Source organism: Artibeus jamaicensis, unplaced genomic scaffold (genome assembly GCF_021234435.1).
Source record: "Artibeus jamaicensis isolate MK-2021 breed Jamaican fruit bat unplaced genomic scaffold, CSHL_Jam_final contig_477, whole genome shotgun sequence".
NCBI lineage: Eukaryota > Metazoa > Chordata > Mammalia > Chiroptera > Phyllostomidae > Artibeus > Artibeus jamaicensis.
In genome coordinates this window covers 4,476,051-4,617,739 of record NW_026521854.1, presented here as the reverse complement: position 1 = coordinate 4,617,739, position 141,689 = coordinate 4,476,051, and the positions used below count along the sequence as shown (strand labels likewise).

At 56.1% G+C, this 141,689-nt stretch overlaps 1 protein-coding gene across 4 annotated transcripts; it reads right to left on the bottom strand.

Moving 5' to 3' along the window:
• Positions 1–37,767: 37,767 nt before the first annotated feature.
• Positions 37,768–118,408, bottom strand: GFRA2 (GDNF family receptor alpha 2). 4 transcript variants are annotated; one of them, XM_037152715.2, is made up of 10 exons: positions 117,998–118,408; positions 115,703–116,101; positions 110,490–110,804; positions 104,563–104,646; positions 87,495–87,849; positions 52,111–52,220; positions 51,256–51,396; positions 49,324–49,496; positions 39,855–39,908; positions 37,768–39,115 (listed from the first exon to the last, which is right to left on the bottom strand). In XM_037152715.2, exons 1-10 carry the CDS (start codon positions 118,044–118,046, stop codon positions 38,993–38,995), a joined length of 1,803 nt encoding a protein of 600 aa, XP_037008610.2. In that variant the 5' UTR covers positions 118,047–118,408; the 3' UTR covers positions 37,768–38,992. The 4 variants fall into 4 exon arrangements, with proteins under 4 accessions (XP_037008610.2, XP_037008608.2, XP_037008607.2 ...); XM_037152713.2 differs by lacking the exon at positions 117,998–118,408 and adding an exon at positions 116,707–116,803; XM_037152712.2 differs by lacking the exon at positions 117,998–118,408 and adding an exon at positions 116,327–116,431.
• Between the last annotated feature and the right edge of the window lie 23,281 nt (positions 118,409–141,689).

The following is a 141,689-nucleotide window of genomic DNA, read 5'->3' as shown; positions in this document are numbered from 1 at the left end:
GGGGAGCAGCACGGGGAAGTGGTGAGAGCGACCCTCGGACCCTAGAATTCTGCCTCTCTGAGGTTTCACACGAGCCCGGAAGTTCTTGCTCCACTTGAGAGAAACCCAGACTAGACGTCTTAGTGCCCCCCAGGGGTGGCTGACGCCAGGCGGAGGAAGGGGAGTTAGCAGGCCCGTGTCCAAAGGACGGGCCGTGACCCTCCCGCAAAGGATTGCCAAGGAAGTGCACCTTTATGTACTTCAAGTTAAAATACAATGTTGAAGATGTATATGTTTCCTTTGATTTCTTTCTTTCTTTTTTTCACAATACCTGGCCTCAGCGGTCTCCCGGGACTCACCAACCCCCCGCACGTGTCCTGTCAAATAGGAGAGCGAGCACGGTCCTCGGAAGGGCGAGCTCCGCAGGTTACACGGGCCCAGAGGAGTCTGTCCCGTCTTCTCCCATCTGTGATCCTTCTGCAGCATCAGCACCGCCAGGGAGCCTGGTGACCACACGCAAGGCCTGGCCTGTGAAAACAACCAGAGATGCACCCTGGGCCTGCTTGACAGGTGACCTTCCTGTTTCCAAAATACAGTCTCTCCATCAAACAATTAATACACTAATCAAAGACTTCATCCCCTACCTAAGACCATTTAACGCCCTTGGTGTCTCACTTAGGGCAGGCCACAGTGCCTTCCTTCACACAACCTATGACCCCAGGCCAGGGCCGGCGACCAGGAGCACCCGAGCCCTCGCCCTTCCTTCACCCATCTGTCCCACGGCATTCACTGAAAGCTACTGCATTCGGGGATTCCCTCTGAAGTGACAAAGATGGTCTGTGCCCACAGAAAAGCTTACAGATGCAGTGTGAGCAGAGCTGGAACAGACCCTGAGCGAACGGAGAGGAGAGAACAACTCAGGTATTGGCTGGTTAGTGCCAGGTTCCCAGCTGCGCAGGATCATGGGCACACACACCATTCCTCCAGCCTTGCAGCAGCTCCCAAAAGCCCACAGTGTGCTCAGGGGCAGAGAGCTCTAAACCTCCAAAAGAAAATGAACTTGAAAGTTTAGCTGCAGCTCCTCTCCACAGCGCTGCATTCCTGAGATGCCCGCAGAGCACATGGACCCAGGAAGCAACCCCTCCAGAGTGGCTGGCGACACACACACACACACACACACACACACACACACACATGTGGGGGGGGTAGCAAGTCTCAGGAATCCCTCCAGGACCCCCGCTGCACAGCCAGATCCCAGAGAACAGCAATCAGCCATGTCCCTCCTCACTTGAAACATTTCTGTCACATCTGCAGGGCTAATTAAGTAAGTCTGTGTCCCTTAATGCGGCGCGGACAGCTCTCCATGGCTTGTTGTCCACTTTACCTCTAATCCAATCCACATGTCTTGTTTTACTCACCCATGATTTTGTTTACACTTTTCCCTCTGCCAGGATTGGCTGGCAGTTTTTTGTTCCTTTGTTTAGTTTTCTTTGGTCCTGGCTAACTCTTACTCAGTCTTCAAGAGCCAGCTCCAGCACCATCTCCCCTTGGAGGCCTTCCTGAAGCCCCAGCCATGCCCCCCAAGTGCTCCCATAAAACACAGCACCCATCCCCACCTGCAACCCACCATGTGTAGTAATATGGACACGACCTGAGAGTCAGTCTCCCCGGCCCCCACCAGTGCAGGGCCCAGAGCCCAGCTCATGAGCAGTGCTCAATAAATGCTGATCATCTCAGACAGGCAACCTAGGGAGAGACCACGTCCTTCATGTCGTGAAATCTACTACCCAAGGAAGGGCTGCTTGTAGCGTATCCCATGGGGTTGTGACCCCACTGGTTGAAAGAGCAAGAGCGTGAGTGTGAGCATCTCCGGGGAGGAGGGCGTCCAGACCTACCGACCTGAATGCACTGGCTATGTGGTAGGCGGAGCTTGGAGAGATGGTCGGGTCAGGTGCCCGCAGCTCGATAATGAACCCTCACAACCGCTCCACCACGCTGGTCTCCTTCGGTGTTGACTAACCTTCAGGCCTAAATCGCTTCTCAAAGGGTGAGAAGAGCAGGCCACTTGGCTCAGGCTTCTTGGCAACTGTATCACACTATATATTAACAAACCAGCGTTCTGACTTATCAGTAAGACTTCCATGCAGTGCAAATTTTTGCCAAGGCCTGATGTCCCCATGGAGAAATGAAGACACAGAGCATTTCTGACATCAAAACAGAGGAGCCAGCCTGCCAGAGGTCACCCCTGAGGCAGGCGCCCAGCACCAAGCTGCTCCTACCCCGCACCACCCCATTTTACTCACCGACTCTGGGACCACCAGGGACCTGACTCAGAGCAGACCACTGCACCAAAGGGGGATCCTTCACCGCGGAGTGTTAGAAGCGAAGGGGCGTCTCACTGCAGAGAACTAACGGTAAGGGATGTCTGCAATGAATTCTAACTTGTCTGGGTAGTGAGAAGACTGTTTGCTCGAGGAGTTTGCAAGCAAGTTCGAGGGCTGTGTGGTATCACACAGAGAAAATAAACTTTAGCGCAAAAAGACAGGGGTTCAAGTCCCACTTCTGCCACCTACTTACTCGCTGTATGGCCCTGAGCAAGTTCCAGAACACCTTCTAAGCATTTTTTATTTCCTCACCTGTAAAATGGGGTTAGTAATATCTGTTTTAAAGAGCCATGGACAACTGAAATATGTATCTCATATGCCTCATTTATAGTAAGTGCTCAATAAGAGCTGCTTTATATAAACCAAAGCATAACTATACAGATATAATTAAGGGCTAAGCTGTGAGAACCACTCCACATGCCATTTCAGTTTTAAAAAGGTCATATTGGCGAGCTTAAGGATCGGTTCAACCTAGAATACTCCAGAGTTATTTTACACCAATCAAAGAATTAAAGCCCCCACTGGGTACTACAGGCACGCCAGCCACTCCAACCAATATGACTTGTGTCGTCTAGAAAGCCAGAACTTTGGACCCCCTCACACAGAAAGGATGCCATGTGACAGAGGGGGTGACGCTGCTGTGAGCCGAGAAGCCACCTGCAGCAGGTCACTCCTGGTGCTTCCGGAGGGAGCTGGGTCCTGCCAACACCTGACCCCAGAGGTCCAGCCTCCAGAATAGGAGACAATAAATCTCTATTGTTTAAGCCACTCAGTTTGTGGTGCTTTGTTATGGCAGCCACAGGCAACTGACCCACCCCCACCCCCATGCCTTCATTGCCACCCAGCCTTGGGGGACACTGGGCCAATGCAGGACCCAAGAGAACCTACACTTCCTTTCTCAGCTTAGGGACCATGCGCTAAACAAGCTTGCAGGCCCCTCCAAGGTCTGTGGTCTTCTCTCCCCACCTGCCGGAAGGAAGAAAGTCTGCATTCCAGGTCCGCCCGCTGCCTGCAGAGGAGAGGAGCCGTGGCACTAAAGCCCAACGGGCAGCACGTGCGCAGTCTCCAGGCCTGCCTGGTTCTACAGCCCACGACAGCCTCCTGTCCGTGGCTGTCCAGCCTCTGCTTAAGCACAGATAGTTGTATTACCTCTTTAAGTTGAGCATTCCATTTAAAAGAAAAAAACTTTGATCGAAGCCAAATTCTTCCTATAAATGAGTCAAGTGCAATTCTTTCTTCCTATAACTCCTGCTCCTTAGTCTAATATTTCTGTCCTCAGGGGCCATGTGGAAGAGAAAAGGGAAAATCTAATCCACATCTTCTTAGCAGTTCTTCCAGGACTTGAAGACTAACCAGGTCCCTCCTAGTCCTCTCTTCTCAGCAAAACGTCCCTCTCTGTGTATCTCCTCCCTAAAAGGGAGGCGGCATGTGTTAGCGCAGTGGAAGAATTGCACTCAGTCCATGTGTCTTGATCACTGTTATTTCTGGGTTGGGCTTCAAGTTGGGTTTGTCAGGGCACAGGGCCATTCCTGTCCCCTTTTCTCATCTGTGACACATCTGATGAGTCCACGGCTAGACCAGGGGCAAGGAGAACAGGGAGAATTAAGACACAGTGTCATCAGACGAACAAGCTCTGCCCAGGCAGGGTGACCCCAGCTACTGGCACAACACTTGACTCAAACAAGCAGTGAGTGAGGGCTGGAGCGTGGAAAACGAGGTGCCTTCGATGGCCCCCAGCCTCCCTCGGAGCTCAGTTAAGCGGAAGATAGTCATCTCCAAAAGGGGGAGGAAAAAAGCAGAACTGACCTGAAAACAACCCCTGACCTCATCAAAAGACTCCTTTTTTAATTTAATCCAGTACCTGGGAGCCCTTTTGGGGGTGTAAATTCCCTGAAAAGCCAAATATCTTTTCAAGACATGAAGCTGTTGGCCGCCCTTTTGAGGGCTGCGAGCAAAGAGCTCCAAAATGTATGTGCCACATTAAGCAAGAAGCCTCACTGTCCAACTAGGTTAAATTGCTTTCTATATTTAAATTGCCTCCTAGCTGGCTCGACGTGGGAGCCACAGCTGTGAAATGGATCATTCCAGCCAGTAAATAGAAAGGCATCAATCCGAATGGATTAACCTGTTATAATTAGACCATCCTGTGTGCCTTTGACATGGAGCCCAAGTCTCCAGAGAAACAGGAAAGAGGTGAGGGACGCCCCTCAGGTGTGGGGACACATGGCAGGAAAAGAGGGAGGGGATGGCAGGTGAGTCTGAGAACCAGAGGGAGGTGGCCAAGGCTCAAGCCTGCAGTGCCAGGGAAGAGCTGAGGTGGGTGGACTGAGCGTTGTGAGTAAAGAAGTTTGCACCAAAACCAGAAGTTTAAATTATAGATAAGAAAGAAAATAAATAGCCGTGAACTCCTCCTTCCCTGTCCTTCCCTCTCTTTCCCTAGAGAAGTTCTTTCCTTCTCCTGCTCAAATGGGCAAACACTCTCGAGAAGCTGTGTCTTTGGAGGATCAAGAGCTCTGGAGAAGCTGCCTGCAGCCCTGTGTTCTGCCCTCGCCCCTCCTCCACTCTTCCCTCTTGCCAGGACCAGGTAACCCGGGTGGACTGAACACCCAGCACTGAGAGTCATCCCAACCGCCATCCCAGAGTGGCCTTGGGTGGGGGCGACGGTTGAGGTCAGCTCGAGGCAGGCCGCAGGACGGAGCTGGCAGGGGAACAAGGGCCCTTCCTCCTGCTGGTCTGGGGAAAGTCCTGGGAAATCCCTCTGAACCCTCAATCAGGATGATGGGGGTGTCTCGAGCAGAGGAGTTTGGCTGTTTGGGTCTCATCTAAGTTAAGGCCTTGTCGGCATGGAAACCCAGGACGGTTTTGAGTGCCTGGATGCTTCCCAGGACCGGCCTGAGTCTCAAGACTGCCTCCAGGACCAGAACGGCCTCCGCCCAGCCTGTGTCCCACCTGCTGCAGCTCCATTTCAAGGCAAGCTCTCGGCTCCATGAGACTGAGCAATGTCCTCAAAGAGAAAGGAGCTAACAAGGGGCTGGAGGGTGCTGCCGATCAAGAATGGGGACCAGGGCCTACCCAGGCTCCAGTGTTGGGCTGCCTAGACAGGGTTTTCCTATGCTGCGCACACAGCCCCACACTCCAAGAAGTACGACTCTGGCTTGATCTGGAGACTGAAAGACAGACGAAGAAGATAGTTCAGACGTTTAGATGACAAGCAGTGTCCAGGGAAGAAGCTGGACTCCCAACTCAATAGGGGAACCGGGGCCAGGACGGTACAGTCCTGGCTCTCCTGGGCCATCAGACCCCGTGTTTCGCCTGCTTGGACACAGCCTGCATCAGGTCAAGCCTCACACCCACGATAATGTGCTTCCACACTGAAAAGAGCAAGAATCTGCTAATCACCCGTCTGCCCAGGGCTCTGCAAAACTGTAGATCCAGAGCCAGGCAATCAGAAACGAAGAGAGTGGAAACAAGACAACCAAAGGTTTAGGCATAGCGACCAGCCTGCTGTGTAGGTTTCCAGATCAGGTGCGAGTGGCCCTGACCTCTAGGCAAGCCCCAGTGCCCCCCCAAAGGGACCCCCTGGGTCTCCTGGAGAGGACGTGGGTTTGAACCTGGGAGTGGACGGTGACAATCTGCATCCAGCATCTCTGCCGCTCTGTCTCCTGCCCCCGTCGTCCTGGTGATGAGCCAGGAGGGCCACCCTAATTCTGTATGAACAAATCAATGTCCTAGAGAAAGAAAACTTGAACAGGGATCATACATCCATGGGTGGGAAAGCCGAATATCATAAAGAATACTTGGTTCTTCACATGTTAATGTATAAACTCAGTGCAACTCTGATCGAAATCCCAGGAGATCTTTTTCCTTAAAGCTTAACTAAGTGATTTCAGCGGTCATCTGTAAAAATAAACATGCAACAATTCTCAAAAACATTACAAAATGTAAGAGTGATAAGGGGAACTCCCTGGGGCAGGTGCCAACGGACCGTAACCACAGGGAGAAATGGCTCTGGAACAGATGGAAGGATCAACAACACAAAGTTCGCCAAAAAGTCAAGTGTGAAAATAAATTCGCACACATATGTGAATCTATTCTAAAGGTAGATGTGATCACCAGTCTGTCAAAAAAGGGTTACTTGAGACCTATGATTAATTATTTGGTTGATAATTTTTTTAAAGTTTTTTCATCAAAATTAATTCCAGCTAGGTGAATTTTATAACACATAGACCATAATGAAATTATAAAATGAGTAAGAAAGGTATAGGTGAAATTTAATTCATCTTGGGGTGGGAAACACCATCTAATCGTAAAGAGAGAGACTGATAAATGCTCTAAGAGAAAAATTAAAGTTTCCACCCGTCAAAACCCCTGTTCTAAACACACAGGCAAGTAACGCACTGAAATGAAATAAAATAAGGATGTAATTAAACAATCCTTCGCATGTTATTGATAGAGCTCACATTTAAAAAGAAAAAGAAAGCCACACCAGTTAAAAATAGGCAAAGGATATAGATTACTGCATAAAAACACAAATGGCCATTAAACGTTTTTAACAATCACATCTAGTGCCATAAAATGATCATCCTCAATCATTGCTGATAGGAGCGTGAATTGATTCTTAAAAACACAAAACACGCAAATGTTCTGGAAAGTAACCTGACAGTGTGCAACAAGAATCTCACTTCTGGGAATGTGGCCCTGGTGATCAGAGAAGGAGGCAAAGACTTGTGAACAGTGTTTTCTGGTGCAACGTTATTTACAAGAAGAAAAAGACTGGAAACCTGCCGGATGTCCACTAATCGAGGCAGGTTGAAAATACCGCAGTGTGTCCCGAGGCAGATGCTTACAGCCTCCTAAGGCCAACGGCACAGGAAAGGGCTCAAAATAGTATCTTACCTTTTAAAAATCCCAGCACAGACTGGGAGAGTACTAAGTAAGGGATTCTGGGTGGGTGGCAGGGATGCATTTGTGCATGGAAAAAAAAGACTGGAAGAAATTGTTTAAAAATGTTAATAGTGGTTATCTCTGGGTGGTAGAATTACAGTTATTTTGATGTTTGTCTTGATGCCTTTCTTTATATTTCACTTTTATAATTAGAAATTATAAACACCTAATTTTTATGTGTTTATGTAAAAGTGAAACATATTTCACTTTTATAATTAGAAACTTAAAGCAATCGGGCTTATTTATAAAACATTAGTCCTCCAGTATTCCAGAAAGGGAAAAAGGGGAGAGGTCCCTCTCTCTGAAATCATTCTGGAATCCCCCACCTCTTCCCCCTTGGGCACTAAACAGTGACCCAGGCTCTAGCTGGGGCTGAAGGCAGGATGATTTATACAGCCGGCCCTGCCGCCACTCACTCACCCACCGAAGGGAGTTCCTGCCCAATCCCCACTTGCCCTAAAGAAATCAGACCCCCAAGCCAACCCTCACTGGCTGCACTCATCCATGCAAATTAGCTTGATCTGAAGTTCGTAATTGTTCTCCTCACCTGTCACTCACAAACACGCCCACACCTGCCGCCTCCTCAGATGAGGCCCGCACCCACTGGGCTGTCACCACCCCTGACTTTCCCAACTCCAACCCTCAGCCGGCCCCTCTCGGACCCCACAGCACACCTCACCCCCATCACTGTGCTGCCGGGAGACTGCTCTGCCTGCGATGCCATTCCCCCTCCTGTCTGCCAATCCAGATCCTACTCTGCAGCTCCCAGCCAGCACTGCGCAGCATTGTGTGCGGGGAACAGAAATGAACAAGGCATCACTGCCCATGAGGAGCGCAGCGTCTAGTGTGGCAGTCACGGAGATAAAGATATCATTTAAACCCTGTAAGGGAGGTGCTGTAAAGGAAATAGGTGCTGGATGCTAAACGATCATGGTGGACTCCTGGAGGAGGTGGTATCTGAGTCTAAAAGGCCATATAAGAATCAGTCAGGCAGAGGTAGTGGGACAGAGTCTAGGAGAGGAAACAGACTAAATGAATGCTCAGATGTGTGAAGGAACTGAAGCAAGGACCCCTTAAATTAAAAGTTCAACACTCAAAGAACAAGGAGAGCAACAAAGGAGGGAATGAGGCAGAACAGCCAAAGCCCAAGTCCTCAGAGGCACTGTGTGGTGTGCCCAGGACCTGCGCAAAGCTATCTTCCTCTTTCCCCCTCGCACTGATCTCCCACCAGCACTGCTGTCCTGCAGGCAGCTAGCAACACAGCTCTGGGGGCCAGCGGCCTCACCCGGCTCTCTCCTGGGCCTGCCGCTCTGACTTGCAGGTGCCACCTTTGCTTCTAGATTACTGAATGACCTGTTCCCAAATGTCCCACCCACCCATCAGGGCAGCCCATGGTGGTCTTCTGCTTGATCAAGATCGCTCCTCTCCCAAGGCCCTTCAGTCAGGCTTTGATCCCCACCCTCCTCTGGTGTGGGCTCATCATTGGTGCCAAGGACCTCTGTGTGGCTAAATCCAAGATTCACTTTGCAAGCTTCATCTCCTGTGACCTGTCAGCAGCATGTCCCACAGCACTGATGCCCATCTGCTTCCCCCCAGCCAGCCCTCCAGGACAGCGCCCACCCAAGTTCTCCTGGAACCTTTCTGGCTTACCCCTCCCCCAGAAGTCTCCACGTGGTCATGCGGTGGGGCTCCGCACCTGCTCTCTTTTCTAAGGCTTTAACACCATCTTCCTGACCACCGGCCCCTGAACTCCTACTCACACGTCCAAATGCACGAGGGCCTCCATGAAATCCCACGTGGATGTCCAGCCTGCAGCTCAGACTTGACGTATCCAAAGCTGCACCCCGCTGCCTCACACTTCGGTCCTCCCCGTCTCAGGGGGAAGCAACTCCATGCTTCCTGTTGCTCGGGTCAAAAACAGTTACGAAGCTTCTAGAAGAAAATGTAGCAGAATATTTTCAAGATTACGGGATTTCCTAAACAGGATACAACACGTGCTAATCATAAAGGAAATGCTGGTCACAACACAAGTAAGGACTTCTTTCTTAAGAAAAGTTCATTACGGAAGTGAAGGACGATCCGAAAGGGAAATGATATTTTCACTGGTTGTAATCAGTAAAGGACTTATGTCCAGAATACTTCAAGAACCCCCAAAAGTCAAGTAGAGAAAGACAGACTGCCCGTTTCATTTAATGGGCAAAAGACATGAACAGGCATCTTACCAAAAAAAAATACAAATACAAATGGCCAAATAAGCACAGGAAAGGCTGCTCCACCGTCCCATTCCCCAGGGAAATGCAGACTAAAGCCACAGGGAGACAGTGCCGCACTCCAGGGAATGGCTGAGGAAGGCAGACAGTTCCGAACCTGACCAACGACGTGGAGTGAGACGGAACAGCCGTGCGTGGTTGGCGGGGAGCACGTCGGCACACACACTGCGCAAAACTGCTTAGCGGGGCCTATTAAAACTAAACATATTTGGGTACCCCACGACCTAGACATCCCATACTTTCATGCACATCTGACAAAAATGCCTACATGCACAACAAAAGTCACAAATGAGAATACTCACAGCGTTATTTTTGTTACAGCCGAAACCTGGAAAGAATTCAAAATGCCCATCGACATTAGACTGGAGGGGACACTGTGGTTTGTTCACACCACGCCGCACAACGTGAATCGGTGTGAATTCTCTCCACACACGGTGAATAAACACCATAATTTCAAGAGAGGGAATCAGACGAGAGAAAGGACTTTCCACAGGATGGCTTGTATACAAAGTTTTAAATCGGACGAACACATCCATGGTGCTCTGATTGGGTTCAAGGCAGCCTTTGGGAAGGGGTCTGGCCTGGTCGGCTTCTGGATGGGGGCGGAGGTTACATGAATGAGCCGGCCTTATCAGAGCTGGCCTTCTCGGTTCGGGCCCCTCAGAAGCAAAGCCAGAGATGGGGTTCCTGGGTGCTGGCCATGGAGGGGCGTGCCAAGGGCAGCTGTCTGGGACAGCAGACAGCTGTGGCCTGCAGCGGCAGCCCTCACAGCAGCGGCAGCCAGGGCGCCGGGCCAGGGAGGGGCTCTGGAGGCACCAACAGCACCCGCCGCAGCTGTCAATGCCACACTGGAGCCTCGTGTACCTTACCTCGCGTAGAATACGTTTCAGCCCCGAGTGTTCTCGGGGTGGGTGAGGGCGAGCTCGGGAGCCGTTTGCCCCCTCCACACATTACGATTCAGAGGTAGACCCAGACTCTGACCACTTCTCCGGGCCTGCACGGCTGCATGCAGGGTTCCCTGCCCTGTCTGACCTCCCAGCAGAGCTCCTGGCCTGCATCCACAGTTAGTCTCCATGCAGCAGGCAGAAGGATACCTGGAGAACGTCATCCATGTTATTCTCCTTCTCTGGCCAGCACTGCACCACGGTTCTGCATTTTACTCAGAGAGGGCAGCAAGTCCTCCCAGTGGCCTGCAGGACTAAACTGTGGCCCCAGCCCATCGGGCCCCAGTCCCATCCCTTCTCTCCACCCAGCCCTTCCATGGGCTCCAGTCACAGGGCTCTCTGCTGCTTTGGGGCCGGGCTGAGCCCTCACCTGCCTTGGGGTCAGGAGCCTGGCTGTCCCTTAGCCAGCAAAGACTTCTTTCCAGAGACTCACAGAACCAAGTCTCCCACTTCCTGAAAATCTTATTCACCTGTCACTGTCCCAGTGAGCCCAGATGCCCTGGCAGATGTGGCTCAGTTGATTGCATCCTTGCTCTGTAAACCACAAGGTCGCACATTCCATTCCTTGTCAGGGCTCATGCCTGGGTTGTGGATTTGTTCCCTGGTTGGGGCACAAGTGACAGGCAACCAGTCGACGTTTCTCTCTCACATCGATGTTTCTCTCCCTCTCTCCCCCCATCCCTGTCTTCCTCTCTCTAAAATCATTGAAAAAATGTCCTTGGATGAGAATTTAAATAAATAAATAAATAGATAGATAAATGCCCTAGCCCCTCCTGTCCACACCTCCATCCCTCTTACCTCACTGTGTTTTTTCCCCACAGCACTTGTGTCCTAATAGACTATGTCATTTACTTACTAAGCGTTCATTGATTACAGTCGCCTATCATGCCCCGCCACACATGCACACACACGCACCCACACACACACACAACTTGCATGTGGCTTTGGTCCGCTCAGGGTCTCCGGCCCCCACAGATGCATTCCCTGGGCCCTGGGCAGACCTAACGCACTGTGTGCGGAATGAGAGAGCCCACTGCCCCTCTGGCCAGCACGCCCCCATCCTGAGCACCCCACCCCGCAGGCCGTTTGTTTACTCGGCATCACCTGTGTCGGCCCTGCAGCCGGACAGTTTCCCTGCTCCCCCAGCTGCTGTCACTGTGTTGCTTTGCGGGCTGTCCCTGGCGTTCAGACCCTAAGTGTGGGTGAAGAAAATCTTAGACATTTCCCCTCCTCCCACATGCCCCAACCAGCTTGGTATGGAGTGGGAGCCTGAGGAACCAACGCCACTTAAACCGAATTTTGAAGGAAGCCTCTGTAATAAGTTTAAAAGAGCTAATGAAGCTATATCATCTTCACCCCACAAAGAGAACCCAGGGGAATTCAACAAAATTTCCCCTTTGACGAACAAGCAGGTGACACATGGAAAGTGATGGTAATAAACTGCCTTCGGCTCGTTCTGGTTTTAAACATCCCTCTGTTGCCCACACAATGCTGGCCAGAGGGGCGGATGGCCCTGGAGCAGGGGCCAGAGGCGGCCCAGCATCGGTGCAGACCGAGACGGTGGCCCTCGCCCTGATGGGTGGCAGCAACCTTCCGCTTCTAATTGCTCCCCCAAAATTCACCTAGGATTTGAGCCCAAAATCACACACATGGGGAGAGGAAGGACAAAAGCCAAGCCAAGAGATTCAGTCAGCAAAACCGGAGCCACTTGAAAAATGGAGCGGGAAGACTCCCCTGCCTTGGCCCGCCCTATAGTAAGTGATAAATTTTCTTCCTCTGGTTGCCTTTTTTTTTTACTGTCTCCCTTATAAGTTATTAATAACTAATTTCACAATCGCTGCATCATGTGACAGTCATAAAATATTGCCTGCACTTGTCCCAGCAAATTTTAGTATTGAGCCAATAATTGAATCCAAATGATCTATTAAGTTAATTCTTTAGTAGACAATATTTCACACTTGAAGTCATCTTTCGCAAGTTCACCAGAATTAAGTAATTGTGGAATTAACAACGACTCTTTTCCCCTTCTGAACACATAAAAATAAAATCGCTGGGTTCAGCCTGGAAGTGTCAAGCTGTTACGAATTCTCTTCTTTTCTGTCTCCTCTTCCTTGTTACAGCCAGCTCCGCGTCCTCAGAAATCACCTGGCAGACCACCGAACGTTGCTTCTGTCCCGTTGCCACCATCCTAGAGTCACTTCCCATGTGTGGGCCCTTGTCACCTTTTTAGCCTGACTCTGACTTTTAAAATTTTGTTCTTTTTGTTTTGAGCCTGGTAGAGAGTGAATTTGTGTCTGAGACCCCAGCTCCCACCTGTCCAATGAGCCCCTGGAGCCATGTTTGTGCCGGGGACCTGTTCCACCCCCTCTCACTGACCCTCACTGGCCACACAGGTTGGGGCCAGGGAGACACCTGACCCTAGCAGGGGCAATCAGTGTCCTTCTCGCAAACACTTGAACTTGAGTCAAAAGTCACTAGTTAGTCTCTCTTGGTCCCTGGAATTAAGGAAGTGAAATTTTCACGCACTTCACACAGGATTGTTGCCTCACAACTCCCAGGCTTTCAAGGATCTGGACTGAGGGGAGGGAGAGAAGGGCAAGAGTGAAGAGTGGGCACAGCACCAGGGGTCAGGGAGCGCACAGAGGAGAGGACCAGTGGGGGAGGGGCAGGAAGCGGAGCCAACAGCTGGGGCTCCGGAACCAGGTTCCAGCTTCTGCCCTGGGTTCTCTGAGAACCTTTATCCTTGTGTGGCCCAAATACAGTTTGGCTTTTTTATTCCTGTTTTATTATAAGTATACGATGGAAGGCAAAGTCACACATTTAACACCAAAAGACCCAAAGGTAAACAAAAGTCTGTAACTGAAGGTCTTTGGGGGGATTGCAAGGGTGTCCAAACTTGGCGTCTCTGGGCCGCACTGGAAGAAGAAGCGTTTGTCTCGGGCCCCACATTAAATACACTGTGACATGTAATCACAAAAAAAACCTCATAATATTTTAAGTAAATTTATAATTTTGTGTTGGGCAGCATTCACAGCCATCCTGGGATGCATGTGGCCCACGGGCCACAAGTTGGACAGCCCTGATTTAAGGGAAATGGGGGCTACATGTAACAGGACCAGCAAAAATTTCTTTAAAGATTTCTCCTCTCAGAGCCCTGCACAGCAGAATGCCGTCCCAGAGGGCACCTGCGGAGGATCACGCCCCTGTCCCGTGGAATCTGCCGCAAGACGCAGTGGATCCTTCACCCTCCCCCCCCAGCACTGAGCGAGTGCCGCTGGGAGCCGGTGGCAGCACAGACGGGCGTCTGCTCACGGGCAAGGCCCGTGATGGTCTAAGGCTTATAATGTGCCACTTTGGTCCCTGTCATACCTGTGATCAAGTTCCCGCCTTTTTCAAACTGAGTTTCTGTTCTAATCATCTAAAAGGACCACGAGAATGTCCAGCGCTTCTCCCTGCTTCAGCCTTAGCCCCGCACATGGGAAACAGCATGCGGTGTGGGGCCAGACGGCCTGCTGCGCGGGCTGAAAACTGTTCACGGGCCCCTTCGGTGGGAGGCTGCTGGAAGTGTGGGGCAGCAGCCTGTCCAGAGCCAGGGAGGATTTGTCTATTCCTAGTTTCCTAAAAACTGTGTCCTGTGGATGACTGTTGTTATTAAAGGATATTGAACTTCATCTTTTTGTTATTATTACCCTTATAAGTACATACTGAACATCATCAAATACTGTTTGGCTGCTCTTGGGCTACTCACATGACTTCTTTTCTCCCCTGGCCCGCCATTGGGGGGGGCGGGTCGCCCTGCACTTTTCACATGAACCCCACATGGTTCTGGAGATTTTTTTTTTTTAGTGCACTCAATTCAGTTAGCTAATGTTTTGTTTAGTATTGTCTTCTTCTATTCTGGTGAGTGAAATATGCCTATATTTTTCCCTTGACCTTGTCTAGTTTAAAAGTAACAATTAAACTTCAACTACCTCCGTTCAGTGATGAGACAGGGTTGGGTTTTGTTGTTGTTGTTGTTGTTGTTGTTTTTATTGTTGTTGTTCTGTTTTCTGGAACAGCTTCCGTGAGATGGAAGCTGTTTTCCCGTGAGTGCTGGGTGGAGCCCAGCCGTGAGGCAGTGCGGGCCGGGGCTCTAAAGGGAGGTGTTGGCTGTGATTTTCAGGTCTTTACTCATCGCTGGTCTGTTTCGAGTTTGCTTTTTATTCTTTGCCAATTCTGGCATTTCTCACTTTCTCAGAAAGCTCTCCAACTCACCTAATTTTTCAAATTTATCGGTGTTTTATAAAATGGGTTCACAATACTATTTTATTATTTTTCTGGCAATCTGTTGTGCCTGTCATTTTCCTTTTTCGTTCAGCTTTATTTTATTATATCTCTTTTTTTTTTCAAGCAGCCTTGCCAGAGCTTTTCCTGTTTTATTAATCTTTCCAAAAGACTTCCATTCAGCTTGGCTAAGCTTCTGTGATGTTTAATTGTAATTTGCTATTAATTTATTTGTGCCTTTATAGCTATTATTTTTTCCTTTTTCTTTAGGCTCACTCTGCCGCTGCTTTTTTACCCTCTTGAGATAAGAGCTTTGCTCATTTGTTTTCCGTTTTCTAATGAATGGATTTCAGGCTACACTTTTCTCCAAAGTGCTGCCTCTTCTGGGTCCCCAAAAGCCTGCACGTGGCTCACTCAGTCATTTAATTCTGTATATGCTGCAACTGCCATGTTTATTTCTTCTTTAATCCAAAGACTGTTCAACAGTGCCATTTGGGTGGGCTGGTTTTGTTTTTGTTTTCTACTGAGTTCGGCTTTCATCATCTCCGGTGAGAGAGCATCTGCAGAACGTCAGTCCGTTGGGATTTACTGCGGTTGCCTTTTTGCCCTGATTTATGGCCATTTTTGTGAGTGTTCTTCTTATCAAAAGAATGTGTATTTTCTGTTTGTTAGGTATAAAATCATGTATATGTGTGTGACTATACACATACATTTAAGCTTATTAAGCAAGTTTTTCAAATCTTTATACTTAAATTTTGTCTGCTTGCTTTATCAACTTATAAGAGAAATATGTTAAAATATTCAGCTAACGCAGTTGATTTATCTATTTCTCCCTATGTAGCTATAGCTATTTTTATATGTGTGCTTGGGTATAAAACAAACATATATTTGATGGCATATTGTTAGGTGTGCATATATTTTTATGATTATTATAGTATTATGACCTCATCCCTCTTAATAGAGTGTTCTTTTTTCCTATAAAATCTCTCTCTGGGCACATCTCCTACCACCCCTTTGTTTTCACCCCCTCGTTGTGTTGCTCGTAAAAAGTCTATTCCTAAATCTTGGGCTTTTAATTCAATTCAAAATTCTCTTTATTTTGAATTATGAGTTTCATCCACTCATATCATTGTAAATTGACGTTATGTTAAGGCTTACGTTTGCCATTTTATTTCGCATTTGTCATTTTCCGTACTCTTTCTTCTTTCTTCTTCCCCACTGGACGGACAGAATCTTCCTCTGCTGGTTTGAAAACTCCACGTTCCATTTTTATGACTCTGGTGCTGATTTCTTCTAGCTATCCAGGCTGCAGATGTTGACGTCACCCTTGAGTCTTGTCTTTCTGTTACCAGTCCATCAGGACATCCCGTTGCTTCCACCTCCCAGCACATCTGGCCCCTGGCCCTTCACCTCTGGCCACCTCTGCTGACCCAGGCTGCTCCAAGGCGCCACATCCCTCATCTGAATTAACACCATTGCTTCCCAACTCAGCCCCAGCCTCCCTTCTTAGCCGCCTAGAATCTATTCTCAACACAGACCCAGACTGGTCTTTTTAAAATGTCACTCCCCTCCACGAGCCCTCCAGAGTCTTCTCATGTCACCCAGAGTAACAACTAAATCTTTTCAATGGCCTGCAGGCCCCCCAGCTCAGAGATCCACCCCCTCTGCTCACTCCACTCCAGACAGAGCGCTTCCTTGCCATTCTTCATATACACCAGCAGGCTCTGACCTCGGGGCCTTTGCACTGGCTATTCCCCCAGAAGAACCCTCCATCTAGGTTGACCTGACGTTTTCCTCCTGTTTAAGTGGGACTCTCAGTTTAGGGCAGGGAGACCACGAGGAGGTGAATGCCCTTCTCATCATGTTGTGTCAAGGGCATATGAGATCAATGTCATTTATCACTGTTGAGATTGACCTTCGTTACCCAGCCGAGGCAGGGTTTGCCAGGTTTGTCCATTGTACAGTGATGTTTTCCTCCTCACTTTCCATATTCTGACTGTTGGAAACAAGACACCAAGAGGAGCCCACGCTCAGGAAAATGGGGAGGGGGAATCCGACCCCTCTCCTGGAGGGTTCAGTGTCAACACCAGTGATTTGGAGTTCTTTGTGGGAGATTCGTCTCTCTACACTCATTCATTCATTCCCGAATTCAGTCATTCATTCATCATTTTTTATGGCAGTTGGGGATCATGGCATTTATTTTGTGCTTTGGGTTATATTTCAATGCCATGTTATTTATTTGCTGCTCAAACTATTTCACCTTTGGAAGCCCCCTCAGGTTGGCCTGCGAGGTGTCACAATGTTGGGCCCTCAAGCACCGGGTTTGCCTAAACGACTAGGGGCTGGGGGACACCCTTCCTCCTCTCTAAACAATGTTCCTTCAGCTGAGGGGAGCGGAGAGGGACAGCTCTGACAGGGCCAATGGCAGGAGCTCATAGATGGGAGCCTGGGGACAGCCAGGGACAGTAGCAGCTCAGAGGATACCTACCTGAGCGGCTGTGTCAGGACCAGACAGGCTGCCCCTCCCCCACCCCACAGTTCCACGTAACGTTTCAAGAGCCTGGGACACGGAACATGAGGGGACTCCTAAAGTCCCACGGGGTGGAGGGGCCAGAAGGGAGAGGGTGGCTGACCCACCTACATCCTTCTTGCCTCGGGAGGAACTGGTTCAGCATCTGGAGCTGTGGGCGAGATGCAGGCCACTGGGCCAGCCTGCAAAGGGCTGAGGAGGGGAACACGCCAGGAAATGCCTCCCAGAGTAAGCCTCGCCAGGTAGCCCGCCCCCTGGAGGGCTGCCCTTGACCTTACTGTGTAGCTCCGACTACCTAACAACCACATGTAATTACACCTCCTCCAAGTGCCTGCCCAGCAGCTCCCAAGGAATTATGCACCACTTAGGGGAAAGTGTTGCTAATAGAAAACATAAATGAACAAGGGCTGTTACAGGCACCTTGCTTCCTTCCCTTAATTTACAACCAATCTCTATTTATTGAGCCAGTAACATATTTGAACACTGACTCATAAGAGACCCTTCTCCCGGACACCGTATATCCGGCAAGTAACTCCCCTTCCTCTGAGGTGTGTGCAGAATTCCGCCCAAGCAATTTACAGGACCGAGCAGAGGAGCCTGCGGGGCCTGCGCAGCAGCGGGGTGCCCTGTGCTGTGGAGGCCCAGCCCCCTCGGCAGGCCCCTGCCCGCTGCTGGAAGGTGGAGGTGCAGATGGAGCCCTGGCCATCCTGCAGGCCAGCTCCCTGCTGAGGCTTCTGTGCCAGCCTTCTCATGCTTTCTCCGCCAGCTCCACGAGGAAAGCCAGGCAGGTGCGGTCATGTCCATTGTGCAGAAGGGCCAACAGGCCCAGGAGGCAGAGAGTGACTCAAGGTCACAGAGCATTTTGCTCATCATTCCTTCTGGGCCCCAAGAGGACATACACTGCCTTTGTTTTGACAGGGTAGAGAAAATAGAAGGTAACCCCTGTCTCTCTTCCACGCCCTGCTGCTGGCAGGAGATGCAGCGGTATGTGCTGGCCAGTTGAGAGTAAGAACCTGCCGCTAACAGGGAAGACAGAGAGATGAAGGCATCCAGTTGGTGTTAGAGTGGGTTATGATGGATACATTTGGAAACCAGCTTCTCCGTCCGGCTCATCGCCTTCAAAGCCCTTGAAAGGCAGCTGGTAATAAACCCCACCCCTAAGGTAGAAAGACACCCTCTTCCCCAGCCCAACCTCTGTGCTACACACATACTCGTCACACAACTCACACACACACTCGCACATACACGCACATGGACACACATGGACACATTGCTCTCCAGGGAAGAAACAAAAGGCTCCCAGGCTTGTCCCAAGTTCAGGGATATGACAATGAGCTGCTGCAGTCAGGCCCATGGAGATGCCTTGCTCCCAGGCATCCCCCAAAGCCAGCCCAGGCACCCCAAAACCACGGCCCACCAAGAAGGTAACAGAATGAGACAAAGAGTGGGGGCCGAGTTCACATGTCACCTGAGTGGGTTATTTAACCTCCCTGAGCTCCGGTTCCCTCAACTATAAAACACAAGGTAGAGCAGTAACACAGACTGTTGTTGGAGGGTGAGGTGAAATATTCGACATTGAGTACAGTGCCCGGCATTCTAGAGGTGCTTAATAATTGCTCAGTAGCTTAGCTTCTCCTTCCTCTTTACTCTTCCTTCCTTGGTAAAATGTAAATCATAGGATCCAGAAAGTTTCCCCGCCCCTGCCTGAGGCCACGCTCCCAGGCCAGGCCCCCGCAACACTGAGCCTGGACGCACACCACACGAGGGAGTGACTGACTCAGGAAGTGCCCCAGGAGGAACGTGTAAGGAAGAGGGGCCGACCCCAGTGGCGTGGCTGAGACCACGTCCCGGGAAGGTGACCTCAGCGCATACCTCGGACAGTTCCATTCGTGAGATGCCCTGACAGCACCACCAGGGAGCTGGGCCTAACACTCCTGTTGTGGACGAAGGGCAGAAAGGAAAGGGGGACAGGTGGCTCCCTGGCTCCCTAGAACTTTGAGAAGCTCCCAGGTCCACAGGGCTGCCCTCCTCAGGTGTGGATACTGGGGCTAAAGTTCACCTGGGCCAGGAAGGGCCAATCAGAAGCATTCGCAGAAGGGGCGTCCGAGGGAACGGCAGCTCCTCATTGGCTCCAACTCACTGAGTGGCAGGAGGCCCGTGGCACCGAGCACACAGGAAAACTCAGTGTGATCCCTCATGTCCAGAGGGGACGTTGTCAAACGCTGGTGCCATTCTGAAGCAGGTACCATCGCACCCTCTCCCAGTGGCTTTCACCTGAAGCAGACAGGCCAGATAGCGTCACCGTCCTTTATGAAGCAAGGGAGGTCTGGTGAGGTGGGCTGAATCGCTGCAGGTCACAAAGCTAATTAACAGCCATCTGAATCCGAGTTTCTGGACTCCCGGTGTCAGCCTCCTTCCAAAAATAGTGTTCAAACGGCACACCATATGTTGATCGTCTAGATGAGAGCCTGGCCGCGCCTCAGAAGTGGGCTGCGGGCTGATGGCGTGGGGGGGCACGTCGGTCAGGTCCCTGCCCCCGGGACGGGCAGCCCCCGGGTTGGGGAAACAAGCTCCCCCATGAGCTGGACGTCACCCCGGGAGCAGTAAGGGGGACTTCACCCCTCACCATGAGTGCTTCCATTAGTTCGCTCTCCTGCAAAAGGGGTGATGCCATGGGAAGGGGAGCACGTTGGAACAGAAACGTGGGGGCCTTCGCCAAACCCCAGGGACTGCCCACCCCTTGGTCGCCACCACCCGGCACCCTCGGCCCCCCAGAGTCCGGGCTGGCTGCTCGCTCGCCGCTGTCCCCCATGTGACCCAGCACTCCATCCAGGTCCACAGAAGGAGCAAATGAGCACACTACACTGGGCCTAGGTCTCTGCAGCAGGGACCTCAGGAAACCACTTGTGTCATCAAGTGGGAGAGGTAAAGATGGGGTCGAAGGGAGGGGAGGCCCTAAGAGCTTAAGAGAGGGTCACAAAAGAAGGTGGGCATGTTCCAAAGGCATCCTTGGCCACCCCAAAATCGTCCCTGAGGGCAGCAGCCCCCTCCAAACACCTTTCCTACCTGCGGGTCCACTGATTTATCTCAGCCTTCTGTGCTGCAGTGAGTATAAGGACTTTCCTCCCTCAATGCCCTCCCCCACCCTCCGCGCTGAAAGGGTGGACAGGGCAGACGCCCCCCACTGCGGGATCCCGGTGACCCTTGTCAGCCTGGATTTTACCCCCCTCCCAGGGCATGGCTCCAGGACCTTAGCGCACAGGCTGGTCCTTATCCAGCTAAGAGAGTGAGGGGGTGGTAGGAACCTCGTCTGAACTCCTGCAAACCTTAAAGACAATAGTGAGAAGGCAAACATCTGTTGCCAGATGGGGCTGAAGGTCTGACACATTGTTTATTCTCCCTCGGGCCAAGGGAGCAAAGCCACTCTGAGAACAGACCAGTGAGCGGTGTGGGGGCACGGCTGGGCCTCCTGCAGGCATCCCGCTGTCAGCCCCGGGCAGCTGGCCCGTCCGCCCCCTCCCTCTCGCTCTAGAGGAGCCTCCTGTTTGGGCCCCTGTCATCCGGGCTTTGCTCTGACAATGCAGACTGAACTGTCTGGCATGGTAGGCAGTCCAACAAGAACTGCTCTGTCCTCCAGGACACAGGGGCCAGAGGTGCCGGGAGGGCTTTCACCCCAAGTGTCTGCAGCAGGGAGGTCCCACAGGCTGAGTGGCGGCCCAGTGGCCGTGTTCTGTTAGGAATTCAGCTTGGCACAGACTGGGGAATCACAGCCATCCTGTTCCAGGAACTCCCTCTTCCCTGCCCCTCCTCTCCACTTTTCTCTGGCTGTCTGGTTTTCTCCAGTGTCACCTGGCACAGCCGTTTTGTTCAGCGTTTGTCAGCCCTGGAGGAATGAGACCTTTCTTCCTCCGAGTTTCCTGCTTCAGGTCCCACTCTGCCTCCCCTCTGTGGCTGGACCTAACTGAGCAGCATCCTGGGTACCTGTAAACCCAAAGTCCCTAAACCAGCTGCCCTCCCATTCCACCCTCACTCACCCACGGTCTGGTCCACCCCGCACGGGTCCTGCCCCTCCACAGGAAGTGGGATTGGGGCAGGAAGCTAGAAGGTGCACATCAGCGCCTTAGACAACCTCGTCCCACTCATGCGGTTGCCCAAGTATCACAGCTCCCCCAAAGTATTAGCCTCTTCAGATTTCCTTGCACATTTTCTTGCATCTCTCCATCAACCTGGAGCAAAAGTCCTCTCATTTGAATTAACTAGGAAATCAAGGGAGACTCACCTAAATGAGTGAAAAAAAAATCTGAACTGTAGAAGCTGGGTGAACAAACATAGTGTAACCTCTTTAAGGTACATGGACACTTTGTAAGGCCTCCAGGGTCTGGCCCGGCTCCCCTTCCCGCCTCCTCTCCACTGGCGCTCCCATGTCCACCCTGCTCTAGCCACACTGGTCTCCTTGACGGTGCTCTTTTTTCAACACCCCCACATGGCTCCCACCTCGGGGTCTGTGCAGTGGCTGTTCCATCTGTCCAGGACACTCTACTTCTAGCCATTCTAGCTGTCCCCTTCCTCCAGGTCTTGCTCAAATATCAGCTAATTAAAGGGACCTCTGTCCAGGAAGCCTGCCCCTACTTCAGGACTCCCATTCCCTGTTACTTTTCCAAAGCACTATCACATTGACACAGACTATGTGTATACATATATGTTTGTGGTACAGGAGGGAGGCTGTGTGTTGGGTATTGGGTTATGATCTACCTCCTTTCATCAGAATGTGAGCTCCAAAAGGGTAAGATCTTCATCTCTTGTTGTTTTCATTGCTGCCTCCTCAGCACCTAGAACAGTGCCTGGCAGAGAGGGGTGATTGTTTGTTGATTGACTGAAAGAAAGTAGGTATGGAGTTTCACTGGGTCTCAGAAGGAGGGTGCAGGTGGTACCCTGAGGGAACGCGGAGTAGGGGGAGGAACAGAGGGAATCTTGAACTAGCACAGCAAAGCAGAAGCCCTGGGAGTCTGGCCTGGGATAGCTTTCCCTTGTCGCCGAGGAAGTCCAGAGGCCGCCGCTCACCCCAGCCACAAGCCCGTCCTCCACACCAGGGCTGACACCAGCACCCTACTCCAGTCCTCCTTCTTTCCATCTTCTAAGATGACTTCTTCTCTTAGGTGGTTACATACAGACCCTGCAGTCACATTTAAAAGAATTCATTTGCGGCCCTTGCAGGACAGTTCAGTGCATCAGAGCATCATCCTGAGGCACCAACACTACAGGTTCGATCCCTGGTCAGGGCACATACAAGACTTAGCCAATGGTGCATCAGTAAGCAGAACAACAAATCACTGCTCCTCTCACTGCCTCTCAAATTTAAAGAAAAATAGTTCGCTTAGCAAACTCTCTTCTGGTGGACCACACAGAGGGAACTCTCGGTGGATTTAGACCGGGTCGGATCTGACGCAGGTGTTTGAAGAGAGCCCTGTGGGGAGGAAGAGCCCTGGGTGCACGGAGACTGGGACGTCCGTAAAGCTCCTCTGCTGGAAGCTCGTCTCACGGCCCAGCCGACAGTTGTCTGGACCTCTCCATCCTCTTCCTCCAGATGACTGCTGTCCCCATTTACCCGGGCTCCCCTCACTAGGTTAAAAAAAAAAAAGACATCCCAGCACAAAGAGCCAGGCATCCACAAGTCTTTCCGAATCTGCACCAAGAGGTGTGCTTGCTCTGCACCGCAGCTGGTTGTCTGGTAAATAAACCAGGAAGTTAGTAAGGAAAAACCTACCCAGTGCACAGACCTGAGCTTGGAGGGGTGACAGAGGGGCCTGGACAGAGGGGAAGAAGAGGGGAGGGGAGTTATTTACAAAGCGGGTCCACGGATAATCGGGGACAATCAAGTCTTGCTTGTTCAGCTATGTGATTGAGAAAGGCTGTTCGGCAGAGGGGCGAGGAGCCTGTGGAAATCACCAGGCCATTAGAACCAAGATCAACAGCTGCCGCTCAAAATGGAGAGGAAATAGATATCTCTCAGGAGGATGATAAAATTGAAAGCTTCCACTGTGCCCTGGTGCACAGACACAACTTCACGGGAGGTCTGTTTGGGTGAGCAGTCTTTCCACGATAATGGTCCCCCACCACACATGATGAACAGTGGGGGGCATTAGTTGGGCCAGGATTGCGGGACAGACGCTAAGGCTCCTCCCGCTCTAGTCGAGGGCCCCAAAGCCGCTGACCATCAGAAACAGGGGAGAAGGGAGGGACCAGGAACGGCAAGTCCCCGGTCTTACCTGTCCTAAGTCGCTGACAATCTTCTGCTTTAAAAACATGCTTAGTGGGCTCCCCGGCCAGGTAGCTCAGTTGGTTGGAGCATCGACCCATGCACCAAAAAGTTGCAGGTTCAATCCCTGGTCGGGGCGTGTACGGGAGGCAACTAATCAATGTTTCTTTCTCTCTCTCTCTCTCAAATCAATAAACATGCCCTCAGATGAAGTTTCTTAAGTGCTTAGTGTGCACAGGACACTGCTCCCCTCTCTGGGGCGGCTGAGTCTAAGAGGCCTGCAGGCAGCGCTGCCTGCTGGAGCGCTATGGCTCCAACCAGCTGGCGTGGGGACTGAGGGCCACCCGAGTTCCCTCTCCCTGCGCCCCTGCTCCCCTGCTCCCCAGGGAGGGGCGGTGGACACACGTAGAAGTTTCTGTTCACTGAACACAGACAGGATAGGACTGTTTCCTCTTCCACAGTTCTCTGAACCAAACCCTGAGTCCCTGTGAGGGAAGCCCGCCGACTAACAAATGGAGGGGAAGTAGACTGAGAAATGACCTTAGAAATAGCCTCCTTGGCCCTGCCCTGCACACGCCCCCCCAGCTCTTGCCGTCTCAGGTGACCAAGGGACCACAGCTGGGCCTGGCATGGGCTTGGAGGAAGCTCACTCTGCAGGTGGGTCCTGCCACCCGTCCACCTGCCTTCCTGTCTCAGACTCCGTCTGAGCCTATCGGTCCAGGGCTACTTCTTTCCATGGCCCCATTATGGCACGCTTCCTGTGATCATTTGCAACTGGTGACCACTTTAACTAAGCCCCTCATTTGGCTTGTAAAAATGACATTAACTATTTGCACACAAGCTCTTAAGAAATCAAAGGCAGAGAGAGTGGACGGAGAGAGAAGCATCCACAGAGGGATCTGGAGGAAGGATTTCTCTGCTCACTTTCTTGGGCGTCCCCCTGCTCGGTGGAGCCGGCCTTAAGATAAAAGGGCAGTGGATCGGGACCCCCATCCCTGCGAATGAGGTCTGGGATGTGAGCCCCTTTGGGGAATTCTGTGTATGGCCGTCAGGGCAGGACTGTGGTGGTGGTACCCTTGAGGAGGTCTAACAACCTCCCCACCACTGAGAAGGGGGTGGGGGCGAGGAGGATGCACAAGGCCTCCTGCTGGGCCTGGAGGGAAAGGTGTGGGGGTGAAGGTGCCTATCTGCCGGGAGTCAGGAAGGCAAGGCTATGGTCCCTGTCCCCGTCTAGGTCACTGGCCTCGTGCCTGCCTCAGTCTCCAGCTCATCAAATGAGCGGTTTGGACCAGGCAATCGGGCAGCCTAGAATGAGTGGGATGGGGGAGAGCTGTGGGTGGCCAAGTGGAGCAGATGGGCTGCCTCAGTGTGGGCCAGCTCAATTTCTAGATCTTTCAACAATGAGCTCCTGCTATGAGACCTTGGGAAGCCACTTAACTCTGTTTGTCTCAATTTGTCACCTGCAAAGAAGGTTAAGTGACACTTTGAAAAGTTGGGAGTACAGAATGAGCTAATGCGCAGGAAGTGCCTAGTGCAGAGCCGGGGGCATGGTAGGCTCGTAATGAAGTAGGTTTCCTCCTCATTCCCTGATTTCCCCACTGCCCACCCCCACATTCTTCTTGCTCAATTTCTGCACCAGGTTTGAGAATTGGAAAGCCACACAGGGGCTGCATTTCTGTGACCCCCAGTGTAAGTTTACATCAGGAGACATCCTAGCGACTATTCCCAGCTCTCTCAGGAGATTGCTAGAAGTCACAGACACTGATGAAGGTTCGCACGCTCCATCTGCCCACCCCTTCTGGCAGACACTGTCTGTTACAGACAGTGTCCCTGAGATGTGGGTGTATGATCCGAGATCTCGGGACAGGAGAAATGAAGCCTTCTGGGTGTTAGGCCACCGAGGGAGGGATCATAGTTCTCTGTGTGCCTTGCTTGCCAGGAGCTAGAATGCCTGAAATACGGTATTTCCCGACCCTCCCTCCCATCCTGCAGGGAGACCTCTGACTCCCCTCGTCTGGGAAAGGGGCCCACTGCAACGCTCCTGGCCTGCACGCTTTCCTCCCACAGAACACCGTCTCTGTCCCTTCTTTCAACAAGCACACACATGCTCATGCACACACCACGTTACATTCCCGGAGGCCAGGGATCCACCCAGCAGACCCCGAACAGAATACCCAGCGTTTGAACTTCAGACACACTCAGTAACTGTCCGCTGAGTGGAGAGCTGAGTGAACGAACACACAGCTAAACACAGCACTTCAGCTCAGGGTGTAATCGTCTTCCCTTCTGCTCTGTGGGGTTTGATCTTTCACACTTTGATCCTTTACCATTATTGCACACCATTTACTATAAGACAACCTCAACACTTTTTGACATTACGTGGGCGGGAGGCGTAAAATTGATAAAGAACTACACCTCTCCTCCCCAAAGCGGACAGCAGCTCCACACAGGGGGCACCTTGTGCTCCGGAACGCAGACGTGGGGATACAGCCACACACACGTTTCCCTGGCTCTGGCACTTGCCAGCTGTGTGAGCCTGGGCGCATTGCTTTGTCTCTCTGACATTCTGTTGCCTTACTTATAAAAATGGAAGTAATGCCAAAGAACATGCATGGATGACCCCTGGACATGGACAACGGAGAGGGGATTGACTGTGGTAGAGAGGGGTGGGCTGGGTGGAGGGAGGCAAAGGGGGAGGAAAGGGAACAACTGTACTAGAATAAACAATAAAAAAAAACACATAAAAAAGCCCAGAGGTAATGAAATTCCCCTCAGAGGGCCGTGGAATATTAAACAAGACCTGGTAAGAGAGGTGAGTAAGCGAGCCCATGGCCCATAGGAAGTGCTCAGTGAACACTAATGGCCCAGAAAGTCCCGGCAGAGCGAGGTGTCCAGTGGTTTCTGCCGCTCGACTTCCCCGGCAGCTCCTCGAGGCCAGGCCCCTGCCTGAGGCTCTGTTTGCAGAGCTGGCCACCCGGCTCATTTCTGGGCACATGGGCTCCGCAGACCTCTGAATGAACACCTCAGCATCAGCAGTGGGAGTGCCCAGGCTCATGTCAGACAGCACTCACAGCACAGGGACCTGGGATGGGCCTCTGAGGTCAGGTGATCTGACACCCATCTCACAGTGGGAGAAATCGGGGTGGCCAGGCTGGCTGGGACTCAGGGCTCCTGACATCAGGCAAGCACGCCAACCCCTCGGTCATGTTGCTGACCCGGCTTTTGGCAGAGGTGCTCCCGCCCTCTGAGCACGCAGCCCAGGGCGCTGTCTCGAAGCTACAGTGATGAGCCATCGTGTGGTGTGGGGCGTTAGGTCTCCACAGCTGTTAGAAGCCGCGATCTCATCGGGCCCTCGCCCGGCCCCTATGAAGCAGGTGGCAGGTGTTTTCATCTGGGCGCTCTGTGAGGGCGAGAGGTTCAGGGCGGGGTGGAGATCCCCTGTCCCATCCTTGTCTTCTCAAGTTAGAAGCTTTGAGACCCCTGCCTGGAAGTGAGGAACTTCTGCCTTTGCCCCTGACTTTGGACCGACCAGTGCCCCCAACTCTCCATCTCGATGGCCCAGCAGGGATAGGAACAGGGTTTTTGGCCCTGTGCCTGGTAAGAATGCCACCAGGGCTGAGTCTAGCAGTTGGCTCCATCTCTCAAGTTTGCTCTGGAGAAGGTTGGAGCCTGAATCCCACTGGGTCCACCCATGGGAGCTGAGAGGGCCTGGCCTTTTGGTGAGCCCATCTCTGCCCGGAGCTTCCAGGGGCTGATGGAATCAGGGAGAGCCTGGGGACCAGCTCTGAAGGCCTTGACTTGTCTCCTGGCTGGGCTCAAAGTTAAAAGCTCAGACAGGCAGTGTTGCCAAGAACAGTACCACTGACCAGGTAGGGTAGGGGAGGGCCACGTGTGGAGAGTCAAGGTTGTGTCATCTGCCTCTGGACCTGTGTCATGCACACACATGCGCCTCCACACACGCCTCCATCGGGAGTGGCCACCAGACCCACACTACTGGCATTAGGCAACTTTGCAAACACGAATCACAATATAAAATTAATTTCACATTTAAGGGCTTTAAACGCATAGCCTATTTATTTAGCAGCTCTTTATGAAGCCCTCACTGATTTATCATCTATGTGGTAACTCGCTCCACACAGCTCAGAGCTGGGTGTTAACCCTTAGCTAGAAGACACACGTCTCTCCCCGGTCAGAGCCCGGCTTAGCTCCCTTGGCTGTAGGATGATGGAGGCCCAGGGGTTCTGCTGACTCGAGGAAGCAGGTGGGCACCTGGAAGGGGGAGGGGATCTGCCTGCCCCCTCCTCCACTGATGACCTACTTCTTCCAGTCCTCTGGAAAAACCTGCGGGCTCAGAGCCTCCGATGCAGGACAGATGCATCCATTCAACACCGTTTACGCAGAGCCCGCTATGTGCTGACTGCAGGGGAGCCCAGCCAGCAGCATGGGCTTCCCCTTGCCATGTGTGTATGACTGGTGCCCATAACCTCGGTCCCCCGCCCTCTCCCCTCACCTTCCTAGGAAGGCAAGAAAGACTTGGCAGCCCCCCGGGAAGATCCCCAGCCCTTCGCCTCCAGTGGGTCGGCAGGCTGATTGGAAGGTTTTCAGTGACGTCTGTTCTCAGGAGGAAAAGCCTGTCCCTGCACCTGGGCTGCCACACACAGTTCTCTCTGTCGTCTCCTCCCGGAGAATGACTCGGGCCTTATGGGATGTCTCCTCCACTGCTGTTGGGGAAGGTGTGTGCTAATTATTTGCTGTCTCGGTTACATAACCAGGCCTTTGCTGGCGCTTTCCTGATGGGACCTTATGTGAAGTTGGGGTTTGGTGTTCACTAAGCATTTCTGACGAATTCTCGGGAAAGCCCCTGGTGCTCTGACTGTGCTCCCGCCTGCCGGGCTCCCAGTACCACCGGGCACTAACCCTGGCAGCAGAGCCTCTGGACTGTGCTCGTAATGTCTGTCATGGAGGCGGCTGCTCAAAGGACACTGAACTGGGACACTCTGAGTCCCTGGGCAGGCCCAGCACACCAAGCGCTGGCTTCAGCCACAGCAGGACCGCCTAGTGCAATGGGCAGAGTGTGGTAGAAAGAGCACTCCTGTAAAAATGTGAGCCCCTCTGTCTTCTTGTTAAACGTATTGCTCAAGCTTCAAACCTCGTTAACTAAAAGCTCATTAGTGGCCAGGAGAGTAACTACATTAATTGAGTGCCTTGTAGGCATTCTACCGGTAGTGTCTTATTTAATCCTATTCACAGTCCGGTGTGGAGGGGTTAATTACTATCTGAGTTTTACTAGGATGGACCCTGAGGCTAACAGAGGTTTAATACTTTGTCCAAGGTCACTAGTTGGGGTAAGTGGTGGTAATGGAGGACTGGGATTTGAACCTGGGCTTCCTGCTTATTGCTTTGTTAACCTGTCCATTTTTACAGACGCATATCGGATACTTTCTATGCATCCAGAACTGAAACTCACATCGAGTCCTTACCCTGGAGAAGCTTGGAGTCTACGGGGGAGGCCTTCTTTGAAGCTCACCCTGTGGGCGTAGCCTAGGGAAGGAAGTATTCAGGGTGAGGACCCAAAGCACGCACACTGGAGCACCCCCAAGACAGTCCGGAAAGGCTCGGGTGCTTCATGGTGGTGGTGGGTGCTGGAGCTAAGTCTGGAAGAACAGGCAAGCGATGCCAGGCAGCCGTCTTTGAGAAGGGCACCCCAGCAGAGCCACTGCCGCCCCGATCACTGTGAGGTGTTCGGTGTAGCTGGACTACAAAGGGTCCAGCACCGATAGGGGGCCGATCTGGGTGGAGGGAGGGCCTGCGTGGAAATACAAGGAGAAATCGCACGGATCTTCAGGTCTTGCTGAGGCCCAGCTCTGCCACCTGCAAGGGACTCTCTCTCTAACCTTGAAAGCTGTGAGCTCGTTTTGCACATGCTCTTTGGGTCAGTGCCATAGGACCCCACCCTTGCATTAACCAGTGGCAAGCTGCTGAACCCAGCGACGTGCTCTGGAGTATCTGGAAATCTTTACCTCCCTGGAAAACCCCTCCCCAGCCTCAGCACAGAGCAAGCACCCACTGAATGTGTGACTTGTCTCCCTTCGTTTTTCCCCTCACAGTGTCACTGAACAATCCCAGCCCTAAATGGATGTTCAGGAGACTATGAAACACGGTCACATGTTTAGTGCATCCTGCTAAATAAACTTCCTTGGTGCCCCTTGTGTCCTTTCATAAAATCTGAAATAATAAGAGTGAACTAGAACAACTGAGGAATGGCCTGAGGAAAATGGTGGCGTCAGACTCAGTACTGAGACTTGCCACGCTGTTGCCCCATTAAGCATCCACCTCAGGAACCTGCAGCTGGAGCTCCTCCTCCCTCCCCAGCCCCGGTCCCACCTGTGGGCTCGGATGGGAAGATTCAACATCATGAAAAGGTCAACTGTGCTTAGGTTACTTTGTACATTGAATACAATCCCAGTCATACACCAATGGGTTTTGGTTTTCCCCTGGAAACACACCCAGTACTTGAAAGTTTATATGAAAAAAATAAGCAAGCAAATAAAACCTGAGGAATAGTTTTTTAAAGAAGAAGAGCAGGGAAGGGAGACCAGTCCCGACAGACCATGGGAAGGAGGACACGGCCTCAGCAATGAGAATGGTGTGTCCCTGGAACAGACTGGTGCACCAGTGGGACAGGCCAGTCCCCGGACAGGCCCAGAACGTACATAAGAAAGTAGCAAATGTGACAGGTGGCATCTCGAATCAATGTGGTAAACATGACTTTTAAAGAAAAGATTTGGGGAAGACAGAATAGTCCTTTTGGGAAGAGATAAGTGTGGCTTTATATTTCCTGCTGTGAACCCTGAAGAAAAAAAAAGACACCTACTAAGAAGGGCTCCTAGTGGGTAATTGGGCTCAAATTTAGGAAAAAAAAACTAAACACAGAGTCCAGCAGCCATTTCTGAACAGGAGAGTCTCATGAAAACTATACTTTCAAAGTGTGGTTTGGACAGGATCTGAGGGGCGAAGCCCCTGTAAAGCTAAGCTGCTGGCCTGCACTGTGTCTGCCTGCTGAGCCCTTGAAAAGGAGTTCCTGGAGTTTTATTCCAACCAATAGGACGAAGGCTTTCCCCATCCAATCACAGCTATGCAGTTCTCCAATTAAAGCTGCTCTATTCTGACCAATCAGGAGAGTGTCTTTGCACCAATCAAACTGTGAATATTTGGCATCCTCATTTGCATGAGGATGAGCCAATCAAGGACCCCAGTGGGGATTTCTGTCTAAGTCAGCTCCCTTCTGGCTTGGGGATCACACTTTCTACCAAAGACCAGAGCAGAGTGGAGCGGACCAGCAGAACAGGGTCCCAACTGACGAGGGACCTGCCTGGCTCCGGGGCCGCCTCATGGCTGTGCTGTGCTGTCCTCACAGCCTTGCTGTAGCACCATCGAGTTGTTCCATGCTTAGAGGCTGTTGGCACTAAGTTTCCCTTGCAGCACCCTGAAGTGGGGGCTTCTGTTGGTGTTCGAGTTGGCACTAACAACCCCCAGTTGACAAAAGCAACCCCAGGGGCAAACGTTCCTGCAAAGGGTGGACAGGATCAGAGAGGTGCTCCTGGGAGTACCAGTCTTCCCTGGAAATCAACCACATGACCAGTCACAACTCTTCAGGAGGCGGTACCTGGGGTCCTCACCCTCTCCTGCCACCATCACATTTCATGCCAAAGCTGCAGCCTCTCCAATCCACACGGAGATGCCCAGGTTGAACTGTACCCACCCACTCTGCATGGGCAAGGCAGGCCCAGCAGTTGGCCCAGGCAGACTGAGGACAGTGGTTGGGTGGTGCGAGCAAGTCCTGCCAAAGAGTCATGTGGTCCTCAGTTCCCCTCCCGAGCAAGGTCCCAGCAGTGTGACTGCTTGTACAAATACTCCTCAGACTGCCCCGGACCTGCCCCTTACACAGCTGCCCTGGACCAGAGAGTGAGGCACATGGGTTTGGGCAAGTCTGTGGGTCTGGCAAGAGGCCACTCATATCACCCAGAATTATAGCATTTCTGGGCCGTTTCCAATCATCAATACAGTTAAGTCTTCTCCATTCAGAAAAAAACATTTATGTCTACAGCCCCCTGGTAGAAACACTATAAACACCCCTCCTGGAACATTAGTGTGAGCCCTTTGGTTCAGCGTGGCCTCACACTCACCCAGGTTGAAAACCCAGAAGAGTGATTTCAGGCTGCCAGAGCCCTGAAAAACAGGCCTTTCATCTTCCACTAAGGATGAAAGTGAAGGATGGCCTGGGCCAGAAGTGTTGTCCCAGGAGGATTTGTTTGACCAGCGAGGCTGGACTCTAGTTTTAAATGGAGCAGGGTGGCAGCTGTGGCCTTTAGTTGAAGTTGCCGACCTGCTGGATGGGGGCGGGGGTGGGGTAGGAGAGGAGCAGCACACTGTGTAGGCCCAGGAAAAGTCCAGAGGAGGTTTCCCCGGAGGCCTGGGTCTTGATGGCCATGGCCATGACCATTGAGAAAACTCCTGCTGAGCAACTAGAGAAAAATCAGTCACTTCCAGTCTGGGCAGTCCAAGTTCAAGAGGCTCATGAGCAGCAACCAGGTCAAGAATGTAAGTAGAGTGGCCTCCCCAGAGAGGGCGGTCAGGACCGGGCCAGTCACTACTCCACATGGCCCTGCAGGTGCTCACTCTCCAGGAAACGCTGTCTTGCCAGGAGTGTGCAGGGACAGCGTGTGAGGGGCACCACCGCGAGCCATACACAGGACGAGCCCACAGCGGCAGTCCACAGGTCTGCGCGAGACACTCACTGAAAAATTAGAGCAGCCTCAGGGGCTCTCGGAGGCTCTGCTGCCACACTTCAGCCTTTTTGTCCGCAGTGGTCCTTCTCCTCCCCACCCCCACCCTGCCCCATGCCCTCAGCCACAGGTCCTGCCCCAACATACACAGACGCCTTCACACAGACCAGGGAACAATGGCTCCTCCACAGGGCGGAGGCCCAGGGTGGGTGCAGCTGAATTTCAGCCCCACTTGCCCGCCTGGTCTGAAGCATGCACAGCTTCACAAGCTACACGCAGCCCCCACGTTCCAGGCCATACTTGTGTGCATGCATGGCCCACAGGCCGCCTGGTTTCTCCCCCAGTGTAGGGCCTTTCCTCCCACCTCTCTCCCATCAACCCAGCTGCGACTTCACCTCACCCATCAGAGTGGCGACCTGCTCTCACTCTCCTCTCTGACCTACTGGCGACTGCGGCCCCACCGTCCATCAGCACCACCAAAGCACTATGGCCGGACTGCCTGAGATTGAGGGCCTGGTGCCAGAGATCATCTGGAGCAGGGGTGGCAAAGTAATCTAAAGCAGCCTTTCTGAGGCTCAGAGGACTTCGCTGACTTAGCTGCTGTCACTAGCTGTTGGATGGCCAAGCCAGAGTTTGAACCCAGGTGCCCTGACACTCTTTCCCAGACTTCATGGACCCATCATCCGATGCTCAGCTCATTGGCAGCCTTTTTCTGTAGGGAAGTCACAGGGAAGAGATGGTGGTTCTGCCCAGAAAGCATCGAGGTGACTCTGAACTCATCCTCGAAAGCTGGTTTGGGGGCCCTGAGACTCCCTCCCTGGAGAAAGTTCTTGAGACCCTATGGGTGCTAAGCCACTCTGGTCCGGTCTGGCCTCGGCCCCACCGGGACCCACACCAGCCTGCCTCCCGACGGCACTAACATCCCTCCTGCTTCCAGGGCCGATCGGTGCTTTCTGTTCAGGGCTTTGAACCAGTGCCCTCACTGTTTTCATGAGTGGAGAGAGGGTGGCCAATCAAAGGGACTGGGGGAACATGACATCTGGATGCTCTGTAGCGACTGTTCCCAGTGACAGGCAGATCAAATCAACTGCAGTTCACAAATACAAGGAGGTCCCCTTTTGCTTCCTCCTCACCTCTCCTGCCCTCTCAGCTCCATTTGGCACTGCTTCCAAGAGCAGAGCCCAGGGCCTGGTGACAGTCACGTGCTTGTGTCTGCCACGGGGAATCCATGAAAGCTTCTAGGGCACAAGATGAAGAGGGAGAGAGAAGCTCCAAGGACGGAACCCGCACAGCTCCTCCCCCTGCCAGGAAGAGGGCCTCTGGCCAGCCAGGCAGGCGCTGAGGACCCACACAGGCGCGGGGCAGCACGCCCAGATGGTGAAGGGAAAGGTGCGGCAGGCTGGACACTTCAGGTATCCCTTCAGCTATCCCGTTTAATCTCAACAGTGGTCCCACAAGAGAGTGACCACCATCCTCATTTACAGATGGGAACCCCAAAGTCCAGGCTAGATGTGATCACCCAGTCGGTCAATGAAAGATTTGGACTTCAAACCCAGGTCTGTCTGGCCCCCAGTGTATCTGATTTCCTCTTCACCATGCTGCCCCAAGGCAGGAGCAATCCCGAGTCAAGTGAGCAGGTTCCCAGCTGGCCAGCTCCTTCCTGGAGATGCCATCTTCCAGGCAAAGCCATTCCCAGTGTGGTCATGGTCCACCCCAGAATTGGGATGGCAGAAACCAAGGTGGAACGCTCACTCCCATCCCCCACTGCCCCACCAGAAAGGCCTGGGGCTGGGGCAGCACCTTCTTGGCACTTCTCCCCCTTCCTGAGTCCACACCACACTTGATTTAATGAACTAGTTTACAGAACTCCCTCACCATTTGCCCTATAGGCTGGGGAAGGAGAGGAAATGGAAGCATTGAAGCCTAGATTAACTGGAGCCTGCGGGGCAGAGGGGGCAGCCACCGGGCAGGGTGCCATGTGGCAGCAGCGGCGAGCTGGCAGCCTGGTGCAACAGTTAAAGTGCAGGCCCATGAGGCAGCCGGCCTGGGCTTGAACCTGAGTACTGCCGCTCAGTACCATCTTGGTGCCTCAGTCTGCCATCTGTGAAACGGGCACTCGGAGCCAGCCTGACCGCACCCCAGGGGGATGAAAGCAGTTAATATCCATGCAATCCGGAACAGTGCCTCACACAGGGTGAGCACAATGGAAGTGTTAGTTAAATCTCCAATCTCCCTATTTTAAACCATCTACACCTGGTTTTGTTTTTCAGTAATGCTACGAAAACCCTTCTAAAATGTTCACTTCTCTTTTTCAGTTCTGAAAAGCACAGCACAAAGAATAAATGATTCACTCTGGAGGTGGAGTGTGGCAGGCAATGTCCGGAGTTTGTGAACAGCGTTGTGGCAAGTTTCAATGCCCAGTCTGTTCAGCTGTTTGAACGTAGGAGGTGTGCAATGAAGTGATGAGGCTGGGTTTTTCGAAAACACAACAGAACTTAAAGATTTCAAGTGGTCAGCTGGGCAGACTGGGGCCACTATTCAGATAGGAGGGGGCGCCGGGCAGGAAACCACTAGCCATCGGCTGTGCTGTGTCTCCTCCCTTCTCGCCTTCTCTGGAGCGCATTCAGAGTTTAGAAGGACCTTCATTATCAGCTAACACAATTTTGTAGGCAAGCCGACCAAGGTTGAACAGGTGATTAGAAACCACCAGCCTCTCCACCACTTAAACCAGCCACAAAGAATGTTCCCAAACCTATTTTCCATGTTTGGCACCAAATGACTAGTTTTTCCTAAAAAATAAAAATTAAAAATTTAACCCCCTTTTAAAAGACAAATATATCTGCCCCTACTGAGACTTAAAAGAGTAGGCAACAGGCTAGGAACGCGTTCCCTTTATTATCCCAGGGTGCATGTCCAATTAATGTATCCCCTTGCATCCTAGCCCACTTGGAGGACAGGCCCAATTTAAATCCACATCACAGATTAGAAGGGGCTGGCAAAGAATTTCTCTAGCCAGCAGGCCATACAGGAGCTCGGCCCTTACGTGAGTAAGGGAAAGTGTGTCTTACACGGGCATGGGGCGGTCAGCGGGAGAGGGCTGACCGAGGGACAGGCACCATGCATGCACACACAGCCTGCTGGTACACGGTTAAGCGGGTGGACCATCAGACCCTGGGCCTGAGGACCAGCAACTAGGCAGCACTGGGGCTCCGGGATAGGCATCTGAGTGAGCAGGTGGGCCATGCGCAGGAGCTAGGCAACTGGCAGGAGTCAGCCACCGGGCAGGCCCAGAGCTGCCTGGTAACAAGGCAGCCTGGTGGAGAAAGCAGGGCCCAGCTGGGGCCCGAGGAGCAAATCAGGGTGAGGCTTGGCTGTCTCAAGAAACCCGTACTGCCACGCAAGTTATAAAGGCAAAGGGGTACAGGAAACCGAGAACATAACCCTGTATGGTCTTTGAACAAGGCCAGCTGTAACCCCCCACACACACGGTCAGCACAGGACCAGGGCGCTGCTGGCTGGATGCCAAACCACGAGCTCCTGGACCTGCCTCCTTGGATCCGCAGCCACAGGGGGCTCGGCTGCATTGCACGGAGGGCAGCAGGCCGATGTTCTCAGCTGAGCAAATCACCCCAGGCTGGAAGCTTTCCCGGCAAGGGGAGCGACATTCCCATGTGGTTCCAACTTGACAAGGTACTGGAGCCTAGAAAACCTGGGGTGGCAAGGCTTGCAGACGGGGCGTGTCCCCGATCTTAGGTCCCCAGGGGGCTGGCATCGGCGTTCCCTGCACAGACTGCTGACTCTGGGGTAAGGGCACGTGGTGACTCTCCCAAAAGATAGATAATTCAAGACCTACATCTGGCAGCCACTACCGGTCTCCCGACTTCTCTACTGTCCCTGTCCCCTTATCCGCCCCCCCTCCAAGCCCAATCTGAATGTCTTAGCCCAAATGTCTTCGTGTTACTAAGACTCATTCAAACTATTTCAGCTAATTAACACTAAAATAGTAACATTTTATTCTTCCCAGTTTTATTGACACATCTTGAGAGGATCACAGAGAACAGGACTCATCTCCACCAAAGGAATGAATACTTAATGGTGAAATTTGAGCCACATGGTGCCTGGGAGATGTTCTAAGGTGGAGTAAAGCTGTTCAGAATCCACTCTTCCCTTCCTCATGGCACTTCCATTTCTTCTTGGGAAATTTCCTCTTCCCCATTATGCAATCCAAGGGCTTATTTCCCATCAGGGGTGCCAGAAGTGATGTATCATCGCTCCCCCAAATGGCGGGAGGCAGGTACAGGGTCCCAGTGAAGCCAGCCGGGTGACAGTCAGCAGGCATTCATCACAGGAGGCAGTGTTCAGGCCCTGCCGATCCGCCATCCAGCCCTTCAGATGTCCTTTGGCCCCTGTCCCAGCCTCCCTGGTCTCCTACCTCCCACTGATGCTGTGAGCCACCTCCCCCACCCCAGGCCTTTAAGTTAACCCGACTTTGCTGTTGGCAAAAAACATGGATCCCAAGTGGCCCCCACGACTGCCTCCACACCCAGTCAGGCCAGAGGTGGTGGGGAAGAGGGCTGGCTGGCTCACCGTCCCTCTGCTCAGCAGGCCAGAACACAGCACACCACAGGGGCCACCGCCATGGACACAGTGCATGTGACCAGAAACAAGAGCCACCAGGAGGGACCCAGGCTGGGGAGAGTGGAACATGGCATCCCATCTCCGGCGGTGAGTTGTACCATCCCTTCACCTGGCTATCTTCCCCCTCCCTCCTGCCATGTGTGCTTGCACACACACGAGAACACATGCCTGCACATACGTGCACACCCTCAGCTAGTAGCATCCTCCTGGTCCTCTCCTGGGAGACTCCAGGAGCACATGGCTGGTGCATGTCTGGTGGGGGTGGGTGCTAAGAGGAGAAAACAAGAAGAAGGGGTGAACCACAGTTGTCACCCTTCCCTGGTGGGACCCAAAGGCCAGGTCCCTGCCTTCACAGTCACACACCTTAAATAAACTCGGAGTCCCAGTGGGGAGACACCAGCCCCCTTGACATTAGACTTGCAGGGCCACCTACAGGTCCACCCAGGCAGCCCTGACACACAAACATTCTCGAAGTACAACATCAAGTGGTGCCCCCACCTCCATCCTCACAGCCACCCTCGTTCCCTTCCAGACTGGGGCCCACCCCTGCAGGGCACTGGCCAGAAGAGGAGGTGGGACAGCCAGGTGTGTGGCCCAGCAGGCTCGGCACCCTCAGACCCACCGAGTGTGTCCCCATCTCCTAACGGAGCCTCGGCACCCACACTGAGCCCAGGACGGACCGCCCACCGGGAGCCCCAGGGAGGCAGCCGGGTGCAGCACGGGGCCAGGAACCAAGCAGAGCAAGGCACACTGGAGCGAGGCAAGAGACAGGCTGCTTCCTAGGACGTTTATTGGGGCCTGGGCCGGCGTGAGCACGATCAGGAGCCCCTCCCCGGCCCAGCAGCTGGCGGCAGGAACACGGGGAGTCCACCTCCTTTGATCCCATCATAGACAATGTTATAAAAAAAATAAACTTTACAATAATACATTTCGCTCATCTGTTGGGGTATTATTTTGATAGGTTTGTTTCTTAAAAAAAGGAAAAAAGGGAAAACCACACAGTATATGTATATGATGTGTATATACATATATGTTGAGAAGGGAAAAACGTCATGTACATACAGTTGGCGTACGTCTCAGAAATGAGGAAAGACAAGGAGGGAGGGAGGAGAGAGCTGCAGGGCCCAGAGTGCAGGGCAGGGGGTGCCCCCGTGTCTTCTCTGCCCCTCTCAGCAGCCCCTCTCCCCAGAGAGAAAGACCCACCAAAAGAATCGTTTCTCTTTGATTTCAAACTTCCTGCCACCAAGAAGGAGGCGGCAGCCTTGAGATGGTGCCCAGGTCTTGCTCCCCCCTCCCCAGGGGTTCTCCCAGGTGGGCTGAGTGGCCCAGCCCCCGATGCTACAGTTGGGGGAGGGGGGCCTCCTTGTCACAGCCCTCCACGAGTCAGAAGCAGACCCACCCAGCCCACAGGGGGCTGGGGGACAAAATAAACGCCACCCTTGAAGTCAAGTGGAGCTGCTACAAAAGCCCGGCTGGACCCCAGGGACCAGCCTCAATGCTCTGCCACCTGACGCCCCCCCGCCAGCCCCGGCAAGTCCCCAGAGTGGGCAACTTGAGAAGAGCAGCGGCCACAGCCCTGCCCCGGCCACATCAGGCATGGATGGCCACAAGTCCCTCGGGCTGCCGGGTCCCATCTTGGCTTCTTCCAGCAACAGGGTCCAGAGAAGAGAAGGCCAGGAGAAAGTACAGGGCACGACTATACCCTCGTGCCCTCCCCGGTGCTGGGCTGCCCCTGCCAGGGCACCTCCGGGCGGCTCTCAGGCTGCCCGCCTGCTGTCTGTCTGGTTTAGAAAAACTTCTCCAGAGAGGAAACCTAGGAGTAGACAGATTTAGAGACAAGGTGGGAAAAATTTTTTGCAAGGTGTGCATGTGTGTGTGCGCGTGTGTATGTGTGTGTGTGTGTGTGTGTGTGTGTGTGCATGTGTCTGTTTCCAGTTCATCAGGCGGGTGCTCTTGTCCGCAAAGCTTTCGGAAATCTCCAGACGCAGAGCCCAGAGCCTACAAGGCCAGCTTCAACAGCAGGAAGGAGGCAGCGGTCAAGGCGGCCGATGGTCTGGCTCTGCAGGGGCCTGAGTTGGGTCTGATCACCTTGTTACTCCCTGGGATGATGTTGGTGGTGAGCTGAGGCCACGGCAGAAGGGGAGACAGAAGCAAAGAGACCATGAAAGACAAACCAACCAAGCGAGTCAGCAGGGCTGGGAGCCCACAAAGGAAAGGCCTCCCCGTGCCCTGGCCCTCCCAGCCCTCCCAGGGGACCTGGAGTTGGAGCCAGGCTTCAGGGAGCTGGGCTGAGCCCCCAAGCTGGGGAAGGCAGGGCCACCATCCCCAGAAGAACCTGGGTGACACTGCCCAGTGAGGAAGAAGGCCCGCAGATGCAGGCCAGGGGAGAGGGCGTGGTATAAAGATCTCTGGGAGAAGCAGCTCCCAGGGCCCACGAGGACCTTCCTGCTGTTCTTCCTGCTCCTGAGTGGGGTCAAATCGCTCCTCCTCCGTGAAGCGTCCCCTGCCTGGTTTTGAATGCGCTCTCCCCCTCCTGCTGAGTCTTACACAGCCTTTTTCCTCATCTAAGTTACAGACAGACTGTAGATGTCTGTTGTAAGGAGTCGGGAAGGCTCGGGAGAGCCCCTGCTCAGAGCAGCCACTCGTGCCTCTCCCAAAGAGAGAGCCAAGGACCCTGGCCACAGCCTCTGCACCAGCCCCCACCCCCGGCAGCTGAGCGCATGCCCACTGAGGTGCAGGTGAACCAGGAGCTCAGCTGGCCCGGCCCGCAATGGGGTCTGAGGGCTCTGAGTCTGAGGCTCACGGGAAAGAGCCTCCTGTGGCCAGTCCCCTGCAAACACTGCACTCTGCCCCCACTCACCTCTGTGAAGCACATGCTCAGCTCTTTGGAGCCATTGGCCTTCAGCCCCTGCTCCTGTGGGGAAGAAGGCACTAGTAAGGGCGGGCTGGGTCTCCGGTCGAGCTCTGCCCCATCACTCAGATGGGGCCCCACAGTCCAGGGCCCTGACAGCCTCTGTGGGCTCATGAGGCCCAGGGCACATGTACAAAGCACTGGCCCCTCCCACAGGCCTTGCCCTGGCATCCTTGGCCACTAGGTCCTGCCTCCTCCGCTCTCCTGAAGGAGAGAACTCTAACTGCTCTCCATCCTACAGGTGATTACAGTGATCAGCCGCTCGCAGGTCTGTCTCCCACACCCAGAGCTCCTCTCAGTGAGGCAGAGACCGGGCCTTGCTCTCCTCACACTGACCAGTGTCTGGCCCGTAACAGCAGCTGAGTAAACATCGTACTAAATACATGGAAGAATGAATGAATGAGTGAATGAATGCATGCCTGCCTGCCATGGGTCAGAATTGGCATCTGAGCGCCAGCTCCAGAAAGACCAAGAGTCCATCTGGGTTCATGGGGAGGAGAGTTGATTGACTGGTGATGTCTGCCACCAGAGCACATTAGGCCTTTCCACCTAAACAGGTGTGGCACCTGGAGGTCTGTGGTCAGGGTGAAGAATGAGAAGGGGAAACTGGCATGGCGATGATTCGGGGTTCCACATCCCAGGCATGAGCGCCTGGATGCAGGACCAGAGGGTGCGTGTAAAGGACAGGCCTCTGTTACCATCATCACAGCAGGAATCCACGGGAACCAGCTGGGGTTTCTATCCTGGCTTCAAACGGCTTGGTTCTTAAGGCAACTGTGGGGACTCTCCAGCCACCAGAAGCAACCAGGAAGCCCATGAAATTACATTTCCATCACTGCTCTTGGCCATACGTATCAGTAATCCCTGGGACATCACAGGCGATCTACCACCCAGGGCATCTGGTCAGCTAAACAAAGCCCCAGCTGTCACTTGGAGGTCCAGCCAAGGGCAGGGTCATTGCAGATGGCAATGTGACCTCAGTGATGAGGAGTCCCCACTGCAACTAGGAACCAGACCCAGAGGATCCTGCCCAAGACCATATCACCAGTGACCCCAGGTGCCAAGACCCAGCCCAGCCAAGCACCAACCTGTACCCTGGAAAAGGGCACGTGCTCCCAGGCCTCTGGCCCCATGGGCTGGACTCTACTGCCCAGGACCAAGGGCAGCCCCAGCCAGGACTGTGGGAGGCAGCTGCCAGAAGGACGTGTGCACCCACCCCAGAGACTGTGCTGCCACCATCGTCGGTCCGACTGCCTCCAACCTTCACCTTTACTGGGTCACTTCCCTGGGCAGCTCCCAGCCCTGCCAGCCCCCACCTGTGCCGTCCCTCAGCCTGTCCGGCTCTGGGCCACCCAGTCCAGCATCTATTTTTCCTGGCCTCCTTTCCTGCCCTCCTGGTCCCAGGGTAGCAGGTGAGTCTCCCTCCTGCAGGCCCTCCCCACCGCACTCCCTAAATCCTGAGACTGTGTGTGGTTAGCCAGCCAGACCAAGGTCCTCGACCCCAGCTCACTGATGAAGCTCCACTTTGTTTAATATATGTAAGTCATGCACAGAATTGTTTTAATAAATAGTCTACCATATAAAATAAATAGGTCTGAGAAAACAGCTCCATCAGATGGCCCGGCCACACCTTCCATGACGCATCGCCAGCCATTAGGGGCTCAGGGTCCCCGACGCTGCAGACTCTGAAGGGCAGCACCCAGGTCAGCCCCCCAGAGCAGCCCACAAGAGCCTGGGGCTGAGGGCTGAGGGCTGGGCCAGGCTGGGACAGGACACCTGGTGTGGACACTGGCACAGCCTGGCCTGTGGCTGGGTCATGAAAGTCAGAGCCAGTAGAACTTGACAGGCTCCTCGTGGGAGGGAGAAAAGGGAAAAGCAGCTTCCATAGAGACCGGAGCACAGGGGAGGGAAGAGGAAGCGAGGGGGATGGAGGAGGGACAAAGGCTGATGGGAAGAGGCAGAGGAGGGAGTAGAGAGGGAAGAAGAGGGGAGGGAGCAGGGAACACAGGAGCAGGAGGAGGACTGGAGGAGGACCCCCTCGCCCTCTCCTCTGACCCACATTACAACGAGAAAGCACACACACCACCCTGGGCCAGCCCCAAGGGAGCCCAGGGCCACTGGGGTCTCCAACCAGGGCCACAGGGACTTGGGGAGGGGAAAGCGCTGGCCTCCATGAAGATCGGGCACAGGAGCCCCCCACGCATCCTGTCAGTGCCCCATCATAGATGCACTTTCCAAAGCACTCGCAGGAAGTCTCACGCACCAGCGACACCTCGACACCGCGTCCTGCAGGCCCAGAGCTGAGGGCCACACACTGCCGAGCTGAAAGCAGTGCCACGGAAGCGTCTGGGCTGTCCTAAAGTTCTTCCCTCGAGCACGGTGAGGTCCGGTGCACAGATGTTGTCCTCAGACCCCTCCAGCCTGTTCTCGTAGATGGAAGGGTCTAACTCTTGGTGACCACTAACCCCACCCCCCCACAGGATCGCCCCTTGACCCCAGGAAGGAAGGAAGGCCTGAGAGGCCAGAGCCCTGGGCCCCCGTCTATTTCAGCCAACAGCCCAAGACAAGCCCCTCCAGGTACTGGATCCTCAGTTTCCTCATCTATAAAATAGGGACAGACAAATGTACTTCACTGACCCACACATCCTTCTCGTGACGATGCACGAGAGTTCACGGGGCACAGCACAACTCTGCACAAATGTAAGGCCTCCTTAATTCTACAGGGAGTGACGCCGAGCGGGCTTAGCTTGGCCCCCTAAGGCGGGGCCTGTGAGGAGAGCAGGGAGGGCCAAGGAAGAGGGCAAGAAGGTGAGCCCCGGGCCTCCTGCCCTCTTCTCCACCCCAACAGCTCAGGGAGCAAAGACGGGAAGAGTCTGCCCCAGGTGAGCACCACCTGGCTTCCAGAAAACAGGCAGCAGACAGTCCAGGCTGCCGTAACCTCTCCCGAGGCAAACCCAAGACCCCTCACCCACTCCTGGGCACACAGAATGGTGTGGTGGCCATCGATGCCCTTTCCTGGAAGTGACACATGGGAGGGGTGGGGCGCAAAGAGAAAGAAGGCCACAGGAGGTTCCAATTCCTGGCCTTCCTCCTGACCATGAACTCTCCCCCAGTGCTCCCTCCCACCAGGGGTTCCAAAGATGAATGGCCACAGCCCTGCTCACACCCCAGTGAGAGAAATGAGCACCCACACCCCAGTTCAATGAACAGGAGGGACAAAATAGGCTGCATCCTTCCCTTGAGCCACCCCCTGCCCCGCCCCACCCAGGCTGCAGGCTGTCCTCTGCAGGGTCCCACCCGACCCCGGGCTGCCCCTGACACCCATCTCTCGGCTTGGACTCCAGTGGAACAAGGCTAGAGCATCAGAGGCCGGCTGTCCCAGCCCTGCCCCAACCCTACTCTGAGCCTCTCCTCCCCCAGAGGCAAGCTCAAGGTCTATGCCTCTGCAGTGACCACAGGACACACGCCTGGGCTGCTGGGCCAGAAGAGGCAGGCCCGGCCCTGGAGGTAACCCACAATGTGGGACGCTGAGGAAGCACGAAAGAGCTGGCCGTGCAGGTGGCGCTGGAGGACCTGAACAGGGGAAGGGACACAGACTCAGAGGGAGCATGGTGGCAAAGGCAAGGTTTAAGTTGGAAGGAAATCATCGTCTTCCTCCGCTTCCTTGCCCACCTCAGTCTGCACTCCCCGGCCCGGTCTGGCAATCCCAGAGCCTCGCTGGTCTGGCCCAGGTGCAGGGACCAAGTACAAGGTCGGTGTGTCCATGGGAAAAGTGCTGCTGGAGCCCAGGCACTGTGGCTCTGTTCTGTGTCCCTGCTGCTGGAGCCCAGGCCCCATCTCCAAATCTCAGTGCCCTTGGTCACCTCCTTGCTGTACGCACCCACCCCCAATAGCTCGCAGCTCCTCCCTCCCGCTCCCCTAGTTCAACTCCTTTTCTCACCTGACAATCGCCTAGATCTCAAACAGCCCCCCAGTCTCTCTCCCCTGCCAACCAGTCTCCACCAGCTGTCAGGTGTCTTCCTAAATCACAGTTCTCCATCTAGTCGAGATACTCCCTGTTCAGAAGTCTCCCGTGGCCCCTCAACACTCCTCACCTCAACCTGCTCAGCAGGCTTCGCCCCACCCCTCCCTCCAGGTCAGCACCCCGTGCTCTGGCCCAGACCCACCAGCTGTGTCCCCAGACCCAGAGCAGCGAACATCGCTCCCCAGAGGGAGGCACTCGACGCCCATCTGCCATATATGCATGGACAGTGTGTGGACAACAGTGTGGTGTTGTTCTAATAAAACGTAGTTTATCTGAAAGGGCAGCCGACCGGAGTTGGCCGGCACACCCCCGACTCCGTCCGCGCCTCCCTGACTCCCCGCCTCCGCTCCACGTGCCCCTCTGCCTGGGGTGCCCTCCCCCTCCAGTCTGCTCCCACATCCCCAGGCCTAGCAGTGGGGGCACCTTTGCTTCCACTGCCAGCCCAGACCAGCCCTCCCTGTGCTGGATCCCACAGCACGGGGCCGTCTTTTTTGTGTGCCAATCACTTCCTCCCCACGGTTATCTGAGCGTGTCCATCCCACCGGTACAGGACGAAGGTACTGGCCTAGTCGGCTTGTCAGCCTCAGTGCCTGGGATCCAGTGGCTCGCAGAAGGAAGTTGTGCTGAATAAATGAATGAATGAACAGGTGGAGGAATAAATGAGTGGCTATGAGGGGGAGCTGGAAGGAGGGAAGAAAGCGAGGAGTGCACACGAGTCTCTCAAAGCTTTGGAACAAGCCATATACGCAAATCAGAAATGTGTGCCTAACAGACACACGAACACAGGACGGAGACCCCACACTGACATCCGCGGGCCCGAGCACTAGGTAAGAGTCCCGTCGGGAAATAGCTGGAGTGAGGAGAAAATGGGGGTGGGCGGCTGCTGGCTGCGCAGCCCATGCAGGTGTGTGGTGGCAGGGGCGGTGGCAACCCCTCCAAACACGTTTTTCATTCCCTCCCACGCGTGGGCAGTGTAGAGGGGAAGAACAGAAACTGGCTGCTGGAGGGAGACACGAAAAGCAAAGGAGATGGGGTCTCTGGGGCCCCTTAGCACAGGGCAGGTGAGACTGGCCCAGAGCAACACACGAAGAATGCCAAGGCTACTTGGGAACAGACCGGAGCCGGGGAGGCGCTAACCCACGCCAGTCTTCTCCCACCCACAGCGCACCGCCCTGGGCCAGGGCCATCAGATGACTCAGGGGCTTTCTGCCTGATCTTCCTGCGTTCTCATCAGAAGATTTCATCCCGTACACTCACGACACACAGGGGGCGTCATGAGAGGGAGGAAAGTGGAATCGGGAGCTGCCCGTGAGCCATACACAGACCGTTTTCTAGACTGGACAGTGGGGAGTTCCAGCAGAGCAGAGGGACTGGGGACTCTGGGTTCCTTCCCTCCCTGTGTGGAACGCTGCTCCCTGCTGAGCACTGCACACTCGGTCACCCAGGGCCACATAGCAGGTGAGATGCAGCCAGTCCTCCAGGGACGCTCGCCTGGGAGCATTAAGCAAAACGCACAGTGACGGCCCCAATGAGGCAAAGTGGGAGCAGGAGTAAGCAGAAGGCAGCTGTCCCTGGGCAGATCGGGGAAACCACCCCATGAGGTGACACCCAGGTAAACACGGGCAGAAGAGAAGGAGAGCGCTCTGCTCAGAGGGACTGACCAGTGCATAGAGGGACTTGGCCGGACTGTGGGCCTGCACCACGGGATGGCCCAGCTGGGCTTTGGAAACCAAGGGCCTCGGATGAGGGTACAAGACTGGCCGTCCCCTACAGAGTCCCTGCCGTCAGGGAAATTCGCACTGTGTGTGTGTGTACGGAGGGGAGAAAGGCCATGGAGTCCCGTTTGGGCAGGGCTGCCCAGTCAGGGCACAGCTGGGAGTGGAAGCAAAGCACGGCAGGACTGGAGACAGCACCAGGATGCCCCACGACAGGGCCACTCGGGCCCCCCGCTCCCGGCCCCTCTATGGACACCACGTGGTCTGCTCAGCAGCCCCTCGTGAGGATCAGAGTTCTTCCAGTCCCAGAGCAAAGCCCCTCTGCCCCAGAGTTCCTAGGGGAGCAGGGGGAGGGGAGGGGAGGGGGAGCAAGGGGGAGGGAGCAGGGGGCAGGAATGGAGGAGTGGGGGGGCAGGGGGAAGTGGGGAAACAGGAGCGGGGAGTAGCGGGGAGGCAGGCAGCACAGTGCAGCCAGGAGGAAACTGCCCCGGAGCTCGGAGCTCCGGGCTGGGGACAAGTTACAGTCCTCACTGGGCTCCCGTCCTTTGGGGTTTAAGAAGGAGGTCTGATTGCCATCTGGTCCTGACACCCACTCACTCATGAGGTTCCCCAGCCGGCTGCCAACTCCGGGTCACTGAAGGGCCCCTAAGGCTTCTCCGAGGGCCCAGGTCTGTGGGTGGGGAGGAGGATGGAGGTATCTCGGGGGAGGGGCACGGCCTCCCCTACTCCCTGCCACCCTGACCTCAGCTTCCTGTCTCTGCCTTCCCTTGAGGACACCTTTGTAGCCATGGTTGCTGTCCTGCTGGGGACCCCACAGCGGCCACCAGGGAGTCCTTCCAAACCAGGAGGCTGAGGGAAAGGTGTGGGCTGCAGAGGAGATGAGCCACCCACACGGCCTCCGGCCAAGGTGAGGGCACCCCTCACCTGCACCCCCACACCTGGCATGCGGAGGGAGGTGCTCTTAAAAAGACTGTCACTGAGGCACTGGCCAGGTGGCTCAGGTGGTTGGAGTGTCGTCCTGTGCACCAAAAGGTTGCGGGTGTGAAGCTAGGTCAGGGCACGTACCGAGGTCGTGGGTTTGAGCCTCGGTCGGGACCTGTGTGGGAGGCAAACAGCCAGTGTTCCTCTCTCACATCACGTTCCTCTCTCTAAAATCAATAAATACTCATCTATCCTCGGACAAGAACTTAAAAAAATAAAAGACTGTCACTGAAACCTCTGAGGGTCTGCATCTCTCCCTCTCTGCCTGGGTCGGCTGCCCCCAGCTGTCCTGCCCAGAGGCACAGGACCAACAGACCCCAAGTGGAGGGTCTCGGGGGCCAGGCCTTAGGGCCCCCTGCGGGCCGCCTCTCCAGCCCAGCTCCTGGGACTCATGACACCAACCATCATGTCCCTCAGCCCACCAGGCCCATCACGTCCATCAGCACATATACAGACCGGGCATGAACTCCACTGGGACCCAACCATGGGTCAGACAAGCCCCCAGAAGCGGGGGCTGCAGAAAATCAGGCCAAGCTGAGTTGGAGCCAGGAAACGATTCTGCAGACTTCTAAGGTAAAATGGGGGGAAGGGAGTCAGAGTCCTCAGGCACTAAAGGGGCTGCAGGAGGCAGGAGGCCGCGGCTTTGACCTTTGCACACCCTCAGTGGGTCCAGCGAGAGCCGCCTGCTGAGTCAGCATCTCCAGGGGTGAGCCCGCCCCGACAGGGTGGGGGTGGAAGGGCGACTCGGGGAGGCTGATGGGGTCGGAGGGACAGGTGGGCCACGCAAGAGCAAGGTCTCCCAACAGGTGGCACAGCCCCGACCGGCCGAGCTGCCTGCCCGAGCTGCCTGCCGCTCTAGCGTGAAATTGAGCTGGTGGCTGTCTGTGCGGCAGGCCCGCCGGCCACCACTCAAGCATGCTCGGTGTAATTAGGACCTGCCCAAGGGTGACGCAGCCGCCTCCGCCCAAATCAGGAGGGGTGACCTGACGGGGGTGGGGGACAGGAGGAGCACCTGCTGAGTCTGACGTGAGCACAGGTGGAACCCAGTGGGGCAGGAAGGGGCGGGCTTCACCACCAGCACAGCACCAGCCTTAGCCTCGGGGTGCAGCGGGTGCCCAGGGACCGGAAGGCCTCCGCCAGGCCCGCCTCTGCTCACCCTGAACGGGTTTCTCTTTCCAATTTGACTGCAGTTATAACGGACCATCAGAAGTTGCATACAGGGTGGGGCAAAGGTAGACTTACAGGTGTCCATTTGGAAAAAATTATACTTAATAAATGACTCGAGAATAAACTGTTTCACAGACTCACAGCTGCAAACCTGCTTTTGCCCACCCCTGTGTATGTTAGTCTTACATCCTAATGACCAGATGGATACATGTGCTCGCTGAGAAATAGCACATGCGATACCCCTGACCTTCACTGTTCTGTGAGTGTGTCTGTGTGTGTGTGTGTGTGTGTGTGTGTGTGTGTGTGTGTGTGTGAGGTGAAACGGCGAAGGCCCAGCGTCTGCTCTCAGCAAATTTCAAGCACACAGTGGAATACCGTCAACTAGCCGCAGGCTGTGAGCCAGGTCTCCAGGCCTCATTCCCCCGCGTGACTGCACCTCGGCAGCGAACACGCACCCACGCTGGGTCCTACGGGCCCAGGTCAGGTGGTGTCTTCACTGCCCGACACACTGCCAGGCCTTGTACCCCTCGCATCGCACACCCGTGCCCAGGCCGTGCTCCCAAACCCGCCCCCACCACCTTCTGAGACGGGCCGGTCCTGACTCCTGCCTGGAACCTCCCGGGTGCCACACCGCCCACCACCACCCTGTCCCTCCCTCCCCAGTCCCCCCAAAAGTCTGCATTCGGTCCCATTTCAAACTCTTTGTTCCAGGTGTGTGTGTGAGAGTGGGTACGTGTGTACGTGAGTGTGTCACTGAGTGTGCCACTGTTCAGACCAGAACCAGCCTCCTAAGCCAAGAATGCACTGCAGCTCCTGCATGAGGCTGGAGGGCAAAGGGAGAGCCTGGGTGGGGAGCCCTGTGACGTGCCTCCACAGTGCCGCCGTGTCCCGCCGTGGCACTGGCCGCACTCCCTGCCTCTCACTTATGCAACTGTCCGACCTCAGACAACACCACAAGGACCACAGAACCCGGGCTGTGGCACACTCGTTCACCAGCGTCTCCCCAGCGTCTCACGCTGACTGCGCAATGCACATCGGGTGGAGGAACACAGAACGGTCACCGTGGGTCCCGGAGTCAGATGCAGGCGGGCTCTGCTGCCGCCTCTAGCTAGCTGGGACACCTGGGGCGGGCTGCCTGGGCCTTCTGGTCAGGTCCCGTGTGTAAAATAGGAACGCTGGCACCTCACTGTGAGAGAATCCAATGAAGCAGGTAGAGTCCACAGGCACACACCTGGGAAGCAGCAGGTGGCTGATGCACGGCGACCATTCCATTCCACCTGCACCCCATGACACCTAGTATAAGCCCATCCCAGAGCAGGAGCTGGGCACTTGCAAGGTGAAGGCCCCAGAATGAATACGTGGGAAACTAGTCCCCACCAGCTGCTCCCGGCCTCGTGGGCCCCTGACCAAAGGGAGGATCCCGTACACCCCCACTTGCTAACTTCCCACACCCACCTCTGACATCATGTGCTTCTCTGGGCCCTCGGCCTGCCCTGGCTCATTTCCCAGCTGCGAAGCCACGCCCCCTCACCTGGACAGGTGTGCAGGTGGTGATGACGCTGGTCCCCAGGCCGGTGCTATCGCTGAGATCATCAGGCAAAGAAGGCGTTTTCTCCACCCTCGGGGACTGCGTGGCTGAGAACGAGGGATTTTTAGGGGACAGGTTCACATCTGTGCCGTTGCCAAAGGCCTGGATGGCGTTCCCTGCAGGGGGCAAGAGCAGGCTGATACAGAGAAATCAGGGGCCACCTCCGCCACTTCTGCCCTCCCTATCTCAGCCCTGTGCGCCCTGCCAGGACAGACTGTAGCTGTGCAGACCTAACTGTGCCCGAGGCTCTCGTTCAGACACAGGGCCTCACATGTACAGGAAGTGGCAAGAGGGAGGCTGAAAAAGACATGAGATGGGAACAGAAGGAAATGCAGGTGATGAAGAGAGGGGGGGTGCTGGGAGTGTGGGAAGCCCGGAGAGAGGAACAGGCCACGCCCAGGGCAGCCCGCACCCCTCCTCGGTGGTATCCAGGGCTGCAGACCACACCCACCCTTCAGAAGTTCCCCACCCTCAGTCCCCAGGTGCAGGTTCTCCTGGCCCCTTCGCCACTCGGCTGCCTCTGGGTCCCCGCTGCTGGCATCCCACAGGCCCCAGATGCAGCCCTCATCCCTGGTGGCCTCCCCGGCTCCCACCTGTTAGTGGCACTAACTCACTGAGGACTACATCAGTGGAGCTTCCTGGACAAAACTCGGTCCCCAAGACACGGCCCTGTAACCAAAGGACTGAGGAAATGTCCGCCTCCATGTCCTCAAACTCATCACGTCCCCGCCTGAGCGGGCACCGCTCCATCGCTTTCCACACCATCTTTCCTGGGTTTCCAGCTGTGGAGGTCTCCTCTGCCCTCCCGGGTGCCCCAGCGCACCTCCCTAGCACCCATCTGCTGTCCTGTGAGCCCACCTCCTGAATACCCATCCACCTCTCCCCTCCACCCCTCACACTGCTCCAGCTCACAGCAGCCACTGTCCTCTCCCGTGACAGCCACTACTCCGAGTCACACCCACCGGTCAGAACCACCCCCACCCCACCCCTCCACACCAGACCGGACAGCGAGCCACCGGAAATGCAGATCTGCACCCAGCGCCCAGGTCCCCCTTCGGGGGAGGACTCTCCTCCTGCCCAGACAACTGCTGGCGGCCCTGTGCTCTGTAGCAGGCTCTGAGGTCTGCGGTTCTCGCAGCTCCCTCTGCCCTCCTGCCTCTTCAGCTGACCAATGCCACCATCCCCCAACGGTCAGCCTCTGAGAAGCCTGCAGGGGCTCCCTGCTGCGGACTGAGCTGGGCATCCCAACCTGGCTCCTGTGAGCGCCCTTACCCCGGACTGTGACCGCCAGGACCTGGGTCGGGCTGCAAGCTGTTGATGATAGGCTTGGTGACTTGTGTCTCTGAATGCCCAGTGCCACACAGAAAAGAGCACGGGCAGGTGGGCACAGGGGAGAATGGCGGGAAGGGAAGTGGGTGTGCACAGCAAAGAGTCTGTCTGAAGAGATAGAGGCAGACAGAGCCTACGTACGGCCACCCTGCTCTCTACCCTTTGGATTAGGAGTTTGGTGACTTGGAGAAAAAGTCACTGATTCCATTGGGGCCCTTAAAAATGATCCTTAAAGGGAGAAGTGACAGACAGCAAGATCCTCACCACAGGGCTGTCCCCAGAGGAGCCTGTCTGCAACTGTCTGCTGACAGACCAGAAACCGTCAACCTTGCCCTGACACAGGTGCCTCTTGTGGAAAACAGAGGCTGGCCCACCAACAGCTCTGGTGTGGCTTTCCGGGTGCCCAAACCGCGGTCTCCACCGGCCACACCCAGCTCCTGGCGGTCCCAGGGGAAGAAGACGAGACCGGCTCCGGCCACCTCCAGGGAGCCTCTGAGAAACGTGGGTGGGAGGGGCTCCTGGGGGTGGCGGCGCTGCAGGACTTACGAAGGCAGGTGTTCTCGGTGAAGTCCCTGAGGAACTTCTCACACTCCTCCTCCAAGTTCCCGCTGCCACGACAGCTGCACCAGGGGGACACCACGATGCCTGTGGGGCTGGAGTCCACATAGTTGGGCGTCATGTCAAACCCTGGGCCGGGAGAAGAGGGGCAAAGAAGAGGGGAGCAGTGAAACCTTCTCTCTGGGTCCCTAGACCCCAGGCACCATAGACAAAAGGCTTGGGGTATCTCCCTCCCTCCCCCAGCCCCCTGCCCCCGAACACACAGAGGTCCCAACTCACAACCCAGACTCTGAGTGTGACTGTCCCAGGGACCCAGGTGGCCGACAAAAGATGCCCAGCCGGCCTCCCAGACCACAGCCCTTGCTTTCTCCTGGGCCACCAGCAGGGTTTTCTGCAGTGAGTGGGACGAGGCTGCGTCCTGGACTTGGATCCCAGTGCCAACATTTACGAGCTGGGCCGGCCTGGGCCAGTTACTCTGCTTCTCTAAACCTCAGTTTCCCTGTCTGTGGAATGGACGCCCCAAAACCTCCCTAGCAAGTGCTGTTATGAGAACTAGACGGTCACGTGAACTGCTCAGTGCAGCACCTAGAGGGCCTGACTTGCAGTCAGTGAGTGTTACTTGCTCTTCTTTTTCCAGAAGGTCGTAAGGGCCCTGCGCCCTGCCCCCATGATGAAGAGCCACCCTCTCCTCCAGTTTCCCATGGCAGCTCTGTCTCAACTTGCCACAGGGAAAGGTGAGCTCACGCTGTCCGCCCCCTGGCCTGCCGCTGGGCCTCGGCCCCTGCCCGCTGAGACGGGGGCAGCCAGCAGCCACTGTGAGCCTGGCATGCAGGGGTGGCTTACCAATCATGCCAGTATAGGCGCCCAGACATGCCTGGTAATTGTCGGCTGGGCAGCTGGTAAGCGTCTGGTAGGAGGCACGACAGTTGGTGTGGAAGTCCGCCAGCCGGGACCTGGTATTGAGAGAAGACCGGTGGAGAGGACAGATTAGCGTGGCTGCCTTCCCACCTCCTCTGCGACGGAGGGCTCCTCCCCCAGCTTCCTGGGGTGGAGGAAGCGAGGGAGAAGGAGAGGAGGGGCACGGAGCACCAAGCTGTGGGGGCTCAGGCTGGGCGCTCCTAGGAGGCAGGACTCCTAGGCACAGACTCCAGTCCAGGCACGGTCTACGCTGGGTGGGTCATTCAGCCAGAGGAACAGAGCACCACAGGTTTGCCAAAAGCACCCAGGACCCAGGCAGGAAAGCCAGGTGCCACTTTCCTGCCCGAATCCTTCCACACACCACTCTTCCTACCTGCAGAAGGAGCACGTGAACTCTGTCCTGGTGCATCTGAGGTCCACAGCACCCTGCCCCAGGCAGTCCAAGTCCCCTAGGGTGAGACACCCTGAGGGAGCCCCCGGCCTACCTCTTCTTCACTGAACCAGAGCAGAGCCTCCCCTACCCCAAACCACCAGCTCCCAGATCCCACCAAGTAGAATCAGCCTCTCCTTCCCCTGGCGCTGTAACCGGCCACCACCCATCCCTCTGTTGGCACTGGCGACATGGTCTCAAGACCACGTGTGCACAGCCACCTCGTATCACCAAATCCTCACAAAAACTCCGTGAGAGTTTATCGCCTGGCAAGCCATTGTTATGATTGTCCCCATTACCAAGGAGGAGCAGAGCCTCCAAGAAGCTCAGCAACGCACCCACGGTCCCCAGCTGCAGAACAGCGGAGGCAAGGCAGTGTCCCAGGCCTCCAGCACCAGGCAGGCGCCCCTGCAGGCAGGGCCCATCGCTCTGGCACCAAAGCCCTCAAGGTCCTTCTGGAGCCAGCACCCTGCCACTCTGCACACGTATTGTGTCTTTCCCAGAAAAGTAAACGGGATCTGCGGTTACCTCCGCCCTCCCTCCTGCCCATAAACACACCCTCCAGCACCTCACCGCCTGCTTCACCAAATGGAGTAAAGCAGCTTTTCCAACCAAGCCTCCAGCCTTCCTCCTCACTGGGGAGACCAGAGCCTGTCTGTCTCACTCTGTAGCCCGGAGACTGAGGCCAGGGGCTAGGAGGAGGAGAGAGGGGGCGGCCTCGGCCACAGCCCAGGCCTTTGCAGACCCGAGGGGCATGGAGATGTCCACAGGCTCAGGGCACCCGGAGGCAAACACAGTCTCTAAGCACATGTTGTGGGTTGAACTGGGTCGCCCCAAAAAAGACATGCTGTCAGCCTATCCCCGGTGCCTGTGACCAGACCCTCCTTGGAAATAAGTTCTTTGCGGGTGTGACCAAGGCCAGGTAACAGCAGAGTGGGGTGGGCTCAGTGCAGTGACTGGTGTGCTTGTAAGAAGAGGCGCAGGGACACAGGTCACAGCATGTGGAGACGGAGGCCACAGTTGCAGGGATGCACCCATGGCTGAGGAACGACAAGGGCTGCCTCAACCCCAAAAGCTGAGAGAAAAGCATGGGACGGATGCTCCTGAGGATGCCCGATGCCAGACCTCCAGCCTCTGGGGCTGGGAAGGCACACATCCCTGTTGTAGGGCCCCCGGTTTGTGGCACTTGGTTGCCGCAGCCCCAGGAAACTCACGCACCACCTTCAAAGGCCACACTGTTGGCGTTGGTCAAACATCTCCCTCTGGAAGGAGGGAGGGGTCAGGCCCCAGCACTAAGGGGACCGCAGGTGGGCAGCCTGGAGCCGGAGCTGAGCTCCTGCGAGGTGTGGGAGCTGCAGGGCAGCAGAGCCTGAAGTTCCCATCTCCTGCCGTAGAGGAGGCGTCCAAACACCACCTCTCAGCCAAGACACGGGTGCCATCCCGATGCAGACTGACCACACGCAGGGCCCACTCGCCCCTGCTGCCTCCCCAGGCCTGCCTGCCACCCTGCCCTGCACAGCCCTCCCCACGAACCACCACCACGTGGGTTTCCCCACCTCCGTATGCCCCCTACAAACAGCACCTGCACAAGACAACCCCGCACTTCACTGCACGACACTTATTGCTGCCGCCCTGCTCGGTCTCACCAATGTTCCCCGGGCAGGCTCTGCTGATCTCTGCATCAAAGCCCCTTGGGTCTGGATCAGGCAGTAGGTCCCTTTCTCCGGACGTGTACTGAGCCCTGCTGCACCCCTGAGAGACTGAGGATGGAAATGGCACACACATCCCCACAGTGTCAGGAAGGAATTCCCAGCTAATGGAGACAGGAGAGTGCAGAGGGCCACCCGGCCAGGGTCCTACAGGAGTGCACTGCCCACAGAGCACACCACTGGCGGGTGTGCAAGCCTCCAGATGGCCCCACTCCCACCTGGTACACCGACCTCACGTCCCTTCTGCACAGTCACTGCCCCTGGGAACCCTGGGGTCCCGCCTGGCCTCACCACCCATGAGGCCTCTCAAAACATCACCAGGCCCCCCCAGGCTGGAGGAGCGAAAGAATGAATGAGGAGGCTACAATGGACCATAAAGAGGAACAGTGCCTTGATCAGAGAAAAGGAGGTTGTAAAGGAAGCAAGCCAGGGGGCAGAGGCAGAGGAGGCCCCGCCCAGGTGGGACCCTCAGTGAGGAGGGGGGAAATCCAGCTGCTGCCAGAGGGGGGAGGGCTGCCACGAAGCCATGCTCTGTCCAGCCCTTGCCTGTGATGTGACCTGTCCTCCGTGTCCCCAGTTACTGAGGGGGTGAGCCTCCCTGCCTGCCCCCTTACAGGGGACGAGAGGGGTGGGCACAGAGAAGCAGCATCCATCATACCTATCTTCCCTCTCTACCCACACATCCCGTCCTACACTGTGCCTGCCGCTGGCAAGCACAAACAGGACAGCTGTCCCTGTGTCTGAGAGAAGAAAAAAATACCTGCTCACCCTGCCAAGGCAGATCTGGGTCCCAGGCAGGCAATGTGAACATACCAGGGAGAGAGCTCCCTCACCCCTCCCTTGCTACCAGGCTCCAGAGTCACCCTGCTGGATCCCAGGGGGCTAATGTCCTTCCTACCCCAGCATCACTTTCCATACCACACTGAGGACACGGGAGGCGGAGCACAGGCCCCCTTGGCCAGACCCCAGGGCAACTAGCAGGGCAGAGTCAGCTCGCTCCACCAAGTCTGTAGCCTCCTTCCTTGAGAACAGGCCTGCGCTCTATGCAGAGTGCCAGCCAGGGAGGAAGAAGGCCCAAAGCCGGCAGACGGCCGGAGAGGAAGCGGGAAGGGAAGGGAAGCCACTCCGCCTTCTGTCCCTCCATTCCTCCATTTTCAGTGTCACGGCAGCCTTGGCAGGCAAAAGAGACAAACAGAGCCGTTTAATGAGGCTGCCCCATCCAAGTCTCCAGGAGGCCTCTGATGGCGCAGGTCCTCTCCGCCCCTTGAGGCACACTGATGTTCACGGTGGCCGGAGCCTTCTGTCTGCGTCAAGCCCATGACACACCCGACTCCAGCCACAACACATACCAGCCATGGGACCGCTCCCATACCAGCCCTGGTGGGTGCAGTCTCCAAGGCCAATGTTATCCTTTACACAGAGTGCGGCGAGCCAGCTGGGGATCTCATGCCGCCTCTGGGCCAGATGCTGCCCTTCCCTGCCAATGCCCTAAGGCCACCTGTCTTCCGGATTCTGTCCTCACTGCCAGGACAGACTTTCCTGGGTCGGGCCCATCGCATTGGAGATTTCTCCCTTTAAGAGCCTCCCTAATAGAGATGGCACAGAGGAAAGCATGAGGGAGAGAGAGAGAGAGAGAGGAAGAGCAAGAGAGAGAAGCGAAGAGAAAAACAGTGGGCCAGCAGCCAGCAAGAGAACCAACATGAACACAAGCCAAGTCCATCCTGCCGAGACCAACTGAAGATGACCAGATGAGCTCGGGGCAGCGGGTGGACCTGTCCAAAAACCGAAACCGTCTTTGGGCTCATTTCAGCAGCAGCTGCAGCCTCCCCAATCACAGGGAGAGGGGCGGACACAGACACTCGACCTCCAATCTGATTAAACAGTTGCCAGATTAAATACAGGACATGCATTTAATTTGAATTTCAGATAAGCACTAATACTCTGTTTTAGAATAAAGACTATACTTTCAGGGATCATTTCTATAGCTCGTTACTAGAATAAGTACGTCCTGTGCCGTACTTGAAACATACTTATATTAACCAGATTGGACTGGGTCTCCCGGATTCTTACTTGTTCAACCCAGCAACCCCATGGGCAGGGCCCACGGGCTCTTGCAATGGCGAGTGCCTGCGTGAAGACAGGCCCCTCCCATGCAGAAGTCATCCAGGCCGGGCGGGGGTATGTGGGCTTCCTCCAGATCAGTAGTTCTCAAAGTTCGGTCCAAGGACCCACACGTCAGCTTCAACTGGGGACTTGGCAGGAACCCCAGTTCCCAGGCCCCCACCCAGACTCTGCAGATCTGACACCTTGGGGTGGGGCCCAACGATATGTGCTTTCACCAGCCCTCCAGGCAACATGGAGGCAATGCCTCAGGCCACAGCTGGTGGTCTGGGTGGCAAAGAGAGCACATGTTTACACGCGCACACCCCCCACCCCACACAGACACAGCCACGCTCAGACACGCACCTCTTGGTTCTGCATTTCGGCCTCAGTCGAGGGGAAGTACGGGCACCAGCTGTTGAGGAGACACTCCCTAATCCAGAGTATAAACACCTTCCCAAATACATACACTTTCTCAGATCTGTCTGGCCCCATATAAAATCGGGGTGAATTGCTCCCAAAGAACCCCCAAACATTTCAGTGCTAGCCAGGACACAGCTTTTTGGTCTGAGGTTATTATCAACTTCCCAAAGTTCCCATTTTTTAGGAAACGAATAGGTTTCTACTGGTTGGAGTACTGGAAAAAGAGGAAAGGGAGCTAATGCTTTCAGAGGACCTACTATGTGCCCAACACTGGTCTCTGATAAGTGTCTGAGCAACCGCATAAAGCAGACAGATTTCACAGTCCGGGCAGGGCAGCTCCAGGAGGCAGGACACACATTCACGTCCCTGCGGCCAGCACAACGGGGATGGGCACCTGCCGTAGAGGACAGGGTCCCTTCTCCGGCTCTGCGGCCATGAGCCACCACGGTTCACAAGGCCCGCAGGCAGCCCCCAGCACTGCCTCACACAAACCAACGACGTTTCACGGAGGCAGAAAAGGGCTCCCGAGAAGAGCAAATTGCTCCCAATGGGCTTCACAGACCATTTACGGGAACGCAGAGAAAACGGTTTCAGTGGGCCCGTGTGCCTCTGGCATGGCGTTCTGGGGTCCCCTCCAACGGTGCAGGGCCTCATTCAGTAGGTTCAGTGTGACGTGACAGTGAGAAAGGGGAAGGTGGATCCCGCCCACAGGGCTGCTCTGTGGCACCTCTGGGGCTCGCCGTGGACAGCCTGCTCCTCCAGCCCCTCCTGCCCATCTAGGGCCTCCCTCCCTCCAAGGCATTCCGAAAGCGTGCACTGGCACTTCCTCTTTCTGCCCAGAAGCGCTGCTCCCCTGGGGCTTGGCAAGGCTCATCCTGCTCCGGCCAGGCTGTCAAGCACGTCACTCGGGCTGCAGGAGGCCACCCGACCCCGGCAGAGCCAACTACACAGTTCCTTCCCTGGCCACACTGACTGGTCCAGGGACAAGGAGGTAACACAAGCCAGGCCCCACAGGGCCCTCCCGGAGGCCTTGCTAACAGAGCAGGCAGGGGGATATTTCTCTGCTTTCTAGTTATGAGACACCATCAGTGTGAGCCCAGAGAGACTGGGGCCATCGTCCCAGGGAACAATAAAAATGAGGAGCTAAACTGGAGAGAAGCAGGAACAAGATGAGAGAGAGAGACCAAGATCTAGAGGACCTGTTTGTATTCGAGTCCTTGGAATGATCTCCTGCCCCTTGGAACCAACAAATTCCATTTTTATTATTTATTTTTACTTAATCTTTATTATATTATTTCCATTACCATGTAGTCCCACTGTACCCCCTCTCCCCAGCAATCACCACACTGTTGTGCATGTCCGAGAGTCCTTTTTCCTTCCTGCTCCATCCACCCCCACTAGCTGCCATCCTGTTCTCCATCTATGAGTCTGTCCCCAACCTCCTTGTTCATTCAGCTTGTTCATTAGATTCTACATATGAGTGAAATCATACGGTATTTGTCTTTCTCTGACTGGCTTATTTCACTTAGCATAATGTTCTCCATCCATGCTGGAATACTCTCCTGCCCTTTCTATATTTTACTGGGAACCAATAAATCACTTTTTAATTTTTCTTAAGCTAATTGGGTCTCTGTCACTTAGAACAGGAAAAAAATGACGACGATTTAGCTTTGCTCTCTGATCGGATATGATCTTCTCTGTCCAAGTTCAAAGCAACCAGAAAAGGTGGGCACTGGAAAGGGCACAGACAGACCAAAGCCCAAACCCACAGAGGGTCTGACTCACCACATGAAGAGCCAGAAGTGTGAGAGGGCTTCCGTGCACAACTTGGAAAAAAACTGATGGCAGAATTCGGGAAGGAAGATGCACCCACCCTTGAGTTCCTTCCCCAGCTCATCTAGAGAGGGATGGCTCAGATAAGCCACAGAAAGCTACATCACCATTAAAAGTGACAACGATGTAGACGGTGCCGATGCAGGAAAATCCAAACATGAAACTGCGTTAAGAGATAAAAGCAGGGGACTGTGCAGTTTACAAACGGGGGCAATGGGGAGCGTAAGATGCTAATACAATACACTGTCCATTATGTTCTCATCTAATAAAGCTGCTTCAAGACTGTAATTTTTTCCTTATGTTTAACTGAACGGGACCTATTATGAACACTGATGTTTGAGAGCCTTCAGTTAGAAAAAATGGTACTGGTTTCAGAAGCACCAGCAAATTCAACAGACCCTCTGTCCACTGAGGTGAGAGAAAAGCGGCCAGCTCAGAGAACAGGCTCCTCACCTGGGTCAGCGCCAGCTCCTAGGACCTGGCAGGTGGGAGGCAGAGCTTGACGCCACATCGGGAAAGGCAGCCTGAGCCCTTCTGCCTTGCACCTGAACCCGTGGACTTGACTAAGACCTCAGGACAGGCTGCTTGCTGCCTGTAGAAGAGGTGGATCTCCACTCACATGAGACCCTGAATTCTATGAGGACTGCCCTCCACCCCCGCCCCGGCCCTCCAGAGAAGCACACCTGGTCGTAAGGGCCAATTTCTGATACCACACCATGCTGACTGGGTTCGAATGGTCACTCAGCTACTCACTGGCTGATCCTAAGCAGGTCAGTAAAGCTCTCGGGCCCTCATTGCTCATCTGCAAAATGGAGGCAGCAACGGCACTTAGCTCACACAGCCGTGGCGAGGACGGAACGAGAGCTGTCCAGTGAGCAAATGCACGCAACTGCCCGGTCCCCGGCGGGGCCGCCAACGCTCGTGGCCTCTGTTACTGGGTGAGGGGCACCGCTAAGCATCCTGAGCGTGGAACTCCGTGCAGAAGGCGCAGGCTCTCTCTCTTCAGGACAAGGGATGTGCCATGTCTGATCTGTGAACAGGCACCTCCCGCACTTACACAGAGTCTTGCAAAGCGCTTCCCGACATCACCATTGTCGCTCTGACAGCCAGTCTCTGAGGTTGGCGTCACCGCCCTGTTTTACAGACCAGGAAGCAGAGGCCTGGAGAGGGTCACTAACTCACTGCTTATCGCAGCAGCCGAGCCAGGAGACTCAGCTCCAGGGCTTAGCTCCAGAGCAGGGGGCTTGCCCGGCCACCATGCTGCCCCTGTCCCTGCCATCTCTTTCCCAGCCCACCATTCGCCCCCCATCCCCTCGTTGTGGCCACAGAACCAGGGAGGTTCTTCTCCTCTGTCATCATCCAAGGGAATCAGTGGGGTGCCGCCTTCCCCTTTGTCCCCCTCTTTTCCATCCAGCCAAGAGCTCACCAGTACTGCTCCTCTCCTCGAGAAGGGCCGTGAGAATGCCCACAGAAAATGACCTGCAGGGCTGTCGTTTGACCACTGGACCCCAGCTGCCCAGAGCCATCCATCAGACCCAGGCCCCATTAAGAGCCTGACACACCAACCACAGTGGCCAACCCAAGGCTTCTTTGAGAGAGGATCAGGAGGGTCTGGATGGGGCAGAAGTCAACCTCAGGCCCCGGGGTGTGCCCACTGGGTCCCCCCACCAGGACCGTCCACCAGGGCGCAGGGGTGGCAACCAAGGCAACTGCCTTCTTCTGGACACCAGCACTGAGTACCCTACGAGTCCTCTGAAAACCCAGACGTGCAGGCGGGGACCCTTTTCTCCATTTCTCCCCATCCCTTCACCTACGTTCCAAACCTATTATTACCTGGTACGAGGAGAAAAGAATTAAATGTATGCATCATTTGATTTTAATTGAAGGACTGTTCTATTTCATTGAACTGCTAAGTAAGCCGAACAAGAGACCGTGTTTACATAAGCAAACCCCACGTCACTATAGACTTGCTGTCACATTAAGTCAATACTTATGAAGGCTCTCTATTTAATTATTCAGGAAGGATTGACTTGTTTTTGTGTTAAGAGTGTGGTTAGCCTTGAGCTAGGTAGCCAGCCTGCTGAAAGATTTCTTTCAACTTTCTCTGAATGCTGATATGCTCTCGCTGGTGGCATGGGGTTAGGTTTCTTCCCGCTCTCCCTCCCCACCACCCCCTCCCTACTGCTACGGAGCGAAGAGCTCCCAGTCCACTGCCTCAAGTCCGGGCAGCAGGTGGTCCTGCAGTGGCCGAGGGGCGGCAAGGTCCGAGCTGCCAGTGGTCGGCCTCTCCCTGGTCTTCCTGACCCCAGTAATTAGTCCCGAAACTCTGACACCTGGGCTCTCATTAGCTCCGTTTTCCTGCTCTTGCGTCTAGCTGTTCTGACCTCCTCCTCCCCGTCCTGATTCCCAGGACCTCCTACTCCAAGACCCAGTTCCCTTCTGCCTTTGTTATTTCCAGCACCGCCCCTCCTGCCAACCCCCAGGGAAGAATGCTTCTCAGCCTTCGAAATCCTTCCAAACCCTAATATTCTATGGCAGTTTGTTAGAGATTCAGGTACGCTCTTACATCAAGTCGCATTTCTCCAACGTCACATGCACATGGGCAGGAGCGGGGGGGGGGAGGGGGGGGGATAATCAGAGGTGGAAGCTTGGCCCAATCGGCAGACCAACAAGAGAGGCCCAGTGACTAGGGGCAAAGTCCCAGCCACCAAGCCCCCGCATCACACCCAGCCATGTGACTGCGAAGCCGCAGCCCAGGGCACATCACAGTATTTTGCCCTGTATAATGCACTCCCGTGTACAGTGTGCGTACACGGGATTTTGGGCCCAAGTTTTCAGAAAAAAAAAATCTTTCGTTTTAATTCTTTCATTCAATTATTTATTTTTTATTTTTGTATATTTAGAAACAAAACCTATTATCATATTTCAGGGTATTATTTTACATAAGATACCATTACTGCTGTCTAGAGTTACACTTTTAACTCATGAGCATAAATAAAAGAATTAAAGACATTTGTATGGTTATGGAATTAGTACCACCCATGTATAACGCACATCCTTATTTTTCCCTCAATTAGGGCAAAAAATGGACCGTTATACACGACAAAATGCGTTACTTGTCCTCTGTACACGTGCCCATCCACCATGGCTGTCCGGTGGTCTCTGGCAAGAGCAGTGCAGAGCCCCGCCCGGCACCAGGGCCCTGCCCACACGCTGCTCTGGTGACGGCAGCCCCCAACACCTCCATAGGAGCCCCCCAACACCTCCATAGGAGGACACCCTGGGCTTCCGCGCTCTCATCTGCCCCCCAAACCAGGCCTGCCATTGGCTCCCTGCAGATCTCTGCCACCGCTCCCACCCTCACGCTCCCCCGCCCCACCCCCCGACCCAAACCCTGCAGAAATATCAGCTACACACGCTCCTTACCACTCAGAGCGACTGCCAGGAATTTCTGGCCCTAACCAACTCCTCTTCGACCTCTCCCAGGTCACCCTTCCAAGCCCACATCCAGCGCCAGCCCTTCCGGAAACCTCCCCCACTCAGAACACACCTCACACACTCCAGTTACTGCGCCTGCACCACTATCCATATCGTAACTTATATTTTTCATCTCTGCTCCTCGAAACTGAAAGACACCACTGTTCAGAACAAAAGCCACTTCGCTCACGGTGAGTCTTCGGTGCCCAGAGTAGTGCCTGACACGAAAGAGAACTCAGCAGCTTCTGGGTAGAAGGAGAAAGGGAAAGATGGAGGAAAGAATGGACGGGCAGGTGAGTGGGTAGGTGGGTGGCTGGATGTGTGGCTGGGTGGATGCATGGACAGATGAACAGTCGGACAAATGGATGGATGGGTAGGGAGTACATCTGAAGGCACAAAGACTTCCCTCTAAGCAGAAAGGGAGTTAAGAACTGTCCTAACACCTCCCCGTGAAAATTACAAGCAGGCTTCCAGCTGAAAGACAGCAAAATGCATCAATATTGCATTAACCTGGCACCGAGACAGCTCAGGCCCCCCACTCCTGCACCCCAGTGCCCTCTGTGCATCTGTCTTCCTCCCCTCCTCTGATCTGCCTGGTGGCTGTTGAGAACTTGGAAAAGTATCTTTGCTATCTCTGGTAACAGCCATTCGCTCAAGGAGGCCCCAGGGGCCTGCAAGAATTAACACACATCCTTAAGCACCACACTTAAGATGAAGAAGTGCCTCGAGGACCTACAGAGGAAACCCAACGGGCCCCTGCGGAGAAGGCTGGGTAAACTGCCCATTCTCAACCAGGCAGAGAGCAGAGGGGGTTGGCGACAGCAGAGCACTCAGGTCAAAATGCTGGCCGCCCAGGAGACGCACACCTGCCAGCACCTGGCGCCCACACCTGCACAGGAGCGCTGGGAAGGAAGCCACAGGACCAGTGAACCCACACATGCAAAAGCACTTTTGGAAAATAGAATTCCCTGTCTCCAAGTTTATTCTTCTTCTCCTCAGGAATAAAAGACAGAGTGGGAATGAGGCAGGACTGTTACACCCAAATCTCTTCTTCAGCTGACTGGATGGACCAGCTGCCAGCACAGGGAGCCAGAGCAGGGAGAGGAGGCTGGTGGGGGAGCAGGGGAGGACCCGGTGTGGCTGGGGTCTGCCCTCAGAGAGCACTGGGCAAACACGCCCTCGGGCCCCTCGTCCGCTCTATACAGGCCTTCTGGAACAGACAGACCGGACAGACAAATATTCCCCCTATCAAATATCCGGGCAGCGGAGCGACCACCAGGAGTCTTTCTCATTATATAGACTAATGAGAACACTGTGCTTCTCTGCAGTGATTCATCAAGACAACATCCATTATAGATGACATTTTTCCTGAACTAACAAAGGCTATGAAGCTAGGGAAACTGGTTAAAAGGAAATATTTAGCTGATTCCAGAAACCATCCCAAAATTAATGACCCGCCCCTGCTGACCAGCGCTCCCTCTGTGCTCCCACCTCCCGTGTGGACCCCCGCCCTGGCCCTGGCCACCAGAGTGGCAGGGCAGGGAAGGGGAGCAGTCCCGGCTCCCAGGGACAGGCTCCCTTCGGAGAGCGAAGCTGTAAGCCGCAGCATCACCGGGGCACATGAGACCAGATTATTGGTAGCCCCAACCTGCTGAGGCAAGATGAAAAATACAGCAAACTGCAGCTGCTGAGCTCAGCTGCTTTCTTCTTCCTTCTTTCCCCTTCGCTGAGGTTAGTGTTTCACAAAAAGGGCTTTAAAACAGTAAAATCTATAAACTGGGGGGTTCCAACCTGTCAGCCAAGGTCAAGGGCACAGAAGCAGCATCCAAGAAGGAGAAAGCCCAGGCTGCAGTCCCTCCTGCAAAACAGGATGCTTGCTAATGGGTGTGCCCATGCACATGCCTGCGTGAGGACCCTGCCACCCTAACTAACACGAGGCCACGCAGCTGCTCGGGTAAAGAGTCCTCAGTCCCTCCAGGCACAGGCCCTTCCCTGCAGCCCTGAATCCTGTGTGGGTTCTCCCTGTTCCTACTCTCCAACTCCAAAGCAAGCGACAACTTCAGGTACCCCTTGGAAACCAGAGGGCTGGGGGCCATGCCCGGTGCCGCACCAGAGCTGAGCACGCAAAGCTACAATCCCAAAAAAGGTCAGTTTCCACCAGTACCTTCCACAGGCAGTGAGCTGGGTGGAAATCAGAGGGGACATGGCCACCCACTCAGGGAAAGCAGCAGGTCAGTGCGCCCTACTGGATCAGTTGTTAGCCCTCTGAAAACCTCTGCTATAAATCAGTGAAACCTCAGGACCTGGAGCATCTGAGGATTTGAACTGGAGCCTCTGCTTCAACCAAGGAGCAGCTGAAGTGTGCAGGCGGAGCCTTCCTCTGGGGCAGGGAAAAGATGCTGACCATCCTGCCCAACACCCCAGGAGCAAAAAGATTCTTAGCTTGTCAAGCCTTTGAATGCACTTATCTTAGCACAAGCCAATTCTGAGGCTTGGGAAAGTTCTTCGCTGTTTCTACTAAGTCTGTCTCACCTATCCAGTGGGGCTCCGCCAAGGAACACAGGTGCAGAGGGGAGAAGATCCTGAGTGTAAACTGAGACACGGACCCAGGGAGAGAGGGAAGGCCAACGGCGAGGCCACAGGAAGCAGAAATTAGTGGGTTCTACATCCGATGCCCCAGAGTCTGGGTGCAAAGAAGGCTTTCCAGGGCCCCTATGCTCTGGCTTGAACAGAAGGAAGCCCTTGAGGAGTCTGCTGTGGACTGATATGTGCCCTCAGAATTCATTTCGAAACTTTTTTTTCCTTTTTTTTAATTTTATTGATTGTGCCATTACATTTGTTCTATTCCCCCCGTTCCCCTCCACTCTGCACTCCCCTCCCTCACCATTCCCCCCCTTTAGTTTATGACCACGTGTCTCAAGTTCTTTAGATTCTATAGTTCCCATACTATTCTTGCCCTCCCCCCTATCTATTTTCTACCTACCGTCTATGCTACTTATTTTCTGTACCTTCTCCCCCCTTCTCCTCCTCCCACTCCCCTGTTGCTAATCCTCCATGTGATCTTCATTTCTATGGTTCACTCCTGATCTAGCTGTGCTGTTAATTTGCTTTTGTTTTGGGTGTGGTTGTTAATAACTGTGAGTTGGCTGTCCTTTCACTATTCATCTTTTATATCTTCATTTTCTTAGGTAAGTCCCTTTAACATTTCATATAATGAGGGCTTGGTGATGAGAAGCGCTTTATCTGCCCTTCCATTCTAAATGACAGCTTTGCTGGATAGAGCAATCTTGGATGTAGGTCCTTGCCTTTCGTGACTTGGAATACTTCTTTCCAGCCCCTTCTTGTCTGTAAGGTCTCTTTGGAGAAATCCGCTGACAGTCTGATGGGAACTCCTTTGTAGGTGACAGTCCCCTTATCTCTTGCTGCTTCTAGGATTCTCTCCTTCATTTTAATCTTGGCTAATGTAATGATGATGTGCCTTGGTGTGTTCCTTCTTGGGTCCAACTTCTTTGGGACTCTCTGAGCTTCCTGGATTTCCTGGAAGTCTATTTCCTTTGCCAGAATGGGGAAGTTCTCTTTTATTATTTGTTCAAATAAGGTTTCCACTCATGACTGTTCCTCTTCCCCTTCTGGTACCCCTATAATTCGGATGTTGGAGTGTTTAAAGATGTCCTAGAGGTTCCTAAGCCTCTCCTCATTTTTTTGAATTCTTGATTCTTCATATTTTTCTGTTTGGTCATTTCTTCCTTCCTTCTGGTCCACTCCCTTGATTTGAGTCCCAGTTTCCTTTCCATTACTATTGGCTTCCTGTGCATTACCATTCATTTCAATTAGTTTAGCTTCCATATGTTCCTCTAATTTGTGACTGAAATCAACCAGTTCTGTGAGCATCCTGATCACCAGTGTTTTGAACTGTGTATCTGAAAGTTTGGCTATTTCTTCATTGTTTAGATTTATCGGCTCTGGGGCTCTGAGTTGTTCTTGAGCCATGGTTTGATCTATTTGTGCCTGTTATGTATGAGGAGAGGCGTCTTAGGTGTTTACCAGGGTGGTACCACCCAGGTCGCTGGTTTGTGACGCTGTATGTGGGGGCGGGGTCAGAAAGGGAGCAATGGGGTCCTCTCCGCTTGCCTGGTCTGCCTCACCGCTCACCCCCGCCTGTTTATCTGAGCACAAATGTGCGAGCCCGCAGCCCTGTGCCCTGCGGTCTCAATGCTCGAGTCTTCACTGGTTTATCTGCATGCAAATGCGCGACTGACCGCAGACATCCAGCCGGGCCTCTTCCCTGTGTCTGCCTGTAGCTAGCCCGCACCTGGGATCTGTGCCCTGGGCTGCTTGCGTACCACCCTGGTCGGGGGTCTTTTTAGCCAAACCGCTCCGCTGCCGGCTTCGCCCCCTCACCGGTTTAGCTGAGCATTTCGTTGTTTTCGGACTCCGTACTGTCGATTTTCTGTGATTCGGTTGTATTTATTATTATTAAAACTCTGTTGTTTTTAGATTTGGTTGTGCGAGGACCCAGTGTTTCCACCTACGCCTCCATCTTGACGGAAGTCCTCATTTTGAAACTTGATCCCCAACATGGAGGTATTAGGAGGTGATCAGGTTATGAGGGTAGAGTTCTCATGATGGGACTAGGGCGCTTAGAAAAGAGACCCCTCGGAGCTCCCTCCCCTGCCCACCGTGTGAGAGAATAGCAGAAAGACAGCTGTCTGTGAGCCAGGAAGGTAGTGAGTGTGCCCAGGCCTTCATCTTGGGCTTCCAGCCACCAAAGAGTAAGAAACATGTTTCTGTTGTTTATGAGCCGCCCAGTCCCTGGTGCTTGTCATGGCAGCCAGAATGGGCCGAGACCCAGTCCACCCTGGCCTCCACACTCTCCAGGGCAGGGGGATAGGGATCCCCAGATCCAGTGGGAAAGCTCTAAGTTCCCCAAGGGAATCTGAAGTGTACGGTAGGTCCCCTGCCCAGCAGGCTAGCAGGCAAGTCTGCCATCACACCACTGGGTGTCCCACACTTCCTGTAAAACCAACTCCAGGTCCTTAGTCCTGCTCCTGCTGTACCTCCGGGGCACACGGCAGGAGACAGCATCTAGCAGCTCAGCCAAGGTGGAACCACTCAGCAGCTGACCGTGCAAGGCCCGGTGTGCAGGGAGTCGGACCGGGCAGCAAAGGCAGGCTGGTGGCACACGGGGAAGGGGCCCGGGGGGACAGCCGCCAACCGCAGCCTACACCCACCAGGAAACAAGAGTGCCCATGAGCGGTGGAGGTCTACTCAAGGAGAGCCACAGCGGACACAGCCCAAGAGGCCCAGAGCCTGAAGGGAGAAGAGCCTGTCAGACTGCTGACATCTGCGCCCGAATCCCAGGAGCAGTGCTACCTGCACAGGAAGGCAACCCCCTGGACAGACGGTCTTCCACAGGGGCCGGGGTTTCATGGCGTCCCTTCTCGCTGCCCCTTGGCCTAGTGGACACGCACTGGATGCCCTTATTGGCAACTTGAATTTCATCTGCATTCTGCTGGTGGCGAACATGTCAGTGTTCAAAGGAAAGATGGAGCACCGTCTGCTGCAACACTGGCACGGGGCACACTGGCTGGGCTCTGGCGTGTGAGCCTGTGGCGGTGAGGAAGGTAGACCAGTTGCACAGCCAATGGCAGAGCTGTCTTTGAACACCCAGTAGACACAGTCCTCTGTGGCAACGGGACAGAAAATCACGCGGGGGTCAACATGCTGTCCGGAGGCCTCAAAACAGAGCCCTCCCAAACCAGGAAGCAACCTGGAAACGGCAAGCCAGGATGTGGTGGCTGGTGACCTGCAGCAGAGGGTCTGCAAAGCGTGAGGGCTCACAGTCTAACAAGGGTGTCCCAGACCCCACGACAAGAGGAGTCCGTGTGCACAGACCAGAACGTAACTGAAACTACAAAATAGTTGTACCCCCGGGGGCATTCAGGAGTTGGCATGAAATACAACAGCGTCCTTGGCCCTGCCCCGCCCTGTGCTCAAACTCAGAGAGCACAGGGAATTGTCACCTCACAGGGCAAGGCAGAGTCGGTGTCCAGACTGGGCTTCAGTGGCCGAGTCACGGCCATGTACGCCAGCCTCCCGGGGAGGACTCGCTCCTGCTCAGCCCCACACAGCAGGCCTTCTCCAAACCCCCCTTCTGACCCCTCCTGCTCTGAAGGGAGCAGAGGGGACAGCAACGGCACAAGAGAGAACAGCACGCCACCCCAGCGCCCACTCTCAGAGCAGAGCCAGCACAGAGAGGCTGAGAAGTCAATGCCTGGTCCCCCCAAGGGATGGCCAGTTCCTCCCAGAACCAAAACCTCACAGCTGGGCCGTGCCCGTCCAGCTCCTCCCGAGCAGCCAGACCCTCTACGAGGGAAGGGGGGGCGGCTGCCAGCAACGGGAGGCAGGGAAGGCGGAGACTCACGGGGGCACAGACTAGGGCGGGCGCCCTTCACAGAAGCCCACTGCCCAGCCCAGGGCGGGGAAAGCCGCTGGGGGGCTCTAAAACCCGTACAGTGGAAACTGGTACTATGTGCTGTTCATGTTTGTATAAACACTGCTTTCGGTCCCGCCTCTGCACGTACTGACCTTCCAACCCAATATTAAATAACAAGAACTAATGATTTTGAGAGTTTACCGTGTGTCCCCCAGCACGTCTAAAAGCATTACCATGTTTAATCCTCAGGGACACCCTGAGACAGGCACCGTGAAGTCCCCCGCTCTCTACAGAAGGAAACCGAGGCATGGAGGGAAGATATGACCGCAGCTGGGCAGTGCCGGACTGGGGCTTGAGCCCAGGCCTGCGTGTGACACAGGCCCAAGGCCACCCGGCCACCCAGCCTCTAAGAAGTATGGACAGGTTTGGGCCACTGTTCCCATGTGTGACGGACATCACCCTCTGAGGCTTGATGGGGCTGCAGCGTCCAAGAGAGGCCCCAGGTGGGATGACGGTCATGGGGGCAGAGTCAGGGCTGTCTGACCTTCAACATGCTGTCCGAGTTCCCCTTGAGAATGACGTCCAGGCTCCACCCAGAGGACGCTGGGCTTTCCAGGCGGGAGGAAGGCCGGCCCCTCTCAAGCCTACTGTCCAGCTCGGTCTCTGCCCTCAGAGTCATGGTCTTCCTCCAGCTCTTCCCTCCCCCTGGGAAACCACAGCCCTGCCTGGTCCAGAACACACACCCGAGCTCGTCCTTCCCCAGCAAGCCCTGGCACCCCATCCCTCTCCCTCCCCTTTCTCCGGCAGCCCTGGAGCCCCTCCCAGCCCTTCCTGTGCAGAACCTGAACATCTGAGCCCCTCCTACCTGCCTCACCTGGGGTATTACCCATCCTAAACTTCGCAGAGCCCACCAGCCTTGGGGCAACAGTGACAGCAGCAAGACCCCCCTGTTCTGGCTGCTGAGCCCCCTGGGAAGTGTGGGGACCCTCCATAGTGTATTAGTGCCCTAGGGCTGTCACAGTGAAGAAACAGCAGAAATTTGTTCTCTCACATTCTGAAGGCTAAGAAGGCTGAGCCCAGGCATCGGCTGGGACACGCTCCCTCCAAAGGTGCTGGGGAGCCTTCCCAGACGCTCCCCACAGCCGGTCCCCAGCGGTCCTTGGCGGTCCCAGGCTCGCAGCTACCTCTCTGCAGGCTCTGCCTCCGCCTCCACACGGCCTTCTCCCTGTGTCTCCGTGTTTGCTGTCCCCGTGAGGTAAGGACACGGGTCCTTGGACTCAGGACCCACCCTACTCCAGTATAACCTCATCTCCACTAACTACATCTGCAAAGATCCTATTCAAACAGACCACAGTCTGAGGTTCCAGGCAGGACAGTTTTCAGCCTGCTCACAGCACGCAAGCCTTCCCCGTGAGCAGGTACTTGCCCTCACCCCACCCCCCACCCCAGCTGGGCTCAGATGTAGGCTGAGACCCTCTGTGTGTCCAGCTGGGTCAGCCACTCCAGCAAAGGCAGGCTTTCCCTCCCCAGGGTCTCCGCATCTGCTGCCCACCTGGGGCTGGGCCTGGCTCCCCGTGGGAGGCAGGCAGGCAGGGCCTCCTCTGCGTAGGTCCTCCAGGCTGCCCTAGTGGAGAAGATTAGGAGCCCTCCACCTGATGGTCTCCAGGACCTACAGGACACAGTAACAGCCCCAGGGGAATAATTCCTACCCAGGACCAGGACCAGGACCATGACCGGGACGGGTCAAGTCAGGACAGCTGTGGGGACTCTGCCTCACTTCCTCAGGCCCCGGACCACTCCTAGGTCCCCCAGGGCCAGGTGTGCGCCCAGCAGGGGTTAGAGAGGCCCAGCAGGATGCTGTAGTTGGCAAGGTGCTGCCTCGGGTCAACCAGGCCTGCACAGGAGCACGGCCCCTCCCCGCCAAGCTGCAGCTGCTTTTAACTCAGTCTCTGGGGGCCCGGCCCCTCCGTCTGCCCCGCACACAGCACTGGGGTCTCTCTGCACTGATGCCCTATTTCCAACAACTGTCTGGACTCACAGCAAATACTCTGATTGTTTCCAGAGGATAAACAAGCAGGGGTCATTTTAATAGTACAAATGCCAGCTGGATATTAAAACAAAAGTGTTTGGATGTTCCAAACAAATGAACAGCAGATAAATCTGGGCCACTCTCCAGCCCAGAACACTCCATCTCTGATTAGAAAGAGACCAGAGAACGAGGAGAAGGGGAGACACCAGCACACAAAGTTCTCCTCGCAGGTGGACCTGGGAAGTGGCCCAGTGTGCCAGGGTGCAGGTTCCACCAGCCCCGGGGCCAAGTGGGTGCACCACGTGCCTCGGAGTTCAACCCTCACTGCCATCACCCAGGGAGCCGGGGGAAACTGGCTCCCTGGGCCCAAACCCAGGTGCCCCTGTTTCGGTCAGTGTGAGGAGGGACCTGGATCGGAGCTTCCCAAGTCCTGCAGCTGGTGGAGCCACAGTGGGGAGACGAGGCAGAGTGACAGGGAGAACTCGGCCTGCACGGCAGCCTGCCGCAGGACCCGCTGCACCTCAGCAGCCCTGTGGTCTGGGGCAAGTCACTCAACCACGCGTCTGGTCCTCAGTGTCCTCATCTGAACACAGACAAGTAACAACAGTGCTGCCTTAACTCACTGTAAGAGCACATGGTGTCAGGCCTGAACATTCCTAACAGTGACACGGTGCCCCGCTCAGGAAAGCTCCATCAATGTCACCTGCCTGGAAAGGCTACACCCTGGGGGGCAAGCCTGCCTCCTGAGAGGGTGGCATTCCCAGTGTCAACGACAGGGGGGCGGGGCAGGGCCCCCCTGGCAGCTTGCTCTCTAGGGTCCGACAGCAGACTTTCAGGGACTCGGGCCCCTGTGCCCAGCAGGCCCCAGTGGCGTCACAGCTTGAGGCAAGACGGGGCTGCAGCCCCAGAGTGCGCACCGGGTCTGGGGGCAGCCAACGGCAGGGGCTCTTCCCTGGGCTCATCTGCTTCTGTTTCCCCCGACCCCAGAGGTACGAGAAAAGGGAGAGGCACTCCTACCGAGCCCAAGTCTTACAGGGAGCAGGGCTGCGCTGCCCTTTCTGGCCTGCAGGCAGGGGTGGTGGCCAGATCCCCAGGGGAGAAGGTCCCCGGGGACGAGGCCCTCCCTTCCACGCACAGGCTTCCCCTTCTTCAGTCGTGCAGGGCCTGGGGTTGTCGACACTAAAGAAGAAGGCGGTTTCTCTGTAGAAGCAGCACCTACAGCTCAGGCACACGGGCGGGGCACACTGACCAAATCCACGGACGACACGCAGGACCCCTCACATCCAGCGCCCCTCCCGCACCACTACACGTGCATGTACTCACCCCAGCAGCCCTATGTGAACACACACTCATCCCCCCAAAACACACAGTCTCCCCTCCCCCCACTGCCGCCCCCAAGGGGCTCGGTCGCCTGGGCACAGTCACCGAGGAATGACTCCCTCACTTCTGCCCTTCCGACCACAGCCATGAGGAGGCCATGTCTCTCCCTGGCCTGCCTGGCCCCGTGTTCCTGGGCCCAGGAAGCCCCAATACCACACAGCAGCGTCCCAGGGCCCACCGACCTGCTGTCGGACCTCGGAAACCTAGAGTCAGAGGTGCAGTGGCCAGCATGCGTGAGAGAGACGAGCTGTAGCACACCAGCCCCACCTCTAGAGAGACCAGGGGCTACGGGGCAGGAACGCCCCTACATCCTCTGTGGGTGGGGGGTGGGGAATAGTAAAGGTGCCTCCAGAACTCTCCGTGTTGAGGTCCAGCTGTCACCCAGAGGGCAGCAGGTTACCTACAACCTACCCAGCTCCTGTCTGCATGCCAGAGTGCGGGGGTGGGGGGCTGCCACACCATGCCACCTGCAAGCCCCTCCTAACAGCTCACAGCTCAGCCACTTGGCACCAGCCACATGCCGTGGCTCCTTAGAATCTGTGCCCCACACCCCACTCAGCCATATGGATGCGTGCAGCACCCACAAACTATGCGACACCCACATCTTCTCATGCAGACTTACTGAATCGTAAGACGAAGCACAGGGCCTCGCTCTTCCACCTGGCTGGGTGGCAGGAACTTCCTCAATGCCCTGAGCCCACGGTTCTCCTCGGACCACATCCTCCCACTCGCCTGCCCCAAGTCCCAGAAGCAGGACAGGTCATAGCTTATAAAACATGGAAGTTGAGGTAAGTTCCACTTCATTCGGCCCCTTTGTTTTCAGGTAGAGGGTGAACCCCAAGACTGCCCTGAGGTTTCGCAGGGAAATGGGTACCACTGTGGGGCAACACCCAGGAATCCCAGCCCAGGGTGCATTCCTTCCCTTGAGCTGCCGACGCTCCCCCAGCTCACCCTCCCCTGTATCTGAAGAGGAGCCCAGGAGTGCGTGATTTCTACCTGTCCTCACCGCGCCCCTGTGGAGGGTCCCCACCACTGTCCCACCCCCATTCGGTGCTCAGTGTCACAGGGTGATCAGTGACAGCCCCAGGGTGAGAAAAGCCACCCCCCAGACCACAGCCACCCTCACCTGAAGCCTGTTGTGACCTGAAGTCATCAGGGAAACCAAGGACCATGAGGATTGGGTCATAATATTTTACACAGAAAACAAAGTTGCCGTATTCTCATCCATCTCAATAACCAACTCTAATTCCAAAACACCTTAACACACTCTCTCGTCCCTTTTCCAAAGTCACTTTAAAATATGTATTTTTCATCTAAAAGGGCTACAGCCGAAGAGCACTTCCGCAGGCCGTGCACCCAGCGGCCTTGCCAGGAGTCGGGAGTCGCCTGCACAGGGTACAAAGTTGATCCCTAAAACAGGTGTTTCCCTCCAAAGGAACCCTTTCAGCTCCTCGCCTGAAGTCTGCTGGCTCCGAGAGCACGCCTGGTTCCAACACACAGGCACCGTTTCTCTCCACAGAAAACCAGCGAAAGAGAAAGGGAGACAAGACAGAAGGACACTCCCAGGGCAGACGAACCTTTAGCAGGAAGTAACAGCGAGCGCAGTGGAGGAGCCAGGGACACCAGGACAGCGAACCACAACGGCCCCGAACTCACGGTCTTGGATTAGGTGTTAGTTATAACAAGGGGATGCTTAGTGGGAGACAAACAGTCCTCTATGAGCCCGTGACACTGGGAGGCAGGGCCAGCACTGCCTGTGTCTCAGGGGAGGGTTACGTGACCTTCCACAGGCTCCGTTCAGGAAGACAGAGCACTGGGAGCTCCAGGAGGATTCCTGACGCCCCGCCTTGTGCCAGGCCCAGGCTCGGGGTGGGGGCGAGTGAACAAGCCTGGGGGTGACAGAGAGAACGCAGGAGGCGGGCTGCGCGCAGCAGGTCGACTGGGCCAGGAGGCCACTGTGTCCCACCTGCCCTGAGGGGCAGGACAAGAAGGTGTGAAGCGGTGAGAGGACCTTTATCTTCCTCTCCCCTCCCCCCCCCCAGCGTGTCCTTTCTGGCCCCCTGGCATGATTTGGAGGCCAGGAGGCCTGGGTGTCCCTGCCACTAAGAAGAGGCTGTATTTTCAGTCCTGGCTGAGTAGCTCATCAGTTGGTTAGAGCATCATTGGTTAGAGCAAGGTTGTGGGTTTGATTCCCTAAGGTGGGTACAAAGTTAATCAATGAATGCATAAATAAGTGCAATGACCAATCAATGTTTCTCTTTCTGTATCTCTCTAAAAAAATCAATAGTTTTTTAAAGCCTTATTTTCAGAAGCCTGATGAAGGCCAGCCAAGAGCTGGAGACACCCAGGGCCTGGAGAAGAGGGCAGAGAAGGCCAGGGGGAAGAGAGAAAGCCACTCCCCAGGCCAGACGCAGCCGGGGCCCCTGGAGCTGCTGAACAGGAGCCCCACCGCCTGTGGGCTCCAGCTGGGCAAGCCTGGGCTCAGTGGGGTTTACTGCTGCAAGGGCACAGGGGTGCCCCACGAGGCTGGAGGCCCAGCCCCGGGGTGAGGCTGTGAGAGAGGCAGCCCTGCCCTGGCCAGCCCCCCTGCTGACAGCCTGGACCACCCTGCAGGCCACCCAGAGGGGAGGCACGTCCTGCTAGCCAGGGAGGAAGAGCGAAACAGTAACTGGTTCAGAAAACTCAGGAAATGTGATCTGACCCCAGAGTACTGTGGAGTCCAGTCCACACACTTCAGAGTGCAGTCATCCTAGAATAGCTCCGACGGGCTGGGACAAAGTGGCACTGGGGAGCAGGGTGCAGAGCACGACTTCCTGGAAGACAGAGAAGGCTTCCGAGAGGTGCTAACCTCGAAGCGTCTCTGATGAACTCTCCATTCCAGGCAGGGTACCTGTCCCTGAAGATCCCAGCCAGGGGCAGGAGAAGTGGAGGCAAGTGACACACGCAGAGAGGCTTGGGCTCAGGTCCTGGGGCCCCAGGACGGAGTGCCCAGGCAGGGGGCTGCAGACAGAGGTCCGGGGGAGGCAGCTCAGACCCAGACCCTTCTGGAACCAGAGGCAGGAGGGTCCTGGGTGTGAGAGCTTGTTCAAGTTCATTCAGAGGACTCATGTGACGGCTGCTCACTGCAGGCTGATGCAAAACCCAGCCCCAAGTGGCCTGCTCATCTGTGAGAAGCTGCAGGGACTGAGCATCAGGAGTGGCCACCCTCCCACGTTCCACATCCGCCTCCCAGCTCCCTTGGAGGCTGCGGCAGAGGCCCAGACGCCCCTCAAGTCTCCAGGCACATAGCCAGGCCCAGCCCCTGGCCTGCCTGCAGCCCGAGATCAGGGCGGAGAGTCCTTTTTATTAGAGTGAGCAGATTACAATGCTGGCGCTTAGCCACAGTCTCTGGTTAGAACAAAGGGTCCGGTCCCACAGCAGCCTCCACGTGCACCCCACTCTGAGGAGCTGCCCTTCCAACGTGCCACAGGGACAGGAGGTAGAGGGAGGGAGAGCCTGGCCCTCCTCCACTGTCACCACCTGGCAGGTGAGCGCAGGCCCAGCAGAGCCCACGGCTGAGCTGGGGCCCCTGGAAACCCTGATCTAGTTAAAATACATCTATCTGCAGCATTCAGAAAATAGCTATCCACAGTATTGCTTTCAGCTATAATGGAAAACTGATGGCTTTTATCTCCCCAACTTTATGACTATTGATGGGATAGAGGCTGAGGTTTGATGACCATTTAATAGCCGACCCTGTGCAGTTAGCAGAGCCTCGCAAAGCAGTGAAAGTGCCGAGATGATTGTCTAGCCGAGAAATCTTTGCTGAGGTCCAGGGAGCAAAACAACCACCCTCCCCAGGATCCAGCAAAAGGAAAAAATCAAAGTCATCATCATTTCTGTCTCTCCCCACTCCTTTCCGCCATTGACCTTTGGGAGGGAGATCCAAAGGGAGGCAGGGGCGTGGGGAGGGACCCCAGCCATGTAGGCATGAGCCCTAATGGAGAAGGGGGTGAGGGAGGGGACTCCAGGCTGGGGAGCCTGTGATGGACACCCAGGCCCCCTGGCCCTTCCTACTCATGGACAGGTTGGCTCCTGGCAGGACAGTGGGAGCTTGGGACTGTCACAAAGGCCCCAGGGAAAGGGTCAGAAGGGAAGAGCGGAAGCGGAAGTCTGGTCGAGCCTCTGATCCAGCTGGTCTTAGACCTGTCCACAGCCAGAAGCCAAAAGCCATCCCTGAGCTCTGCACCACTCAAGCACCAGGCACCCCCCCTCCGACCTTCTGCCCATCCCCCACGGGGCGGCTGCCCACCGCAGGGCCACAGGCCAGCACTCCACCGGGGACATCATTCTTTTAAATGCAGGAAGGAGAGGGGTGCAGGGGGGCAAAGGCTTTGCAGCATTCACAAATCTTCTCACACTTCGTACAACAGTCCCATGAGGTAGACAGGGCAGATCTGATTCTGCCATTTTTCTAAATGGCTCAGAGATGTCCCATGTCCCAAGCCTGGGACCCTGGTTTTGACTTCCTGCCCAGGTCGCCTCCACCAAGCCAAGCTGTCTCTCAGACAGGACACGGCCCAGGACGTCAATGCCCAGTCTCCTGCCCGGGTCCTGCCACTCCCTAGCTGTGTGGCTTTGGGCAGATAACCTCAGGCCTCTGAGCCTCGGCTTCTTCATCTGTACAACAGAATGTCGTTGGGATGAGTGTGTAGGTCTGCTCCAGCGCTGCTTCAAAGTGAGATTGTGGGCCTCGGGGCTCCACCCAGGCACATTCTCAGACAGCACATCCTCCTCACCCTCAACCTGAGGCACATGGGGCCACAGGGTCCCAGGGTCGCAGGGAAAGGGGGCTGTCCAGGCACATGGGCAGGTATCTCAAAGGCTGGCCCTTCCCCACCTTCGGGCCTCCTGCAGGTGCTCTGGTTGGTTCTCTCTCTGAAGCCCCTCTACCAGGCCCCAGAACTGTCCCCCTGCCCCGCTTTCTTCTTGCCCAGCCTACCTTTCGGAATAAGAGCCCACCTTTCCTCTGAGCACAGCTCTACACCCCACCCATGAGCAGCTGATTAACGCTCGCAGCCCCGAGTCTTCTGAGCTCACAGGTTACCACTCAGTAGCCTCCAGCTGATTTTACAGGGCTTTCTACCCCTCCCTGCTGGAGCTAGAGGAGGGTCGGCAAGCAGCAGGCTGTGATCCTTTTTTGATTTGCTTAACACTCCCCCAGAGAAACAAACCCTTGAGACAACCACGTGGAGTAAGCACGCCACGCCCCGACCTTCCAGGCTCCGCCCCCCTCCCTCGCTCTCCAACACTCGCTGGGCCAGCAGCTCCCAGCGTCAGCGCCAGCTTCCATCTTAACGACGCCAACACACGGTCCGATCCCTGAAATCTTCCTCGTTGGGCATCCCCTTCCGGGCCCCCTCCATGGAGGCCTCCCGCAGTCCACTCTGAAACCCGCCGTTCCGGGCGGTCCTCGCCCTGCACTGCCGCAGACGTTAGAGGAATCAGACCGCACTCTCCCAGTGGCCCAGCCGAGAACGCCCGCCCGAACTCATTCGCGGAAAGCATTAAGAAAACTGCGCACCCCACCCCAACCCCCACCCCACCTCCAGGCAGCCCAGAGGGAGGGGCCAAAGGCTCTCTGAGGGTCTCGGTGTCTGAGTGGCCCCTTCCCTGCAGGACCTCGAACGTGCTGTCCCCACCATCGGTCAGGCTCTCGTCCAGGCACAAGCTGCTCACGTGGTAAGAGTGAGTGAACGTGTATGAAGACGCGCGCACGTGTCACCCACAAGGACCGACGTAAACCCAGGGAGCAGTGGACGGCCTTAAGGCCCAGGAAACCCGCACGCACGGGGATGCTCACAAAGACCGAAATGGTAACAACGTACTTGGGGACGAGAAACAGCTTACAAAACCACAGGTACCGCACGACATCATCTTTGTTAAAATCCATGCACATGTATTTTAAAAGTCTAGAGGTACACATACATTTCCCAGAATGTCAACCCCGGCTTGTTTCGGGGATGTTAGGATTGCGGGTGATTTCTCCTTTCTTTAGTGTACTGTCCAGCCTTGTCCAAGTTGCATTTTACAGTGAGCGCGTACAGTTTTTATAATTGGTAAAGTGAATTTCATTTTGACAATTAGGTAAAAAGGAAAAAGAAGAAAAAGGGGAGAAGGGATGGGGGATGTCAGGGAGAGGAGGGAGGGGAGGGGAGGAGGGGAGGGAGGGGAGGGGAGGGGAGGGAGGGGAGGGGAGGGGAGGGGAGGGGAGGGGAGGGGAGGGGAGGGAGGGGAGGGGAGGGGAGGGGAGGGGGGAGGGAGGGGAGGGGAGGGGAGGGGAGGAGGAAAAAAGCCTCCTGGATCACTAATCCATTCCCGTCACTTCACCCCGGAACAGGAGGGCCACGTTACGCCTGCTCAAAAGGGACCTAAAAAGGTTACTAACCTGACACTCGTCTGAGGCCTGGCAAGGGGCCTTCAGCCTCTGCTCAGAGAAGGGGGACTCACTACTGCCACAGTAACTCATTCCAGGTTCCAGCAAGATGAGTCCGTTACAGGCAGAGGCAGTACTGCGGCTGCAGTGGTGTTAGGACTTAATGTAACTTCTGACCCAAGACTCTGTCCACCTGACTTTGTTTCTTTCTGTTCCCGAGCAACATGTTTAGAGAACCCCGAGCCTGCTGGGGTGGGGGACCCACAGGTGGGACACCATGGGGAGGACCCTGTCTGCCCTGAGTCTCCCCGGAGCATCTCAACCACAATCCCTCCCTCTCCCTCCCGCTCCCTGGTACCTTTTTCTTCAAGCGGGATATCCCCCCACCGCCTGGGACGAGCCATGCCCGGTCCTGCTTCCCCCTCCTATCCCGTCTCCCAGAAGGCTCTGCCCGTAGGGTGCCCTCCCCTCCCCGAACCCGAGGTGCAGTGGACCTTGTCTTCCCCGCACCCCCTGCGGCTCTGCCAGCCATCCGCCCCCTGCCCCGCAGGCCCACAGCCGGCACTTTAATCCTTACAGCACTCAGTCCAGGAGGGCCTGCTCTCCCTGCCCAGTGTGTCCCCATGGGCCAGCCTCGGCTTCCCAAACGAGCTGGGAAGCACTTTAAAGGAAGCACTGTTTACCCTGCGTCCGGGGGCCAGGCCTGGGCTCTCTGCTTGTCCTGCATCATTTTACTTAATCCCATAATCGCTGTCTCCAGCCCCATCTGTCTCCTGAACTCCCACACAAATACTTTGCTAACATTTCCCCTTACACGTTCCAAACGCTTTCAAACAACAGGTTCAAAAGCCAAACATCTTCCCTCTAATGCTCAGATCTCCTCCTCCTCTTCCTGCCTCTCAGGTCAAGGCCATCAGGCCAGAGACCCTGGCATCAGGCTTCTCCCTGCCCTCACAGAACATGCCCAGTAAGTGCCAGGGGCTGGCCCCTCTCTGCAGGTCTCCTCAGACCAGGACCTCCCCCAACCCTGGCCGCAGCCCGGCCACAGCGGGTCCCCAGCAGGACTCCCCGACTCCAGCCTGGCTCTCCTCTGTCCACCGTGCACGCAGCAGCCCAAGGGGTCTTTCTGATGCACCCATTGGATCCAGTCCCTCTCTTGCTTCCAATACTTTGCGGCTCCCCATTGTCTTTCTGAGAAAATGAGCCCCCCGCAAGCTGTGTAAGGGTTTCAGGTACTGGTTCTCCCCTCCCTCAGGCCCCTCCTTTAACACACACACACCCTCTGCAAGGGCCGAGGGCTGGCTCCCAGGTCAACCCCTCAAGCCCCCAAGCTGACCTGCTTGCCCCCGCCCCCTCCAGCCTCCAGGCTGGCCTCCACCCCCTGGCCCACGTAAGCCGGTGGGCCACTCGGGGATGGCCCACAGAAGTGGGGCTCCATGACAGTCCTGGAGAACTGGGTACCCGGCTCCTGTCCTTATTCAGACAAGGTGCGCAGAGGCCCCGCTATGTAAAAGATCCTCCCGAGCTCACGAAGCTGTGGAGGCGAGGACCTGAAGCCGGGACTGCGACTCCAGCCCCTTCACACACTTCTGACGAAGACATCTGGGGGTGTCTTTCCTTGGGCGGGACCCCCAATGGGCCTAGGGAGGGAGGCACTGCACACTCAGAAGGACACTGACCACACTAAAGCAATGGTCATGGTCCGGGCAGGGCCCTTCCAAAATCTCCCTCTCACTGGACATGAGGAGCAATGTCTTTGTATACAGCTCAAAGTCCCAGCCCACCTGAGGAGGGAGGGCACCAGCGCTGGTCTGGTGAGCTTGCCCGCCTCAGAGACCTGGGAGAACACAGCTGCCTGCAGGTCTCTTAGCCTTCCAGACAGCCCGAAAGGGCCCCGAGCAGGGGACAGGGGACGGGTGGCAGTGGGGGGTGACGGGGGGAAGGAAGCTGGCTCTGGGACACCAGGCTTTGTTACTGGGGAGAAGAGGGGAGAACAAAGGCTGCCTCCCCACTGTGGACAGGGCCCCAGGAAGGCAGAGAGCCCGTCCTCCCTGGCCTCCTCATCCTGCCCCTGAACCGCCAGGGGGAGGAAGCGCAGGTCACCCTGAGACCCTCGCCAGCTCTCCTCATCTCCAGGCGGAACATCAAGGCTGTCCTGGGGGGCCGGGCTGTTCCCTCTGGGAGGGGGCGGTCCAGGCTGCTCAGAGGACGCGGGGAGGAGAGAAGGGCCCTTCTGGCTGTGGCCGGAGAAGCTGGTCAGTGGCAACTGCATGATGGCTCCCAGAGCCCAGGAACATGGGAGGTGGGGACGTTTGGGGTCCCTATCCCATTGCAGTGTATGGGTCACCATGCAAGACCATCAGGTCCTTGCAGCCCACACCACGGTCACCCCCAAGGCTGGGGCCTCAGGACCTCAGACTGACCCTGGTCAATTTGTGGGCAAGGAGCTGCAGAGCACCACGGCGGCACACCCAGGACCACCCACAGTGGCAGCGACCCCCCCAAGCCAAGCCCGAGCTGGGTTCCCCTCGGCCTTTTATCCGAGGAAAGGACAGGAGAGCGACTTCTCACGTGGGAGAGACGCCTTTCCCTGCGGGTTTTCCCCAGGAAACTCCGGCCAACTCACAAACATTCCTGGACCCCTAACCAGGTCTCGGTGATCACCATGTCACCCGAACTGCTGTGCAAGGGCCACCGACACACACCGCCTTCCCAAACCCTGCGGTCATCCTCGTCCTTCTGGCTCACTGGGCAGCATCCGGCACAGCTGCCCATTCTCTCTTCTTCGAAAATCCCCGACTCCCGAGGAACCACAGCAACACCCCAAACTCTCGCCGGCACGTCCGGGGGCCAGGTGCACCCTCAGAGCGACCCCGGGTGCCAGCCTCTCCCTAGAAGACCCTGCTGTTCCCCAAGCCTCAAGCACCATGAGCATACCCGCGACACCCAAAACAGACAAGTCCAGTCAACCTCAGACAGGAACCTCCCACAGGCATCTCAAAATCGCCAGGCCGAAAAGCCGAATTCCTAATTTCCCTCCCCCCCTCAGCCCACCAAGCCTTCACCACCTCAGAAAAATGGCCCGTCACCACTCAGCTCTGGAGCCAGAGCTGGTGAGTTGCCCTTGAGATGCCCCATTTCCCTCGCTCCCACATGCCCATCTCCAAAATACCTCAAATTCACCCACTCATCTCTCTCCACATGGCCACCCCCTGGCCCACGCTGCCCCTCATCTCCAATCAAGGGACACCAAAATAACCTCCCCCCACCCCGGGTCATTCTCACCTCCTCCCTTAACTCTCCAAACGGTAGCCAGAGTCATCTTTTTACATCACAATTTTAATAGTGCCACTACTTGTCTTCAGGAGCATCCTTCTAACTGTACTTAGAATAAACCCGAACCCCTCCCTGTGGCCTGCAAGGCCCTGTGTGACCCGGCCCCGCCTGCGCCCCAGCCTCCTGCACCCCTGTCCCAAGTGCCCTCTGCGAGGCCACTCACTCCCCAGCATCGCCGAGTCCCGCCCTCCTCCAACGCCCTTGCTCCGTGCCCTCCGCCCGAAAGGTTCTTTCTCCCCTCTGCCTGCCTCACTTCTGGCTCCTAATTCTTCCGGTCTCAGTTTAAATGTCAACTCCGCAGATAACATTTTCCTGACCGCCCTTTTTGAAGTGGGCCTCCCCTCCTTCCCCCATTTTCCCCATTTCTCCATCCGCCTGCTCATTTGGAAAATGTTAATCCTAGACTCGTCTCCTCACCTGATTACTGTCTCTCCCCCACAAGACCAGGCGACAGGCAGGGGCCAGCTCCACTGAGTTCTCCAGTAAATCCCTGGTGTGGAGCACAGCGCCTGACACGCAACAACTGCTCGTTAAATGCGTAAATGAAGTACGGTAACGTAATATAAAAGCACTCAGGATATCCGAGACCTACTTGGGAAGAGACACGAAGTATTAAAGGAAAGTCACATGATCAGTGTCACAGGAAGGACACAGACACGCCTGAGCGGAAGGTGTGGCTGAGACGGGGCTCAGGACACGTCAGGCATTGAATGAAACATAGGTCTTGGTCTGATGGACAAAAAAAACTGTGCCCCCCCACTCAGGTTGACAAGCCGAAGCCCTAACCCCCAATGTGACGGTGTTTGGAGGTGCAGCCTTTGAGAGGGGAGGGTGGAGCCCCCGTGACAAAATCAGATGCCTTAATGCCAAATGTCTCTCCCTGCATGAACCCACCAAAAAAGACCACGTGAAGAGTGCCCTCACCGAGACCCCTACCTGCCAGCACTATGACCCTGGATGTCCAGCCTGCAGGACTGTCAGAAAGGAACGTTTGTTGTTTTAAGACCCCAGCCTGCAGCATTTGTCACAGCAGCCAAGCAGACTAAGACGCCAGCAAAGAGAGGGCCTGTGGCAGTGAGTGGAGGCAGAAGTGATCAAGGAGCCGGTAAACAGAGCGAGCTCCGGGCAGCTGAGCGTGCCCTGCCCTCGTGCAAGCAAACACCACACTCAACAACTGCAGGTGATGCACAGTCTGCTCAGACCAGGACAAGCCTCACTGACTTGGATTCTGATTATTTCCGCCTCAGAGGCATCTCTCCATACAACTCACCCCAACGAGTGGGTTCTCACACAGAACTCCACAAGGGGGTGTACCTCATCTTTGTGGGGTGTGAGCTCTATGGAGTCCAGATGCCAGAGAGTCACCTGGATGGTCAAGGTTAAAGGCACCCTCTCCCAGCTATGCTGATGTGGCCAGAGCAGGAAGATGCAGAAACCAAGTCTTACACACTAGACACCTAGGCAGCAGCTTCTGTGTCTATTCTCCCGGGCCTTTAGTAAAGAAATGTTCAACATTCCAGCCTTACCTTGACTCACCACAGAAGTTCCAAGAGGAGTCCCCTTTGTGTACCTTGGCCAAGTTCAAGGGTGAGTGGGGCCCCTGCGGAGGGAAGCCAGCAGCAGGAGGCAGCATGGGGTGCCCAAAGGGAAGACCAGTCTTGGGGCTTCCAGCAGAGCCAAGGATCCCATGCACCCCACCACCCACATACAGAGTACCGCCCAACTGGCAACCACACTGCTCAGGACTTCCTCGGGAAGCAGGTGGCTTTGTTCCCCGGGGGCACTCCTGGCCTGGCTCTGGCCTCAGGGTGGGTGAGGAGGCTGTGGGAGACTCCTCTCCCCCAAGAAGGGGCCGCTCCCCTACGCTGCCAGAGTGACCCAGGGAACACGGTGGGTGGCAAAGCAGAACTGGGACTTCAGGAGGCCCTGGCATCCAGCGTGCTGAGTGGCTCCATAGCCCCTGCGGAGGTGGTGAACAGTGTGTCCTGTCACAGGACCTGGAGCGCCCTGTGGCCAGGACCTCCACCAACTGCGGTAACTCTCCTGTCCCCACAGAAGGCGTGGCCCAGAGTGGATGTTCAACAAACAGCCGATAAGCGAGTAAAAGAAGGAGGGCCCCAAGCCCCTCACTCCTCCCACACAGGTAACCCGCCAGCCACAGGAACCACTGGCTGGATTCCAGCAGGGCAAGACCCTCTTTTCTCAAAGTGAAGGCTTGGAAGCCCCGCAACCCACCTACCACTATGGAAATAATTATTTGCTGCTATTTAGAAATAACCTGCTGAAAACATCAGCCGACAGATTCTACAGAGTCCGAAAGAAGCTGAGGGACAGCCGCAGGGAGCCAGGAATCTCTCCTGGACCTGCCCACCCACGCTCACCGGACACCCGACAGACACCAGACACGCCCCAGCTGGGCTAGAGGGCGCTTGTGGAGGAGTTCATTCCTGTTCCCTGCCACGGGGGCGGGGACCCCAGCCTTCTGCCTGCTCCACAGTCCCTTGGGACAAGGACAGCGTCCACTGCACAAAGGGGTCCAGGCAGCCAGGGAAGCCCCAGGCTAAAACCTATTAATACACATCCTCAGCACCCAGAGGTTGTTACATCGCAGCCCAGGGCATGGCGTGGGGCCAGCGCCGAGTTATTTATATCCTCCTGGCAGACAGCAGAACTGGGCGTTTCAGAGGGCCTCTTCCACAGGAGGCCTGGAAGGAACAGAGTTTGCGGGACAACAGGACCCTCTTTCCCACAGTCCCCCCCACACACATACACACACACAAAACACACACACACACGATCCAGACCTCCACACTCATCCATGCAATGAGTGTAAGCTGAGACCAGAGAAACCAAGGGAAAAAATAAAAGCAGGTCCTAGCCCACTGCAGGCCTGGGGTGAGAGAATTCAGCCCAATCCCAGGGACTCATTCCAAGAACTCCTCCAGGCTTTCCAGACTCCGTATCAGAACCTTTTAAAGGAAAAGCCTCTCCCAGTCTCACGTCCACAGCCCTGCAGGCCGGTGGACTGGGAACCAGACGCAGCAAAAGGCACAGCTCGGGCTCCCAGGCTTGGGCACCTTCACCACCAGCTGGAACCACGGCTCGAGCAGGACTTTCCACTCTCACCCCAAACTGTTGCTCATCCAAAGCGGGAGGTTTGGAAGGGCTTCCAATACCTGGGGGTGTACGCACGGCCCGGGTCTCCCCTGGGACAGGGAAGACCTCCCCTTCCCTCTGCAGCCCCTCCCTCCCGACCTGCCGGGCCTGCTCCACAAGGCGGCCTGCACACACCGCCCCCACGTCCCTCCCCCTGCCAGGCCTCCCATGCAACCGGCTTCTACCCTCCACACACTATACTCACATTCATGCACTCATCCACACACTTTCACACACACTCACTTTCACACCCTCTCACTCATATCTACAAAGTCACACCTATACACTTTCATACACTCAGAGCTCCCTCACACTCTCCCACGTACACACTCACATGTACACACTCACACACGGACACACTGACTGACACACCACCCACTCCTCCCCTTCTCTTCTGGATCTCGGCCTGCTCCCCTCGGTGGTCCTTGAGCTCCCCACCCAGCCTCCCAGTTGCAGGCTCCCCCTCCCCTGCCCCTCCCCTAGGACCCGGTGTTTCCAGCAGTTCTGCCTCACACAACGGCTTCTCTTACCCACCAAACACTGCAATGCCCAAATGTGCGGGCGTCCCCCACGTAGAACCCTTGTGGGCTCTACCAACCCTCCGCCGCAGCTCAGTCATGGCCATGGCTTCCATCACAAGTGAAGCACCCAGCAGGTCCCGACCCGCCTCTCCACTGTGGCCCTGACACTGAGCTCCAGTCCCACAAGTCCTGGTGCCCCCAGACCCCACCACGTGGACCAAGGACATGGGCCCCCAGGCACTCCCATACCCCCCACCCCCAACACACTGAAGGGCTCCATCACCCCTGTTGTTCAACCAGGAAACCCGGCGGCTGCTGGCCACTTATCCATTCAGGAGATGTCCACGGCATGCTCACCAGGCACCAGGCTCCGTGTGCAGGATGAGGGGCAAAGTACGGAAACAGACACGCCTTTGTCTCCGGGGACTTCGACCCGACGCCCGTCCTGTCGGGTCCACCTACCAGTCACCTCTGAAATGACACACTTCTCCCCATCCCCACAGCACTCGCTCCAGCACAGCACACCAGCCTGGGACAAAGGCAGCTCGGGCTGCACCCCTACTCTGCAGTGCACAAGCCGCGGGACCTGAGGCAGCTCACTGTCCACATCTCTACTTCCCTGCTTGGCATGCAGAGATGGCCACAGTGCCTGCCTGGCACACAGTCTCGCTGCAAGGACCGAAGGCAGTAAACCACACGATAGACCGTGGTCTGCTGCACAGTAAGCGCTCTTTCTGCACCTCCCTGAGCCCCGTTTCCAAGCAGCTCCGCCTGGCCGCCCCACCTTGTGGCCCACGCTCCATACATGCCCACCACCTGCCCAGGCTGTCGCCTACCCACCAGCCTTTGCATATGCTCTCCCAGCTGACTTACTCCCTGCCTTTCTCATTTTTGGAGATTCTGCTCAAGACTCGTCCTCTGGAGGCCCGGGCTGAGACACATGCCCCTCCCTGTGCTCCCTCCTCAGGGCACCCTCGGCGCCTGGCCCACTGCACTGGGACCAAGGCTCTCGTGGCCTCCTGTCTGGACCACACGCTCCTCCGAGAGCACCGTGTTCACCCCCGCACTCCCGGGCCTCGCACCCCAGCCCTGGGTGTGACAGGGGCTCCATAAATGCTTCGCAACAAACAGGAAAACCAAGACAATTATAAAAAGGCAAATTTCAACTCACCATAAAAACAAACAAAACAAAACCCTCCTAATAATTAGGCTGCACTTTTAAAATCCATGCACTCACCAGGCCCCGTGCTGAGGTTTGGGGTCCGGTGTTGTCACAGTGACCCTGGGACATGGTGTTTGTACTCCTGCTCCACGGGCAAAGGGACGGAGATCTGGCACATTTATAAAACTTGCTCCAAGTGACACAGATAGTAGTGGAAAGTCTGGATTCAAGCCCAGAGCTGTCCACTCCAGACCCGTGCTCCAGCCTGGCGTACAGCGGGCTCAGCTCTTAATGTGGAAGGGCCTGCCTCTGGGCCTCACGAGAGCCAGGACCTCCTGGGGATGTTGGGGTGGGGGGCTTCCTTTGGAGGTGGAGCTGAATTCACTGAAGGCCACTTCCTCCTCCTGGCTCTAGCAGTCCAAGATTTAAATTATAAGCTCCTGCCCTGGCCAAGTGGCTCAGTTGGTTGGAGAGCCATTTCATGTACCAAGACGCAGGTTCAATCCCCGGTCAGGGCACATACCTAGGTTGTGGGTTCAATTTCTGGTCTGGGCGTGTACAGGAAGCAACCAATTATTGTTTCTCACTCAATCCCTCTCTCTCTCCACCCTCCTCCCTCTTTCTCTAAAATCAATAAACATATTCTCAGGTAAAGATTAAAATTTAGTAATTTAAGTAAATAGTTCCTTGGGTTTTTGTCTTGGTTTCCCGCATGAGGCCGGGCACAGGAAATGCAAACAACCCGTGCTGGAGGAAGAGAGGGAGGGCGGGAAGGAGGACGGGCAGCTCACTCTGCACACGCCCAAGTCACCCTCTTTGCCAGGCCCAACATCACCACCCAGCAGCCCCCGCGATGCCAAGGCGGGAGGCACCCTGCGGCACCTGGCGGCCAACGCTCTCACCGGCACAGGTGGTCGGTCCGGCACTGGCTGCGCAGCTCCAGGCAGTTGAGCTTCTCCTTGTCCTCGTAGGAGCAGCTGGGCAGGATGGTCTGCCGCCGGCGCTCGGCGCAGGCCTGGTCCTGGCAGGAGCAGAAGAGCATGCGGTAGGTGTACTCGCTGGGCACCCGGTCGAAGAACTGGCGCAGGGCCTTGTGGCACTTGCGGCGGTTGCAGCGCTCAGCGGACGAGATCTCGCGGTTACAGATGGAGATGTAAGAGGAGCGCAGCTTCTTGCAGTTTTCGTTCAGGTTGCAGGCCTTGGCAGCGTCCAGGCAGTGGTTGCTCTTGGCACTGACCGCCGGGTCCGCCCCGGTCCCTGGACAGGGAGGGCGAGAGAGGTCAGAGGCCCGCACAGGCAGGGGAATGACGTGCCTCTCGCTAGCTGGGACACCTCCCAGCAATCCCTCTGCTCTGCCTCAGCTTCTGTCTGTGACATGGGGGCACGTGACAGGCCCTACCTCCTCAGGTGGTAGAAAGGGTTGAGTGAATGGCTGTCCAGGCCCACGATGGGCCAGGGGGTGCGCACGTCCAATGAGCGGCTGCCGTGACAGCTGTTCTTCCAGAGCCTTATTAAGACTTATCGCAAGCAGAAAAGGCAAGCAACCGGGGTTCAAGGCTCTGTTTGCACATGTGGGAAACGGGGGGACAGAGTCAGAGTGGCTGGCTTACTGCCACACAGCTAGAGGCAACTAAGCCCAGACGGGGCCGGGCCCTGGGCACCAGCACAACACGTGTAATCGTCCGGCAGGGACACTGCCAGAGGTTAGAGTGGGACAGTTCCCCCACAGGAGCTGCAGCAGCCAAGGCACAAACAGCACCACCGCCACCACTCCCCCTCACCCACCGCCACCAGGCCCCCGGAACTGCCCACACACACAGCTCAAAGCGCCCCCAAGCGGGGCGGGGCAGGGCAGGGCAGGGCAGGGGTGCCACTTGGCGGCTAACAGAAAGCTCTGGTAGGGGAGCTTGGCCCTGGGAGGGGCAGGCTGAAGGCCAGCCCCGGGCTCTGTGGGGCTAGCACATCAGCAGCCACGATGCAGGCATGCCGCAGCCAGAGCCACAGCTTTGGGTTTCATGCCACTGCTATGGGCTCAAGGCAGGGTTCCCAGGAGCCATCAGGGTCCCCTGGGCTGGCCGCCCTCACGAGGGGAACACGCAGCACAGGGGCCACACAGCCCCCCACTGCCGGCCGGCTCCCACCCCAAGGCGCCTCCTGTCCACCTGCTGACAGACGGATGAGGGAGGCAGGAGCCCAGTCTTGAGGCATGTGCCCCCTCAAGATGCACCAGTGCGAGCAGGCCAGGGATCACCTCACCCACAGGTGGGGACACTTCGGCACTGAGTGCAGAGAGAGCTCGCCCGAGGCTGCCCAGCACACTGGCAGCAAAGCAGAGGAGGAGCCCCACCCCACCAGCACCGTGCTGTGCCCGAGAGAACCGCCAGCTTAGGGTTTAAGATGAGGTGTAGGTTCATTTGTTCTCCATCCACCAGCAAGGACTTCTCAGCGCTGACGGAGCACCTCCCCCTCCATTTGGGGCCCTGCAGGGCTGTGGGAAGGACTCGGCTGAGGCACCCCAACACCGCCCTCCCTCCAGTGGCCAGCCCAGAGCCGGAGACCTGCCAGCACAGGTCCTGGTTTTCTGATCTCTGGTCATGAAAGGTCTGCCACGTCCCACCTCGGCACGGCCCTCTCCCTGCCCCGTACTGTGGGGGGTGCAGAAGTGTAAGAGGGGCTCTCATTCCCAAGAGCTCACAAACCAGCCAGAACACCAGGAGGCAGAACAGCAGAATGGTGCAGAACAGGAGCTCCAGAACTGAGCCACCTCTGTCCCCTCCTGGTCCTGCTCCTTATCAGCTGTGAGGCCTCAGGCAAGCAAACCTTCCTTTGCCTCAGTTTCTCTGCGTTCAAAAGACTCCCTGCCTCACAGCGTTCTGTGGGCACGAAGATCTCTCATTTTCTCTCTCCTTCTCTGCTAGGACGTCCCTGTAAACTAGGACATCACCACTGCAGCCTGGTGTTTGCCCCACCCTGGCCCCTGTCAGTGGTCAGAAACCCAGTGGCACATGGGACACAGCCCATCGCCTCCTCCACACCTCTCCTCGGAGCTGCTGATCCTCCTTCTGCTTCCTGTGCACCCGTCCTTGGCTGCTGTGCCAGGGCTCACCCCCTTCTCCACGCACACCCACTCCCCAAAGCCCTCAGGTCACCTTGTGGCATTAACTGCCAGCAATGACTCCCACATTTACATCCCCAACCAAACCTCCCCACCGAACCATGATCCGTAAGTCCACCTGCCTGCTTGCTAGCCCTGCCTCCACGGCTGACCTCACATCCCAAACCCTGCGAGTCCCAAACCAAAGCTCCATGTCCCCCCAAGGCTGCACTCGCTCCCGGTCTCCCTCACCTTTCTGAAAACAGCTGCACCCCTCTAGAGCTCAGGCTGAAAGCATAGGTGCCTCCTGGCCCCCTCTCTCAGTCACGGTCCACGTCAGAAAAACTTGGCAGTTCTGCCTTCAAATCACACATGCCTACTGCAGCCGCCCACCACCTCGGTCCAAGCTTGTCGCTGCCTGCCGGCAGGCCCTTCGGCCCCGGCTCGCTGCTCTGCTCAAACTCGCCCCTCGCCCCAGAACAACCCTCTCATCACAGGGGACACGAATCTTCTAGGGCCTAAGGCCAAGGGGTAAGGATCCTGGGCCCAGAAGCCTCCAGCAGCCTCCCATCTCATTCCGAGGCCCGTGGGCCTCCACGGCTGTGCTGCCCAATACCAGCCACACGCCCCTGAGCTCGAACTGCAGCCGGCCTGAAACACGGTCTCCACACCAGATCGTGAAAATATACACCTGATTTTTTCAAGCATTTCGATAATAATATTTTACTTTGATTACATGTGGAAGTGATATTTTTGGAGATACTGTGTTAAACAAACGTATTATTAAAGTTACTTCCATTTGGGGCCTGGCTGGGAGGCTCAGTCGGGTTGGAGCGTCCCCCGTGCACCAAAGGGCCACGGGTTCCATCCCCAGTCAGGGAGCACATGGGAGGCAAGTGATCAATGTTTCCCCTCCTCTCTCTCTAAAATCAATAAACATATCCTCAGGTGAGGATTTAAAAAACTCATTTCACTTGTTCCTTTTTATTTTTTTAATACGACTACTAGAAAATTTAGAATTATGTATGTGACATATTATTCAGAGTGGAGCAAAAGCAGGTTGACAGCCGTTCATATGGAAAGTGATACAATATTTAGTAAAAGATAACAACACAGGAATAAGCTGTAACCTGCTCTGCCCTGCCCTGTATTTCTGTTAGCCGGCAGCGCTCTGCACGACCTCTTCTCCTACTCTGCACTCCAGACACACCCGTCTCCTTGGCCTTCCTGGAGTGTCCACTGACCTCAGGGCCTTTGCACCTGCTGCTTCTCTGCCTGGAAAGTCCTCCCCCACCCCCACACCTCTCCATTCCCCGCTTCTTTAAGGCCTGTGCTCAAATGTTACTTCATCTGGGAGTCCTTCCCGACCACCCTACACACAGTAACAAGTCGGGACCTTTACCCCACTCTGCTCCGTTTCTCCCGCAGCACACCGCCATCTGCCACAGTGTAAACTCACTTACTCATCTGTGTGCATTGAGATAAAAGCCGGGGGAAGGCAGCGGCTTTGTCTGTTGTGCTCACTATGCTGGATCCCTACTTCCCAGGGCCTGATGCATGCTGCATGCTTGATAAGCGTTTGATGAATAAAAGAACAAATGTACTTAGAACAGTATCTAGTTCATAATAAATGCCCGAGAAGCATTGGTTAACGTCATGAAGGAAGCCACACTGACAGTGGGCCGGTGCCAGTGGTCCACACAAAACCAAGTCTGATCGAGTATCAGTGTAGAGCCCAGCCCTGGACGCTCAGAAGTGAAAGTCAGGGTCAATCGATGGAGACCAATCTGTTACCCCAACACCCTGCCTGGCCGACAACGGCCCCACAAAGGCAGAGGGCAAACTCCCTCCCTTCCTGTAAAAACAAAAGGAGAATTAAGGCAGAAAGGGAATCAAGGTTTGTCTCCCACTCTCTGGATCAGCACGTTTTCACTGAGGGCCACTCTGTGCAGGATGTCCACAGAGACACAGCTGGGGACAGAGGGACAGGCCGTGCACGGGGAAGTCGGGGCGCCGTGGGAGCAGGGACAAGCACAGCCTGCCCCGACCCCCAACGGGGTCAGAGAGGCAGGGGCGGGAAGGCAGCGGAAGGGCCCCAGGCAGACGGAACCGGTGGCAGGGCAGGAGTCGACGGCAGCGGCCCTGTGCTCGGAGATGGAGACCGACCGGAAGACGGCCGTGCAGAGGTGACTGCAGACTGAGTGACAGTTCGCCAGACACGGACACCTGCAGGACACGGCATGCCCGCCCCTCCCCACGAGCGGGTCCCTGAGCTGGCGCCACAGCACTCTGCCCGGGGCCAGGCAAGGATCGGAGGACACTGTCTACCCAAACGCCGTTCTAGAAGCACGGCCTCCAGGGGGGCTCCCCGTGACCAGCCAGGTGGTTCTTTCACGGTCAGTGCACCTGTCAGGTCGCTGGCCGAAGGGAAGGGCGCAGCGGCCTGGGCCGAGGCGGAGGACAGCAAGGACGGAACCCGGCCCCAGAGAGGGGCAGGGCGGCGACCACAAATGGAACAGCAGCTCATTTCGGCCTGCCGCCACTTTTAGCTTCCCCAGGTGCTCTGTCCCCGCTGCTCTTGGCGTGTTTCTGAGCTAATGCCAGTGTAATTATAGCCTTAGCCGCTTCCATTTGGAGCCTGAACAGTGAGAGCTTTTGCTGGGAGGCGGCAGATGTCAACCCCTGGGCCAAAACTTGGTAAATTTCTTAGGAAAAAAAATACAAGGAAAAATGTGGTAATAGTCCTTGTAACTGCCTAGTTACCAGGAAGACGTCCTTTCTGATCCACCCTGAGTGGGTACAGGTGCCCGACGACCAGGCCCCACTGCACAGTGGGGCCAGGAACTGGCCTTGCTTCAGGCCGTCCTTGTAAGTGAAGAGGTGTGGGGCTGGCCCGTGGGCCAGCGGAGCCTCTCCGCCCACACGGCTTTGTTTTCCTCTCTGAGAGGCCCCACTAGGAAGCGCAGAGGAGGTACTGGACTCCAAACAGCAGCCTCGCCTAGGGTGGGCCCCCGCCCCTACACTACGATGTCCAAAAAGCACGCACACACTCCCACCCCACTCCCTGTACAGAGAGATGAGACCACACAGGAAACTGCCAGGGGCTCGGGAGCCAACGATGCATCCCAGGCCTGGGCAGACCCACCCTCTGGCTCCTCCTTCCTGCCCTCGTGGGTCTCCCAGGCACGCTGACAGGAGCCCAGTGGCCGACGCTGACAGGAGCGAATGGTAACAGCTGCCCCAGGAGATGAGGCTGGATTTAACCAGGCCCGGCACATTCCCAAACCTACCAGCTCCAGCCCCAAGGGTCACATTCTGGCTTCTTCACCACCATCCGCGCCCCCCCCACCCTGGCCCCTCCCTTGGTGTGGGCAGAGTGATGACCACAAACAACCACAAAGGGGCCGCCCCACCCACCCCCTCCGCTCCTGGGGTGCTGCCCTGAGCCAATAGCCTCGTGTCCCTCCAACTTCAAACCGAATGCCCTTTAGATTTTTGTCTGACGCGTGCAGAGCTTCCGTCCCCGGGGTACCGGCTGTGTCGTTTTGGCTGTGTTTCCAGTACCACTGCTCTTACATTTAATTATTTGCCTCTTTAAATCCCTTCCTTAAATTCAATGAAATATTAAATTTCTTTTTGACTCACTCTAAATTTTTCAGTGCCCACCTAGATTTGTCCTAAATGATAAGGTGTATGTTGGTTCTGAGTTTTTCTGGTATGTGTTTAAATGCGCTGCTGTTAGAACACCAACGCTCATTCCCGTGCTCACAGCCCCTCCCAGGTGCACGGTGTGTGAGCCCCGGAAGGGAAGTGCTGGGGTCACGTCTCGAAGTCGGTGCACTGTGATGGGCTGGGGCTGCCTGCTGGACACAAGCACAGGCCCCGCCCCAGCCCCCCGGTGTCGGGAGCTCCGGGCCGGCACCCAGGAACCTGGATTTCCCCAGCTCCCCACCACCCGGAGGCTGCCCTCCAAAGGGGGTGAACCAGAGACTTAGCGGAGAGGCTGAGCTGCCCAGGTGCAGCCCCCAAACGGGCACACACGCCACCCAGCACACAACTTTGCACAAAGGCAAAGGAAGGCAGGCGGTTTGTGGCCGGTGTTGTCACCAGAGCATGCCCCCACCCAACTGAGAGGGTCATCGAGGCGACTCTCCAACCAGCAGGCCTCTCTCTACAGAAACAGCAATGGTACCTGTGACCCTTCCAAGCCAATGGGGCCCGGTGTTTCAGCTCCCCTTCCGGGTTTCCAGGAACCTGCCAGCCTAGTCCCTTGCCCGTCACCCCATTTCTAGCCCCACCCCAAGCCCACCCTGGGTTCCAGGGCCATGCTCAGCAGCTCCTCCACTACAGTGGGGGTCACAGACCTGGGCCCAAATTCCGTCTGTGCCTCTCCCGGCTGTGCGAACCCCAGACAGAGCCAGACCCTCTCTGGGTCTCATTTCCCCACCTGAAACTCTATATAATCTCCTACATTTTGTGACTTTCCTGCCTACCCACACCCCCGACACACACACATGTGCAAGACTCTGCACAGAGAAAGCTCCGAGTCCCACCCTATCTCTACGAGCAGCTAAAAAACGTCTAGCCTGGCCCTGTGCAAACACAGCCAATATCCACACAGCAACAGACACACACACACTCACAACCACGCCCACCTCCTCCGTGCACGGCACCCAATACCCCTGTCTATCAGCAGCCAATCAAACAGCTGTCAGTCAGCAAAAACCTGCACATACCAACTACATATCCTAGAAATCCAGCCGTGAACCAGAAAGACAGAGTCCCCACTCTCCGGGGACTTTTATTCCCAGGAGAAGACTGGGACTGAACACATAAATGAGTAAGGTAATTTAAAGTGTAGTGAGTGCTATGAAGAAAATAAAACGCATCCCAGGTCGGACCCCCATGAAGGAAGGGCAGGTGCCGAAGTCCTGAGACAGCCAGGAGCCTGGCGTGTTCACAGGCAGAAGGAAGGGTAAGGTGGCTGGAGCTTCCTGGACAGACCAAAAGGAAGAGGAGGGACAGCGGGGGAAGACGAGGTGGGACCCTGCAGGGTAAGAACTTCCGATTTTTATTCCAAAATGCAAAGTTCCTAGAGGGTTTTAAGGAGGCAAGTCTGCTGACCTCATTGACTTTGGTCCACTTCTGGAAGACAGAGAACTCATCGGGGGGCCGGGCTGCAGAGGAAACCAGCTGTGGGCTGCTGCCGTGGCCGGGGCAGCCGGTGGGGGCTCGGCGGCGTGGTGACCGCACAGAGGACAAAAACTAACCCCCTGCACACACAGGGTGGGGCAGAAGCAGGTTCCCAGTTGGGAGTACGCCAAACACAGAGTGTGCTCTTGTATTATTACTTAATAACTGCCATATTATTTTCCAAATGAACAACTGTAAGCCTGCTCTTGCCCCACCCTGTATTTAGAGATAAAGCCCACGGGGTGGGGGAGGCGCTGAGTGAGAAGACAGAACGCAGAGGAAAGTGCCAGGTTTCCGGCCTGAGCACCAGCACGATGGAACTATCTTGTGAAGCAGGAAGACCTGGGAAGGAGGAAGGAAGGGCTGAGCGGATAACTCTGTTCCGACTGAAGTCCGAGTCGCCCATTAGGTGTCCAAGTGGAGATGCTGAGAAGGCAGAAGGACAGATGAGCCTGGAGGTCAGGGGAGAGGGCTGAGCTACAGACACAAACTGAGCCTAAGTGACTGGAGGCTAATTTGAAGCCACCTAACTAAATGAGGTGGCAGAGACAGGCTCCGGGTGCCACCAAGTAGTGGGGATGGGAAGGAGTGGACCACGAGGTGGTGGAAAGCAGGAGACACGGTGTCATGAAAGCGAAGACGAGCTTCAAAAAGGAGGGCGCCCACCAAGTGCAAATAATGAGGTCGGGACTGCAGACTGAGCAGGCTGGCACAGGCCAAGCGGGGAGGCAGAGGCTGAGGAGGGAGAGCGAGGGACCCGCCTTCACTGGTGGGCTGTCCAGGCCCCCACCAGCCCCACCGCACCTCCTGCCCTCAGGGGGCCACCCAAGCCCAGGACCATCACAGCATGGCGTCCTGAGCACCTTCTACGTGCTGGAGAATTGAAGGGAGCTGCCTACACTCCCACCCTCCTGGTGCTTACACTCTAGGGCCAACAGACAGTAGACTCAAGTAGCAAATGCTTTGGCTGGAGGCTCGCTGGCCTGGCTCCCTAAGCATCCCTGCTGCCCGCTCAGGGCTGGGCTACAATCATAGCAGGGACTCCAGCCCAGCACGGGTCTGAGAGGTAAAGAACTCAGCTGCGCCACCAATGGGAGGAGCAAACACGCACGGCTCGCAACCTCTTTGAGCCTCATTCTCATCTGCAAGGTGGAGCTACACCCCCCACCCGGCTGACACACAGGATGGCCACACTAAAGACCACACTGGAAAATGCAGACAAAAAGGCTCACAGTTTCCAGCCCACAGCCCTGCGGCGACAGATGCCAGGTGAAGAGCTAGTCTCCTGGTGGAAGGCCCTCTCCTGCATCTCCTGGTTTTCACAGGGCCCTGCTAACACAGGCCTGTCCTGTGTGCCTGTCACTCCAACCCTCGCATACCACACCCCAAAAGATAAAAGGTCCCCCATCGCCCCATCAGTGAGCAAGACGCAGCCTTCAGCACTCCCTCTGCTCATCCAGGAAGCCTAAGAGAAAGGGCCTTGGGGACCTTTCTCACATTGGCTGGCCAGGAGCCTGGGCATCAACTGGTGCCTCAGTTTCCTGAAGAGATGACCAGCCAGAGCCAGCATGCCTCACCTGCCACCTCTGGGTCAAGACACAGGGATCCCGTGGGACCCTGGCCCTGGTCCCCTGCTGCTCTGTTTGGCCAGGTGTGGTCCAGGCTTTTTTACATCCTCTCGACACTTCCCCACCCCGGCACGCAGGGGAGCAGCTACATTTCGGAAGCAGGCAACCCACCAAAAGTCGATCTGATGAATGACAAGTTCACTGAAAATCAATTCCTTTTGAATATCACTTTCTATCTTGTCACATTTTAACCACTGTCAGAATTCCTTTAATTCTTCAAAAAGCCGATTTGTCTTAACTGTGCGAGTTTAGCGATTGAAATTTCATTATTCCACATCTGAAGGGACCTTCTTCAGCCACTTTTGAGGGCTCTCTGTCCTTTCAAATACAGTTTCGGTGGATCACGTTTTCAATATTTAGGATTTTTACCATTTTCCCACCATTCCCACAACGGTGTATCAGCTTGAATTCTGCACGTATAACGATTCAAAAGCAAACTGAGGCACTTCGCACCGCGTGATCCTGGGCCCGTCACCGCATCTGCTCCCCCTGTGAACGGACCCCGCGCGGGAGGCGCCACCACAAGCTCCACTTTGCTCCTGAGAGGGAGCCCACTTTCTCGCCGTGAGGCGTCTACATCGGCCACGGCCCTCGGACCCCCAAACTCAGCACACCCGAGAGCAGCCACACAGGCCATTTGCAAAGATCTTCAGAAGCCATGAAACCCAATTCCGTGTAAACTTCTAAAAGCTTTAAAAACAACAACAAAAAGCCGACTTTTGGTAAATCAGTAAACTTGGTAAAATTGGTAATTTGGTCACTTAGCATACTGAGTTTAAAGGGTACCTACCCCTTGGCAGCTCACGAATGGCCAAACTCTGGGCCCAGGGCAGGTGGGGGTCCTGCCACCAGCCACCACCTTACAAGCCCTTAGGACTGTGGCCACCAGCCACGCCATCCCCGCTGCCTGCCCTGGGGAAGGACCTCATACCCGGCTTGCCGGCCTCCTTCCCTCCCCTCCCCAGCGGCTCCCGCTCCCTGTGCAGCCTCCGTTGTTCCTGGGGAGGCCGGGCTCCTGTCCCAGTTGCTCTGGGCTCCCCTCCCCCACCTCCTTCTCAGGGACATCAGTCCCGAAATCACCCCTCTCTCTGCCCCTTCACCTTTCCCCCTCCAGTGGGGCATCGCCAACAGCCCCGCACCAGCCTCCATCACTGCCCATCTCAGAACACAAGGGCCTTCCCCTCACACCTGCATCGGCTCCCAGCATGCAAGGGGCACCCAGGGAAGACGTGGGGGCTCAGGTACACCCACACCGCTCCTGCAGAGAGGGGTCTCAGGTTCAGAGGTCAGTGACACGTCCTCAGACCTCAAGAAGTCCCTAAGCACACATCTGCAGGTTCAGAGCACTCACAGTTTCTGTTGACAGGGCACAGACGGTCCCTCCGACCTTCAAACGCCCCTCGGGACTCACCCCTGACCCCTGCTCCCCGGCGTCCCTCAGAGGTGAGCAAGAAGCGTCCCCCTGGGGGGGAGGCATGGCCCCTCAACCCTGTCCCACTCAGTTCTTCTCCCTCCTGCCCTCCTTCCTTCCCTATCCACACGCAGAAGGGTCACAGCCAGATACATGCACACCACATGCACACATACACACACACAACCACCCCCATGTACATACTACTGAAGTGTGTACCAAGCACACACCTACACACCCTCTGACCTCCCTTAGACACATTCCTCGCTATGCCCACCCCTGGGATTATGTCGGCACAAGTGGAGAGGAGGGACATCCCCGGGGCTGTCATTTACACCCCGCCTCCCGTCTGGATAACTAGTTCTAGTTCACGGCTAAGCCAGGAGCGCGCTCCAGGGGACAGGCCCTGCAGAGCTGCCTCAGGAACTCTTAAGAGCAGGAAGAGCCCACTCAGCACTCCCCGCACCCGCCAGGGGCCCAGCCTGTCTGATGGGGAGCAAGCAGGCAGGCACCCCTAGGAGACGTTATCTGAAGAGTACCAAAAGATACCTTCCCCCAGAACACCTCACCCCAACCACAACAGCTGCAATTCTACCGTTAAAAAGCCTTGTTTAGGGTACCATTTTGTTCTCTCCTTTTTTTTTTTTCATAGCAATTTCTTCCTTATACATGAAGTCAATCGGACATGAACTCATCAAAGCTCTGCTCACACCTTAAGAAGAGCAAATTCTGCCACCCACAGACAGGAGCCTGAGGTCCTGCCACTGACGGGGGAGGGGAAAGGATATAAAGGGGGTCAAGGACAGGACACAGGGGCAGAGCAGGCTCCTCCAGTCTCCCCACATGCCTCAGCCCCTGTGGTCGGGAAGCTGGCTCCTCCCAGTCAGTCCCAACTGCTGACGAGCCAGGTGAGCCACTGGTCCCTGGCCCCTCCACGCACACACCCTCCTTCTCCCAGTCCCCGAGTCCTCTGCCCCACCCCTACCTTCTCCTTGGCCATGGGACAAATTCTCTGAAAGGGGAGGTGTGAGAGGTGACAGAGCCAAAGCAAAAGCTGTTTCTGTCGACACTCAGTCTCTGACAGCTGTTAGAAGAATGAGACTTTCAAATTTAAATAACATGCTCCTGCACTGGCTCAGGAAGACAACCTGAGGATAAACAGGTTACTGCTGGAACCACTGTGCGCAGGGAGGTAGGGGGACAGGGAGAGAGGTGGCCGGCTCCTCACTTCCTCCGAGGCCCTCCATCCCCAGCCCCCACCTCCTCCTCCGGGGGGCTGCCTCGGAAAGGGATCTCCGAGGGGCACTAGCCACCCCACTGAACTTCAGGGGGCTGCTCTGCAACCCAAGGGGAGGAGGGGCTCGGGCCTCAAAGGCTCAGGCACTCCCCCAGGACGGCAGGGAAGGCAGGGGACCCCAGGCACCCAGCAGAGCTGAGCCAGACCTGACCTTTCCCACCCACCCCCACCAGGGACACCGAGGCAGCCTTCCCGGGGGGACTGAAGCCCTCCCCCACCCAAGGGCAGCTCAGCTCCTCTCGAGGGACTCCAGCACCCCAGCCGAGCAGTCACCTGAGCTCCACCGTCCGGATGAGCCCTGGGCAGCCATTCCCAGGGACGAGACCCCAGAGGGTCCTTCTCCCACCTGCTGCAAGGGTCTCTATCCAGTGTCCTCGGAGCCCACACAGTTCACAAGACGTGTGGTTCCTTCAACACCCTGGGCCCGGCCAGGCCTCCACGCCGACGCCACCAGGACGTCAGGCCCCACTCTCCTCCTCCAGGACCTTCCTGGTTTCCCCAGGCACGGCCTCCCCTGGACTGCCACCAGCAATAAACCACCAGTGGGTGTCTGCCAGCCCCACGGGACAGTGAGGACGTGGGTCCGATTTAACTTAAAGCGGAGTCTTCTGTGGAACGCACGAGCACTCCCCCCGCGTTTACTGGACTGAATGTGCGCCTCCCGAGGCGCCCGGCCCCACTCCGGCTCGAACTGTGAGCGCCTGGCCAGGGTCCCTCCGGAACCTCAGTACTCCTCCAACGCAGCTCACACATGCACCTCAGGCTGGCCCGGGTCTCCTGGTCACCTTTCTTGTGCAGGTCTAACCCCTCACACTGAACCATTAGCGCCCTCCAGCCCCCAACAAAGCCACCATGGCCGCGGCCACCTCCGGCCGGTGCTCCAGTGGCGCCGTGGGGGAGCTGTGCGCCTGCCATCGCAGACCCCCACTGGGCAGGCCGACCTGCTCCAAGGTACAGGTGAGCAACAGGAAATGCGGAGGGTTCAAGTGACCCACCCTGTGTCACCCAGAAGGTAGGGTGAGGCCAGGGCTCAAAACTAGGGCAGGGGGCCTCAGAGCCCACACCCACCTGCTCTCCCAGGATGCTCCGGGGGGGTTGCCCTAGGGGAGCAGCACTGACGCAGAGACCAGCCCCCACGACCCCCTCGGGTGACAGCAGGCATGGTGATAAGGGACAGAGTGCAACGGCACCAAGGCAGGGTGCTGTTCCCCTCTCAGGCCATATGCAGGGCTTCTCCACAGAGGGAGGGCCCCTCCCACCAGAGTCTCCAACAAAAACACGCCTGGGCCTCTCCGGCTCAGTCCAGGCAAGGCGGCCGAGTGCAGAGGCTTGCAGGCCCACGGAGACGATGGACGCAGCCCGCCTCTCCTTCCCCCGCCCAGGAAACTGCCAGGGTCCGGCCTCTAGCTGCTGTGTTCCCTCACGAAGTCACAGTGCGGCGTGGAGGCCACGGAGGGGCGACCTGTGGGGCCACGCTGGGCAAAGGCAGAACTAGGGTTCGAGCCTCAGTCTCTGTCTGTCCCTTCTCCCTGGGCCTCAGCTTCCTTTTCTGTCGGGGGAAAGGGTGGGCCTAGATGGTCTCTAGTCCCCTTCCAGCTGCAGAACAGACAAGAGCGTCCGCGTGGATACACTGCACGCCCACACACCCAGAAGTGCTGGCAGGGAAGCGAGGCCCTGGAGACGCCTGCCCCTCTGCAACCACGCAGGCCGCCTGCCTGCCGCTTCTCCCTGTCCCTTAGGCACGGCCCCCGGCTGTGAGGACAACCGCCGCCCTGGGTCCTCATCGTGCAGGCCTCCCTGCAGGTGGACGGGCTCCTCTGCTCCCCTCACGCTCTCCACGTCGCCCGCCTGGACCGCCTCTTCCTTCCCTGAGAAGCCCTTCTCTCTCCTCTCCACCTTAGCCCATCCCCTCCGCCTCCCCAGAAAAAATCAGCTGGAGTCCAGCATTCACAAGGTCACAGAGACTTGGGGACGGAGGGGCACGGCTGGAGCCCTGCCGTCTCCACATCCCCCCCTGGCCTGGACAGTGTCAGCGGAGAGGCAACCCCCAGTCCCTCTCCACTCTCGGTGAATCCTCCTCATGGGGCCCGTTAGCAAGTATCACAGTCCCACAGGACAAACACGCGCACCACAGCTCCAAAAGGCTGCAGCGAGGCCCCAGGTCACACATCCTTATGGGGGCGAGCCAGGATTCAAACACAGCCTGGGGTGGTTCGGGGCCCACACGCTCTTCCCACTCGCCAGGGGCAACAAGTACACCAAACACTCCATTTCGTGTCTCCAAGGGCAGCTTGAATTGCTAGTTACAGGACAAACGTCATTTCTTCCCTAACGAAACCTCCTCTCTCCTGCCTGCAAGGCTTGGGCAGTACACTGGATGCCTCCCCCGTCACTGTTATCCTGGTTCTGGGTGGAGCCACACTGCTGTCCTCCTGGCCTTGGACTTGGGACTAACTGGACACCAGAAATCCCAGAACCAGCCACTGAACCCAGGGCCTGTGTCTGAACTAGGCAGAGAGCAGGGGAGGGCTCCCCCTGCCCCAGGGCCTCCGGCCCCAGAGTGTCAGGGAACCCTGGTGGCTTTCCTGGCCAGCGGAACGCCAGCAGAGACAGCAGGTGACAGATAAAGAGACCACACGTTCCGGATGCCTTGCACTGGGCCCCGAAATCTCAAACACCAAAGAGAAAACAGCGACGGAGCCCCACACAGGAGGGAGCAGCAGCACCGTTCTTGGAGTCCCTGGGGCCCCCGCCCAGGGCCACCAAGGTGGGGGAGGCAGCATGCCACCAGGTGTGGGTGTGTGGAGGTGGGAGCGGCTCCACACGGCCCCACAGGGCAGCAGGCTTATCTCCCCACAGAGGGAGTCCAAGCTCTTCGGTCAGCCAGGCCAGGCCTGCCCACCAGCAGGCTCCCGGCAGGAGACACTTGTGCCCAGACAGTGAGCTCTCAGCTGGCAGGGCAGCCTGGCGGGCGCTGGCCACCATCTGAGCTCCAAGCCACCCTGCTGGCACTGCCGCCATCACCAGGGAGCCCTGGTGAGGACAGGGCGGGGCATGAGTCCCAGGGCCTGCCCCCTTTCTGCAGTAAGGAAATGTGAGGTCCAGAGCAGAAAGGGACCAGCCCACGCCCTCCAGCTGACTGCTGGCAGAGAAGGCCCTGGGACCGGGCCGCCTGGCTCCCCACCAGCCTCCTCCTCTCTGCTGAGCCCACCCTGGCTCGCTGGGTTTCCTGGGGGCCAGGCCAGGGCCTCCTCATCAGCTGCCCGCCCAAGTTTCCCCCGGCAGAGCCGGTGCCAGGGCACCCACTCCAGGGCTGCCGGGTCGTGATAGGGGCCAACGGGCAAGATGAGGAGGCAGCCACCACGGACCCCGAAGCCCTGCGTTCACTGCAGGGAGCAGTCCCCGGGGGCCCCGGCACCCAGGGCCTTGCGGGCTCAGTGCGTCTGGGCAGCAGGTGAAGGAGCTGGCCCAGCGAGTGCAGACCCAGTCATTTCCTCATCTGTCTTGTCGACATCCTCGTCCCACAGAGTGTCAAGTCCATTAAGTAAAGATTTTCTGCTAGGAAGACACTTCACGTGAGCCAGGGAAGCAGCAGGGGCGAGACTGAAGTGGGCAGTCCTGACCTTCAACCTTCAGGGAGCTAATCCCGAAGGCCCCCTCCCACACAGTGGTGCTGGGGTGGGGGCTGGTACCGGGGCCACTGGTGGGCGGGAAATGGGTGCCTCTCCACCAGGAGGACGGCGACACCCTCCAAGGAACAAGAGCTGGGTCTCCGTTTGGCAAAAAAGGTGGATAATACAGTGGCTTGTGGCCCTCCAAAACCCAACCCTGATAAAATGTTACTTCTTGACTTTTGCTATGGACTAAATCATGGCCCTCAAAGAGCTGTAGCCCCCAGTGTGACTGTGTTTGAAGAGAGGGCTTTCAGGAAGGAATTGAGGTTAAAGGAGGTTATGAGGACCGGGCTCTAATATGACAGGACCGTGGCCTTATGGGAGCGCTTGCTCTCTCTCTCCCACCCCCTCTCTCTCCTTCCCCCCCACCCTCCCCAACTCTCCTGTCCTACCCCACCCTGCGAGGACCCAGTGAGAAGGTGGCCATCTGTAAGTCAGAGAGAGCTCTCACCAGAAACCAAACCCTGCTGGACCCTGAACTTGAACTTCCAGCCTCCAGAACTGTGTAAAGCAAGACAGTATTTCTCTAGTTAGAATTCATTTTTCTCCTTAGGGGGTAATAACGGGGTAAAAAGTTTGAGCAACACTGTGCTGGAGAAGTCGTCGTGTGGAAGGGCTTGGGGTCTAGCAGCCTTTCAGTCACAGCTCAGAGCTTCCTCTCTGGCAGCACGTGTGCCCTCAGGTGCTGCCTGGTGACCTCTGGGGTAGTCACAGCTTGGGGAGGGGGCACTACTGGCAGCAAGTGACCAGAGGCCAGGGACGCTGCTCAACATCCTACAATGCACAGGGTGGGCCGTTCTCCCAGGAGACACACCCAGGCCAAAGTTATCAGTAGCGGTGCTGTTGAGAAACCCTCGTTTAAAGCAAAAGAAACTTCAAAGGGCTTCACATCCTCTACGAACCACCTGGAAACCTGGGGCCTTGCACCCAGGGATCCCAGGGAACAAGCCGGCCCTGCCACCTTGGAACACCAGCAGCGGCTCCAGGAAGAGCTCACCCCCATCCCCCACAGAGCAGTTCCAAGGCCCCCACAGGGCCCAGGCAGGGCCGCACTGCTCGGGGCACAATACGTGGGGCCCACTGGTCCCCCGGACAGCAAAGGGAACAAAAAACCAAAAAAACCATCAGGCTCCTACACATGGACCAGGACAAGCAAAGCCAGAGTTCAACCTTGGCCTTCCCCCTCTCTGGGGCAGGCAGAGTGGGAAGGGCCAGGGGTGCAAGGAGCAGAGCCCTCAGGGCAAAGAGGAAGCTGAGCAGCACGGATGGCAGGGACATGAGTGCCAGTGACCACAGCTGGCACGTCCCAGACACCACCGCAGCAGGCCGGGCCCTCAACAACCACTGGCTCACTCAGACTCCGAGAGAACCCACGAGGCAGCTGAGGAAACTGAGGCACGAAAAGTTTGAACAGCTGGAACGGAAAAGCTGGGGACCTGGAAAGAAGGGCCCATTGGGGCAAGACAGGTGACAGAATAGGAGAGTGATGTCAGCTGTCAGATTCAAGCCCTGCTGCCTGGCCGCACGTGCTGGGCAGTCCCCATAAACGTTTCACCGCACACGCAGGTGAGGATCTGCTGATCTGAGGATCGGCGCGCCTGAGCCAAGGCCAGGGCTCCCTCTGCCCCCTGGGCCCAGAGGAGAACCAGTGAGCCCGGCCCGCACCCGCTCACCTGAGAAGATTGAAGCAAGCCTGAAGATGTCCGAGAGGCGGGAGGTGACCGGCTCGTAGGGCGAGGCCTCATAAAACTCCTCACCTGGAAAAGAGAGCTTCGTCAGGCACAGGTGGCCCTCCTGAAAATGAGGGGCATGTTATGTTGGGCATGTCACATGGCTCCAGCCAGAGTAGAAGGTCAGACGGCCAAGGAACTCAGCCATGACCTCCTGGCCTGACCTGCCCTGTTCTAAGGATTTCCAAATGCTCATGGGAAGAAGGCACAGGGGAGGTGGCACCATGACAGCCCAGGGAAGGCCAGGTCCCATCCTTCAGCACAACATCACAATACATCCTCACTTCACAATACAGGGCTTGCAGGTGGTCCAGAGAGGTGAAGCGACCCGCCTGAGACGGCACAGCTGCTCACAGCCAAGCTGCAGCTGGACTTGGTGCCCCGGGCCTCACTCCCGAGCTCTCTCCCATCACACCAGGCTGGCCCTGCCCAGGCCCCTGGAGGGGACAGAAGATCTCCGTTTGCTTCCTATCACGACACCAGAAGAATCTGGCTAGAGGGCCAAGGGGCCCGTCAGGCTGACCCCTCCCATACTGCCTCCCCATCTGTCCCACCACCTGCTGGCTTCTCAGACCGTGAGCGCATCAGAGGCTCAGTGAAAGGAAAAGCAAGGGAGTGACGTGAGAGAAATGGCACAGGGCTGCCCCAGAGGCCCCCTACCACCTCATCGGACTCCCGCCCCCTCTGCAGACACCTCGCAGTCTCATCCTCCTGAGACTTGGAGGTGAGAAGTCCATGAGCAATCACTCAGGCTGTCCGTGGGAGGTGGGGGCAGGGACGCAGTAATGACCCACAGCCTCACACAGCGAGCTCCCACCCAACCAGGGCCCAAGCTGCGGGCAGGTACCTCCTTCCTAAGGGGACCCCACGCATGGCGGCACCCACGGGGGCCACCTGCAAGAGGGTGCCAGCCACCCAGACGTGGGGCCTGGGAATCCCTGTGAGGAACTCAGTCAGCAGGTCCATGAGGTGACCCAGAGGCTAGGACTAGAGATGAAGTCAGCCCCCTGCAGGTGCACGGGGCAAGGCCTCCGGTCTGCTAAACTGGAAGACCCCCAGGAAAGGGTGCAGACCCCAGACGACGCTGGAAGTGCATGCCCCTGGAGAAACAGCCCCACTCCTCACTCCAGCTCCCAGGAGCAGCCCTCGGGCCCAGCAGCACCCAGCACACAGCCTGTGCACAGCGGGTGCCCACCTGGCATTTGCCGTTTGATCTGAGCCGGACGTTACTTGCCTCTTCGGCCCCATCTTCCTGTGGTCTGTGTCCTCCTCCCACTGCCCACTGGCCCCGGGGGAACTCCCAGGGCTGCCAGCCAGTGCCAGTGACTGAGGCCAAATAATATAAGAGTGTAGAAGTATTTTTGAAGTAAAAATTATGCTGTACGGAGCTTTCCACAGGCCAGCACTACTGAAAGTGCTTTAAGTACACTAACTCATTTACTCCTCTTCACTTACGTACAGGGTTGGCACTGTTAGTCTCTGTGTTTTACTGACAAGGAACTGTGGCACAGAGACACTAAGTAACTTTCCCAAGGCCACACAGCTGGTAAGTGGCAGAGCCAGGCTTCAGACCCAGGCAGCTGGTGTCAGGGTCCGAGCACCTAATTGCCATGAATTCGATCCCCAAAAACACAATGTCGTTGAAACCATAGTGCTCTAAGACAAGTACTGCGGAGGTCTAAGTCCTCACAGGAGCGGCCCCTGCTTGCTGGACCGCTCGCCTGGCACAGGGCCTGTTGACTGCACCTGGTGTAGCTCCAGCTCTGGATACGGATCAGCCAGTGTGATTGCCTAGGAGGTCTCTGGGGAAAATAGTCCTCCCACGACTGGCTGGGAGGGGTCCACCCAATTTAGGTCATGAGACTTCAGTAAACGAGTGGATCAAAAAACTGTGGTACATTTACACAATGGAATTCTACGCAGCAAAAAGAAAGAAGGAGCTCCTACCCTTTGCAACAGCATGGATGGAACTGGAGAGCATCATGCTAAGTGAAATAAGCCAGGCAGTGAGGGACAAATACCATATGATCTCACCTTTAACTGGAACGTAATCAACGAAAGAAAAAAGCAAACAAAATATAACCAGACACTTTGAAATTAAGAACAATCTAACAAGAGCCGGAGGGGAGTGGGGAGGGGACAGTGCAGGGAAGGGTTTTCAGGAACTACTATGAAGGACACATGGATAAAACCAAGGGGGAGGGTGGAAGCAAGGGAGGGAGGTGGGTTTGGCTGGGGTGGTGGGGGGCAGGGTGGAGGGAATGCAGACAACTGTAATTGAAAAACAATACAGTAATTCAAAAAGAAAAAGAATTCACCAGTGGAAACCCAAGGGCTCCCCAGCAGCCAGACTGAAGCCAAGTCAGGACATCAGGTGGCTGAGCCATGACCTGGGAGAGGACTCGTGGGGGAAGCCTTTGCTTTTCACATCTGAAGGACCAGAGTGACTTTGAACCTCACTGTCACCTTTGAGAAAGGCAAGAAGCCTGGTCTCAGGTTCCCCGTGCAGCTAAGAGCAACAGCTCTACCCTGTAAATACCAGCAGTGACAGTGGAGGTGACACAGAAGGTGGAGGCCCCAGAACCTCCCCGGGCAGAGGAAGGGGCTGGGTAAGGCGTCAGGGCCCCACCACGAGCTTGCTGTGTGCCCCGGGATACCACCCCTCCTCCCTGAACATCGGCGTCCCCGCCAGAACGGGCGTGGGACTGAACAGCTCCAGGTCCTCGCAGCGGGGACTGTCCAGGTGCTCAGGAGGGGCCACAGTCCTGCGACCACCAGCTCCCTCCACTCGCTGAGGGCTTCAGCCTCCGGCAGGAGGAGACAGTGGGACCCAGTCTCCAGGGGCGTCTCAGCACCAGCAGAGGCAAGTCTTGCCACCACCCCAGGGCCCAAGCCCGGCTTTACATCGTTGGGAACCAGGAGAAGTGCTGGGGGACCACATCCCCCACACCCAGGACACTTAACTGCCAGGTAGATCCTCTTAGTCACAGAACATTACCTGCTGTTCAAAGGCCTCCAGGCTACCCCTGGTCAGCCCTCCGCAGAAACTACTCTGACCCCTAAGACCCAGGGGAGGGGTTTGTGGGACCCTGGGGGTGGGGAGGGTTTGAGAAGTGAGAAAAGCCGGGGCCTGCTTTTCTGGAGTGGGCTCAGGGGAACGGTCTCCCAGCTTGGACACTGGGAGCAACCGTGGCTTCTTTAGGCCGTCACCCTCTGCAGCACACAGTAGGCGCTTAACAGATGTCTGTTGAGTAAATGAACCGACAAACCAGCTCAAGATTTGGAACCCGGCCATCTCCTGCCAGGTATTCCTGGGTCTCAGGGACCTGGAAACTGCAGGGCAGCCAGCAACACAAACACACGTGATATGTATTGTCATCCCTCGAGCATCTCCCTGCTGGTGCCAGTCAGAAGGCCCCAGTGACGTCAGACGGAGCCCCCCTCATGTGGGAAGGTTCCTGAGCAGCCCACCAGCTGGTCTGGTTGGCAGTTCTGTCCCCTCGCCCATGCACGTTCCAGCACGCCGGCCCCAACCTGTTGCCCAGTCTCCCTTGGGTTGAAATGTAAGGCCACTGGGAAGAAAACCAGAAACCAAACAGCGCAGCTCACTGAATCAGGGACGTCAGTCTTCTGTGCCCAGAGCTGGCCTGGGCCCCTCTCTCTGCTCACTTCCTGCTCTGGAACTTGAGGTCGCTAAAAATGGGAGGAACGACTACCTGACTCATCAGGAATTCCTTTGTTATTAATGGTGGTAATCCTGTCAATAAACACATGCACAGCCTTTTCCTCTGCTTGGGGAGGGTTGAACCATCTTGGCCAGCGGTCAGGAACGCCCCACTACCCAGCCTCCACACCTGGTCCTTCCTCCTTCCTTCCCAAACCCAGAGTGGGGACTGCTCCTCTGCCCTGAGGGTCCCCAGGCCCTGTCCACAGAGCACCCCTCTCTCCTTCACCTCAGCACCCCCATCTCTACTGTCCTGCGTTGAAATTTAAGGTGCTCCACCTTCTCACATCTTTTTTTCTAAATCATCCTTTGTTCTTCTCCCCTCTTCACACCAAAATTCTGGAAGCTGCTGTCCACGGCCCTCATCCCCCGCTCCCTGGCTCCCATTCACTCCCTATCCAGGCTTTGGCTCCCAGAAGCCACCTAAGAAACTCACTCCAGGGCAGCAAGGACCCTTTTCCACCCTTTTCTGCTGGACACTCCTTCCTCCCGAGGGTGAGCTCCGACCCTGGACTCCTGCCGCCCTGGCCTCCCCCCAAGCCGCCCCAGTCACCTTTGCAGCCCGACACCCACCACCCTCCTTGGCACATCTTCAAATGTTGCAGGTCCTGGGCTCTGTCCCCACGCTCCTCCCACGGTGACGGCCCCCACTCCCTTGCAGGTTCCCACCCACAGGCTGATGGCAACGGCTAAGCCTCTGTCACCTGAGCCGCAGCGCTGCACACCCAGCTGTCTGCGGGGCATGGCCAATGGGCAGCACAGACCCCCGAATACATTCACCATCCCCCGCCCTCCCCCGACTCAAAACGTTTGCTGCTCGTGACCAAAGCCACCACCCATCTAGTCTCCCAAGACAGAAACTGGGTGCCCTCCTTGACTCCACTCCCTTCACCGAGACCTGGGGGTTCTCCCTCCTGAAGGGCTCTCAGATCCTCCCCCTCTCCGGCCCCTGCACTGGGTTACCCACCATGACACATGGCCTGTGTCACATGGTGCCTTCCATGTGACAGCAGACGGTGCCTCCCGCCTGCTCTCCTCGTGAACCACAGGGACGCTGTCCTGAAGCAGAGTTCAAGGGCGGTATCACCGAACACTGTTCAGGGGCCCTGCTGCCCCCAGACCACATACCCCCCCTCCTCACGCCTGCCCACTTCCAACTCCCCTACCTACCGAGTTCCCTGGGGGCCCACAAGCGATTTTGGCTCTCCCCCACACCGGCCTTGGCCTGGCCCTCCCTGCACCTCTCAAACTCTTCCCAGGGCCCTTCACCACGTAACTGCAGCTCACTCTTTAGTCTCAGCTGGGAGGCTGCCTCTTCCAGGAAGTCTGTCGAGATTTTGTAGTAAGGAGTTAGACCCCCTTCTCAGTGCTACCACAGGACTCACACCCCCAAATGACAGAAAGCCTTCACTTGTCTGCACCCCCAGACTATGAGCTCCATGAAGACAGAGGCTGCCGGAGCCTGTCCTCAACTGTCCCCACAATGCCTAACAGGCGGTAAACTCTCGATAAACAGCTGCTGAATTAATAAGTGAATGTCTGACCCAGGCGGCAACCCTCCTACAATACATGTAAAGCCTCCACACTCCAGTCTGCAGGGGGATGCAGGGGAGGTAGCATCTTGGGGCGGGGGGGTGGTGACAGGTCCTCAGGACTTGGGAGTAGGCTGTTGAGGGGTATGGACCTGCGGCCCTCACACCGCTCCAAGCCCTGTAGACGGTGCCCAGGCCAGCCATGGGGGGCCGGCCCTCAATCAGGCCCAGGCGGTCCAAGTGGCAGGACTCGTGTGCTCGAAGCTCAGCTCTGCCTGCACACAGCCAGCCCTTCTCTCTCCTCTGGCCTCACTCCTCCATCTGCCTGGCACTCTTGGCCCACCTTCTCCTGTGACCACTTCACACAATCACAGGCCCTCCTGCCCCGGTTTACTTCCCGTCGCCCCTCCCCCCCCCACCTTGCTCTCCCACCACGGAGACTTCTCTCCTCCTCTGCCACCCCCTAGATCAAAAGGCTACTTCGTCTGGACTCCAGTTTCCCCCAGCAGGGAGGGACAGAGAGTTGGCCAGTCCACTCCATTGCTGAGTCCTCCCTTGAACCTAGGCCCGCCCACACTCCTCACCACCAGCACCGCCACCCCCGCCCGGCTTACCCTCGGTCAGCCCCAGGTGGATGCTCCAGTAGATCTGCAGGCACTGCAGCTCCTTCTTCATGCCCCGCTTGCAGCGACAGTCATACAGGGGGCTCTCCTGCAGGACCTCCAGGGCCGCCTGGCACTCCTTGTTGGCCAGCATGGTGTTGCGGTCCCGGCCCGCCAGGCACTGCCGCAGCGTGCGGTAGCGGGAGCTGCAGTTGGATTCAGCCGCACACAGCTCATTGGCCCGGACACAGTCCACTGGGGGGCGCCAGCTGTGCAGCTCAGGGCCCTGCAGGGAGGAAGGGCTGGCCAAAGAGCGGAGGGTCTCGTCTGGGTGGTGGGGAGGGAAGACAAGCATGAGTGAGGGCCCCCACAGTCTCCCACACACATGCTGGGCTGAGGGGCGGGCCTTTCTGGAACCTCACACCCATTTACTCCAAAGCACATCGAGTCCTACTCCATGGCACCTCCCCAAAAGAGCAGGTCAGAGGAAGGGCTGCGGGTCCCAAGACACCAACATCCCTCCCCAAACATCAAGGAGAACTCGAGCTGCCCTTCTGCTCCTGCTCTATCAGGTTCTCTCTGGTCCCACCTTGTCACCCCTCAGCACTGGGCCCAGCCAGGAGGCCCTCAAGCAAGACCACAAACTGTCAAAGCCAGGAGGCCACAGAAGAATGTGAGCCTCAGCAGAGAGCTGGGGGCTGCAGGAGCTCCTGGGGTGTGCAGGGCGGGGATCACATTCATACCCCCCACCCCGGACCCACTATCAGCTTCCGTTCCAGCCAGAGGGCCACCAGAGCACCAGTTAAGCCCCGGAAAGCAACAGGAGGTCATTTATTAACTTTCGGAGCCTGTTAGGACATTAGACACCACAGAGTCCAGCCCCAAGATTTTGCCCTGGGGAAACTGAGGCCCAAAGGAGGGAGATAACACCTCAGGGTCACACACAGGCTGACAAGGCTCCTCAGACCCCTAGCCTATTCGTTCCGAGTTCTTTAATTGAAAGATTAAAAAAACATTTTTAAGAAAAAGAGAAGGCTGGGAGACAAGCCGGACCCCGAGGTCTAAGGTGTGCCCGGCCGCAGCACACGCCCAGTCCAGTTCTCACAGTGGCCAAGACCTGAGCCATGCTGTGCAGGGACAATCTCCACCCCAGCCCACTGAGGGGACGGCTTAAGCAAGCCATTTCCTCTTTTTCTTTTCTTTGTCTGTCTGTCTGTCTCTCCTCCCATTTTTCTCTTTCTTTCCCTTCCTCCCATCCTTCTCTGAAACCCTCTCCCCCATCTCTCCTTTCTTCTTCCCAAAGCCAAATAATAAGTCCATTTAAAAAAGGCAAGAGAGTCCCTCCTAAACCCTCACTTCATACAGGGACCCAGGCTTCTCCAGAAGTGAACAGGCAGGAATCTGATGTCCCCCTTTCTACCCAGTGCCCCAGAGGGTCCAAACCCTCGGGCTTCAGGGGAGAAGATCCAGAGGTGAAGGGCGGGGAGAGGCCCACTTGAACCTTTCAGAATCTAGTTCCCAAAATGGTTTCATCCACTGGGCATCTTCCTGGTCTCCCTGTCCTCTCCACGCCCCTCACTCCAGAGCCTGCCCCAGAAAAAGCCCCTACCATGGCCCAGAGCCAAGACTGCCTGCTCCAAGCCCCGAGGAGTGATCTGGGAGTCTTCCTCCACTCCATCCTGCCCCAAAACGTAACATGATCCTAGTCCAGAAGTCCCCTTCTCATAATCCCAGAGCATCCCCCCATCTCTACCCAGCCCGGCCAGGTCTCCCTTCCTCCCCCCAGGAGGCCCTGCGCAGGGGGCAGCTACCGCAAGGAGACAGTGACACCTAGAGGCAGAGCACAGCACGGAGAGCCTGTCCCTCCTGGCAGAGCAGAGGAGAGGAAAGGATAAGCTCCTAGAGGGACCAGGCCTACATGCACACAAACAAAGAGGAGCAAGGGGTGGGCCTGGAGTGGAGAAGGCCTCCAGGGCAAGAGCAACTGACGTTTCCTTCGCCCGCTGACCATACTTCTGCCTCAGGACGGGAAGAGCTGAGTGGCCAGGTGGAGGCAGCCCAGAGAAGGAACCAGCATGGAGTGTCGGCGTGGGCAGTGGGGCATCTGCTTATTTCCCAGCTTCAGCAAATTCCTAGGTCCCTGAGCAGGACTCAGTGCATCTGGGCCACCCAGGAGCAGCTGAGCTGACCTGGCCTCACTTGCACCTGCTGCCCACCCCCCTAGTCAGCCAGCCAGCCAGCTGGTGCTTAAGACCAGCCCAGCTCCTGGCCTTCCACTGACTTTGATCACCCCAGCGTCCCCGCAGGCTTCTCCCCTCCCACCTCGACTATATCCAGGGTGGGCTGAGAAAGAGACACCCTCCGTACACTGGACAATCAGGACATTGGCCCAGTGGACTGAGGCAATAAGGACACTCACTCTGCCGGCCCTACAGGTAGGATCTGGGGCCCCAGGGGTGATCCCTAGAGAATCCCAGCTCCCATGCCTTCGAAAGCAAGGACATCCCCCCACCCTGCCAGCTAGCACACAACCAGGCGGGAGACCCTCAGCAGAAGACAGGTGTCCTCTCACCAAACTGCCCACCTGCTGCCTGTCCCTGACTCTCCCAGTTGACTCATGCATGACCCCCAGAAGCAATCAAGTCCCCCTGAGTAAGGAATCACGGCGACTCAAGGCCAAGAACTCTAGGAGAATAATGGTCAGAGAGCATCCTGCTGGCGTTTCCAAGTTGGAGGTCAGGAAGAAACTCAGACCCATCCAGAAAAGATATGAGAAACAGCTTTTGGAGACACCGGGGACTGAGCAACTACACAGAGCTACAGCCACTCCCCGGCGCTGAGGGTCCCCGCCAGAGCTGGGGTCCCCGCCAGGGCAGGCTGGTCCTGTGACCAGACCCCCGTTGGTGGCTTTCCCCACCTTGTTATCTTCCTGGGCATGTCCACACTGGAGGGCAGGATGGCCGGACCAGTAAGGCCTCCCCACCCTCAGGCCTCCCTTGGAACCTTGGGGGTGGCACACTGCAGGCCCTGCTCAGGGAACAAGCCTCATGGTGGCCCCAACTAAAGCTCCAGCAAAACCTCTCCCCCAAGTGGAATTTCCAACCAACTCCCAACTTTGGGCTCCTTGCCAGGAAAGGGGCCCTGGGGCTAAAGTTTCCTTAACACCAACCCACCCCCTCCTTCTTGGTTGGCCTAACCCAGAGCTTTTCAAGGGTCACTCAGTTAACCTCTCACACAGCTTTGGAAAGGGGTTTCTCCCAAAAAGGGCACTGAAGGGCTGCTGCCCCTGATTTCCCACTGCTCTCACCCCTCAGCCTCCAGGGCCACAGACGCCAGCGTGGGCATCTCTGACTAGCACACCCTCTCATCCCCACACCCCCACACATGCACTGTGAGAACAGAGTCACCTCTGCAGCCCTCTCAGCCTGCAGCACGGGGGTCTGGGCCTGCAGGTGACTGACCCGGCCCCATATTGCTCTCCTCCACTCTAGGACCTCAGTGGTGCCCAGGCCTGAGAGCGCTGGCGGCCTGGAGGACATGCAGCTCAGCAGGTGCAGTCTGACTGCTCTTCCACAAAATACAGTTCGCTTTTCTTCCTGGCCCGAGAAAGCTGGGTTTTCAAACCAGTGGGAGAAAAGGTCAGGTTTTATAATGGCCCCTTCAGAATGAGAGTCCACTTGCAGAGGGCTGCAGGGAAGGGCTGCAGGACCTCAGCAGGCCTGGAGCACCTACCTCAGCCCCTCCTGCCCTGGCTTTGGGCAGTGGGACAGTGCAGGCCAGTGCAGGCCACACCCTAGAGCAGTGTCAAGCCCCCTGGGGAACTCATGTTGGGGTAAGGGAAAGAAGAGGAGGCGACAAAGGGCCCAGGACCAACCCTGACTGAACTCCCCGTCCTAGTCAGGAGGCACCCAGACCACCCACATCTTTCTGAGACCAGCACCTTCCTCCCCAGGCCTCCCTTCTCCACTCCTTCAGGAAGAGCAGGCTGCACTCATGACCCAACTGGGCAGCTTGGTTCACCACCAGCTACACAGCAGGCCAGGGGGAGCAGGAATACGCTCACACTGAAGCATATGTCACACACACACACACACACACACAGGCATGTCACCAGCTTCCTCTCTAGAGTAAGTACCCAGAGCAGTACCTGCTCTGGGACAGCACACACTGCTTGGGACTCGCAGTCAGCACAATCTTGCAAAAAACCCTCCTTCCTCCCCTCCACTCCCAGGATGTTCTCTCTACACCCACTTCCCAGCAGCTGAGATGTCACGTAGCAGAAAAGGGGGCGATGGTTGGGAGGTGCGAGTGGAAAAGAGCCCCTCCTGCCCGCCCCTGACAGCGGGGGCTTACAGAATGAGGAGTGGTCTTTGTTCAGATCTGGTGTTTTCATCACCCCTCTCTCCTCCCTCACCCAAGGAAGCAAACTTCGGCCTCCTTCGCTTCTCTTCCCACCAGCTAGCTACAGGGTCCCGGCCCCCAGAGGTAAGGAAGGAAGTGCTGAAAACTGTTCACAGCCCCTCACTCCCAACCACCCATCAGCTGGTCCTGGGCAGCAGGGAAGGCAAAGGGTGGGGAGAAACTTGAAAAGCATTCCAGGTAGTGGAGCTGTGGGCAGGGGTTCAGGGAGTTGGAAACTGCCTTTTCCAGAGGTTGGTTGGCAGTGGAGGATGCCTACCAGCACGCCCCCCAAAAAAACTGTCCAACAGGAAGCTTCTGGAGAAACTCGTGCCCTCCACCGCAATCCACTCCAGGAGCCCACAAAGGTGGGACATGGATATTTCTCTCCCAACACCGAGCCTTTCTCACCCCTCCCCTCTTCCAGATCAAGAGTTGGGTTTTTTTTTTTCTTAAGTTGCTACTGTTAAAAACCCATTATTTTTAGGGAAGTGAGTGCTATTATTGTGAGTGACTGGCGAGTGTGCGTGTGTGTGCATGCATGGGCGCGGGGGTGGCTTGGGTGTTCTAATAAGTCTCCTTCCCAACCCCCCCTGGTAACCAGATAGCCGGGGCTCGCGCCCGGCCCCGCTCGGCTGGCAGCGCCCAGGCTGGCTCGCTCCGAGGCGCGCTCTTCCGCGGGTTGCCCAGCCGGTCTCCCCGGCACCCCGCTCACCCCCAGTGTCCTCGGCTGCTCACAGGCACCCGAACCCGCCGCCCTCGCAGCCCTCCCCTCCCGCCCCTTGGCTCCGCCGGACGCGCTGCCCCCACCGCCCGCAGGTACTCACCTAGAAAGAAGAAGAAGCAGAAGGCGTTTGCCAAGATCATGTTAATAAATCCCACAGTTTTGGTTTTTTGTCTTTCTCCTTCGGGTAAAAAAAATAATAAAAACAGTAATAATAGCCAAGCAGTGACAATCAACCCCAAATCCAATGCGGAGATCCCAGCTAGTCCACCCGAGGAAGATCCTGAGTCCTGCGATTCTCGCCTCTGGCTGGAGGGGGTGGGGGAAGGAGGGCGGTGAGCGCCTCTCAACGCCCCCCCCAGCCCACTCAAATCAAATACACGGGTGTATCTGTGGATGTCTGCTTCCCAGCCGACAGCGGTCCTGTGCTCTGCCGTCCCTCCGCTGGTCCGGGAGTCTCGGGTCCCCGCGGGTCCAGTCCCCTGCGCTCCTCTGGAGGGACCTGGGGAGGTGGGAAAGGCGACTGGAGGGTGGAGGGTTGGAAGAAAGCAGCGAGGGTCGGGGGTCAGAGAAAAACGCAAGTGGGAAAGCAATCCAGAGACCGGGGGAAGCGCCAGGAAGCAATCCAACGGGAGCTTGGAGGACGAGAGACCGGAGTCGCTTCTTTCGCTCCAAGACGAAGGAAAAATTCAAAAAACCTTCTCCCGCTACCCCTTGGCCGGCTCACTTTTTTCTAATGGAATTCCGGTACCCGTTCTCGGCGCGCGTCCGTCTTCCTCCCTCCACCTCTCGCTCTTCTCCTGGCTCTCGCTCTTTGCTCGCTCTCCCCAGCCCTCCCTCGCTCGACTCTCTCCCTCCCCTCTCCCTCTCTCCCGCTCCTCCCTCCGCCCGCCCCCTTCCCCCTTCGCGGCTCCCTCGCCGCGGCTCTCGCGCCCGCGCCCCTCTCCTCCGCCCCGGGCTTGGCGCTCAGGCTCCCAGGCGGCCGGCCGCGCGGGGCGCGGGCGCGCGGCGGGGCAGCGACACTGCAGCGGCGGCGGTGGCCGGCGGTGGTGCCGGGGAGCGCTGGCCGAGAGGAGAGCTCGGCCGCCAGCCCTTCCTCAGACTGACCTGCTGCCTGGGCCGGAAAGGGACCGATTCCCCCGGCTGTGGTGCAAACCCCACGAAGCCTCCTTCCGCCGAGACGCCCCCCACCCTCCGTGGGCAGGCTGAGCCCTCCAACCCCTATGCCCTGCCCCGCCCCCTCGGCCACAGGATCTGGGGCGCCCTAGCAGGCTGAGCGGAGGCCAAAAGGCGTCGAGTGTACGGCACCCGAGCCCTCCTGGGGGCTGGGGGATGGGCGCTAGAAAAAAACCCCATCTTGGTGGTCGGAGTCTAGGGAAAGGGCAGCACCCTCCGCGGGCGGAGGCGTCCTTGGCAGGGAAATCGAAGTCCCGCGCCTCCCGGAAGGCGGGGAGGAAGAGAAGGACCCCCTCGGGCGCTGGCTGCCAGCATCCCAGCGCCGCCAGCTGGCTCGGGTCTAGCCCCTCGCACGCATACGCGTGTGATCGCCACACGGAGCTCGAGAACTTTACCCGCACGCCCGCGGCGCGCTTGCCCCTCGCACACCCATCGTTTTAGCCCTTTGAGACCCCTTCCTTGCAGTTTGCCTTCCCCGGCGCGGGCAGAAGGCTGCCGAGCCCGCGCGCCCTCGCCCCTGCATCCGCGGCCCGCAAACCTGCGCGAACTGCGCCGAAGAGCTTAGGCGGGGGCTGGCGCCCCACCCGGGCAGGAGTGCCCCGAGACCGCCCAGGCCAGGACTCGGCGCTAAGCTCGAGAACCCTGGGGATGGCTCTCCCAAGGCAGCCGGCTGTTCCCCGGTTCCTAGGCTCCGGGCGGGGTCCCCTTCCCCCAGACGGGATGGGGGCGATTGATCCATATGTCGATGGGCTTACTCGCGTGTTTTAGTCACGGAATTCACAGTAAACGCGCACAAACACCAAAAAAGGAAGCGTCTGGCTGGGAAAGGGATGAAGGAGAGGTGAGGTTTTTGGACACATTCTAGCAAGAAGGGCGAAGCAGTGGGTTTGTGGACACACGGGTGCACACACCCACGCACGCCAGGCACCCCGGTTTCACGCTTCTTCCTGACATATCCTTACTACGTTAGTCTACGTTAGCGCCGCCTGCATCTCTCGGCTCTGGCGCACACATTCCAGCCTGCAGCTCCGCGCGCACCCCGTGTGCTGTGGTGGGGTAAGCGCAGTGCCTCGTAAACTTTCCACCCTACCCAAAACGGATCTTTAGCTCAATCTAAGGTGTAGTTGATGGTGCCTTTTAAGATGCATTTTTAAATGAACAAGACCGTGGCAAAGAATAAATGCTAGAAATCGACCTAGGTGTGGAGGGAGGGGTCACTCACGAAGCCAGCAGCCTTCGCTAGTGGAAAAGCTAGAGGGAGCAACTTCCATCTTGCGGATTTAGGCGGGAACGCGGCTTCCCCAGGCTTGGAAGCGCAGAGCGCGGGTTTCTTCTGAATGCCTCTTCTCATTTGGCGCATCCTGGGGCGTGGCTCTCCTCCGTCCCAGGCCATTGAACGGCATTCGCCGAAACCGCGACCCTAGCCCACCAGTGATGGAACTAGGCCAAGAGGGCATGGATTGGAGCTGGGGAGAGCCCCCTTCCGGCTGCCCTTCTGTCTTTCCCCTGCGGTTCTAGGAAATGAGTCCACGTCTGACAGGTCTCCTGGCTTCTTTCCAGACACGGGGTGACTGAGGAAACGGCTGAGAAAATTCAGAAGAGTGTAGGTGGAAGGATTAGAACCGGCAGGAGCTACACTGCTGAGTAGCCTTCCACCAGAGGCTGGGAGCCGGTCCTTTTTACCCTTCCTCCTTCCCCTCCGAGCCCAGCTGCCCTCCACCTCCCCCACATTTTGTATCCCAGGCGGCTCTTCCTTCTTCCAAGGGCCCTACTGCAGGGTCCAAAATTACTCCTCAGCACAACCCTCTTCCTCCTCCAAGAATGTCTTCAAATGTCTTTTACCCCTCGAAGGGCATAAGGAGGAAAACCCTCTAAAACATATGGGAGCATCCTCTGCCCCAGCCCTTTCCAGTGAAGGGGCCGAGAAAGCAGCAGGGGACACTGGGGAGTGGGGAGGATCTAGCAGCAGGAAGCGACTGACTGAGGCCCTTCAGGGACGTGGGGTCACCCGGCCTCCACAAGGAACCAGCACCAACCAGACCGACAGCCATCTCGCTGGGACTCTGGGGCACTCTGACCCTGGGCCTGCTCTTTCCTCCTGTCTACAGAAAGCCTGTCCGTAGGACACCCCATTCTCTACCCACCCCAGCCTCAGTCTGAGCTGCCTTTAGTTACATATGGCAGAGTCCAAGGGTCACACGGATACTTTCTGAGCATCTGCTCTGTGCAAGCCCCACCCCTGCCTGTGCCAGGCTCTGCAGGAGAAGCACAGAAGAACCCCTACTAGTCCTAGGCAATCTAATTTCGCTGAGCTCCAGGTGTCTATAAATGGGGGTTTCAGAAAAACCCAGCCTTGCAGAGATTAGACGAGGTACCGCACACAGAGCAGCTAGTCGAATGCCTCATTCGTAGACAGTTGCTCATAAAGTGACCTCTCTTTCCCCTGAATCCAGAAGAATTGGGAACCCGTGACAAGGCATAAAACCTGAGTGAGAACTGGGAGGCAGAGAAAAAAAGCTAGGGGGGCTCGCTCGAGGGAAAGAGACTGCTTGGCAGAGGATGGAGGCTGAGATCTTGCAAAAGGGGGTCGCTGGAGAAAGGAGGGCCAGCAGGTGTGAACCAGAGAATCTGGGAGCAGGACACGATTGGCTGAAGCCCTGCACGCTTTCACAGACCCCAGGTACCAAAACCAAACCACCTGCGAGGGCTCGCCCGCAGAGGATCGCCCCGCCCACCAGCAGAGGATCGCCCCGCCCACAGGGCAGCCTTCCCAATCACAGACCAGGCGTTGTCACGTGGAGGAGCAGGAAAGAGGGCGCTTGGACCTGCAGTTTCTTTCTTCTCCCTTGTCTCCCTAGGCCCGCCCACCTGTCTTGTGGGCAGGGTTCTCTGGAGGACAAGGTGGTAGAGATGCAGAGAGAGAGGGAAGGACTGGCCGGAGAGGAGAGGGTTGCAGCCTCACCCCGGCGGCCACGCACACATGTGTACACACGTTAGCTGCACAGCCACTGACCAGACTTGTGTGTTCCCCGCAAAACCTCATCCCTTCCCTTCCTTCCGTGGAAGGAGGAAGGCTGAGGGTTCCCTTGCCTCAGATTAAAAACAACAACTACCAGGAATAAAAAGAAGGTGCCAGCTAAGACGTGTCAGGAACCATGGACCCGGCAATCGGAGTTGCTATGGGGCAGCAGCTGACCCAGGCCTCCCAGTCAGTCAACCAGCCCCAGCTTCTTGGTCCCTCCTCCACCCTCAGCAGGCCTGCCCCTGCTTTGGAAGCACTACAGACAGAATTAGGTTGGGGGCCCACGAGGAGAGTGAGCAACCCCAGGGCATGCTGGGGCGAGTGAAAGGAGGAGTTAGTGCCACTGGGTTTCAGGAGGACCTGCAGAGGGGGGACAGGATCCAAGCTGGACCCGGGAGGATGGTAGAAAGTGGCTGAACACAGAGGAGGGCAGCCTGGGGAGGAGGCGGTAGAGATGACTGTGCTTCCGAGCTAAGAATGGTCCGAGGAGTGGTCCAGAGTTGGGAGGGGCCGTGGGAGGGGCTTGGAGGGAGAGAGTCCGGAAGGCCCAATCAGATGTGCAGCGGAGGACAAGCGTTGAAGGCTTCGGGCTTGCTCCCCTAGGAGCCACGGAAGGCTTTTGAGCAGGCGAGTGACGTGATTCGAATGGTGCTCGGGAAGACTGATCTGACAAGTCTGTGAAGAACAGAGACCAGGGACCTGTTAGGAGGCAATCGTAACACTCTCCGCCGGAGGCAATGCAGGCCCCAAACAGGAGACGGGGCCAGACCAAGGAGGTGGCTGTCGGAGGCACTGTAAAGACGGATCAGCGAGGTGTTGGTGACAGATGCCACACAGAGGACAGGGAGGGGGAAGATAAAGGGATCGGCCCAGACCTCTCAGGCTTCGTCATTGGAAAAAATTAAGTAGCCAACTTTATAGCAAGACACACGTTGATGTTCCTTTAATTCTTACAATAACTCCATGGGGTAGGTACTATTAATATCCCTACTTACAAATGAGAAAACTGAAGCAAGAAAAGTGATTTAAGTTGCCTGCGGTCATATTTTAAGTGGCTGAATCAGGATTCGAACTCTGGCGGTTGGGATCCAGGGTCCCACCCTGGCAACCTCTGTGGACTAAAGAAGTAAGCAAAGTGACAGCTCTCACTCTATAAATTTTCATGTCCCGATTCTGAACACCTTAAATACTCTCTCCCCCTCCCCTGTCAAGCAGCAGTGTTAAGAAATCAAGAGAATTGACATTTCTTTGTATCTGTCCTATGGGCCTTGTTTGGCCTAATCCTCAAGAGTTCAAGTCTACAGCCTAAAAAAGACCCGGCCCAGCCTGGCACAGCCCCACAGTGCCCAGCCCATCCACGGGCTCTCCCAGCCCCGTGCCAGCCCCTGCCTCCCTCCCAGAGACAGGCTGACCCCCTCCCCAACATGCCCTCTCCGAAGGGCCACTCCAGATCCCAAGGCCCAGCCTGGCTGGAATGGAGACCTGCAGAGATTTAACTAAACCGTCTGATTCCCAAAGAGTGAGCAGGGAGGAAACCATCTGATTCCCTGCCGGGCAGGGAGGGTGGGACTGGGCGCGGAGAGAAGAAATGCGTACCGCTGCACTCAGGGGCATTGATTTCTCTAATTGATTTCGGTCGGCATTCTCCTGCTTCATCATTCTCTTCAGAGGTAGGCACCAAGGGCGGTGGGAATCTGGCTTTACTTAGGCTCCCCCTGGGGGCCTCAGAGACCTCTCTCTCTCGGCTGCCCCCCACCCCTGCCAGGGAGCCCCCAGCCCCAGGGAGCCCATTAGGGCGGGAGGGGGCAGGAGCACAGAGGGAAGCTGCTATGGGCTCCACCTCACTGAGCCTGGCTCCTTCCGGTTTCCAACCTGCTCCTCCAGGCCTGCAGCCCACACCACACCCCTGGGAGGAGGGCCAGGCTCAGTCCCTTTCTTCCCAAGTGAACGAACTCGGGCCGGAAGCTGGCCAAGGCCACGGCGCAGCCAGCAAGTGGCGAAGCAGGCCCTCCCACACCGTGGTCGGGGGCTTTTCCTCTCCAATACGGTGTCCCTCCACCACAGCTGCTTCCTTCCTCCCAGGACATTGTTGGGGAGAGGGACACCGCACCCAGTGGTTCGGGCACTGTCTTTGTTTCTACCCTGGGAAGGGTCGTTTCTCTCAACTCCTCTTGCCTGAGAAGACTGTGACGCCCCACTCCTCCCCTGACCCTTCACGACTCCCCAGTGGCAGCAGGAGCTGGGCTGCCAATCGTCCTTCGGGTGAGCTCCTATCAGCTTAAAACCCCAGCTCAGCGTCAAGCCTCCTCCCCACCGTGTTCCACCTGTGTTGGCACCACCCCTGCCACGCCCGAGCGCTGTCCTGGGGCCCGCACTGTGCCCGGCAGACCCCAGCTGCCCGGAGCAACCTCACGGCCTCTCTCCTGAGCACCCACATCCTCCCCAGTTCTCAGGCTCTGGCTGTCTGCCAGGTTACCCAAGGTCAAAGGCTGAATCCAGGGAGGGGGGCCGTGATTGCTTCTGCCAAGCTGTGGGGAGTCAGCTCCTGCTGCCAGGAGCCCCCGGGAGAGCTCTCAGCCCCAGCAGGTCCCCGCAGGGGCCGCATCTTTATTCAGCCAAGCCTGGCAAGGTGGGTGGGGCATGGGAGCCAGGTCTGTGATGGGCTGTCACTTCAAGGGCCCATCTCAATCTCCGGGGGCTGGAAGGCAGCTCACAAGTGAGCTCTGGACAGAAAATGGGGATCAGAGTGTCCTTCTCTGAGCAGACCTGCCTTCCCTGAGCCCGAGCTGTTCTTGGGCCAAATGAGCACATTTACCTGCATGCCCAGCCCCTCACCCTGGCCTCGAGTCTTGAGAATTTCTTTCCCCATCAGCCACGGGGTTCCTCCTTACCCCCACTGTCCCCATTCACAGGTGCTTTCCTGCCCTCCTATCTCTTCTGCTGGAGCAGGACACGAAGCTGCTCCCAGTGGGAGGAGTGATGTTTAGCCCAAAGGAAAAACACTGTTAACAGTAGAATTCCAGTGGTCACGGGCTCTTGGGGCTGGAAGCAAACTTCCAGGACAACAGTACTGAAGAGCCAGCAAGGGCACAGCGCTCCACGGCCTCCACGGCCTCTGAGGAGGGCGCCTTCTGGACGAGAAAACTTAAAGTCCTGGCCTAAAGGGACTTGTCCATCATCACAGACTCAGCGTGCTGCTGTCTGAGCACCCGAACCCTGGCATCCTGACTTCACACTCCCCATTTGTAAGGCGGCCTTCGCTTAGACACTGCAAAATAAATAAAATACGTCTTAGTTGTGAAAACTGAGAACCTTCACAGAAACAGTACCCATGACAGGGGCTGGTTTCTCCCCGGGGCCCGCATTCCACGGTCCCAGACAGCTGGGATATTGGAGCTCGTCCTTACGTCTCCCGTGACACCCCCACCCCAAGGCCAGAAAGTGTGGGGAATCTTCCAGGAGTCCCTCGGACTACACACACTGCGGACAGCCAGCTGCCCTCTATCTCCCTGGACAAAGGCCTGTTCTGGATGCCGTTTGCTTTCAGTGGAGCAGGCAGAAGCCGCTCCCATCAAAGCCAGGAGGGGAACTTCCAACCTGCTACTCCCCAGCCCCAGTCACCGCAAGGAAGACACCATCACATCTGCAATGCAGACCCTAGGAGGGGCCATTCTCAGGGGTCCAGGCACCTGCTGCCTCCTTACTCCAAAGCTGGCGAGTTCCAGCTCCCCGGTGGGGGTGGGGGGGACTGCACGAGGGGTCTGCACTGCCGATAGCAGTGGGAGCTTCAGGGCTCTGCCATCTGTCCCTTCTCTCCCACTTGGCTCCAGAACAACACCCCCAGCTCCAAGTGTGGCATTGTGGACAGAGGCCTGGATAGGGTTCAAGTTCCAGCTTTGACCTGGGCTTGCTGGCAGGTCGGAGGGAGGTCAGTACTGCTTGGGGTAGCACACTGCACATGGTGACCTTCAGTAAGTATTTCCTCCTTGAAAGGAGGAACAAACAAAAGAAGGGAGGGAGGGAGGGAAGAAGGACTCATGTACTATTGGAGTCTGTCCTCTCTTGTCGCTATGCCACATCCTAACTCCCCAGTTCATTTTCCACCCTGTTCACTCCATGAAATGAGCAGACAAAATGTACTTGGGTCCCAGCGCCCAGCTCTGCCTTCAGCCACACATGTCACCTCGGTTCCTGGGGAGCAGTAATCCCCACCCTGCCTGCCTCTCACAGGGAAAGGAGGAGCAATGAGCCCCTGAAGGTGACGGTGCCTCAGAATGTACGAGAAGCTCTGCAGATGCAAGAAGCAGCCATGCCACTTCGGGGCAGTCCACACCCCAGGGTGATTCTGGGCCACCCTCCCACCTGTGTCAGGAACAGACAGACGCCACCCAGTGTCCCCAGCTTGGGACAGCTCCTGCTGCTCCAGTGACTTGAAGTCCATGGTAACAAGGAACATTCCCCTTCCACAGACGGGAGAGTCGAGGCCTCCAGAGCTCAGCACGCATCACGCTCCCCTGAAAATGCTCATTTTCTTGTCTGTACAGCTCACTCTGCTCACAGCTCTGTGTGGACAGGGCCCACGTCATCCTCATCCTTTATTGTCAGAGGCTGGCACATCACAGGCGCTCAACAATAAGTGCTTGTTGAACGAATGAGTGAATGGACGATGCCTCTTACTTGACATCACCTTAGCACAGGGATCCCGGCTGAGATCACTGACCCAATGACTCCAAACTTGTATCCCTGTTACCAACCTCACGAGGGTGTCACTAACCCATATAAAATTATTCTCTTTCCTTCTATTCTGTTCTCCTTGAGAAAAATTAATAAATCTGACCAGAGGTGTTTTTTTTTGCCATTTAAGTTCATTTAATTCAAACTAGATTGGCTTATGCCCTTCACTTTAAAGTCTAATTCTATAAAAACTTAGTACAATGGCAGGAGTAGGACTCAGAATTCTTGATGAACACAATGAACTGTCTCTCTCCCACTCGTTGGCGTGCAACCCCCACACTCCCCACTCTGGCCCGGTGGCCCCCAGGTAAGTTTTTAGTCTGAAGAAACAACACAGCTGCAGACCTGGTTCTCCCTCAGCCTGACCCCCTCCCGCAGTGGGTGACGGGGACACAGCCCTCTGTGGGTGTCGCCGCCAGGAACACAGGCTCCCCAAGTAAGAGTTTCTGACCAGAGGAAGGGGCAGAGTCGGTCCCACACCTCCCACAGGTGCACAGCACCTCCTAGCTCTGGCCTCTGTGTCCCAGTGCAGGGCGCACCTTGAGGTGGGGGGGCCCCAGCTTCCAAAGCTGCCTCCCGCCAAGCAGCCCTGCTCTTCCATTTCCTCTGCCGCCTGCCCCTCCGGAAGGCAGTCAGATAAACTGATCTTAAGCCAAGTGATACTCTGTGGGTTTTAAGAGTTGCCAACGCACTGCGTTTTCCAGAACTAGCAAAACTGATCGTGGTCTTTTTGCTTGCCATCAATGTGATCAATCAATCGTTGTATTCTTCAGTATCTTCTCGGCGCTCCTCTCCAATACACATGCATTTTAAAGAAATGTGAACAGAGAGACAGAGCTTCAATGCGAGGCAATGGCTCTCTAATTGCAGAAATCAAGCCCTGGGAGAAAAGGACTCAAATGAGACCCCAGATGGGGAGTCTGCGGCGTTCGTGCACCCCTCCCCTAGCCTAACCACGGCAGGTTCTGTTCATTTATGGTGGCCGAGCCTTCCCAGTGCCACGCTTCAGGCGGCCCGACCAGTCACTTGTGGTGGGCACACAGGTCCATCTAACCATTTGCAGTGCTGGCCAGGTGAACTCTCAGTGCCCTCCAGGTCGAAGAGCTGGGGTTCCGGGCGGTGACAGGGAGACCGCTCCCTCGCCTCTAAAGTAACACTGTGTTCTGACATCAAGCTACCCAGCCATGGTAGGACACCCAGTGGGGGTGTCCACGAGGCTTTTCAAAAGACAGAGGCCTTCCCACTCCCCAAAGGATAACAGGAAAGAGGTTTACTAGAGGAGACCCTTTGTGTCAAGAAAAAGGGTCAGCCCCTGTTGGAATCTAAGCCAATGAGAACAGACCTCTGCCCCCCACTCTGCCCAAAGTGCTGCAGCTCACAGCCCCTGCTGGACCTGCTGGACCGCCACTCGGGATGCTCCACCCATCTGCTCCCGGATAGGACCCCAGCCCTCAGAGGACAAGAAAGGGCCTCCCCTCAGAGCCCACCCCCAGCCCCTGTGCAGTGCAGAAGGAGCCAGCAGTGCAGAAGGGCGCCAATGTCGTGTTTGCTGATGAGCATCTGGGAGTGTTTATATGGGCTGCACAAGTGTGACAATGAACGAGCCAGACACACCCAACATCGAAATGGCAGCCAAGCCAGCCCCTGTGTTTCCACAGGGGCAGGGGACAGTCAGGTGTGGGCCCCAGGGGGTGTAGCCAGAGGGCAAGCAGGAAGGGAGCCCCTGCATGGTCCCCAGCCCGCACTCCCCCATCATAGGGCCGTGACTTACAGTTCAGGTTAAAGAGTCCTTTCCTGCTTCCTTCACCGGCTTCCTCCTTCCCCTTTGCTCAAGGGCACTGCCGTGAGACCTGCTATGCTCTAGGACCGGTCCTGCCACCGAGGGCAGGGCAGAGCGGGCCCTCTGCCTGGCCAGGCCCTTCCCTGCTGTGATACCACCACGTGGGGCTCTGTACTGGCTTTTGGAAGTAGGAGATGCAAACGCAGGCGGAAGGCATTCCAGGGCTGTCCAACCTGGGGCCCGTGAGCCGCATGCGTCCCAGGATGGCTATGAACACGGCCCAACACAAAACTGTAAACTTACTTAAAACATTATGAGACCTTTTTGTGATTATATGTCATAGTGTATTTAATGTGTGGCCCAAGACAACTCTTCTTCCAGTGTGGCCCAGAGACGCCAAAAGGCTAGACACCCCTGCTGCACAGTGTCCTGGCCATGCGGTCTCACTGGATCCTCAAAGCTGCCCATGCGGCACCCAGCTGGGATTGCTGGTTACAGAGATGGCTAGCTCCTGGTCTGCCCCTCCCTACTGGTGCAACCTCAGGCTGGTCCTTTAACCTCACGGTGTGCCTCGCAATGGTGACAGTAGGCCTGCCCTGCCCACCTCACACCAATGGTTTTGTTCAGCCATCATTAAAGCAACACATACTGCCTGTGTGTTGAATAAGACAGTGTCAGGAAACTCCAGCCTGGTGGGGGAGAGAGATGCATGAGTGTAACAAAGTGAGGAAGCTGCAGTGGAAGAATCAGGGTATCGGGGGAGCGACTGATTGAAAAACATGTGAAAAACAGATTGAAAGGTATGTGTAGAAATGGGGATTTTAGAGAAGTCATTACATAAAGAAATAACAGTGAGTTCTTAGCAGCAGGGCTTCCCATACAAGTAATTGTTCCGAGGATCAGAAAGGATGATGGGTGTGAAGCTGCTCCGTAATACACCGTGGAAAGCTGCACAGCGCTAGGTGTGAGTTTCACCACTAATGTAATGTGTCAGCTCTCAGTCAGCCCAAATGTGTTGTGCTCGTTAGCGAGGCTATGCTACAGCAGAAAGGTCTGCAGAGTCTCCGAGGGCTGCCCTGCAGAGGTTCACTTCTTCCTCAGGCAACCAGCTCCGTGGAGCTTCGCAGCCCCACGCAGCCAGCCACCCAGGATCCTGAGAGACGCCCTGTCGCCTCCCACCGTCCCCGAGGCCAGAGGAGAGGGAGCTGGCAAGAACGAGCTGGGTCACTTTCCCTCACAACCCATTTGCCTGAAACAACTACACGGTCTTCTGACGGCATTGGGGCCAGTGGGTGTGGGGAAGGGGATGGGGAGTCTGGTGGGCATCAGCGTATGTTTCACAGCAGCCGAGAAGAAAACTCTACGTCCGGTGAAACCTGGTGTTCGGCCAACCAGAGGGTTCTTGAGGGAACTCTGCAACTGGCCCTCAGGGCCTTGCAGTCATGAGGCCTGGGAGAACCCACACTCTTCTCCACTCCAAAGTGACTGCTCGTGGCAGAGAGCCAAAGAACAAGCACACAATTCAGCCAGTCTCCGGGACTCAGGTGAGCCCAGAGGTAAAACCGTAATAATCATAGCTTTCACTGAGCACTTACTATGTGCTAAGTCCATATCACTGTATTGCTTCATTTAAGCTTTGCCACGACCCAGGGAGGTGAATAGGATGGTTAGCACAGGTCAGTCCACCAAGGTAAGTCCAAGGTTCTTCATACTCTTCAGGGAAGAAAATAACAGCAGAAAATTGAATGCAGAGCTATCTTATCTCCAAAGGCACGTACTTTACCACCAGGGAATACTACCGCCCGCAGCAGAACTAATTATACACACTTGCGCCCCCACGATCTGGATTCTCAGCCTGCTTGGCATCACCAGCTGTATGGCCTTGGCTAAGTCACTTCCTCTCTGTGAACTTCCCCTCCCTCCACTACAGAACAGGATGAATAGACATACCAATCTCATGCAATGGTTGGAAGAATCAAAGGACTGTCTTACAGAAAAAAGTTTTTGTCAACTATAAACTTTTCTGCTGTTTCATGACAAAAAGAAAAATGGATCAGCATCCCCTAGGGATGAGGCCTGGCTCTGAAATGCGGACCTGCTGGTTGGTGACGAGCAGGACAGACCCTTGGCCCCTGAGGAGGCTTGCTGACACCCCAAAACAGCCCAGTCAACCTCGACCAGAGGGAGGCCTCCCTGCCCTTGACCTCTGGCCCCACACTCCCTTTGGCAACTCTGCCATAGTTTAAGTTCTTTCATTTCTCCTGCAGAGGTTTTTGCAGTATTTCTCCCAAGTGGGATGGCTCTATCGATAAGTTCCTTTGCTTCACGTGTGTGATTGAAGAGCACGGTGTCTGAGTTGCTGGCTGGGGCTTCTGGTCCAATGCACAAGGCACTATCTCTCTCTCTCTCTCTCTCTCACACACACACACACACACACACACACACACACACGCCCCTCCACCACACCAGTCTGGCCCCTTCTGCCTCCTCCAGCCGTTTCCCCTCCTTTGGCCTCCACCTCCGTTCTGCTCCAGGACCCCACTGCGGCCCACTGGGTCCACACTCTAACCCCCGAGGGACCCGCCGCAGCCCTAGCCTCCCCCCCACCCACAGCCTGCACCCAAGACGTTTCTCCCACCGAGATATCCTCCCTCCATCTCTGCCTGTCAAAATTCTCCCCAGATACACACAAGAACGTCAGCAGTAGCTGTCTCTGGCTGAGATTACAGATTATCTCCTTCTTTCCAATTTCCTCTATCTGAGGATTTGGGGCAGGGGGAGGGCAGACCAGCACGTATCATTTTCATAATCAGAAAGGCACAGTAAAGTCATGCTTCAAGTCCCTGCCCTGTGGCAAGGCCCCCACACCCCAGATTGTAGTTATCTTTCTCTGAAACACTACAGCTCTCAGCCTATCACGCACTGCTTTGTGCTCCGCAGTTAGTCTGCTGTGTGTGAGCGTCTGATACCCACAACCACACAGCCAGAACCGTGAGAGCAGATACACACGGCACGTACCGCCCTGCCACGCCTGGCCCTCTGCGTGCATCCAGGCTCCAGGCACATGCTGAGCCGTCAGGGAACCGGCCGATCACCGGGTCCCAGGGACAGCCCTGGCAGGCCTTACATGGGCCTGGGGAGGTAGGATCCTAGGAAGTTGGAAGGAAGGGGCCTTGGAGTTTATGGAACCCAGTGCCTTGCATTTACATGTACCGTCTCTGACGTTTAATTTGCTTACTAATAAGGTTTTATCACTCCCACCCCAGGAGCAGCCTAGAGAGGTAAAGCGATTTGGCCCAAGGGTTCAGAAGACGTGTCTTCTGTCACCCAGCCGTGCCTCCGCCACTAACCCACTGACGCCACTTCGGGACCTTATTAATAGCCATTTCCACCCCCAGCCAGAGGCTGGACACAGCTTGCCAGGTTAATCATTTGTTCATTAGGCGTCTAATGAATTACTTGTTAATTGCTAACTTGATGAGCAGCCAGCAGTCCCCATCTGCCTGGAGAAATGGCAACAAATAACCACGGAAAGTCCGGCCAAGCCCCAGTCACTGGAGAGCAGGAGCTTTTGGCCCACGGGGCGCTGGCGGTGGCTCTCGGGAGAAGCCCATCTTGGCTGGTCCCTCACAAGTCCCCAGGGAGTGACGCCTTCCAGGTGTCAGCGCTGACAGGTGAGTTCTTCACAAGTGTCCACAGCAGCCAGATCGTCCCCTGCCCAATTATTCAAGGCCCCTCACTGCAAAACCGCCCCCATGGACTTTCCTTTGGTTTTATTTCCGCAGAGCTTCCACCACTTGGTCAACTTGACCAATTTAAACTTTACGTGTACACATATGAAAATATGCTGCCGTCCTTTCCCTGGACGCTGGTCCTGTCGCCACACCTTGAAGGCAGCTACAGTGTCGCTTCGGGCTGCAAGCTTCCCGAGAGCAGAAACACCTCATCACTCGGCCCGTGCCTCCTCTATCTCGGGGCGCCGACGCGGCGAGCGTGCGTTAGAGGGGTGAGCAGGCTTCCATTTCCATATGCATCTGTCGCGGGTGGTGCGGGGCTGCCCGAACAGAATGCCGCAGGCTGAGCGGCTTCAACAACAGAACCTCATTTTCTCACAGTGCTAGAGGTTGGAAGTTCAAGGTCAAGGTGTCATCAGGGTTGGTTCCTCCTGAGGCCTCCCTCCTTGGCTTGCAGATGGCAGCTGTCTCTCTGAGTCCTCATGTGGCCTTCCTTTTGGGTGTGCAGGTCTGGGGTGTCTCTGTGCGTCCAAATTCCCTCTTCTTATAAAGATACTCTCAGAAGAGCAGGTGGGGACCCACGCTGATGACTTCACATTAACTGACCCGCCTCTTTAAAGACCTTGTGTTCCAATACAGTCACACCCTGAAGCACTGGGGCCAAGACTTCAACATAAGAATTGGCTGCTTCTCAGCCCACACTGCCTCCCTCAGTGCTGGGTGTGTGTGACACATTCCTCAGTCTCCAGAGGGGACCAGAGCTTCATTCCCACCAGGGGAAGGGCTCCTCCAAGTGGCAGGGGCTCCTGTGGAGCACCAATTCCTGAAGACCTGCAGGCTGAAGCGGTTCAGGCAAACCCTTTTTCTTGGTCATGCCGGCTCCCAAACCCTGAAAGCTTGCTGATCTTTGAAACCGCTTTGGAGCGGCACTGAACAGAGACTCTGTATTTGCACAGCGATTTTTCTTACCAGAGCGCGAGCTCGGTTTAGACCCCTAGCCTTGCTGTGAGGGAGGAAGAAGAGGGTTATGACGTCCATTTATGGACGAAGAATTGAAATAAGGGACTAATCAACTTTCCCGCCTCAAGCTAAGTCTAGCACGCGGCCTTCACTGCCTTGCACCCCTGTGGAACAGCACTTGGTCATGTCCTGCTCCGCATCTGAGCACCCAGCCAGGGTGAGGAAGGGAGGCTCGGGGCCGCTTGGCATTAACAAGAACGGAGTTGGTGGTACAACCTTCTCGAGCCTGCAAGAGCAGCAAGACCCTAAAGAGTCAGAACTGACCGCTACCAGCCCCCAACCCCAAGCACCCCCAGGCAAAACCAGCCCCAGGGCCAAGTGCAATACACGGCCAGCTTCAGTGCATGAGGTTTTCAAGCCGGCCTGCTTTTCTGTTAAAGCCCTGAAGGCCAGGGTTAAATTGAAAATGAGTCTAGGAAATAATATACCTATTATCACTTTCTCACTGCTCCCAGTGACGGTAAGGGAAATGTGTTTACAGTACAATTGCCAAATGATTTTACATATGATTTATTTTTATCCCTCCATGTGCAGGTATTTTTAGAAGCTGCCTCAAATCCACTGTGGATTGAAGCAGGCTATGAATTTTAGAAATTTTACCCTCAGAACGACACCTCGTTGGATAAGGTAGACAGCGATGTTATACCCATTTGGCAGATGAGTACAGTAAGGCAGGGCGAGGCCAAGAATTTGCCCCAAGTCGTACAGGGCGGGGGGTTAAGGACCTGGCCTGGACGCACACCCATGCCCTTTCCTCAGACTCCCTGGACCAGCGTGGAGGAATTCCCAGGAACCGCCCCGGGAGAGGTCCCTTCTGAGGACAGGAGGGAAAGAATGACCAGCAGCGATCCAGCAGTTGCCACTTTCTAAGGGCAGATACATCTTCTCTGGCAAAGTCGGCCTTTTTGAACCACTTGTATCCGAATGATTTCAGTTCAGGTGCAGAGCCACTCCCACCCCAGACTCTACGATAGCCTCCCACACCAGTCCTCCACTGCCCTTGTGTTGCCATCTGGATGCTAAAACCCCACAGGGGTTTGAACCCCACAGGGCCTGTGCACAGCAGCTTACCGGATGTCAGGGAAGGAAGAGTCCTTCAGGTACGAGTCAGGGCTCAGGAAGGAGAGTGGAAGCACCTAATGCAAACTGCACACCCTCCTGGCCCAGCAACATGCTTCTGCCAAGGTCAGACTGACCCTGCCTCCAATGCTGGGGTCTGGCGCCTTGAACCACAGATGCTGCTCCTGCGACAGACCTGGGCACAAGTGGACCACACCTCTACCCTCCCTGATCATCCTCCAACACATGGTATGAAACAGGCACAGAATTAACAAGCCATGGACTCTCCCCAGCTCAGCTCAACAACTTGTGAGCCCCACATGTTCCATAAAGGCTAAGTCCATAAGGCCTCTAGCAGATGGCACAACTGCTCCAACCAGCACCACTGCCACCTCCGAGGCCGCTTTCTTCTCTGATGAACACAAGTACCCAAACCGGCCCCCTGCTGTCGTCATTAGCCTGACCTCTGGGAGTGGAAACAACCCAAAACCTACAGCCCCTCTCCACCCCTCCTTCCCAGGTGTGTGGTCTCTAGCTGGGGTGTGGTCAGCCTTCTTCCCTCCCCTAATTGGTCTGGAGCCTTAGAGTTGCTTTTTTGTTGCATACTGATGTTTCCAGTCTCTCCAAGTCCTTCCATTCCCCTGCTCCCTGGACAGAGTCCTTCCTGGACAGCTGCTACCAGCATAGATCAAGACCTACAACCACCTGTTACCAGCTCCTTGGCACCTGAGGATGCAAAAGGAACGGGCTGCAGGGCAGCAGGAGAGTGGCAGGTCCCACAGGCTATGCTAACAGCTGTTTCTCCAGAAATGGATGGAGAGCTGCCCCTCCACCCCACTCCTAGGGCATTCATTGCAAAGTCTGGCTCAGCTTTGCTTTATTTTGTTTTCTTAAACTTAAAAAATAAATACGGATTCACAGGAAGCTGTAAAAAAAATAGTGGCTTGGCCTGATAGCCCCCTCATGCAGTTTCCCTGAATGGTTACAATTTACATAACTATTCCACAACATCAAAACCAGGAAATTGACAAGGTACAAATGCCTGTGTATAGTTCTGTGCCATTTTCTCACAGTTACAATTTCCATAACTGTGTACTACAGGATCTAAACCAGGAAATTGACAACGCGCAATGCGTATCTATAGTTCTGTGCCACTTTCTCACAGGTGTAACTGCCACCGCAATCCAGACACAGAGCTGTTCGTCCTGGGAAGACACCCCGTCCTCTGTCCTATTCCTCCACCTCCTCCGACGCCTCTGCCCTCCCTCTCTCCTCCCCCACCCCAGACTACCATTCATCTGCTTCCCATCTCTGTGAGTGTACCATTTCCAGTCTTTCCCCCCCCCACTGAGCTGTTGGCCACTTAAAAGCACCCCAGAGACTGGGCAGACCCCAGCTGGGGAGGGGACTGCCGCAGCAGACAGGCCTGGGACAGAACTGGCCCAAGGCATGAGGAGCCGGCCTCACCTGGATTCAATCCGCATACCTGGAGCCTCTGTGCCACAAACCAGTCTTCACCTGCCCGTGTTGGGCCTGCCTGATTACTCCTGTCCCATGCATCTCCATTCCTCTTGCTGGCCTGGACAGGGTCCCTCGGCCGGGTGGCTGGCCCCCTGCCCTGGCCAGCTCCCGGCAGCAGCTGCTCTCTGCTGCCCCCATCAGGCAGTCTGCTGCTCAAAGTGCCTGGGCTGCGGGGTCTTAATTTAAAATTCTCCCAAGTCATGCTTCCTGTACTGTACCTACATAATTCATTTTTATTACCTAAATATAGGGCTCAATATTGTCCCTGTTAAATTTCATCTTGTTTGTTTCAGGCATCATTTCAGCTTATCAAGATGTTTTCAAACCCTCAGCTATCTCTCTGGTCCTCAATTATCCCTTCTAACTGTCATCTAAAAATTTAATAATCTTGCTCTCTGTGTCTTCACCCACGTCATAGATGAAATCGTTGAATATGATTTAGTCCTGAATTCTATGGCATAATGCAAGATTCCCCTCCACAGACACACTTCTAGACTGAGAGTTGAGATTTTAGCAATCCCCTTTGGGACGATTGTTCAGCAGCAATAAGTCCACCCACGTGAGCTATCCACTGGGCTGCATTTTTTTTCATTTATTCAAAAGCTGCCAGCTCAAGGACTGACCAACCCCTAAGGATAAAACGCAGCCCCATTTCCTTTCATCCCCAAGTTAAAATGACCTGGAGTCCCCAGCCACTTACCCAAGGATCTGATTCCCAAATATTTTCAGAAATAACCAGAGTTGCATACACTTGTCTGAAAGTCAGCCCTTTGCCAAGCTCTGTCTGGCTGTGATCTACACAGAAAGTGGGACTCAGAGGCCGGCGCTGCTCACAGGCCTGGCCACACCCCTCTGCCTGACTCGCTGGGCCGTGACGGCTCTCTGAGGTGACAGGGAGCACAGAACACCTGCCCAGGACCCACACTCTGTGCCGGTCGTTGGAAGTATACAGATTTCCCCCGGGCCTGCCAGGGCTCTCCCAAGTCAGCCCTGGGCCCCTCGAGAGCTGCTCCCCACCTCCCGTGTTGCACTGAGGGTCCTAGAGACCTGACGCTCCTTCTCTACCCCTGAGTCTTCACCTGTGGAGCCACGCTGTTCTTTCCTGCCTGTTCACCTTGACCGCAGCCATCAGCACATCACTGTGGGCGTGAGAGTCCTTTCCCAGTCTCTGCGGGGACCCTTCTGCTCCTGCGGACATCCAGGGTAAAAAATACAGAAATGAGGAGAGGACAGGCCACCAGACCACCCCGTAATGCCTCACTTCCACGTGCACGTGGGCAATGTTGGGAGAAGGGCAGCCCCTCACCCACCCACCCCAGCTCCCGGCCACACAGAGAAACCCCATCTACGCTGAACGGCAGTCTAACACCTTGCAAAAGCGAACAGAAGGTAGGTTGGTAGATTTTGTTCAAAGGGAACTCATGCTGGCTTCTAACAATCGCCTTTCTTCTCTAAGAACTCACAAATCATCAGTTTCAGTCGTCTCGTTTGGAATTTTTGCCAAGAGTCAACACTGAAACGACTGCATAATCATTTCCAGAACCAGTAAGGTCCCAGGCTAGCTCGCTGATGAATGAGGACGATTTGTATGCAGTGGCCAGACTTCTCCGAGCCCTGCCACCTGTGTCCTCCCCTCTCGCTCACTGTCACGATCCCACACACGCACAAACATGCACTCGTTCACACGAACACACGCAGGCACAGGTGCGCTCGCACACGCAGGGAGCCCCCACTCGGCAGCCCTCAGAGGACCCGCCGCGTCTGTAGCACGGACACGCAGTCCAGCACGGAGACGCCCAAAGTCGTCGTCTCTGGCTCTTCCCAATCTTTCCTTCTTTTCAGCTCGTTCAGAATTGCTCTGTCCCCTCTCTCCACCACACCACCCTCTCCCATGGGTGACAGCTGTCATCCTGTCTCTGTAGCTGTGACTGTGGCTGAGTTTCCTGTGACCCCAGGGAAAGGGGAGCCGGGCGTGTGCGGAAGGGCTCGGAGGGCTGTGAGCCACGCCGCCACACACCTCCACCTGTCAACACGCCCTCCCCGTGTGGGGAATCGATGGGGTCGTCCCTGTCTGCGAACGCTCCGCGGATAGTTTTCTGTGGAGGAATTCTAAGGCCTAGACTTAACTCTTCTCAGAATTATAGTAATTAGCATTGAGAAGAGCAGCATGACGGACCCCCCCCCCTTGACCCATCACTGGGATGGTTGTCATCTGGGATGACAACAGGGCTTCGATTCCTAGTTCACTGTGTCCCTTCTCTTTCCTTCCTGCCGCTCTGTCCCCTCCAAGCCAGGCCCCAGACGGCCAAGGACCCAACTTTCCTCAGTTGCAAATGAAAGGCTGACCAGGTCCCCGGGAAAAGCAGGCACCTTTGAAATGCAGCTCTTGGGAGCCAGCTGCGTCCTGCTGAGCCTCTTCATCCAGGCCTTGGGGGTGGCAGGGCCTGGGGACTGGGTCAGAGACAATATCTAGGAGAAAGCTCAGATACTGCCCAGAGCTGCTAATGCCACGAATGAGAAACCCAGGCTCTGAGGGAAAAAGTAACTTGCTCAAGTTCAGCCAATCCCAGAGCCAGGATAAGCACTCGGTTCTCCTGGCTCCTGGTTTATTCCACTACCCTGGGGCCATGTAGTGAAGCCGGGCACTGTGCAAATGCTTTACATAAATTACATCTAATCTGAGGCATCATTATCCCCACCTGGCTTGGGGTTGAGAAAATGGAGCGATCTGCCCAGGGGCAGACAGACAGAACTCGTTGGATGAGGGATTCGAGTTCATTACACCATTCTTTCTCATCGACGTCCATCAGGAGCAGACAGAAGCAAGTCCAAGTGGGTTAGCGGACACAGGAGTGTGTCCCAGTGGGAGAAGTCCTGGCAGCTATGGATCTCCACCGGTAAAATCAACTCAACACACCCTTCACAGTAGGGACCACATATGGCCAAATGTCAGGAATCTGGCGCCGAGAAGGAAAGACGCACCTGGTATAAGGGATGCAGACGGGGTTCATGGGAAAGGCGAGCCTGGAGGTGGGCCTTCAAGAGGGAGGACCTGGGAAGGCAGTGAGGGCCCTGGAACTGATGGAATCCCAAGGAGGACCGACCAAGACCCACACGCCTTCCCTGGCAGAGAGAAGTGAGGCAGATTCTCAACCTAGCTCCCCCTCCTGGTTCTCCTGCCCAGCCCCTGGAGTGACTGGTGAGAAGGCAGGCGAGAGAACCCCTTTGTTCCTGGAGCCCAGCTCCACATACCACACTCCTACCCAAGCTCTTGAGAAGTTAAGAAGTTTCACAGAGAGATATCATGGGCGAGAGAGTATGGGGTGGGGGCAGAAAGCGGTTGTTGCCCAGGAAGACACAGCCCTCCACGACCTGGGAATGGGGCAGGGGGGCCAGCCCACGTGTTTCTTTCTTAGTGCCTGGCCTTTGCGGACCTGAGCACAGCACGGCTGAAACGTTTACTGATGCTGCCTTCTCAGCTCCCTCAGTGAGGTGGAACGGTCCCCCCCGCCCCGTCGCTGTCCGCTGAGCTACACCAACTTTCTCACCGTTTTTCTTTGCAAAATGAGGATGAGAACAGTATGTGCGGCACAAGTTGGTGGTGAGAATTAGATAAGATGCAAAGTACCTGTTGGCCCATAATCAGCACACAATGAATGTTCGATTTTTATTGTTGTTTTTATTTCTGTCTTGATGAAAAATGTATTATTTTTACAGTGTTATAAAACTGAGAGAACCACAAGTTAAGTCTCACAAATTTCACTGCCAACAATCATGTACTTTGGACAGTTCTATTACATTTGTGTTATTTAAACAAAAAATGTTCCTTCTCCAGCAAGTTGGGAGGAAAACACTTTCTTTACCTCCCCAAAGTGGTGCTTGTGCTCATAAAACACTTTTTCATTTCCAGGTGATTTCTAACTGCTCCTCATCACAGGCTCACAGTAGAATTCCGAGGTCAGCCGGGCACACGCTGTTATACTTCCTATTAGGTCTGGAAGCTCATGGTAAAGGAAGTTTGTCGGCCGGGTCTTCAGCCGGGTTCCCAATGCCTCCCTCGGCCCCCAGCCCAGTGCTGCCTGCCGGTCCCGCCCCAGCACACACGGGGGTTCTGACTTGGGACCTGCCCGGCCTTCACTGGGTCCTGCATCTCTTCCAGGCTCCAGCCAATAGGATCATCACCTGGGAATGAGAGGTTCGGAATCCTGAGGAGTTTGGAATCCTGTGCAAAAATGATAAGACTGCTCTTGTAAAAGGAGCGCGAGGCAGAGATGCTTTTCCATCCCGGGGCTTCTGGGATCCAACCCTGTCCTACCCGGCTCTACCCGCACCCCACCCCTATTCACAACTAACCCACTTCCTTGCCTATCCTGCTTCCAGAAAGACATCTGGGCTTACACTGGTACCAGAGCCCTGGGGGCGGGGGTGGTCACAGGTGATGTCCGTTCTGATTGGTCACAGCCGGTGTTCTTCCTGCTGTTCCAGGAAGTAGCTACTTTGAATAGACTCCTACCGGTTTCCACATTCCCCATCACCTGTGTCTACTCCCCCACAGGTGGGCGCCACCATTCCCCAGACATCCAGGCTTACCCTCCAAGGCCCCGCTCAGGCTTCTCTCCCAGTATGATTTCCCCTTGCTGATCCTTCAGGACCCTGGCCAAGGGTCTTTTCTTACAGGAAGCCCTCCCAGACCATCCATAGCCTACGGTGTTCACCACCATTTTCTAGCTGCCTGGTCTCTGCTACATAGACTGATTTTTTCTTCCAAACCGCGAATTTTGTATCATTAGAGGGTCATGGAAACCAATCCAGTGGGCCACAGCGACTATTCTTTAAGGAAACTGAATAGAATATGAAGTATCAGAACATGTTGCCAGTGGTCAGTATGGATCCCTGCACACCCGTGCACATACACACGTATATGTTACATAATGATGCATGTAGAATATATTTCTCACTGTGTCAGTCAGAACTTTTAAAAAACACACTGGCTATTTGCCTTGGCCAGGTGGCTCGGCCGGTTGGAGTGTTGTCCCGTACACCAGAAGGTTAGATTCCCAGTCAGCACACATCCCCAGGTTTCAGGTCTGATCCCCAGTAGGGGCGTGTATGGGAGGCAACTGATCGATGTTTTCCTCTCTCTCCCTTCCTTGCTGTAAAATCAATAAACATCCTCATGTGAGGATTAATTTTTTTAAAATGTTGAACATTACCACCTTCCATCCCCAGTAGTACCTCTAATGTATAATCTACCCAGCGTCTCCAACAGAGGAATCTACCAGGAGTGAGGCTGTGGAGAAAGACTACGGGGTCCGAGGTGGAGCCTCTCCTGCCCGGGACAGAAAGCATGAACTGGCCAAGGACTGTCAGACCCGCCCAGCACCCAGCACGGGCAGGGAGACGAGGAGCTCTCTCCCCAGCACCCAGAACCCAATAGCGGGAGTTCACACGTGCTATCGGACCAACAGCGCAGCTGAGGCTGGATCACGCCGAGGTAACAAAAAGAACATCTCCGTGGCTTAGCGCAGTTTATTCCCCACTCACACGAGGTCCACTCTGGGTCAGCTCCACGCAGGAGCTCAGAGATCTAGGCTGCTTCCAGCACGTCCACAGCCTGCCGTGGCAACGTGTGGGCTCCAGGTGTTTGTGGCAGGAAAGAGAGTTAGAGGGCCGCAGAGAGTGACGCGTCACTCCCCCTCCCAGCCACTGGACAAGCCTTGTCACATGGCCCCCACCTGACTGCAAGGAGGGATTCAGAAAAATCCGGGGCTCCGGGAATGTCTCTGCCACCACACTGCACAAGTCATTTTGCCTCATTCCTGAACTGGGCTCGACTCTGTGTATATACCTTTCTTTCCTCCCCAGCGACCCAGTTATTCAGCCCACAGAACGTCTGGGGTCTGCCCCGTGCTGATCTCTGGAATTACAGCGATGACAGATGGTGTCCCAGTGCGGATCACCCTGGAAGCAGACCCTGAGCCAAGAAATTCAGGGAGTTTTCAAACCATTCCTTTAGCCACTTGTGAAATCCTCGCCTCTCCCCCTCCCCCCAGCCACAGCCTTGGTCTTCCAGCCTCCCCCATACAGAGCAGTGGTCACACAGCCCCATTCTGACCGGTGAGAAGGGGAAGGAGTTCTGCTGGAGAAGGTTCTGGAGCCGCGTTTAGTTTCCTCAGCAAGAGAACAAGTGGGTTTGTTGCCGTCCCCATCTTACCTCTTGCCCCGAATGCAAACATGATGCCTCAAGCCACTGTAACCATCTGGGGACCACCAGTGCTGAGCAGGACAAAAGGCCAACAGGCTAAAGATGGCAGAGTGGCAATGGAGAAGGAACTTGGAATTCTGACAGCATCGCTGAGTGGCGTCTTGTTGTGTGGGATGTATAAGGTCCATAGACTGCAGCCCCATAGAATCCAATGTCCTCTATTTGCAGCCCATCACCATCCTGACCAGCCCAAGTGGGAGACTTCAGGCAGAGGGACCTTTGTGCAGTGAGTCGTGCCTGGGGCCAGGAGACGGTCAGTGTCTGCAGAGTGGAGTGTACAGTAGCCACTGGAGGTAAAGGGGCTGCCAGGGGAGGTTAGGAACAGAATATGAAAGGCCCTCTGTGCCGTGCAATGGAGGTCAAAAGAAGCTTTACAGAGCTCCAAACAAGGGAGGGAGGTGATCACATGTGTGTTTTAGGAAATAACCGCTTAGATCATATAAAGAAAGGCCTACCCCTGTGACAGACATAGCTGACCCGTGAGCTGTGTCCAGTACGATCCTGAGCCATCTGCAGCCTCTGGTACAAGAGCCATTTAACACTTGTTGAATGAAATTGAAAGGGAGTCACCCCAATATTTTCTCATGGTGCACATGGCTTCGATCGACGGCTGAAGCGGTTCAGAGAGGCCTTGGGCGTGTTTCTGGCTCTGCCACCAAGGTCTGTGGCCGTGTCTCTTCCCTCTCTGGGACTCAGCACCCTCATCTGCACAAGAACAGTGTGTAACTCAGCGCCACTTTCTACAGTAATCCTGGGGACGGGCTGCGGTCAGCAACCGGGACAGGGGTCGGGGCTTCTTCCTCTTTCCTCCTACGAAATGGGCAGGGAAGGTGGCGGAACAGCTTTATCAAGGTCCTGGGCCACCAAGCACTGAGCAGAGCACTGGTCAACAGCTAGTCCTCAAACCGAGTTTGGGAAAGAGAGACTGCTGGTCGAGTGTACACATTTCTGTAGGTCTCCAATCACCCAGGTCACAGTCTGCTTCTTTCTCTATGCATAACACATCTGCAAAGGATTCCTTTTGTTTTCTCTTGTTTTGTTTTACTCTTCCAACTGTTATTTCAAAACCAGGAAGGAGGGGATAAGGGAAATCAGATGTTCTCTCCTGTGGCACTCAAATAAAGAGTAATCAATTAAACCCCCAATTTGGTACCTACCAAGGAGACCCACAAAGGTGAGGCTTTGGACCTCATGTTCGTACACCCATCAGCACGCCCTTCCTAAATTATATTTGACATTTAATTAAAACCCCAAGGCAGTGAAGGCAAGAGCTGAACTGCTACACTTCTAGAAAAAGAGACGCTCTTTAGGACGGATTCATTTATCTCCTGTCACCAAAGGCATCGGTACCCACCTCCTGCACCACCCCCTGTACCCCAACCCCGCTCCACTCGCCACCCAGAGAAATGCAACAGAAGCTGTGAAGGGAGGAAGGGAACCTCCCTCTCCTGCCCTCCCTTCACCCCACACACTCCCTCAGATGCTGTCACTGCCCGGGCAGAGCTGGTCCTCCCTAGCTCCATGCCATCTAGAGCCAACGTGCCCCCTGGCCACCCACCCACCCCCGCCCCCAATTCCCTGCTCGTTCCCTTCCCCAGAGACAGCACTTTTGCTTTTAGCACTGAGCCTTCTTCCTTCTCCCCCTCTCTCCTTCCCCCCTTCCCTCACTCCTCCTCCTTTCCCCACTCTCCCTTCCACCTTCCCTCCCTTCTTCCTTCTTTCCTGGCTGCCCCCAGAACTCGCTGAGCAGCCTCCACATTTAGGTCGCACTAAATGTGA

Bases quoted from the DNA above. Each gene is read 5' to 3' on its own strand.
- GFRA2 (XM_037152715.2), bottom strand. From the start codon at position 118,046: ATGGAAGTTGCTCCCTCTAGCTTTTCCACTAGCGAAGGCTGCTGGCTT. The intron at 51,397-52,110 runs GTAAGCCACCCC...CTCCCGGCCCAG, and splicing joins CGCCTATACTGGCATGATTG to GGTTTGACATGACGCCCAAC. The intron at 39,116-39,854 runs GTGAGTGGGGGC...CCGTGGCCTCAG, and splicing joins TGAGCATGTGCTTCACAGAG to CTCACCACCAACATCATCCC.